The 144179-nt window shown below is 40.5% G+C and overlaps 2 protein-coding genes across 5 annotated transcripts; one reads left to right on the top strand and one right to left on the bottom strand.

Annotated features, from left to right (window-relative positions):
* Positions 1-75899: 75899 nt before the first annotated feature.
* On the bottom strand, positions 75900-97212 carry cant1a (calcium activated nucleotidase 1a). 2 transcript variants are annotated; one of them, XM_088000686.1, is made up of 5 exons: positions 97060-97124; positions 94881-94964; positions 82202-82858; positions 81144-81347; positions 75900-76636 (listed from the first exon to the last, which is right to left on the bottom strand). In XM_088000686.1, the coding sequence occupies exons 3-5, from the start codon at positions 82833-82835 to the stop codon at positions 76266-76268; spliced, it is 1209 nt and encodes a 402-aa protein (XP_087856812.1). In that variant the 5' UTR covers positions 82836-82858; positions 94881-94964; positions 97060-97124; the 3' UTR covers positions 75900-76265. The 2 variants fall into 2 exon arrangements, with proteins under 2 accessions (XP_087856812.1, XP_087856813.1); XM_088000687.1 differs by lacking the exon at positions 94881-94964 and having other exon boundaries at positions 97060-97212.
* A 177-nt stretch (positions 97213-97389) lies between these two features.
* cog1 (component of oligomeric golgi complex 1) lies at positions 97390-142708 on the top strand. Of its 3 annotated transcripts, none has more exons than XM_088000683.1 (15): positions 97390-97912; positions 100093-100337; positions 105802-105983; positions 106212-106382; positions 115051-115207; positions 116843-117053; positions 118674-119474; positions 124951-125097; positions 129209-129370; positions 133362-133489; positions 133609-133717; positions 135122-135231; positions 136006-136084; positions 137472-137487; positions 141385-142708. In XM_088000683.1, exons 1-15 carry the CDS (start codon positions 97595-97597, stop codon positions 141462-141464), a joined length of 2916 nt encoding a protein of 971 aa, XP_087856809.1. In that variant the 5' UTR covers positions 97390-97594; the 3' UTR covers positions 141465-142708. The 3 variants fall into 3 exon arrangements, with proteins under 3 accessions (XP_087856809.1, XP_087856810.1, XP_087856808.1); XM_088000684.1 differs by lacking the exon at positions 137472-137487 and adding an exon at positions 137553-137606 and having other exon boundaries at positions 141385-141517; XM_088000682.1 differs by lacking the exon at positions 137472-137487 and having other exon boundaries at positions 97392-97912.
* The last annotated feature ends 1471 nt before the right edge of the window (positions 142709-144179 follow it).

Below are 144179 nucleotides of genomic sequence, written 5' to 3'. Positions count from 1 at the left end.
GGTTAAAATACCTGCCTCTACATCAATAATACATCACGAGGGAAGAACAGATCAACTTCTTGCCAACATTCTTCTCTGAAGCACCCAAACAAAACCAGGCTGTTTGATTATAAATTCATTTACTGTTTATGGGAATCTGCTGTTGCAAATCGGATGCTGAAATTGTCTGTATCACAGAACAGCTGTTTTTCTGAAGCAATCTACGGGCTTAAGGTATGATAAGATGCTATATAAATGCAACTTCTTTCTTTTCCCAGCCCTGATTTGTATGATTCAACAGGGTGATACTATCTTCCACTGTGCTGTCTTTTACCCTGACTTCAGAACTATTGAATGAAGCAATAGTTAGTCATCTTATGTGGCAAAAGTGAAACAGTGTAGGGGACATTATTTAAGGACACGTGATAAGAAACAGCTACACCACATAACATATTTCATCAAGAAGATGTCTGTTTCAACCACTCCCTCTAACGTGCTGCAACAACCTCCACTTTTGTAACATCAGCAAATTTCTACATAGTGTTCCCTCCATGCAAGACCAAGCCATTCATATCGTTAAAAAACAAATTGGCTGCATTGTTGAGTTGGGATAACACAACTATTGTTTTCTCATCTCAAATCTTGTCAGCCTTTTCATTGCTGTTCTATTTGTATTGTTGCCATGCCTCGTCTGACTCTCATAAACACTCAGTCTTAAGATCTACAATCACAATAAACTTTCTTCCCCAGTCATTCCATGAAGAATCAGCAATTCTGATTCCACCATCACAAACAGCTTGATAAAAACGCACAATATTGTGTCTACCCTGCATGACACATTGTGGAGCACTGGGAGAAAAGTGAATTCTCATTGAGTCACATTTAATAACAGATTCAAACATCTGGGTTATGGGTTAGGCTGCTGACTATTCAGTGTTTATTTTTTGGTCAGGAACTAATTCCACACATTATCCTGAATTTCTGTTTGATTCAGTTTGTAACAATTCCACTATTATACTTTATTTGTATTTAATTAGTCACTCTTTCCTTTGCTTTTCTCTATAAACTTCTAATTGTTCTTTATTTTCACAGGCTACTTTTCGATTTCCCCTTTGCAAGGCAGTTACAATCCAGGGTCCATTTCTTCCCTTTTGACTTGTTGTTCAACAATCTCCTTTTCTATGTTATTTTAACTATAGTAGAGAATGGGAAAGAGAAAGCACAAAAAGGCAAGTGAAAGATTTATTTGGCATGAGGGAGGTCAGAGAAAAGTCAGATCATAAGAATCAGGAAAATGTATGCAAGAAGAGTGTGACATGGTGGCTCAGTGGTTATCACTGCTCCCGCTCAGTGCCAGGGACCCAGGTTTGATTTCAGCCTTGGGTGACCATCTGTGGGGAGTTTGCACATTCTCCCCATTTCTGCATGTGTTTCTGCTGGGTGCTGTAATTTCTTCCCTCAGTCAAAAGATTTGTAGGTTAGGTGGATTGGCCATAATAAATGTGGGGAGGCTGGGTCTGGGTGGGATGCTCTTTGGAGAGTTGGTGCAAATGTGATGGGCCAAAGGGCCATTTTCTGTGCTGCAGGGATTCTGAGTGAAAGACAGAATAGCTTTATACTATCAAGTATGATAATCAATGGGAGAAAAAGATGAAACATGTCAAAAGGAGTTATTGAGCTCTGGCAAATAGCAACTTCTCTTTGTAATGAAAACAAAATTGCCATTGAGTTTCATAGAGTCAGAACTTTCCATTGATTCGTTCAATCTTTGGCTGAATGAATTAAATTGAAGTTTGGACATATTGCCTGTCAATTTTTTTCTGTTACAAATTTGTGTGTCCACATTTGTCTATGTAGACTTATCACACTAACATTATACCCTTCCGCCAAAGAGTACGCTCTAACCAACCCCACCTTCCTATAGCCATCCATTTCAATTCCCCCTCTCACCCTGGAGTGCCCATTCTGGACCTTCTCCACAAGCCAGCCACAAACTGGAGGAAGAACACCTCATCATCTGCCTCAGGAGTTTGCAACCACACAGCCTCCATCTGAAATTCACCAGTTTCCAAATCTCCCCTCCCCCACACCATCCCAGATCTAACCTTCCGACTCAGCTCTGCCCTCTTGGCCTGACCTACCTGTCCATCATCCTTCCCACCAGTGCCCTCCACACTTCCCACCGACCTATCACCATCACCACCTGCCTTCGCCCACCCATCGCCATGTCACCTACCTTTCCCCTAGCCACACCCTCTATTTCTCATCTCTCTTCCCCCTCCCCAGTCCTGAAGAAGGGTTATGCTCAAAACCTCAACTCTCTTGCTCCTCAGATGCTGCCTAACCTGTTGTGCTCTTTCCAGCATCACACTTTATCGACTCTGACTCTCCAGCATCCGCAGTACTCATTATCTTTCTATAGGGACCAAACTGAATTCTCAAAATCCATCACGTTAAAATGGACAGGTTTAACAGGGACTGGGAAATGTAATGAGATAGAAAAATGGTCTTTCATCTCGGTGACTTGGGTTCAATTCAAAACCAAACATTAGAATAAAAATCTGCTCCCTGCATGAGCTGAAAAGTCAATGAAATGCCTGGCACAGATCAGCAGCACAGCAGTGACTTGTGTTAGATATTAATTGGCACTAAAATGGCTGTTTCATCCAGACATCCAAAAATGATAATCTGGGAAGAGAGAATATTGCAGTAGAATAGGGATTAATGCTGGCTTCAAACAGGAAGGTGTTTCATTTTCCACCACTGTTATCACTAACTGTAATCTCGTTCTTCAGCAGCAGCTCAGGATTGAGTGTAACTTGCTTCTACTCTGCTTCAATAGGGTAACAGTTAGCATAATCATTTGGGTCTGATGCGTCTGATAAGTTTGATGTTTTATATCTGAAGATGCAGGTACTTTAAGAGTCAGCAAATGAATAGTTCAGGGGTCACTCCTTCCAATGCCTCAATTTTATCTCTTTACATTCCCAGTGAATTCTCCCAATATGTTCAGTGCCTTTTCAAATGCGGCCTCTCCATTTTGGTCAGTCAGAAATCAGGGTCACCCCTGCATTAGAGAGGATGTTTGACACCTTCAGGGATGCTTTGGGAACATCCCGAAAGCAATGCCACTGAACTTGTGAAAATCTCCTACTGCGAATTTTAAGAAGTTGGTGTCAGACAAACCAGCAACATATCTCCCCAGAGGAGCTGGCTTTGAGTGACTTGTGCCTTGATAATGACAAGTGGCTTGGGAGAGGTTCCTGATGTTGGGCCTTTTATGTTACCAATTAATTTAGAGGACATTGTAAAGGCAATGCTGGCAGGATGTCTCCAGTGTTTTGAAATTCCTGTTTAAGATTGCCCAAGTCCCCAAAACATACAGGTTTGTCGGAGATGCGGTTGTCTGGTAAACCACAGCTGTAGCTTTGTGTTTGAGGTCCTGGACCTGAAAAACAGTTCTTCTCAGTTGGCCAAAGTCATAGGAAACACATCAGAGATGATGACGATGAATTTTATCAGTCCTGTCTGTTTTCAGTGGGAGGAATAACTCACTGTGCAAAGAGGTTTTCTATAACACGATGGTTGTGTTCTTGTGCATTGTAGAAAAATTGCCCTTGACAAACAGCACTTAAAATATTGGTGATGTAATCGTGTTACAGCTAGCACACGTTTTAAAATTTGCGCTTAAGAAACAGTGTCCCCAATTTGACAATTGCGTTACAGTGAATTTGCATTAACGAAATGCGCATTATTGCAGAACAACCTATATCCATCTTAAATGACCTGGTCCGATCATTGCTGAACTATCTGGTCACAAACCATCTCTGATGGAACCAACCAGCAATAGGATAGTTGGCTTTATTTTTGGAACTGTGTCATTTGTAATTTCTGTGAACATACTATAGCACTAACTCTCAACTCTATCTGTTCATCATAATAAAAAAAATTCTTGCAATAAGGAACCATATGGAGTTTGTAAAACATTCATTTTGTCTACAATCTTGCCTAAGTTTTCTATGAAACTCTCTACTTGGCAAAAAACAGTGCTAAAATTCATTCATTAAAATATTATGAATTTGTGGCTGTACCTGACCTGTTATTCAGAAATACTGCCTGGTTGCTTGGCAAAAATCTCATGGGCAATCAATTGGCAAAAGATGGCCCTGAACAATTATTATTCCTTTGACAGAACTGCTGCTTCTAGCTACTCCTACCAGGGATATCACACTGTGCCATCCTCACATTTACCATAGCTCATCTGCAATCTCTCAGAGTCAAAGAGATGTACAGCACAGAAACAAACCCTTTGGTCCAACTTGTCCATGTCGACCAGCTATCCCACCTAATCTTGTGCTATTTGCCAGTACTTGTCCCATATCCCTCTCAACCCTTCCAAATCCTTTTTAAATGTTGCAATTGAACCAGCCTACACCATTCCTCCGACAGCTCATTCCATACACGCACCACTCTCAGCATGAAAATGTTGTCCCTTGCATCCCTTTTATGTCTCTCCCCTCTCACCCTAAACCTGTGCCCTCTAGTTCTGGGCTCCACCACCCGAGGGGGACATCTACTTTGTCTATTTACCCTATCCATGCCCTTCATGATTTTATAAACTTCTATGAGGTCACCCCTCAGTCTTCGACGCTCCAGGGAAAACAGCCCCAGCTTGTTCAACCTCTCCCTATAGCTCAAATCCTCCAACCCTGACAATGTCCTTGTAAACATTTTCTGAACCTTTACAAGTTTCACAACATCTTACTGATAGGAAAGAGACCAGAACTGCACACAAAATTCCAAAGGTGGCCTAACCAATGTCCTGTACAGCCACAACATGATCTCCCAACTCCTGTACTCAATGCTCTGACCAATAAAGGAAAGCATACCAAATGCCTTCTTCACTATCCTATCTACCTGCGACTCCACTTTCAAGCAGATATGAACTTGCATTCCAAGGTCTCTTTGTTCAACAACACTCCCTAGGACCTTACCATTAAGATTTGCTTTCCCAAAATGGAGCACCTCACATTTATCTAAATTAAACTCTATCTGCCACTCTTCAGCCCATTGACCCATCTGATCAAGATCCTGTTGTAATCTGAGGTAACCTTCTTCGCTGTCCAGTACACCTTCAAATTTGGTGTCATCTGCAAATTTACTAACTATACCTCTTATGTTCATATCCAAATCATTTATATAAATGATGGAAAATGGTAGACCCAACATTGATCCTTGTGGCACTCCACTGGTCACAGGCCTCTGGTCTGAAAAACAACTCTCCGCCACCCTGTCTTCCACCTTCGAGCCAGTTCCATATCCAAATGGCTAGTTCTCCCTGTATTCCATGAGATCTAACCTTGCTAACCAGCCTCCCTTGGGGAACCTTGTCGAACACCTCACTGAAGTCCATATAGATCGCGTCCACTGCTCTGCCGTCACCAATCATCTTTGTTACTTTTTCAAAAATCTCAATCAAGTTCGTGAGACATTATTTCCCACACACAATGCCATGCTGACTATCCCTAATCAGTCCTTGCCTTCCCGAATATGTATAAATCCTGTCCCTCAGGATTCCCTCCAACAAATTGCACACGGCTGACGTCTGGCTCACCGATCTATAGTTCCTTGGCTTGTTCTTACCACCCTTCTAAAATAACGGTACCACGTTCATCAACCTCCAGTCTTCTGGCACCTCACCTGTGAATATTGATGATATAAATATCTCAGCAAGAGGCCCAGCAATCACTTCCCTGGCTTCCCACAGAGTTCCAGTGTACACCTGATCAGGTCCTGCAGATTTATCTACATTCATGCGTTTCAAGACATCCAGCACTTCTTACTCTGGAATATGGCCAATTATTCAAGATGTCACCATGTATTTCCCCACATTCTATATCTTTCATGTCCTTTTCCACAGTAAACACTGATACAAAATACTCGTTTAAAATATCCCCCATCTTCTACGGTTCCACACACAGTCTACCTTGCTGATCTTTGAGGACCCCTATTTGGTCCCTAGTTATCCTTTTGTCGTTAATGCATTTGTAAAAATCTTTTGGATTCTCCTTAACTCTATTTGCCAAAGCTATCTTATGTCCCCTTTTTGTCCTCCTGATTTCCCTATTAAGTATACTCCTACTTCCTTTATACTCTTCTAGGGATTCACTCGATCTCTCCTGTCTATACTTGACATATGCTTCCTTCTTTTTCTTAACCAAACCCTCAATTTCTGTCGACATCCAGCATTCCCTATACCTACCAGCCTTCCCTTTCACCCTGACAGGAATCTACTGTCTCTGAACTCTTGTTATCACATTTCTGAAGGCTTCCCATTTTCCAGCCGTCCCTTTACCTGCGAACATCTGCCCCCAGTCAGCTTTTGAAAGTTCTTGCCTAATACCGTCAAAATTAGCCTTTCTCCAATTTAGAACTTCAACTTTTAGATCTGGTCAATCCGTTTCCATCACTATTTAAAAACTAATAGAATTATGATCGCTGGCCCCAAAGTGCTCCCCCACTGACATCTCAGTCACTTATCGTGCTTTATTTCCCAAGAGTAGGTCAAGTTTTGCACCTTCTCTAGTAGGTACATCCACATACCGAATCAGAAAATTTTCTTGTACACTCTTAACACTATGGCAGTCCCAGTCTATGTTTGGAACATTAAAATCCCCTTCCATGACCACCCTATTATTCTGACAGATTAGATTACTTAGTGTGGAACCAGGCCCTTCAGTCCAACAAGTCCACACCGACCCGCCGAAGCGCAACCCACCCAGACCCATTCCCCTATATTTACCCCTTCACCTAACACTACAGGCAATTTAGCATGGCCAGCTCACATAACCTGCACATTTTTAGATTGTGGGAGGAAACCGGAACACCCGGAGGAAACCCACACAGACACAATGAGACTGTGCAAACTCCACAGAGAGAGTTGAACCCGGGTCTCTGGCACTGTGAGGCAGCAGTGCTAACCACTGTGCCACAGTACCACCCATAGATAACTTAAATCTCCTGAAAATTTGTTTCTCAATTTCCCTCTGACTATTCGGGGGTCTGTAATACAATCCCAATAAGGTGATCATCCCTTCCTTATTACTCAGTTCAACCCAAATAACTTGCCTGGATGTATTTCTGGGAATATCCTCCCTAAGTTCAACAGTAATGCTATCAAAAACGCCACTCTCCCTCTTTTCTTGCCTCTCTTTCTGTCCTTCATGTAGCATTTGCATCCTGGAACATTAAGCTGGACAGTCCTGTCCATCCCGGAGCCATGTTTCTGTAATTGCTATGGTATCCCAGTCCCACGTTCCTAACCATGCTCTGAGTTCATCTGCCTTCCCTGTTAGGCCTCTTGCATTGAAATAAATGCAGTTTAATTTATCAGTCCTACCTTGTTCTCTGCTTTGTCCCTGCCTGTCCTCACTGTTTTAATTGCTTCTTTTCTCAGCTATACCAGTCTCAGATTGATGTCTTTCCTAACTATCTCCCTGAGTCCCATCCACCCACCTTCCTAGTTTAAATCCTCCTGAACAGCTCTAGCAAATCTCCCTGCCAGTATATTAGGCCCCTTAATTCAGGTGCGATCCATCCTTCTTGTACAAAGTATCTCCACCCCAGAAGAGATTCCAATGATCAAAAATGTGAATCCTTTTCCCATACACCAGCTCCTCAGCCATGCATTCATCTGCTCTATCCTCACTAGCTTGTAGCACTGGGAGAAATCCAGTTATTACTACCCTCAAGGACCTCCTTTTTAAATTCCTGCCTAATTTTCTATATTCTTCCTTCAGAATCTTATCCTTTTCTCTTGCTGTGTGATTGGTACCAATGTGTGCAATGATTTGGAGATGCCAGTGTTGTACTGGCGTGTACAAAGTTAAAAATCACCCAACATCAGGTTATGGTCCAACAGGCTTAATTGGAAGCACTAGCTTTCGGAATGCCGCTCCTTCATCAAGTGGTTGTCTCCCCTTTGAGAACATATTGCACTCTCTGAAACATCCTTGATCCTGGCACCAGGGAGACAACACACAATTCTGACTTTTCGCTGCTGGCCACAGAAATGTCTGTCTGTGCCTCTAACTAGAGAGTCCCTGAATGCAATTGATCGCTTGGACCCAATGTAACCCTCATTTCATTAGAGCCAGTCTTGATACCAGAAACTTGGCTGTTCATGCTACATTCCCCTTATAGTCCATCACCCTCTACTTTTTCCAAAGCAGCATACTTGTTTGAAATATGGTGAAAGCCACAGAAGACTACTGTACTACCTGCCTACCTCTCCTACATTTCTTAGAGCTAACCCATCTACCGGACTGCTTCTGTGGCTTTTCTCCCTTCCTATAACTGCCATCCGTCACACCCCTTAGCTCTTGTACATTCCTCATTGCCTCTGTCTGTTGCTTGAACTGATCCATTCTATCACATTTATTGCAGATATAATCCTCAGTAACCAGTAAACTCTACCGAAACTCTCATATCTGACAAGAAGAGCATATCACTCTACTAAAGGCTATTTTGCTCCTTCCAATCTACAGACTCAGAAAATAACACCATCTTATTGCTCTCCAAAACACTCCTCCAGGCTAACGTAAAACGTATGGCTTATATTTTTAAAATGTATTCAAGAGACAGATTCCAATAAAAACATATAAACAAGAAAGATCCCACTCTACTCACTATTGTAGATTTACAGCAAGGCCATACTTAAACCATTCACTTATCTGTCTCTGTGTTGTGACCCTTCCCAAACAGGTTCCTCCGAGATCAGTTGTGAATTTCACTGTTTGTTAGGTTTACCTAGACACACTCCAATGTCCAGTGATACATGAGTTCAAACAGCAAAGGCAGTACCTGTGCACATTCACTGCTGTGTTAGTTAACAATATAAGTTTCTTTCTCTCTCTTCCTTACAAATCATGTGCTTGCTGCTTTTGTCGGTCTTTCTCCCTTTTAAAAAAGTGTTGTTTTGACTTTTATTTTCCAAAGTACCAACACAATGCAACAGCATATAAAACAGTAATTGCTGCTCCTTGAATTCAAGGAAATTACCTCCAGCACCTAAAATACTTCAAAAAAAAACAAAAAATGACCAGCCTATTACAGCCAGAAATGTTTCCCTTCCTCCATCTTGGATTACCCAGAATGATGCAGCATTTATCTACTCCACCCTCAGTGGAGTATGTTTTGTCATGTAGTTTACATTTTTTAGATATTCTAACACAGCTCAATTCCACTTAAATGTTATTATGTTACTCATTTCTAATGTATGAATGAAAACCATGAAATAAGCAAAGTCAAATCTTCTTGCATCAGGAAGATGAATTGCTTTTGATTGACTATCTTATCCTAAAAGCGAGAGGGACACCACCAATAAAAAAAAAATGCGGTTTTCCTTCAAATGTGAAGGTCAGCTTCCAATTACATAATTGGGGTACAATTACTATTTACTTGTGAGTCAATGAAGGCTCATGAATTTCCCATCAGGTTCAACTGGAAAGAAGAGAATATTCTCACCAGAAGAAACCAAAAACAAAATCATCACACTTTTTTTTGACTTCCTTTGTGAGACCAGATGAGCTTAGGAATTATTTTTCAGTCATTATTCTGATCTAAGACAATGATTTGTGCGTGGTAAAATCCCGCAGTTGTTGAGTCTATAAAAGGGAGAGTGAAAGATAAATATTGATAGTATTAAAGAGGAACTTATCTCAATTTCTTAAAAAAAGGTGCCGTTGGATGCTTGACCCTGTCTGAGGAGGAATCTAAGACCTTCACCCAAAAGATAGTTCAGACCTTGCTCTATATTATAGAGAAACACCAATCTGAATTGTGTTTAACTACAAGCTACGTTGTTATCATAAAATGATACAGTAAAGTATAGTAAACATTTGATATGGTAAAATGTCCCAAGATTATTTACAGGAAAGTCATTAGAGAAAAAAAGTAAACACCGAGTCAAAGGAGACAGGATAAGTGAGCAAAAGCTAGGATTTAGAGCTCAGATCGTGAGAAGACCTTAAGGAGGAGAGAGAGCAGTGAAAATGCAAGGAGATTTGGGAGAAATTCCAAAGCTTAGAGTCCAGATGGCTGAAGGCATGGCCACCAGTGCCTCAAGCAAAATACTTTGAGGATTCACAGGAGACCAGAATTGAATGAACCAAAAATTTTCAGAAGGTTGCACAAAGTAACTCTTGGAAAAACTTTCAGAAACAGTAAGGCCAAGAAAAGATCTGAATACAAAAGATGAGTCAATGAGTGCTTTGAATGAACAAGCCTGGAAGTTCAGATGTCAAAGCTAAGCTGACACTTAATGTACTGTGAGGATCATCAGATTTACAATACACAGACCATTTTACTTGATTAAATTGACTTCAGTGAGAAAAACTAAGAAAAGTTTTAGTATTTTTTTCCTGTTAAGGAAAAGTACTAATGCTCCAGCAGCCATGGAATGTACATCAATCAGTAATTACCTATAATGCACTGATTTCTGAAATCGAACTGTCATTGCAATTAAAATAGGATGAGATTGGCTTTTCCCTTGTGTCAATGATTTCCTTCACTAAATTTGAAAAGAATTAACTGCAAGGTAAATATTTAGTCTCCAGCATTCAAAACGGTCTTTTGAGTCCCTTAAAACTGGGAACTATATTTAGGACACGAGCAGTGATGTGGTTTGGATAATTACCATCAGCTTTCTTGTCTGTTACTAAGTACTTTTGGTAATTGCGTAATACTTGGTAAAAAGAACTTTTGCTTCCCTGAGGGAAATGTCTCCTAGCCTCACACCCACGTTAATGACACTGAAAAATTAAGCAGCCATCCAGCCTATCAGATGGATACTGTTAAAACTAAACCCATTTTAACTCTTTGTATTATCAATCAGCTTCCTTCTAATATGCTTAATTATTTACTTCGGATTACATTCAAGTGTTACGCTTAGGAGCTAAAACTAAACAAGGACCCCTTTAGCTTTGTTCGGTTTTACTGATCACGTTTTTTTCAGTTACTTTTTCAAAATAAACTGTGAGCCTCAGGATTTCATGAGAAATTAAAAGCAATTTGTCCTATTTCATGTTCCTAGTAAAAGAAGACTTGACCATGTTTGTTTCATATTATAAATGAGCAACATAATAACATTTAATGGAAGTGAGCGACATGAAAATTTCTAAAACATATGCACAAACAATACTCCAAAGAGGGTTGACCTAGGCATAGATAAATATTGTATCTTACAGAAAGGTTGCAGATAAGCTCTAGTCAATGTGTGAAGATGGCACAGGGTGGCATACCATGACAGTATATCCTGGCAGGAGTAGCTAGAAGCAGCAGCTCACTCAAAGGAATAGAAATTATTAAAGGGCCATTTGGTTTTGGCCTGAAAGCAATGGCATCTCCATTTTGGCGATGGTGACCTCCAGTTTTGCAGACAAAACCTAAAATAGACATTGACCTCTTATGCCCAATCCTGGCAGTCAAATCAGGAATGCCTGAAAAATCTTCCAACACAATGTGGGGTATGTGAACTTTTAGGTGCCCTTTATTTGAAAGTATTGGCATCAAATGCATACTGGGGAAGAGGCGTAATGAAGGGCAATTGCTGCCTCAATCTTTCCTGTGAATCATACCATATCTAAAGTATGGATCAACTCATTGGCTTCCAATTCTAGTTCCTCAAATTCTAATTCCAAACTCATTCTCACTGAGAGAGTTTTACAATTTCTTGGTGGGATAGAGTCATAGTGTCATAGAATCATATGGCAGAGAAACAGGCCCTTCAGCCCATAATTCCTATGCCGGCCAACAAGTAACAAACTACAATAACCCCATTTACCTCCATTTGATCCACAGCCGACTGCACCCTGGCATTTTAAGTGCTCATCCAGATGCTTCCTAAATGAAATAGACTTACTTGTGGCAATCACTTCCCTTCCAATGATTCATTCTTCACCTAAGTTTGGAAACACCAGAAAGTTATTTACTTTTGATGGATGTTTTGTCAACTGCAAAACTAATTAAATCTGTTCCAAAAGTTGAAGTAGAATTTTTGTGCTTGTGAGTGAATCAGGATTAAATCGTTTCTTATCCTCAGCGAGAAAAAACACAGAACTGTCTCTTTTCTTCTGGTTTGAACAATGAAGCAGTCCATAATTTTGTAATATTTAAATACATGGAACTTAGGCTGCATATCCCTTGTGCTTTCTTCAATCTAAAATCTTGATGATTATGATTTTCATGCCAGTCCTAAGAAAAACTGCAATAGGCTGTTCTTTAACTTGCAGAGTTGTTTCAAAAACTAATACAAAGCTCAACCAGGGTATTACCATTTCACTGCTTATCTTTAAAATGAGCTCTTACAATGATAATCAGCCAATTCAAGGACTAGCGGAATTCCACACCATCTGCTTCCTCCTCAGCATAACCAACGTGACCAGGGAAAGGAGATTTCCTTCATGTTTATTGTAACATTATAAATCTATTGTTTCAAGGGCATGTTTATAAATCAATCCACAAAATCTTCACTGCTACACCTCCTTCTGCTGCAGAGACATTTTACTGGTTTTCTGCATTGCACCAAACAAACATTTGTTTTGGGATGAACTTTCCAAGCCCATTGGTGGTCAGCTAGGAATTGAGAGGCCAGGCAAAATAGCGAGGGAAGGCATTTGGAGGGGAGCTGTGTCTTCCCATGTCCAACAGTATATTGCTGATGAAGTTGGGCGGTGGGGGAAGGGGGTGTAAACATAGCAGCTTGGTTGCCCACTGGATGGCCAATCGAATTACCCAAGTGGCCAACAGAGACCACTGCCTGTCTCCACAGGATTTCACTTGCATCAGGACAGCTCACTACCAGCTGGGTTCCTAGGTGGTGGTGGGGGGGTGGGGGGAGGGGGGGGGGGGGGGGGGGAGGGGGGGAAGGGGGTGGAGCGTGGGGTGGGGAGGGGGAGGTGGGGAGTTCCTTTCTGGCCACACCTCCCCTTCCTCCCTCCCCCATGGCGATGGCCAACCTTTTGGGAATGATATTGTGTTGCTCAATGACACCTACATACCCCTGTGGCTCCCATGGCCTGACATCTACCAACTACAATGACCTGTCTTCAAGGGTGCCTGGCCATTGAGGTGGTTTCTTCCTCCTGCTACAGCCACAGGTATGGGCACCATTAGAAGTGATGTTGTTGGAGCTGCTAGGCCAGTGGTTCTTGAGGAAGTCTGTCGTCATTTTTTACTTAAATAACAGCACCACCAGCTGCTGACGACAACATGTCAGCCAGATCTTGCCACCAAAGTGGATGCGTCTACTATTTTTGGCCCTACACTTTGCTGTCAGCCACTAAATTCAGCTAATATATTTCTTCTAACCAGCACCAAGCCTCTTACTAGCTGTACATAGTTGTTGCTGTTTACCCCATTCATCATCTCCTTTTATATACTTAAGATAGGTTTCAATTTTCATTGACCAGGCCCACTGTAGTCAGCATCAAGATGTAGGAGGATAAGTCCTTGACATAGACACCTTATCTTCCAAAGCACAGTCTTCACAGAGACCACCTCATGGTGCATTTGTGATTTTTCACTGTTTTCCAGTAGCCACAATGTTTACACATGAGTGCAATTTATTTTGCTATCTTTTCTCATCTGAAATATTTTGAGAGTAACCATTTAAGTATCTGGAAGAGTCTCCCTTTTGCCTCATTTGAAAATTGTAGAAGTTGCTGTTCTTCCTCGTTATTAAAAATGAGTGTGCTGAATTTACTGAGATGGAAATCAGGTTGGAACAAACTTTGGAGTTAGTACAATTATTAAAATAAATTGATTCAAAAAAAGCACTGCAAGAAAATCTCTCACATTAAAGAACACAGTTTATGCTTTCTCTTTATTGACTGGTTGCCAAGACAATGTACAAGCCATTACAGATTAACACGGTCTTGACTACACATTGGTTTCCTTTCCTCAAAGTGATTAATAATACTCAACTTTAGCAAATTGCCAATATCATTTTCAAAATGGTCATAATGTAATGAGATGATTTTCACTTTGAATAATGATATGGAATTCACTCATTGTAGCCTTTCCTAACTTATTTAGTAGGCAACAGTTCATTGCAATATTGAACTACTGTCTGTGTAAGAGAAAAGAACAATTTCTTGGAGGCAGGGTTGTTAATTCTACCATCAGTAATTCACTTTCGGAGTTTGATAGAGATTGACTGACTGTGTTGGGATCCCAAAGGCACACAGAGTTGACAACAGTGGCAAGCTTTCTGCCCTGTGTCCGAGCTAAGTAGCTTGGCGATATAGCAGCAATATGAACCAGGTATCTCGCTGACCTAGGGGACAAAGAACAAAAAAGCAAGACAATGCAAGACAAGGGAAACTGTAAGAATTCAGGTTAACTCACATCAGTGAGCCCTGACAGTGAGTGAAGAGCCCAGAGATGTAGTCCGGTCTAGTCCACAAGCTGGGTGCATGCCCCTAAGTGCACAGTATCTTTGCTGCAGCATTACATTGATAGCTATCGGTGCAGCTGAAGGTGCAACATTGAAGTGCAAAAGCCTCCTATAAGTTGATTGAAGAAGTGCCATGTGCAATGCCAATGTCTGTGGACACAAGAATGTGTGTGGCCGGTGCTGATGGAGCATGGCATGGGACATTGGTGCCAGCTGTCTAACATGGAGATCTTTTGGAGCGAGAGATGTATTAAAGATCTTGAGGTGCAACAGGCTAACATCTTCAACTCTCATTGACCACAAAAATGCATTATAAAGTGCCTGAACAGATTGACTAAAAAAAAAGGTACTCCCTTAGCATTGCAGTGGTAGTGTCCGTATCTATGAGCCAGGAGGTTCAGGTTCAGAGGCACCAACGGGTTTGAGGTTTGGAGTCCATTTACAAGCTGATTTGTGCGCAAGTTGGAACACGTTGCAGGTCAACATAAAGGAGCAGTACAGGAAATGTTCATATATTTTATGTTGTGAAACTTGAAAGAGTTCAGAGAAGATTTACAAGGATATTGCCAGGGTTAGCAGATTTGAGCTATAGGGAGAGGTTGAATAGGCTAGGGCTGTTTTCCCTGGAGCGTCAAGGCTGAGGGGTGGCCTTAGAGGTTTATAAACTCATGAGGGGCATGGATAGGATAAATATACAAAGTCTTTTCCCTGGGGTGGGGGAGTCTAGAACTAGAGGGCATAGGTTTAGGGTGAGAGGGGACAGATACAGAAGAGACCTAAAGGGCATCGTTTTCATGCAGAAGATGGTATGTGTATGGAATGATCTGTCAGAGGAAGGTGGTGGAGGCTGGGTGCAATTGCAACATTTAAAAGGCATCTAGATGGGTATACGAGTGATGGCAGCACAGTGGCTCAGTGGTTAGCACTGCTGCCTCACAGCACCAGGGTCCCAGGTTCGATTCCAGCCTTGGGCGACTGTGGGGAGTTTGCACATTCTCCCCATGTCGGTGTGGTTTTCCTCCCACAATCCAAACGATGTGCAGATCAGGTGAGTTGGCCATGCTAAATTGCCCATAATGTTAGGGTCATCAGTCAGAGGAAAAATGGGTCTGGGTGGGTTACTCTTCAGAGGGTCGGTGTGGACTAGTTGGGCCGAAGGGCCTGTTTCCACAACGTAATCTAATCTAATCACAAAAAAAGGAAGGGTTTGGAGGGGTATGGGCCAGGTGCTGGCAGGTGGGACTAGATTGGGTTGGGATATCTGGTTGGCATGAACGAGTTGGACCGAAGAGTCTGTTTCCGTGCTGTGCAACTATGACTCTATATTGGGTCTTTAAAATTACACCCCTGCATGAGAACACATTTGCAAGTTGAAAGTTCACCAATCAGGGATGTCAATAAATAACATCTCTGAACAGGTTAATTAGAAAATATCAAAGTGCTCTTGCAGTGGTCATGTTCAGTCCTCTCTGCCCTAGAGTATGTCACAATATATCTGAACAGGTTGATTTTAATGAATACATAAATGTGAACAGTACTTTTGAAATTGCTGAGGATCTCATTGACTATAAATCAAGCTCAGTGGCAGTGTCTGTGTTGAAATTCAACATACACAAATGGTTCAAGAAAGAGGAAGTAATTCAAATAGATGGTTACTAGAGGATGAGTGTGTATATTTTGGAAGGGAAATAATTATATTGCTCAAGAATTAACAATTTAAATCACGTTATTCTTGGCACATAATGCAACCCAAACATTAATATTAAGACCATCGGTATTACACAAAAGAATTACTATTAGGATCATGAGTCAGTTAGATTATTATCCAAAGTTACAGCTTAACAATGCTTTTGCAAATGAGCAGATCTCTCCTTTTAATCTCAAAGCAAACATTTTAGCAAAATTATCAACAATTAGTAGTGCCGTCCAAGTATCTACTGGCTTTATTCATTTTTAAAAATTATTTGTTTTTCTATCCCATGTACAAACACAATCTCAGACTAGTGGTTGTAATTTCACTTGATTATTCGTTATATTTTCTGAATCATTTCCACTTTCTTTCAGGTTCTTTGGCATCAATCCTCAAGAGTTTTCAGACATCTGTCAATGCCACTCCTTATATGGATAACGAGATGCACAAAGGCACCACAGATTTCCAAATATGTGCATTTTGCCTTTTCTTCTCCAACAGCTTTGCTGAAGCCCAAAAGCAAAACACCATAGATGATAGAAATCTGAACCTAAAACAGAAGATGCTGGAACAGTCAGCAGTTCAGGCAACATCTGTGGAGATCAGAAGGTAGGATTAACAGTTCAGGTCGGTAAGGTAGCAAATTGAGAAGGGCTAGTGTTGATTCACATTCTATTATGTTACTGGCAGAATTTTTCCAGTGAGCAGAATGAACAACGGTGAGAAATTTGGACAATTATGGCAAGAATGGAAGAATGATATTTTTGACATTCAAAAAAAAAGAATTTTCCCCTTAAGGTTTTGATGACTAAATGGGAATCTCACTTGTCAGCAGCCCTATTTCCCTGCACCTGCACTTATTAATAGCTCATTTCACCTCATTTATACACATTTTGCCATTCTCCCATTTGTTCTTGTGAAATTAGATAGCGCCAGCTCCTGAGTTGAAAGTCTGAGTGGTTACCTGGTGGGTGTTGCTTGCCCATAGCTTTCCTTGGCCTCCATGTTGACCTCCATGGCAAAGTTCATGGGCAGCAACTGCCCATAACTCTTGGTCCAGCAAAATCAGTTTGGCAAAACGCCAATTTCATGGCATCAGTATGTCTGATCTCTGCACGAAACAGAAGACACTTCAACACTTCATTACTGGCCTTTGAAGCGCCAACACTTGACTTCGTAATGCTCCTGGCAGCTTATTTGACCTCCGTCCTCAGAAGAGGCCTCACCTTCATTCCCCTACGTTCCTGGACTAACGAATTCAACACGCGGCGTGAAATCGAACAATTCTTCCGCCGCCTTCGCGCCTACTTCTTCAACCAGGATTCCCGGCCACCATCTGATGACCCCTTCTCCTGCCTCCAACACACCCCATCCACCTGGACACCCCGTGCTGGCCTCTTACCCGCCTTCGATCTCTTCATAGCCAACTGCCGCCGTGACATTAACCGCCTCAACTTCTCCACTCCTCACCCACAGAATGTGCAGCCCTCCACTCCCTCCGTTCCAACCCCAACCTCACTATCAAACCGGCAGACAAGGGAGGCGTGATACTAGTTTGGCGCACCGACCTTTACACCGCTGAGGCTAAACACCAGCTTGCGGACAACTCCTCCTACTGCCCCCTTAACATGACCCCACTTCCCACCACCAAACCATCATCTCCCAGACCATCATCACCTCAGGGGATCTCCCATTCACCGCCTCTAACCTCATTGTCCCACAACCCGCACCGCCAGTTTCTACCTCCTGCCCAAAATCCACAAACCTGACTGCCCTGGCCGACCCATTGTCTCCGCCTGCTCCTGCCCCACCGAACTCATCTCTGCATACCTCGACACGGTCCTGTCCCCCTTAGTCCAAGAACTCCCCACCTACATTCAGAACACCACCCACGCTCTCCACCTCCTTCATGATTTTCACTTCCCCGGTCCCCAACGCCTTATCTTCACCATGGACATCCAGTCCCTGTACACCTCCTTCCCCCATCACAAAGGACGCAAAGCCCTCCGCTTCTTCCTTTCCCACCGTACCAACCAGTACCCTTTCACTGACACCCTCCTTCAACTGACTGAACTGGTCCTCACCCTGAACAACTTCTCTTTCCAATCCTCCCACTTCCTCCAAACCAAAGGAGTAGCCATGGGCACCCGCATGGGCCCCAGCTATGCCTGCCTCTTCATAGGATATGTGGAACAGTCCATCTTCCGCAGCTACACTGGCACCACCCCCCACCTTTTCCTCCGCTACATCGATGACTGTATCGGCCCTGCCTCGAGCTCCCACGAGGAGGTTGAACAGTTCATCCACTTTACCAACACCTTCCACCCTGACCTCAAATTTACCTGGACCATCTCAGACTCCTCCCTCCCCTTCCTAGACCTTTCCATTTCTATCTCGGGTGACCGAATCAACATGGATATTTACTATAAACCGACCGACTCCCACAGCTACCTAGACTACACCTCCTCCCACCCTGCCCCCTGTAAAAACGCCATCCCATATTCCCAATTCCTTCGTCTCCGCTGCATCTGGTCCCAGGAGGACCAGTTCCAATACCGTACAACCCAGATGGCCTTCTTCTTTAAAGACCGCAATTTCCCCCCAGACATGATCGACAATGCCCTCCACCGCATCTCCTCCACTTCCCGCTCCTCCGCCCTTGAGCCCCGGCCCTCCAACCGCCACCAGGACAGAACCCCACTCGTCCTCACCTACCACCCCACCAACCTCCATATACAGCGTATCATCCGCCGTCATTTCCACCACCTCCAAACGGACCCCAGGCATATATTTCCCTCCCCTCCCCTATCAGCGTTCCGAAAAGACCACTCCCTCCTTGACTCCCTCGTCAGGACCACACCCCCCCACCAACCCAACCTCCACTCCTGGCACTTTCCCCTGCAACCGCAAGAAATGCAAAACTTGCGCCCACACCTCCCCCCTTACTTCCCTGCAATGCCCCAAGGGATCCTTCCATATCCGCCACAAATTCACCTGCATCTCCACACACATCATTTATTGCATCCGCTGCACCCGATGTGGCCTCCTCTATATTGGGGAGACAGGCCGCCTACTTGTGGAACATTTCAGAGAACACCTCTGGGACACCCGGACCAACCAACCCAACTACCCTGTAGCCCAACACTTCAACTCCCCCTCCCACTCCACCAAGGACATGCAGGTCCTTGGACTCCTCCATCGCCAGACCATACCAACACGACGGTTGGAGGAAGAACGCCTCATCTTCCGCCTCGGAACCCTCCAACCACAAGTGATGAACTCAGATTTCTCCAGTTTCCTCATTTTCCCTCCCCCCACCTTGTCTCAGTCAAATCCCTCGAACTCAGCACCACCTTACTAACTTGCAATCTTCTTCCTGACCTCTCCGCCCCCACCCCGGCCTATTACCCTCACCTTGACCTCCTTCCACCTATTGCATTTCCAACGCCCCTCCCCCAAGTCCCTCCTCCCTACCTTTTATCTTAGCCTGCTGGACACTTTCCTCATTCCTGAAGAAAGGCTCATGCCCGAAACGTCGATTCTCCTGCTTCTTGGATGCTACCTGACTTGCTGCGCTTTTCCAGCAACACATTTTCAGCTTATTTGACAGACAGATACACACATATCTTGGGCAGTTGCACAGCTCAGCTGACCTTGCTTGCTTTCTTAGCGTGCATTCACTTTCCATTTGCAAGGATGCTCACAGCATCTCTGCTTTGTCTTTCTTTTCGGTGCAGGCAGAATCCCTGGCAGCTTGATGGTTGAGAGGACTGAACAGTCAAGATGGTGGATTGGCGATGGAAGGCACAATGTTTTGTCAATGTACTGCTTACTGCAAGTTCTTCAACTAAATAGCTATGTCTGAAATTTGAAGTGAACTAGCTTAGTCGTCATGTGAAAGGGACCTTGGCCAGAGGGTGCATTAACACTCTGTCCAGGTCAGGGTTTGATCTCAGTCTGGGATGTGGCCACAGTCAGTTAGGGATCCATGTCAGTTGATTTTGGAGTCCGGGCCACGGTTAGTGCTGCGGGTTAAGTCTGAGCAGTCCAGGGATTACAAGTCAGTTAGCCTGCAGGATGTGGAGACAGCAGTCCAGGGTTCAAGGATCATCTTCACAAGTCAGTCTGGGGGGCTGGGCCACAGGTCACCCCTGGCAATTGGAGCAGTAAATGTCAAGGGAAAGTCATCATGGTCAGTCCATGCTGTCTCTGGGAAAGCAGAAAATACAATTCTCAGGATGGGATGCATTTTGCTGTGATGCGGAGGAGAAAATAGGAGTGAAGGCAAGCAACTCCAAGTGTAAGGGTGAGCTCTCTCTTGGGGCACAACAAGGGGGTTTTATCACAAGGTACTATGACCCTGGCTTCAATGGACGGACAATGAACAGCAAGAGAGGGCTTGGCAATGCAGCAGGTCAGAGGTTGAGCAGGAAAACAGGAGATATTGATTGCCAAATAAAAAAGGTTGCATCAGAACATGAAGAGTCTGAAAACTGCTGGGGTTCACAGGGTAGACAGGCAAGAGGCTGAGAGAACACAGCAAGCCAGGCAGCACCAGGAGACTGGGAGAACACAGTAAGCCAGGCAGCACCAGGACATGCAGATAAAGGGGGTGGCGAGGCAGGGTGATGAAGTGGGGATAGGTGAAGACAGGTAGAGAGTATGACTTGGTTGGTCAATGGGAGGAATGAATCCGATTGGTTGTAGGGAGCAGTGGAAGGGATGGGTATGAGCTGGGATGGGAATTGGGGGATGGGTAGGGAGATTAACAGTTACAGAAAAAGGTACCAGGAGGTGAAGGGGTGTTAATAGAAATATTGACTTTCAGGTGGAGTCTGTAAGTCACTGTTACGAGCACGACATCTCATTTTGCACCAAATCTCGGCTGTGTAATAGGGATGGGAAAGTGGGACCAGCCCATTCATGGTGGTCAGTGCAAGTTTATTTTGTTCTATCTGAAGGTGCCGATGTATTTTCTGGTGACCGGAGACCCTGCATTCACCAGGCATCCACAGATGAATATTCAGAACACAGACTCTTATATTCAAACAGGCATTCCTTAGGTGATTCAGTTACCAGAAGACAAGGTGGGAGTGCACCTATGATAGATATAACATCCCACAATATGCAGTCAGTTCTGCTCTAACATGGTAGTTCTGTTCTTGTGCAATCCTGTTTTATCAGAAAATCGTGTAATAGCAGCACTATTTAAGCTAGTGGGGCTGGAATCACGTTAAAACCAATACACGTTTTAAACACGCTTCAGAAACAGTGTCCCCAATTCGTCAATCATGTCACAGCAAACTAGTGTTAACAAAACACGCTACAACAGAATGAGCAATAGTTCATGTTGTGTACATCTGCATGAGGTGGAATTTGAGAGATGTCAGTGTTAAGCTATTTCATGGCCCTCTTTTGAGGAAGCTTCCATGTCCTACCATTTTGTGGCACATGATAAAGCCTCATTTCTGTTTGATGTGACTGCTCGAGATTCATGTCAGGGAGGAGCTCTCATTATGATTAGCCCCATAGAGGTTCATTGCATCTGTTTCAAATGGATCCAGCAATAGCAGGTGTTACCTTCACAGTTCCCATACTGAGACAATAAAGAAGGACCGATGCGATACATAAGCCATTAGCAAACCCAGGAACAATAGATATCTCTAGCAGTTGCCTCATGGCATCAAGATGGAGACGAATAGCAGTAGAGGATCCCCTCAGGATGCAGTGGGGATTTAAGAGGCCCAGAATTTATCATCTTCACTGTCATTTCTTCCAGATGACTGAAACAGGCACAGACTGAGCACTTCCCAGGACACCAGAATGGAACCAGGTTGTCTGTTGGAGCAACACTGTTTCAAAGGACTAGGTGACTATTCCATTCTGAATGACGTCAATGTGACAGCACCACTGCATTTATGTGTAGTGGATCCACTGGGGACCTTTTGAGGATTGGGAAATTCCACACTTAAAAATGTGCCAAGGATGTAACAAAGGCAATATATGCCCAATCACACTACTTCATCTCTCTGTCCAAGGAGGAGGTCAACATTATAGTCTGGACAGTGGAATTTTCTAATTTCACTGGCATCCTGGCTGAGACTGTATATGTCGGGTCGAGAGACTTATATTGGAACACAGCTGAAGTGACAGGGACAAGTTCCACTGGATCAGTGTCCAACTCAACAGTGACTATCACCATCACATATTAGAAGACTATGTGCTTACATCCTTGATATTTCTGAAGATCCTGCCTCACCTGAAGGCCGTGACAGCAGCCAGCATTTCCACCTCTCACGGCAAAATCCAATTAGGAGGACATCTTCAAAGCCAGATGCATAACTAATGAGCTGAGGAGTGGAAAATAATTAATTCTCTACAGTGTGGAAACAGGCCCTTCAGCCCAACAAACCCACACCGACCCACTGAAGAGCATCTCACCCTATTCCTGCAACCTTACATCTCCCATGGCTAATCCACCTAGCCTGCATATCCTTATACAGTATGGGCAATTTCACATGGCTAATCGACCTAACCTGCACATCTCTGGACTGTGGGAGGAAACCGGAGCACCCAGAGAAAACTCATGCAGACATGGGGAGAACGTGTAAACCCCATACGGACAGTCACCCGAGGGTGGAATTGAACCAGGGTCCCTGGCACTGGGATGCAGTAGTGCTAACCACCGTGTCTCCCTACATGAGAATTGCATGAGAAAATTCACCGTGGCCTGTGGCAGGAAACCGTCCATAAAACTCCCCAAAAATACGAAAAGGTTTAGTCCAATAGAACTTAACGTATCAAGAGAATACTAGACACAGCATTTTGAACAAAGCAACGAGAGAGTATGGACAACATTACACAATTCTTTGTCATCTTTTCAGTGGTCTAGCAGGAAATATAATGTAACAATAGTTTCATACTTACCAACAATTTTTTTCTTATATAATATCCTTCAGAGTAACACGGACTAATCTGTAGATTATTTGTCACTGCTCAGGTTTAATCATATTTGTGACCTTGAAATGTTTCTTTATGTAGGAAGATGATTTGTTCTTGGAAAAGATACATGTGACACTGGTTAATGTCATGCTAAAGTTTCGCTATGTGTTGGATAGCAAAAGTAAACAATAGAATTGAGAGAGAAACACTCTTAAGGACATAAAATCTAAAGCAGGTGTAGACCTTGTGACCCTGTGAGATTATCCACCATTCAACAAGATCAAGTTTAACCTCAATTGACCACAATTCCAATTTCCTGCCTGATTGCTTGATTACATTCTTCTGAACTTCAGAGATTCTGTGCCCAGTCTATTCACCTCTCATTAATGTTATGCCAGGCATTAAGATGAAAGATTGAAGTAGTCTCCAATGCAAATTGGTCCTTATTTCAATAAAGAGAACAAAATTGTGCACAGTACTCCCAGGGGATTTGCTAAAAGTCTTCCCTTGCTGCCAAACCACCTTGCCTATTCCCTCATGAAACCACCCCCCTCTACATCCTGCTATCCCATGATGAGTTGGGATCCAGTAAGGGTACCAGGCCTTGGGTGGGTGTCATTCCTGATGCAACAGGCTTCAACAAACCAACCCCTCCCCCACACCTCCAGGTCCTTGATCCAGGTTAAGAGCCAGCAGCTGCTCAGTTTAGTGATTGAATAGCACTTAATACAATGGACTTTATCTAAAAGTAGTGAGTGGGGCTCTGGCTTGCTCTCCAGCTGACAGGCAAGACTTTCACTTCTGCTTTCTACCACCCCCTGGTGGGCTGCCCATACTGGCAGAAGTTACTATGAAGGACTCTCCTTCTCAACTTTTCCCTTTGCCGAGCAGGTGAAGCCACAACCAACCAGTCATTTCTCTCTAATGAGCGAGCAGTGCCATGGTCCACCAGGACAATGGTGACTTTACCTTTATTTCCTGGTGCACTCTGTCCTCCCTACAACCCAAGCTATTCAGTTTGCCATGACCTGGGTCCCTGCATTGTTCAAGTAAGTTCATTCTTTCCAGTGTCCCATAAGTTCAAACCTATCAACCTTTGAGCTAGAACTTTTTAAATAAATAAAAAAACACCTTTTTGGGCATGGTGGGTCACACCTCTGGGGTAGGTGGAGTATGAACACAGACATTCTGTCCCAGATCTAGCAACACTACCATGCACCATAGCCTTAGCTCTTTTTTGTTACCATGTCATAGCACACTTGTGGAGACTTAACCCAGGCCTCTAGCAAAGAGGTTGGGACACTATCACAATACCACAAAGGCCCTCAAGAACCACAATTTTTTTTATTATAAGATAAATCCACCATCAAAATCATCAATTATCTTACTACTCATTCTTATTATTTTACAAAACCACCACCCAATTAACCAATCCCCAAATTAATCAAATTACAAGCTGTGTCCACCATGGGTGGTTCCACAATAAGAGAAATTAGAAGGGTGGGGTGGAATCAACAAAGGGGACTAAATCAAAATGGAAGTGAAGGTAAATAATGCATCCTCACCCACCTTTTTTGAAAAGGCTTGAGAGTGTTGCTGAACACTATCTGCTCCTTCTCCAAGGACACCCAGATATGGACATAGTCATGGAAGAAAGGCAAGCAGTCGGGAATTATGACCCCTCCTCCACAATGCCTTGCTCTTTATGGTCACCAGATCACTCAATTACCCAATCACCCAATTAACAAATGACAAGCAATGGCCACCAAGGCCATTTGAACAACACAAATCAAGAAAAGAGGACTCCATCAAATTAGAGTTGGTGAAAAACTGAAGCAGCACAAGCTCTTGTGGTGCCCAACTATCCTTAAAAGCCCAGCTCTTCTTGTTTCAATACTCAAGACCTACTGTCACATTGTCCAATTAACTAACGAAACAAGTAACAAAGAACAAGCAAGGGCCATCAGGGCAGTGCATTAACAACAAAAATCAAGAAAAGCTAGGAATAGCAGAAGCAGCCAAATCAAAATGGAATTAATGCAGGAAGAAATGCACCCCAGCTCCCACCCTGACCACCTCTCCCTAAATGTTCCAAATCTGGCTTCTGACATTTTTTGTTCAGAGATGTTATTACACATCTCTGGAGCTGGGACTTGAACAAGGCCTCCGGCTCCAAAGTTCAATGAGCAGAAACTGCTCTGAATCAACTCAGGGGCTGTCCTGTTTGAGCCTTAAAGGGACCTGAATTCCTAATTCTGACACTTACGACAACAATGACTACTCATTCCTAGGCTGATGCCTTCTTTGAAGCTAGACACTTGCCAATCAGTCAGCACGGTTTCCAGGTGGTGAACTCTTATTTCCAAAAATGCCTTCCACACCCTGAAGGTCAAACACAATGACAGTCAGAGAAGCTGAACCTCCAGGATTCCTGACCGTAATTACTCCCTTGACTCCATCTTCACTCCTAGTAATCATCAGGGCTATTATGCCAGTTAGGAATGGAAGAACACGTGCAAGTAATTAGAATGTTGATTAAAAATGATATCCTGGAACTCAAGCATTAAAAAAGTCAAAACCTTACCACATGTATTTTTGTGTAGGATTGTAATGAATACTGTAGGGGGTAAAATAGCATTGGATATTATGAAAAAGCAAAGTGAATCATTTAAGTTGGAAGTAGGAGAATGTTAGCTAAATGAGAAACATGTTGAAAATGATGAAAGAGTTTAATCTGTGTGGTCATTGTTCATGAAGATACTTCTTAAGTATTGCCTCAGGGATTCAGTCATTCCATTAAGGACAGTAACTGTAATGGTTGAAAACATACATTGAGTTTATGACATCATCATAATCGCCAAATCATGACAACAACATTTTTTTGAAATGAGTAATAAAGGTACTTCGGGCTAACAGCAATCATTTTACAGGCTGACAATGGAAAAGCAAATTACACTGTTTAGAGACTCTGTAGCAATCCAGTTGCCAGACATTTGCTTCTGTAAAGTATATCTTCAATTTTCTACATGAAGAAATGCAGAGTTCTCAGAAAACTGTAAAACTGGAGGAGATTTAGGGACAGAGATGAGAGAAGGGATGTAAACATGCATGAGAATTTTAAATTGGAAGCATTTCAGTTCATCTGTCAGATCATTACTCATGCCGGTAATAGAAGTTAAGTTGCAACATGAACTTGTAATAAACTGTTGATTTTTTGGATGAATAAGAGATTTCTCAGGCTGTATAACTTGACATTACAGCCTGTCAATAATTTAGAACAATCTGCTAGTTAAGAAATAGGTTAGTTGTGCTCTGGTTTGTGCATGGTTTGTGAGGAGAAATTAATGTAGAAATATTATTCTATTTACAGAATCATAAGAGTTTACACCAGAGGAGAGGACAAACCTGTTAAAGATCTTTTGATCTTATTCCCTTGCCTTTATCTCACCCTTTTTTTCATGTACTTATCCACTTTTTAGTTTAAAAACTATTATGAGATTAATTTCTATCATTATTCTGACATTTAGGTCATTCTATGTCCTAAAAAAGGTTCAGTTTAACTGTTTAACCTCTTTGATAGCAGCACACCAAAATAACATGTAAAACTGTAACTGATCGGGCTACTCAACTTTCTGACTATCTTTCAGCAATAACAACTTACATTTTTATAGCATCTTTAATGCATTAAAACTTCCAAAGGCTCTTCACTATAGCATTATAAAACAAAATACGACACAGACCTAAATAGACAACAGGTCAGGTGACCAAAATTGCAGTCAAAGAGGCAAATTTCTTTGAATGCTTTGGAAACTGGGTAGAGAGGTGAAGAGGTGCAGAGAAGGAATTCCAGAGCCAAAGGCCTGGACAACTGAAGGTCTGGCCATTAATGGAGGAGCCATTAAAATTAAAGGCACTTAATAGAGTGCAAATACCTCAGAGGGTTTACAGGAGGAGTTTACAGGAATAATGAGAGTGGAGGCTATAAAGGGATTTGGAGACAATGGTGAGAATTTTAAAATCAACTTGTTGCTTCATTGGAAACCAAAATAGTCAAGGAATACAGGGCTGATAGAGGAGTGGGACTTGAGTTAAGATGTGGACAACAAAATTTTGGATGAACTTGATATTTACAGAAAATAGAATGGAGAAAACTAATGAAATGTATTGGTTTAGCCAAGTCTACATTCATGAAGGCTTGAATGGAATTTTGACAGCAGCTCAGCTGATGTAGTAGCAAAGTTGGGTGATGCTATTAACAGTGGAAATGGCTGGTTTTAGTGCTGCTGTGAACACAGGGTTGAAAGTCACCTCAGGGTCAAATGTAACACTAAGGTTGCAAACAAACTGGGTTAATCACATACTGTTGCCAGGGAGAGGGATGACATCAGTAGCCATGGAATGGAATTTGAAATGGGGACTAGAAGTAGCTTGATCTTCCCACTGTTTAATTGGAGTAAATTTCTGTTCTTTGAGTATTGGACAAGAAGTCTGATTTTGATTATTTATCAATAGTAGAAGTGGCAAGAGAGCTGACTGTGTGATCCAGCTATTTTATACGTTTGACACATAAAATTCTTCTCTGCTTTCTCCTTGTTCCTTTTGCGATAATTGTAGATTTATTGACTGACTAACTAACCAATGGAAACAGTTTTCCCATTTTGTTTATTTATTTATGTATCAAAATCTGCAAATTTGTGAACACTTCTCCCAGAACCACTTTTGTCCTTCTCTATGTTCCAGTTAAGAAAACCTTGTTTTCCCCAATGAGACCACACAATTGAAACTTTTTGTCCAAGGGAATTTTTCACGATTCTGTTCTGAGCTCATCTTCACTGTCTTGATCTCATTCACAAAGTGGAACTTTCAAAGGTAAGGACAATGTTCTGTCACCTGGTCACAACTTTGTGTTTAGCATTTTCTCTCCTCTTGTGCCCAGTGTCCTTACTTGTGAAACTAGGATGCCCTATATACAGATATTTACGAGCTTGACGTCCTATTTTTAAATATGTGTAGCTAAACCCCTAGATTTACAACCCTTACTCATTCAACTACAGGACCAATTGGTCTGTTTATCTTTAACACTGGTTATTTGGCAACAGTTTCATTGACAGTTGCATCTGCCATATTATTAAAAGATACATTGAGGGAATTCATCTTGAGCTGGTGAGTGCTATCAAAATGACATGTAGGAGCTGGGTTTATGTTTATACTATTAACAAACAGCAATGTCATCCCAACGGCTTTGTGGTTATTATTGCCCCGAGACTCCAGTTGAGGAATGACTCAGTTCCTTTAATGATTATGTAAGATTTTCCAACAGATTTTGATGTTCATGAGTATAGTTGGCAAGAATTGCTAGCTATCAAGTCTGCACTAGTTGCTAGATTGATTTAAACTGCAATGAATGATTCCCGTGGACCATAAACAACTTGCACAAAATCTACACTGAACACGAAATAGCCGTTTATTTAAAGTAACAATTGGAATGCATCAGTTGGAGAAATAATGATAATCAGAGATATGTAATGTGTATTCAGTATTATTAACCTGATGAACGGCTTCAGAAAAAAGATCAGTTATTCCTACAATTATCATTCCAACTATTAGGGCCTTTGTGCTCAATAATGCAAATAGTCTTTCATAGTCATAAACTCCACATCATTTGGAAATTAGAATCAACAAATCTTCTGCAATGAATGTCTATTTCCTGTCCCTTAAAGGAAAAAACACAAAGATGTATGTGAATTCTCACCAATGGAGGGATCCTGAAAGCACACTGACATATTTGTAGATGGCCACTTGAGGTGTTGATGGGGAGCAGTGAGGCAAAACAGGATGGTCATGACTGCATCCTCAGCATAGGAGATCTCCTGAATCTGAGTAGAAAGATAGTGATCATAAGTTTGAAAAGGTATGCATTTACCAAGCAAGCATGGTATAAATATGCTCACCAAAATATGTCGTCAGAATGTATTACCTCGACACAGTTCATCCACATGCAATCTTTCAAGACTTGGAATGGTTAATGTGTGAGGACATACAGCAGCTCTGCATCTGTCATATCAAGCTATTGACACACTAAAATGGTCACATTGCAAATCTAACCAACGCAAGGCACATGGGACTACATGGGCTTCATTAACGTCCCTCATCTTGAAAAATCCAGTGGTGCTACAATTTAGCAGCAGTGCCACCTAACTGTTGCTGTTCAGTGAGTAAGGAGAATGCCAATGTGAATGACTTGTTGGTTAGATCAGCCATTTACTTGGCAAGCCTTTGGGTAGTGAGTTGACAAATGCTCTGTAGGACTCTTATGCAAGCCTGCAAAGAAGCATAGATCAAGATCTCTGTTGGCAAAGCCACTTCTGCCTAATAGAACTTACAAGCCAAGAACTGGTCAGGCAAGTTCTGAGAAAAGGTTCAAGAACAAACGGTCAATGTAAAGATCGAGGTTTACAAAATTATGAGGGGCATGGATGGGGTAAATAGGCAAAGTCTTTTCCCTGGGGTCAGGGAGTCCAGAACTAGAGGGCGTAGGTTTAGGGTGAGAGGGGAAAGATATAAAAGAGACCAATGGGGCAACTTTTTCACACATAGGGTGGTACATGTATGAAATGAGCTGCCAGAGGAAGTAGTGGAGGCTGGTACAATTGCAACATTTAAAAGGCATTTGGATGGGTATATGAATCAGAAGGGTTTGGATGGATATGGCCGGGTGCTGGCAGGTGGGACTAGATTGGGTTGGGATCTCTGGTTGGCATGGACATGTTGGACCAAAGGGTCTATTTCCATGCTGTACATCTCTATGACTCTATGACTCTATTTCAATATTACCTCTCATATTGATATCTGTGTCTTCCATCAACATGTTGAAGCATATGGTTTGTTTTGTTTGTATAGAACTCAATTAGAAATTCAACACTCTAGTTAACTCCGGAGTTTCTTTTCTCTTATACTGGCTTAACTATGCACTCTCAGTGACATCACAATGTCAAATATGTAGCACAACTCAGCAAACATCTTTTAATTTATCGCTCTTCTTGAAGTGAATATATTTTATTTTCACTCACAGAATTTAAACACTGCACCTTATGTCCAAAGCACACATCGCCTTCTCAGTCTCTCTTACGTGACCCATGCAGACATGTGAATTAGGAATAGGAGTAGGCCACTTGGCTCCTCAAACTAACTCCACTATATAATTACATCACGGCTGATGTGGTCATGACATGTTCCCACGTACCTCTGTTATGACATGGGGTAAACCCTCCTGCTTAATTTAAAACCAGCAACATCAAAAGGATTTATCCCGTGCAAAAATTCGAGTGGCCAAGCACAATCTAAAGTAAAAATTAACAACTTTATTTCTTAAAATAGAACAGAGAATAATTAACTAACAACTATTCACAAGTCTTTACACTAACCTATCTTTTACCTTACATTCTATAATACTAATCTGATAAGGGTGGCATGGTAGCTCAGTGGTTAGCACTGCTGCCTCATAGCACCAGGGTCCAAGGTTTGATTCTAGCTTTGGGTGACTGTCTGTGTGGAGTTTGCACATTCTCCCTGTGGCTGTGTGGGCTTCCTTGTGCAGCCCAGGTGAGTTGGCCATGCTAAATTGCCCATAGTCTTAGGTGCGTTAGTCAGAGGGAAAATGGGTCTGGGTGGGTCACTCTTTGGAGGGTCGGGTTGGGCTGAAGGGCCTGTTTCCACATTGTAGGGAATCTAATCTATAAAACTGCCAATTAAGATTTACAAAACAAAGCTTCTTATCTCAAAACCAGCCAGCTTTCAGTTCCTCAATTTGGATCTTCCTGTGTCTTCTTTTCTTCTTCCTAGGGATTTCTGCTTCACAGGTTACTGATCAATGTATTTCTAAGAGAGCTATTTTTCAGGCAGTCTTTTACATGCTGGTAGCTTGGCAGTTCTCCTCTCAACTGTTAAATGCGTTCCCTATCTTATATCCCAGAGCATTGGATTGTGTCATTGGCCTTTAAGAATGTCAATATACACAATTCAAACTTGATTGGAATTTGGTATTTTCCGGGGTATCATTTAAACAGATTGGCCTAATTCGAATTTGTTGTTTCCAGGCAACCAGCTACTCCAGTAGCTGGTGCACATGTTACATTGTGTCTTATTGAGAATGCTTAATGCTGTGACTGCTAGCTTTTAACTCTCTTAAATGATATAGTTCACCCACACCTTCATAACACCCCCATTAATCCAAACCCCTTGCTATCCACTTCTGCCTTAAAAAATTCAATGATTCAACCTTCACCATCTATTGAGACTGAGAGTTCTAAAGATGTATGACCCTGTGGGAGAAAATATTTCTCCCTAACTCTGTCTTAAATGAGCACTCCCTTATTTTTAGACAAATGCATTGGAAATGGTGAAGAGGCGATTTACTGGACTAATACCTGAAGTGACAGGTCTCCTTTTGAGGAAAGATTGGACACGCTGGGCTTTTATTTGAAGAGTGACCTCTAATTCAAGGTTACACCATAAGAGGAGTAATCCACTCCAAATCTAGCCTGGGAGCACCTGTCTGGATCTTAAGTGTTTCAATCAAACAACCTCTTAGTCTTCTAAACTCCACTAGATACAAGCCTAGCATGCCCAACCTTTCCTCAGGATATCTGTCATTATGGACTAAGAGGAAAGGTTTCTTCATGCAAAGGGTATTGAATCTTTAGGTTGAGACTGACAGAATTCTCAGGAATTAGGGGATACAGGGACTAGATGGGAAAATGAAGTTCAAGTAAGAGATCAGCCATGATCATATCGAACACAATATGAGACTTGACTAAGTTCACTTCCTGCTCCTAATCCTCGCGTTTTATTAATGTTGTTCATAGAGTCATAGAGATGTACAGCTTGGAAACAGACCCTTTGGTCCAACCCATCCATGCCGACCAGATATCCCAACCCAATCTAGTCCCACCTGCCAGCACCTGGCCCATATCCCTCCAAACCCTTCCTATTCATATACCCATCCAAATGCCTTTTAAATGTTACAATTGTACCAGCCTCCACCACTTCATTTGTTACCTCACTGCAAAAAGGAAAATAAAAATAAAATAAATAAAAACTCAGGCTTCATAGATTTGTATTTTATCGTCTACAAAAGGTCACAAAGGTCACCAACCTTAGGTCACCAAAGTCACCTATTTGCTTCCTCTAAGAAAAAGAACCGGCCTACACCCCTGTATAGGCAGAGGAAAAACGTAGTGATTGGAATGAGGGTGGCTCTCATTCAGCAAGGGTTCCCTGATTGGGAACCAATCAGGGAGTCCTGGCTGACAGATAGGAATGGGAGTCTCAGAGATTCTCCTCACTCTAGGGACTGGCTCTGAGCTAACTGGTCAGAGCTTGTTTACTGCGCAAATTTAAATAAAGGGTGACTTGGTGACGGGATACCGGCCTCGGTGAGTTATTTCACTTCCAGGCCAATTTTGTTTCAATTCTTCATTAAGGTCATAGGATATTAGCATTAATGGTAAAGTATGAATTTATTGCTCAATCTTCCAAGGTGTGGGAGGACCTTCTTGATCAGGGTAGCCCTGGTTGTGAATTTATTCTGAAAATGTTGCCATGTTGGGGGATTAGAGAATTTGGCCCAGAGGGAATGAAGGAATGGCAATATATTTATTTCAAGTCAGGGTGCGATGTGACTTGAAGGGCATAGCGTAGTCAAGGTCCTATATCCCTTGTCCCTCTTGGTAGTAAAACCATGGATTTCAAAGGCACAACTGAAAAAAAACCTTGTTGAATTGTTGCAGTGTGTCTTGTGAATGGTACACACTGCTCAAGAGTGTGGTGCTGGAAAAGCACAGCTGGTCAGGCAGCATCTGAGGAGCAGGAGAGTCGACGTTTCGGACATAAGCACTTTATAAGCCTGATGAAGGGCTTTTGCCCGAAACGTCGACTCTACTGTTTCTCAGATGCTGCCTGACCAGCTGTGCTTTTCCAGCACCACATTCTCGACTCTAATCTCCAGCATCTGCAGAGTTCACTTTCTCCTGGTACACATTGCTGTCAATGTGAATGATGATGGAGGGAATGTATATAATGTGAGTCAGAGCATTTAACATAACACAGTAATCAAAGTTTTTAACATAAATAGTTTATTTTGCTTGAATACATCATTAAAATATCATTAAAATTAATAGATTTTACCCAAGACATGGGATTGATGATTTCTTCTCTCCTAGAATGATGACTATGAACTACCAAAAATTTATTAATTCTGGTGAATTGAAACCTTTAATCAGGATCAATACATATGAAGGAAGTAGATTAAGAGTTTTGCAGTTATTAATGAATGTATTTGATTTACATGGGAGGCTCTTTTGACATTCAAATCGGCTTATGGCAATGTTGCTTTTTATAGAACAATACAATTTTTGACAGTGAAAAACAGGACTCTTACTTTGAGACTGGAGTGTAGGCTTCTTTGGAATTGGATCATTACAAACTCCCAGCTGTGCTAACTCATGTGAAAGTTAAATGTGTACTATTTCTTTACGTTTTAACTGGCAAGCCAAAATTTACATCATCATGACTGGATGGTGGTGTGAGATAGGATTAAGATCAGATTGACTCAAACAATTCAGTTTACTGGTGTAAACACAGCAGTCAGATGTCAATGCAGCATTGCCAACAACTGATGTTAATTTAAAAGAACTGTAGCAAAATACTGTGAGTTTACTGTGAGATATGATTCATGAGGCATGTGACGGATTCAATAACTCAGGGTTTGTTATTAGTATCAAGAAGACAACGTCTATGTTTGAGATGTGGATAGACCATGGGATATCAACGAGAAGGATAAGACAATGGATCAAAGTTCAGAAAGGTGATGTCGTGGAAAGAAGATTCTTTACTGAAAAGATTTGTTCTGCTGGGGTGGCATGATGGCTTAGTGGTTAGCAGTGCTGCCTTACAGCACCAGAGACTCCGGCTCAATTCCACTCCCACATGACTGTTGCTGTGGAATTTGCATATTCCCCCCACATCTGCATGGGCTTCCTTTGGGTGCTCCAGTTTCCTACCACCTTCCAAAGGTGTGCAGGTTAGGTGGATCGGTCAATGAAATGCAGGGATAGGGTAGTGGGCTGGGTCTGCGTGAGCTGCTCTTTGGAGGATTGGTGTGAACTCGATGGGTTGAATGGCCTGCTTCCATAGTATAGGGATTCTATGATTGAGACCCCTCTGAAATATGGCAGCCCTTCCTCTGTGATACAATTAGAGGGTCAAGCTGGTATATGCTCAAACCTCTGGAATGGAGCTTGAAGTCACAACCTACTCACTCAGAAAACAGTACCATCACTCAACACTGAAGTCCTGTCCCTAAAACAATGAGAAAATTCCAAAAAAAGGGCTAAACTTTGTACTTGCATTAATATTCCAACTCATCTTCTTTTCCTGCCACTTCCAGTTCTCCTCTTGTCCAGTTGCACTCCAGAGAATTGAACATGCTCATTTAGGTGCTTGGTCCAATCAGGGGGGGGTGGGGACCTGAGTCCTTGCAGTTCAGAGATTCGGGCATGGTTGGTCCTGGGAGTTCACTAAAGATTCCCAGGGGGCTTTTCAGGGGCAACCCATGGAATCCTTTGGCAATTATCAACTGAAATTACGGAATGGGATTCATTTACTGGGTCGCTGAGGGAATAACATAAGTAAAAGGCAGCAATTCTAGGTAAAAGAGTGGGACCTCAGAGAGGAGAGGAACGGAGCTCTGGGAGGAGGGATTCTCCCATGTCCCAGGAACACCTCAATTGAGATTGGGATCCCTCGTACACTTCTCACCTTGCCTTTGATTATGAGCAACTATGGCTACAGCAACTGATTGTAGGACCATGCACCTATCAGACAGACTCTGAATGTGTTGAACGTGGCTCTCCACTGCATCGTCAGATGCCAGAGACTGGGGCATTTCTTCCACAACCACCCGATCATGTGTGTGTACTGGACGACTGTGCTCCCAAGTATGATCTAGATCGAGACCCCACTCAGCTGGAAGTCTCTGAGCTGGTGGAAGGTGCGCGTGAAAAGTTTTGCGGGTGCACCCTTAGAGAGTTTAGTGTCTTCTTCCTCAGAAGTGTGGGTGGAGATGGAGATGGAATCTAATGGCACTGACTTTTTCTTAGTGGAGGTTCACTGAGTGCTACAGGTGTTTGCCTAATGAGAAGAGAAGAAATGAGTTGTCTCAGAGGGATAAAGGATTGTCTGGGTGAGGAATGAGTTTGCACTGGTGTTAATGTGAGGGCAGCGCAGTACAGTAAAATTAAGCTTATTGGGATTATTGGCCATTGAGGCCTCCCATTTTGACAGGAGCCTCTCTGTTTTCTGACTAATTCTAGCAATTTGTCCCTGTAAAAGGTGAAGAGTAATGGCTGCTTTACCCTGATCACCGTCGTGTTTCTCTCAACCTGGCTTTGCTTAGTCTTTCATGGGAAATGGCCACCACAGTCTTGGTCAGCAATCATTGCTCATTCCTAACTGCTTGTGAAATGGATGGCTTGCTGGGGCCATTTCAGAGCACAGTTAAGAGGTCATTTACATTGTTGTTGATCTGGAGTTACAGGTAGGCTCGACCAGTTAAAAACAGTATATTTCCTACTTGGGCTTTTTACCAACAATCAATGATCGTCATCATGGTCACCATTACTTAGACTAGCTTTTCAATTCCAGGTTTTATAGATTGAATTTAAATTCCACGAGCAGCCAGAGTGGGATATGAATTTGCATTCCCAGAACATTATAGTCCAGGCCGCTGGATTACAAGTTCAGTGATATTGTTATTATGCCACCATCCTCCCTATTCTTCCTGCAATGAAGCAAAGGGAGGGAGTGCATGTGATGCAAGTGGATGGAAGAACTATTAGTGTAGGAAGTGCAGAGGGCAAAAAAAGGTTTGTAGTTTGTGTGGTTGAGATGTTTAAGACCTATTGAATGGACTTCAATGATTGATTGATTTGATTTATTGTTACGTGTTCCTAAGTCCAGTGAAAAGTTTTGTTTGCAAGCAGTACAGGCAGATCATTGTAAGCAAGGACATACAGATCATCATGCAGGTGTTAGAGAGAATGTGCTCATGATCATTGGTGAGATGAGTGTGCAGTTGCAAAGTTAGAGGGCGTGAGGCACCCTATGAGGGTGCGGGAGCAGAAAGAAAATGATGGCTCCTACCATGGGCTGAGTGCAGAAGATCATTGATCACTGCCACTGCTGGGCATCCCACTTCATTCTGGTTACTGTTTGGGTCCCTGCTTGGACTGTGGCCTCCTGCAGAGTCAGATGGAAAAGGGAGCACTATTCTCTCTCCCACCTCATCCACAAAGACTTCCAGAGCCATGTCATTGAATCCCTACAGTGCGGAAGCAGGCCATTCAGCCCATCAAGACCACACCATCCCTCTGAAGACCATCCTACCCAGAGCCAGCCCCTACCCTCTAACTCTGCATTTCCCATGAAGGATCCATCTAACGTGCACATCCCTAAACACTATGGGCAATTTAGCATGGCCAATCCACCTAACCTACGCATCTTTGGACTGTGGAAAGAAACCACCAAGCCCAAAAGAAATCCAAGCAGCTACAGGGACAATGTGCAAACTCCACACAGACAGTCACCCAAGACCGGAATCGAACCTGGGTCCTTGGCGCTGTGAGGCAGCAATGCTAAACACTGTGTCACCGCACTGCCACTGTCTGCAAAGTGGAAGTGAGTTTTCACTGCAAGTGCCACACAGCACCACAGAATAAGGGACTGTTCTTGTCGTGCAGTGTCTGAAGTGGGGTGCAGCTGAGTGTTACATATGGTGCCAGTCCCAGGAATGACAGGAAGCCCTGGCAGGGGTCGAGGTGTCTGTCTTAGCTGCTGCACGAGAGAGCACAGTTCCATACTAAATGAGTTGAAGAGCAGAAGGCTGTGTGAGAAAAGTTGTTTGTAGACAGGGTGGACAGGGTACCATGAACCTCACTAGACAAAACACTTAATCTGAAAATGGAAAGATTCTGCCCTCAGACTTCAATAACACTGAAGGAAATATTTGACCCATTGCACCTGTACAGCTCTCAGAGAGAGCCATTGACTTAATCACAATTCCCTTCCCTTTTCCTATACCCTTTAAATTACTGCATCTTTTCCAAATATTAATCCAATTATCGTTTGAAATCTATTTTGATTCTGCTATTTCTCTCCTGGCTTTCCATGACCTAACCACTTTCTGAATAAATAAACAAATTCTCTTAACCACACCCTTTGCTCTGTTGGCAGTGGTCCTAAATTTATGCTTTCATCTTACTGACTCAGTGACCAAAAGAAAATAAGTTTTCCTGATGTGTTTGACATAATTTGGAACACCTCATCAGATTCTTTCTCATCTTTCTTTGTTTTCATAAGAAGTGCAGCCAGTTTTTCTCGTCTTATTTTCTCACTGAATAGAGCCTTCCGGTTTTCTTTATTTGGTTGAAGTTCCTAAAGTTCAACACAGCAGAAGCCAGAAAATGATTCCCTCAATCTTAAAAACAGCAAGACTTAAAAGTGTTATTAACAGCTTTGAAGAGTTACAGAGTGATTTCAGGGCACGTTATGGACCGAGAAGATACATAGACATTTAGTGGATCTGTGTGCTCACTCAGTCTCAACTTGTGCAAAAGGTCCATTATTCTCAAAAGTTAATAGATTTCATGATGTTTCAAGTTTTCTCATTTCATTCATGTTGAATGAATGATGACATTTTTAAAAGATTTTAATATTTATTCACTCTATATTGACTCCATTTATATGAGAAAGAATAGTATCACAAAAGGACTTAAAGTAGATGACTGAAATTGGACAATTAATTTAATTAACCATGAAAAATGGGAGAAAGAAATGAAGGAATGGCCTTGGCTCTGCGGCTTAGTTCAGTTTGATCCAAATCCAGCCAAGTACCATAGAATCCAAATAAAATTTGAGCTGCTAACACTCTTACTCTCTAATCCAGCTCAATGACTAAGTGAAAACTTGATTCAGCTCCAAGTTTCCATCTTATGACTGTAAACAAATTCAAATTTACCCAAGCATGCTGAACTGACTGGGTACTGATAAGTTCAGGTTTCCAAACAAGTTTTGTTCCCAACCTTACAAAGGAGATTCAACTTTGAGGAAACAAATCAGGTTGTACTGCAGATAGCTTAAGACTGCAGCATATTGAACTAAATTGATTTTCATTTGTCACAAAGATTTGTCGAATAAAATCTGTGAGGGCCAGAAATTAATGAATGCAAACTGTTCCAGTCTTTTGATGCTTGAGCTTTGAACATATTTATGGTTATCCATCTGTACTAGGTGCACAAAGAAGATTTTAAGTTGCATTTGAGATATTCAAGCAGGAGGCTGGGAGGTATTGCTACCCTCAGTCACAGTACATCACCCGGCCAACAATATATCCAGTTATGTGGCAATCTGTTGGTCAACAGTGTCAAAAAACCCATTGAGGGGCAGTGGAAGAATTACCAGGATGACAAAGTTATTGTACAGAATCTACAGTTATTTTATACTCTTTGTCATTGGAACATAGTACTTGCAATCAAAAAACACTATACCTTCACGATCATCAATCTTTTGAATATTTTTCTAACCAATGCCTCATTACAAGTTTTGTTCTGGGCACTTAATATCACATATTTCTTCTTCACTGAAGCCAACGTCAATGGCTTCTCCACTCTATGCCTGTTCTGAGTTGTTGAAGAATCAAATGCACAGTGAGGTGAGTTGAGTGAAGTAAATCCAGTGACAGGGAGGATGGGGCAAGGAGGAGGAAGAAGAGGAGGAGAGTGGACGAGTAAAAGGGAGGAAAGAGTGGGGAGAATGTTGGAAATGCGGAACGACCCAAAACAAATCAGCTAGCCGTCTTGAAAGGTGCACCATAACTGGGTCAAGATCACATCGTTATAAACATGTAGTTTCCTGTGACAAGTGAATATCAATGCAAAAGTTTCATCTAATTTATAATACATTTTCTGTCATAGCTCCATAGTGCAATTTAACTGAACACTACTGTTTTCCTAGGTAATAATTTCTTGATGTGAATAAACACTCACTGTGAGCCAGTTACATGGTTAAGAAGAAGAAGAAATAATGGGTTAACTTCACTTGCAATAAAAAAAGAATGCATTTTTGGAAATGCCTGATCTTGCATTGATTTACAGATTGCACAATTATATCAGAATAAACTGATTCATAGCTTTATTAAAAATGTCTTGTAATATACTGTATACACACTCTGCAAGATGACTTACATTTTCTTGGCATTAGCAAGTTTCTTATTTTTTACCTAGTCATTTATTTCCACTCTACACTTAGGATTTTGTCCTATTAATGCACATTTCTCCATTTAAAAAAATTCTGCTTGTTTTGGCTTTGACAAGCCAGCAGCAAAAGCCTGATTTCAACCGTAAAAGGAACTAAAATTGTCAACACAGTGAACAGTATTATCTACAGCTGCAACTTATTACAGGGATTGGAGGTGGGGGGGGTGCAGGGTTAGAGTAATTGCTTTGTGTCAGACTGCATTATGTTCATCAATGCTGGAACTACTTTATTGTAACAGAAACAATTGGGTCTGCAGAAAAACAGTGAGCATTAAAAGCTCAGAGCTTCTAGCCAATAAGCTGGGCAAAAGAACAGTTACTGCAATAGGGGAAAAAAAGGTCCCTGTGGCACCCAGTCCAACCATGTGATCTTTACAAAGTATTCTGCCAAACTGAAGTTATCGTAGCTCATTTGCACAAACGTTTTCCAAATTTTAAGAAGGGGTTATTCTCAATGTCCACTGTTCTTTCAGCTGACTCACTTGAAATGGTTTATTTTGATTTGGTTGCTTATATGTTTGTAAACTGGCTATGAAACATCAAGTAAGTTCTTACAGAACTCACATATGTAAGTAACAACATCCCGTAACGTTTTCAGTAGACTGTAAAATTAAAAATTAACCGTATAACTGGCTCACTTAAGAACTGTGCTGCCCTAGTGTATAGCTTTTGCTAATTTGGATGGTTATTGTTGATCTATGAGCATTGTGTTGTTTTATCTTAAGGATGTTGGAGTGGAAGAGAGTGGTTAGATCCCTGTTCAGTGGACTGCACCTCAGATAAGATGGAGTTCCAATAGAAAATCTTTGAAATGATACCAGGTCTTTAGAGTGCTAATTGACTTTGATTGTACAGACTAGACTTCTAGAACAAGGAATTCAGTAAGATGTCTGACAAGGTTCTTCTTGGGAGACTGGTTGGCAAGGTTAGATCTTATGGAATACAGGGACAACTAGCCATTTGGATGCAGAACTCGCTCAAACGTAGAAGACAGAGGGTGGTGATGGAGGGTTGTTTTTCAGACTGGAGGCCTGTGACCAGTGGAATGCCACAAGGATTGGTGCTGGGTCCACTACTTTTCATCATTTACATAAATGATTTGGATGTGAATATAAGAGATACAGTTAGTAAGTTTGCAGATGACACCAAAATTGGAAGTGTAGTGGACAGCGAAGAAGGTTACCTCAGATTACAACAGGATCTTGATCAGGTGGACCAATGGGTTAAGAAGTAGCAGATGGAGTTTAACTTGGATAAATGCGAGGTTCTGCATTTTGGGAAAGCAACTCTTAGCAGGACTTATATACTTAATGGTAAGGTCCTAGGGAATGTTTCTGAACAAAGAGACCTTGGAGTGCAGGTTCATAGCTCCTTGAAAGTGGAGTTGCAGGTAGATAGGACAGTGAAGAAAACGTTTAGTATGCTTTCCTTTATTGGTTAGAGTGTTGAGTACAGGAGTTGGGATATCATGTTGCGTCTGTACAGGACATTGATTAGGCCACTGTTGGAATATTGCATGCAATTCTGGTCTCCTTACTATCGGAATGATGTTGTGAAACTTGAAAGGGTTCAGAAAATATTTACAAGGATGATGCCAGAGTTGGAGAATTTGAGCTATAGTAAGAGGTTGAACAAGCTGGGGCTGTTTTCCCTGGAGCGTCGGAGGCTGAGGTTTACAGAATCATGAGAGGCATGGATAGGATAAACAAACAAAGTCTTTTCCCTGGGTTGGGGGAGTCCAGAACTAGAGGGCATAGGTTTATGGTGAGAGGGGAAAGATATAAAAGAGACCTAAGGGGCAACTTTTTCACGCAGAGAGTGATACGTGTATGGAATGAGCTGCCAGAGGAAGTGGTGGAGGCTAGTACAATTGCAACATTTAAAAGGCATCTGGATGGGTATATGAATAGGAAGGGTTTGGAGGGATATGGGCCAAGTGCTGGCAAATGGGACTAAATTGAGTTGGGATACCTGGTCGGCACGGACAAGTTGGACCGAAGGGTCTGTTTCCATGCTGTACATCTCTATGACTCTATGACTGATCAACTTGAAACATTTCAATTGATTAAGAGTAATAAAAAGTTGGGGTACTGGGCTAACGGTCGGATACTTGGTAGTGTGGATGAGCAGAGGGATCTTGGTGTCCATGTACACAAATCTTTGAAAGTTGCCACCCAGGTAAATAGTGCGGTGAAGAAGGCATATGGCGTACTGGCTTTTATTGGTAGAGGAATTGAGTTCCGGAGTACTGAGGTCATGTTGCAGTTGTATAAGACTCTGGTGCGGCCACATCTGGAGTATTGTGTGCAGTTTTGGTCGCCATACTATAGGAAGGATGTGGAGGCACTGGAACGGGTGCAGAGGAGGTTTACCAGGATGTTGCCTGGTATGGTAGAAAGATCGTATGAGGAAAGGCTGAGGCACTTGGGGTTGTTTTCATTGGAGAAAAGAAGGTTTAGGGGTGACTTGATAGAGGTGTATAAGATGATTAGGGGTTTAGATAGGGTCGACAGTGAGAATCTTTTTCCTGGTATGGAGTCAGCTATTACAAGGGGGCATAGCTTTAAATTAAGGGGGGGTAGGTATAGGACAGATGTTAGGGGTAGGTTCTTTACTCAGCGAGTCGTGAGTTCATGGAATGCCCTGCCAGTAGCAGTGGTGGACTCTCCCTCATTATGGGCATTTAAGCGGGCATTGGATAGGCATATGGAGGATAGTGGGCTAGTGTAGGTTAGGTGGGCTTGGATCGGCGCAACATCGAGGGCCGAAGGGCCTGTACTGCGCTGTATTCTTCTATGTTCTATGTTCTATGTTCTATGAATTGCTTAGGTAGGTACAGATAGAGGGGCTGATCATTAGTCTATGCCTGAATCATAAAATAAGGTTGTAGTTAATTGGCAATTGGTCTTCTTTGCACTGAAGTTCATGAACAACTGTTCAAACACTTTTTTGCAGAATCATTTCCTGTTCTCAGTGATTCTCTATTTTTAACTAAACATGTTGGCTAAAAAATTCATGTCAATGGAAAATCAAAACTGGTGAAGTTTTCTACTGATTTGTTATAGAATCATTGCCAACATAGCCTGATTTCACATCTCCCAAACTGGTCCAGGTCAAAGGGGTATAAGCTTAAAATTAAGGTTAATTCGATCAGGGTGATATCAGGAAGCAACTCTTAACACAGGGTAGTGAGAAGCTGGAACTTTCATCTTCCAAAAATATCTTGAAAAGGCCAACTGAAAAATTTTAAGCTTGATGATGATAGATTTTTTTATGAGGCAAAGGCGTTAAGGGTTTTGAAATGAGAGCAGGTCTACAGTTACGGTATTGATATCTTCAAAATTGTCTCTCTTGCTTACAGTAGGCCTTTGGCCATCATTGGCATTCCTGCTGCTGTTTCACCCTCCCCTCCAGGTCCAGGAATATCAGGTTTAACCTGGTGCGGAGTCTTCTCCCCATCAGTAACTCTGCTGGAGCTATCTTTGTGTGGTTCTGAACCACTAACCTGATATCGTCTCAGAATTAGAGGAGGTTTGGGGTCGGAAAATTCCTTAACTAAATCCATCAATTGTTGAGGTTTTAGCTGGTGCCTCAGAGAACGTTAAGCTCCTGATAACCAAAAATGCTGTGGGTCCACAAGCAGTATGAAGGATTGCTTGTTGCTTTTCATCTGCTCCACTGTCATTTTCCCAGAAAAAATAACATTTTCTTTCCACGTACTGGGAGTCTGACAGTAGGATTGGATGAGTCAAGCTTCCCAAATAATGGCACAGTGCCATAAATGTTCCCCCCCAACTCAAGGATGAATGTTGGAAGCAAATTTTCTTCAGCCACATAGTGGTTTCTTTCTTTGCCACTGAAATAACTGCACAGAGGCCGGTATCCTGTCACCCTTTATTTATATGTGCCCAGTCCGTAAGCTCTGACCAGTCAGCTCAGAGCCAGTCTGTAGACTGAGGAGACTCTCTAAATCTTCCATTTACATATTTTTTTCTTTTTTTTTCTCCAGTTCTCAGAGTGAACAGAATGTATGGCACTCCATCTCTTATTTGTTTTTTCTCCTCTTTATTTCTTTTTAACCCCCCCCCCCCCCATGCACTACCGCCCAACAGCGGCAATGCTTATTTTTCCCTGGCACCCATATTGTGTGTGCAGGTGTAGGACACTGTCAATGAACAATGAGTGCATAAAACTTTATTCCTTTTCCACCACCAGGAAGAAAGAAAACACCCGAGTGGCCAGTGACAAGCAATGCCCTTCTCAAAGGGCAATGCTGCGTGATCAAAAAGTGAAAGGGGAGGGCAGGGACTAAATCAAAATAGAGTCGGGGGGAAATAAAACATTCAATCTTCTTTTTATTTTTTTTCCAGTGACAAGCACTGCCCTTCATAAGAGGGCAATACTGTGTGAAATTTCCAGTTTATTTTTTTTTTCTTTTAACCCCTCACACTACCACCTAAGTGCGGTAGTGCTTATTTTTTCCCCAGCACCCATGGTGTGTGTGTGCAGGTGTGAGACACAGTGAAAGACACAAAGTGCACGAATATTTATTCGATTTCCACCACCAGGAAGATAGGAAAACACCCAGGTGGCCAGTGACAAACACTGCCCTTCTCAAAGGGCAATGCTGCGTGATCAAAAAGTGAAAGGGACTAAATCAAAATAGAGTCAGGGGGAAATAAAACATTCAATCTTCTGTTTATATCTGTCAGCCAGGGCTCCCTGACTGGCCCAGGTTAACAAGCCCAATCAGAGATCTTATAGCCAATGAAATCCACTTGGCCCTGGTTCCAATCACTACAGGTATCCAGCAGCCATGATCTTATTTAATGATGGATCAGACTTGAGGGATTGAGGGCATGTATTGCTATGGCAAGATTTGTAATGTATTCTGTAAGACATTAGATGATAACATCTACTTTTAGGTTTGGATTGTATAGATTCTCAGTGTACAGTAAGCGGGATGATGTACATAGTCGTAATGTCACTGGGCTAGTGACCCAGAATCCCTAGCTAATGATCATGTGGCTGAATCCTATCCTGGAAGCTGGTGGAATTTAAAACCAATTCATAAAAATCTGGGTTGTAAAACTCATCTCAATCATGGCAAAGTGAGAGCTGTTACCAATTGTTGTAAAAGCCTATCTGGATTGGTAATGTCCTTAAGGAAGGAAATCTGCCTTCCTTACCCAGTCTGGACTCTGCCTGTCTTCAGTTCCACAGCAATGCCATTGACTCTTAACAGACTTCTGAAATGGCCCAGCAAGTCACTGAATTCCTGGACAATTAGTCCACATCTCCTGAAAAGTACAATAATCTTGGATACTTCTGCATTTTACCACTTGAATGTTAAAGCAGTATCTGGGACAAACACTGAGGAAACCCAGAGACGAAAACAGAAATTGCTGGAGAAACTCAGCAGGTCTGGCAGTGGAGACAAAGCAGAATTGACGTTTTGCATCCAGTAACCCTTCTTTAGAAGGGAAAATCAGATTGCCCACTTACATAAAACCAGTCTGCCTGATCTAAGCAGATTCAGTTGTCTATTTCAAAAGAGAATCAGAAACGTATTTGTACAGGAACGATTTGGAAGGCAAGTCAATGAGGAAGAAGCAGACGGTTGTTCTAACTGGATGGATTTTTAAAGAGCCAGAATGAATCTGCTGAGCAAAAGGCAAGAAGGGTCATCCAGCTTATTGTAAGTGCTGACTAAGTTCATCTGACGCATTGTCAGTTTTGGTATGAGACAAGCCAAAGTAAACATTAGCCAGCCTCTTAACTCAAGGAAAGGATGCATCTTTTATGATTTTTCTTAATTACATAGCAAGGCTTGAAGTAAAGTGAAGTGAGTGAGATTTAATTATATTACTGAGTGCATTCACTTGCAGCTGGTAAAATAAAAATATTTAGTGATTCATATCTGTGCTCGTCTCATACAATGTTATCGGTCAAAAGGTTGGAGGATTATGTAGAAAAGATGCAATTTCTAGTTCAAATCACAAGGAGATGCTACGGTTATAGTCATCTCAAATTATAGCCTGACATGATTGGATGTTGGAAATCCATGAGGAGAAAGTGAGGTCTGCAGATGCTGGAGATCAGAGCTGAAAATGTGTTGCTGGAAAAGCGCAGCAGGTCAGGCAGCATCCCGGGAACAGGAGAATCGACGTTTCCTGAAGAAGGGCTTATGCCCGAAACGTCGATTCTCCTGTTCCCTGGATGCTGCCTGACCTGCTGCGCTTTTCCAGCAACACATTTTCAGCTGTTGGAAATCCAGTCAACTTCCTGAGCAAAGGATGAGGGGTTTGCTTAGAGGAGTAGCCAACAGCCTCAGTGGAATATCTAAGGAGATCTGAAATGTTTTAACACAGAAATAGAAAAAAAAAATAGGCCAAGGTAATGTTAGATTATTAGATTGTATCATATTTTAATCATTAACAATTGTATTTCTTTCATATTAGAACATAGTGAACAGCACAGTACAGACCCTTCGGCCCTCAATGTTGTGTCAGCCTTTTATCCTACTCTTACACCAGACTAACCTATATACTCCTCATCTTACTATCCTCAACTAATTTGCTAATACCTATCTTTGTCCATGGTCAAATTCAGAAGTCACATGACACCAGGTTATAATCCAACATGTTTATTTGAAATTACAAGCTTTCAGAACGCTGCCCCTTCGTCAGTTGAAGTAACTTCAAAAGCTTGTAATTTCAAATAAACCTGTTGAAGTATAATCTGCTGTCATGTGACTTCTAATTTTGTCCACCCCAATCCAACACTGGCATCTCCACATCTTGCCCATTTAAAACATTTTTTATTTTCCTGAGCTGATCCCTTATGCCCTGAATGATGGAACCTTTCTGTTTTCTGTCTCCTATGCATCTTTTGAATCTCCCGTAGAATAGAACATTACACTTTGTCCCTGTGGTATTCAGTATATTTGTTCTCTGAATATGTAGAATTTCATTCTTGCATTTCTGGACCCTGCTATCTTGCAGCAGACACGAGACTTAGAGTCATAGACTCAGAGAGATGTACAGCATGAAAACAGAGCCTTCGGTCCAACCTGTCCATGCCGACCAAATATCCCAACCCAATCTAGTCCCACCTTCCAGCACTTGGCCCATATCCCTCCAAACCCTTCCTATTCATATACCCAACCAAATGCCTTTTAAATGTTGTAGTTGTGCCAGCCTCCACCACTTCCTCTGGTAGCTCATTCCATACACGTACCACCCTCTGTGTGAAAAAGTTGCCCCTTAGGTCTCTTTTATATCTTTCCCCTCTCACCCTAAACCTATGCCCTCTAGTTCTGGACTCCCCGACCCCAAAGAAAATACTTTGTCTATTTACCCTATCCATGCCCCTCATAATTTTATAACCTCTATAAGGTCACCCCTCAGCTTCCAATGCTCCAGGAAAAACAGCCCCAGCCTGTTCAGCCTCTCCCTATAGCTCAAATCCTCCAACACTGGTAGCATGGTGGGTGGCATGGTGGCACAGTGGTTAGCACTGCTGCCTCACAGCGCTGGAGACCCGGGTTCAATTCCCGCCTCAGGCGACTGTGTGGAGTTTGCACGTTCTCCCCGTGTCTGTGTGGGTTTCCTCCGGGTGCTCCGGTTTCCTCCCACAGTCCAAAGATGTGCAGGTCAGGTGAATTGGCCATGCTAAATTGCCGTAGTGTTAGGTAAGGGGTAAATGTAGGGATATGGGTGGGTTACGCTTCGGCGGGTCGGTGTGGACTTGTTGGGCCCAAGGGCCTGTTTCCACACTGTAATGTAATGTAATAAAAAAAAGTCCTTTCTGAACCCTTTCAAGTTTCACAACATCTTTCCGATTGGAAGGAGACCAGAACTGCATGCAATATTTCAACAGTGGCCTAACCAATGTCCTGTACAGCCGCAACATGACCTCTCAACTCCTGTACTCAATACTCTGACCAATAAAAGAAAGCATGCCAAACGCCTTCTTCACTATCCTGTCTACCTGCAACTCCACTTTCAAGGAGCTGTGAACCTGCACTCCAAGGTCGCTGTGTTCAGCAACACTCCCTCAGACCTTACCTTTAAGTGTATAAGTCTTGCTAAGATTTGCTTTCCCAAAATGCAGCACCTCGCATTTATCTGAATTAAACTCCATCTACCACTTCTCAGCCCATTGGCCACTTGCTTGTATTCTTCCTTAAACTAAGTTAGCTAAATTATAAAATGCTGTGCTTGTTGAATTTCTTTGTTGAAAATCCCTCTCAAATTTCTTTCAATTTAACAATTATTTTTGAGTGATCAAGATTTCTTCCTTTCATAAATAATATCTTAAATTAATATATTAAATGTTGCTGACATTCTCCTTTGCAATGTGGGGATTTGGGATTAAGGTCTGCCCTAAACATAAATTATAATTTGAATAGGTTATGACACACTAATCTTCAAAAGTCACAGCTTGCCTCACCTAATTGGATCCACCACTGACAATTGACATAATTACTATTTTTACTCCAGCAACAGTCCAGCCATGTTAACTATGTCAGTATCTGTCCGAGGATGAAATATGAATACTGCTAGATTGCCATTCTGCTCAGTAAAGCAGAGAGGGGAAGTGGTTAGAAGGGTAATCCCTCTGATTCCCTTAATCCTTTTGGAAAAGTGCACAGTCTTACCTCGTTCCTCCAGGTTAAACCACTACCACATCTGCCCAAGTGGATGCAAAAGGTCCATGCCACTTTCTGATGAAGAAAAAGCCAATCTCCTTCTTGATTTCCTTGGAAATATTTACTTTTCAACCAACACGTTAAACATGTCAGATTATCTGCTCATTGTCACATTCTTGTTTATGGCATCTCACAATGTATCATTCAATCTTTTGCAGTGAACAGTGGGATGTATTGTTCATTGTGTGGGTGAACTATCTTATCAGTTGGTCCAGGACATAAATTCTGGCTATTTTCATAAGATACTGATATGTGCTGTTTGACCAAGTATGAGTGAGTTGGAAATAAATTGACCTCACAATACCTTTAGTTTTCAAACAGCTCTGGAGATCTTTTGTTTGCTTCTTTCTTTACCTTAGCAGTGATATTTAAAATTTAATTGTACTTCAAGTTGCAAGTGCACTGTTTGCAAATGAAATTTGAAATGACTTAAATTGCATCTGTGCATGGAATCATGCAAAACAAAAAGAAAACCAGCTTTTCATCTCACTCCCACACTGTTACATCTGATGTTGCCAAATCCCCATCTTTAGCCCCCTCCTGGTTCTTATCTACGTTCTTCTGCTCTGTGATATCATTCAATTGCAGCACGACAGTTTCCATATACACCTCCAGCTTTACCTTACTATCACCTCCCTCAACTCCTCCAGTGTCACTAACTTGTCAAGCTGCATATCTGACAACCTTACTGGATGAATAGAAACTTCCTTTAACTAAATATTACTGGTAAAGTCCTCGGGAGTATTGCTGAACAAAGAGACCATGGCGTGCAGATTCATAGCTCCCTGAAAGTCGATCGCAGGTAGACAGGATAGTGAAGAAGGCATTTGGTATGCTTGCCTTTGTTGGTCAGTGCATTGTGTATAGGAGTTAGGAGGTCATGTTGCAGCTGTACAGGACATTGGTTAGGCCACTTTTGGAATATGGTGTTCAATTCTGGTTTCCCTGCTATAGGAAGGATGTAGTGAAACTTGAAAGGGTTCAGAAAAGATTTATAAGGATGTTGCCAGGGTTGGAGGGTTTGAGCTTTGGGGGGATGCTGAATAGGCTGGGGCTATTTTCCCTGGAGCATTGGAGGCTAAGGGGTGATTTTATAGAGGTTTATAAAATCATACAGGACATGGGTAAGGTGAATAATCAAGGTCTTTTTTCCCAGGGAAGTGGAGTCCAAAACTGGAGGGCATAGGTTTAAGATGAGAAGGGAAAGATTTAAAAGGGACCTAAGGAGCAACTTTTTCACACAGAAGGTGATGCATGTATAGAATGAGCTGCCAGAGGAAGTGGTGGAAGCTGGTACAACTACAACAGTTAAAAGGCATCTGGATGGGTATATGACGAGGAAAGGTTTAGAGGGATATGGAACAAATTCTGGCAAATGGGAGTAGATTCATTTAGGATAGCTGGTCAGCATGGATGATCTGGACTGAAGGGTCTGTTTCCAAGCTGTACAGCTCTATGTCTCTGTGACTTTATTGGTGAGTTTAAATTAATTATCTTCAGTTTCCCACTATTCTATTCCCTCGCTGCCAACTTCAGTACTCTCAGTGCCAAATATCTGAGGCTGAACCACACTGTTCACAACCTTGGTGTCGTATTTGTTATTAAAATGAATTTCTGACCACACGTCCACACCGTTTCTAAGATCACCTACACGCGCCTCTGTAACGTCAAACTACTTCCTTTCTGCATCAGCTTATCTGCTGCCTTTGTTATATTTGAACTTGATTATTTCAATGCACTCATGACTGGCCTTTTACAGTCTACCTTTCATAAGCCTCAGAGCATCTGAATCTTTGTTGTCTATATCCTAAACTGCTGCAAGTTCTTTTACCCAATCACCTGTACTTACTGACTTCCATTGTGTCCCAGCTAAGCAACACTTCGACTTTTTGAAATTGTCATCCTTACTTTTCAGGTCTGTCCATGGCCTCATCCCTCCCTTTATCTGTAATCTGCTATTGTCCCAGAACTCTGAGATATCTGTGTTCCTTAAATTTTAGCCTTTTGTGCATCCCTAACTTTATTCACTCCAGAATTGTTGACACAGCCTTCAACTACCTGTGGGATTCCCTGTCTAGATTTCTTCACCCCAAAATTCTCCTTAAATACCCTTACAACCTTCCTCTTTGATGAAGCTTTTAGTCATCTGCCCCAATAGCTCCTGGAGCTTTGTGTCAATATGTGCTTTGTAACACTCCTCTGATGCACTTTGGGGAGTTTCATTACATATTAAGTGCCATATAGATACAAGTTGTTGTTGGTGATATTAAAATTGCTCAATGACACAAGCTGTTGAGAGCTGTGCCTAATCTGTTCAGTGTTCTGAATAACTCAGGAAACTCATGATGTCTGAATAGTTTCTGGGTATAATGGGGTCTGTTGAGAGATGATGATGAAAAACAGAATGCCATTTAATGAAAAGCAAAACATATGCGGTTTTAACAAATTCATAGAGTGCAGCTCATGTAGCCCAACCAGGAGAAATATAAGTAATATAGCATGCTCAATAGTTAATGAGAGCATTGTTGTAAAGTTCAGATGACACATGGTTCTAGTTAGTCCATCACATGTTGACTGGCTGGCTCAGCAATTTAGGCCAGCTGCTTTATTCTGTTGAAATATGCATTCTCATACAGATTTTCTCTTGGTCAGCTGAGTTTCGGAGCTGTAACAGTTACGCCCATTTGTTTTTTTATCCTTGTTAGTTTTCTAGCTTATAGACTTAATCCTGCTCCAAGTTCACGTGTCTTAGTCTTTCCTCCTTTCTCTTTCAGTTCCATGAATGTTGACCACTCACATCTGGCATCATAACCCAATGGATTCCATGGGTTAAATTACAAGGAGGATTACACAAACTAGTGTTATATTTCCAAGACTTTAGGGTAGGTTGTGATTTGAAAGCAGACTTAATAGTAACATTCAGAAGGGGAATTAGACAAATATTTGTAATGAGAAACAATTACGGGGCTTTGGGGAAAGAGCAGAAAAATGGGAATAATTAAACGCTTTTTTCTAAGAAGCACAGGATCAATGGATGAATGGCCTCATTCTGTGCTCTTTAACTCCATGACTTAAAAAAAACCTTTGCTGGACATAAACCATAAACTCTTTTTCCAGAATGTGAGTTACTTCCAGTTACGAATGGCATTACCATCACTGAATCCCCACTGTCAACATTCTTGGGGCTTACCATTGACTTACTCAACTGGATTTACCACATAAATACAGTAGCTGCAAGAGCAGGTGAGAGGCTAGGAATATTGTGGCGGGTAACTCCCCGAAGCCTGTCCACCATTTGCAAGACGCAAGTCAGGAGTGTGATGGGTGCACCACCAACAACACTCAAGAAGCTTGGCACCAGCCAGGACAAAGCAGCCTGCTTGATTGGTATCACATTCACAGCATCCACACCCTCCACCACGGACATTCAGTAACAGTGATGTGTACTGTCTGCAAAATGCAAGGCAGAAATTCGCCACAAATCCTAAGATAGCAACCTCTAACTCCATGACCACTCCCATTTAGAAGGTCAAAAGTCATACAACACCAGGTTATATATAGTCCAACGGGCTTATTTGAAAGCACTAGCTTTCAGAGTGCTGCTCCTTCATCAGGTGTACTATAATCTGGTATCATGTGACGTTTGACCTTGTCCAACCCAGTCCAACACCAGTACCTCCACATCCATTAAAAAGAGCAAGGACAGCAGATACATGGGGAGACCATCATCTGCAAGTTCCCTTCCAAGCCACTCCCTGTCCTGACTTAGAAATATATCTCTGTTCCTTCAGTGTCACTGGGTCAAAATCCTGGAGTTTCCTCCTTAAGAGCATTATGGGTCAACCAACAGCAGTTAGACTGTATCGGTTCAAGAAGGCAGCTCACCATTACCTTCTCAAGGGCAACTATGAAGGACTATAAATGTAATATATATGTCCTATGAGTGAATAAAAATGACTCAGGTCTCTATTTCTTTGACAGAATGCTGTTAGTGTACAATGAACAATATTGTGTTTTCTTAGATTGTGTTATCTCCATGAGAGAATGTGGTCAAAATTTCAAATTCAATGCCAGACTTGAGGGAGTCTTTGATTTCATCAAATAAAAACACAAATAGAACTATAATGATAACAACTTTTGAGGTAAATGTGATCATGTTCAAAGGAAATGTTTCATTGTGTTAAAGTGCTTACCCTTGAAATTACAAGGTTGTCTTTTCAACAGATTGGGAGCAAAGGAGGCAAGAATTTTGTTGAAATTTCTGTCTGATTTCAGAATAAAAGACAACTGGTGTTTTTGATGAGCTGAAATAAAAACAAGAAATTTTAGTTTCTATTTCAGGTTTCCAGCACCTGCACTATTTTTCTTTTATTTTTATGACAGGATGAACCGTCTGGGTTTCCTGAAAAATTTGTTATTTCCACCCATTGTGTGACAACTGTCTGATACTTCTGCATGGAGGAAGCATACTTACATTTATAGGTGCTATAAGACAACCTTAGGGCCACATAGAGAGTTGGTTTCCTGAATTGGCTGGATATCTGATTTGTGATCCAGAGTGATGCTAGCAGTGTGGGTTCAATTTCTGTACCAGCTGATGTAACTATGAAGGTCCTACCATCTCAATGTCTCCCCTTGCCCAAGGGTAAACCACCACCAGTCATCTCTCTCTAATGAGACTCAAGGCCTATGCTCACTAGGATTTTGACAACTTTACCTTTGCCATAAGGGAATGTCAAAATACCGTGTCCAAGTGGAATGGAAATACTACTGGTACTGTAAGACACCCACAATATGATCTCATTGATCCTATACCAAGGACTTGGATGATATCTGGAAGAGCAGAAGTAAGCAATTCAGGTTGTTAAATCTGCTCTGCCGTTCAATCAATTCACACTAATTTTAAAACCCTGTAATTGACTTACTTGCCTTATCACTATAACTCCTGATTCTCCTATGATTAAAAATCTTCCATCTTAGTTTTGATTATATTTAATGACCAAGCCTCAACAGCCCTCTGTGGGAAAGAGCTTGACAGATTGTCTACCATGGGAGAAAAAAAATCCTCCTCATCGCTGTCCGAAATGTGCAATCCCATATTTTGAGATTATGCCCTCTGGTCCTCGATGCTCCCACAAGGGGAAACAACCATCAACCATATACCCTGTCAAGTCCCCGAAGAATTTTGTATTTTTCAACAACGTCACCTCACATTCCTCTTCAATCTAACGTATTGTAAACTCAATCTACTCAACATCTCCTCATGAGACAGTCTGTCTATACCTGGTATCAACCAAGTGAACCCTCTCTGGATTGCTTCCAATGCCAGGTAGGCAATGCTTCTATCCTCTTTAATACATGGATGGAATTTGACAGATTTGATAGTTTTGCCTTTGACTTTGATTGCAGTGTTTGTCCAGTTGGTCATTCAGGACTGGTTGTTTTGAGCAGACTTTAGCAGCTTCTGTTTGGCAATTTTCCAGCTTGTGTTCTCACCATTTGGGTTTTTACATTTCCTCAATTAATTAGTTTAAAGTAAAACAACAGCCAATGAAAAAACTTTGCTGAAAACTTCATGATAGGAAAGAAGTATTATCCTGAGGAGAATGTACAGTATAAACAGGACTTGTAATTTATAAAACCAAATAGGTAAAAACATAACATTCATATTTCTAAATAGTGAATCAACAGCTTCATAATATAGTTTCGTAAAGAGCTGATGTCTTTTCAGAAATTAAATACATTTTTAAAAATGCATTCATGGCACTGAGTACTGCTTACTGGGCCAGCATTCCTTGTCCATTCCTAGTTGTCTTTCAGAAAGTGGTGATGAGCTGTTTGCTTGAACTGCTGCAGACCATGTGCTGTGGGTAGACCCACAATGCTGTTGAAGAGGGAGTTTGAGTTTGACCCAGTGACAGTGAAGGAATAATGACATATTTCCGAGTCAGGATGGTGAGTGGTTTGGAGGGGATCTTGCAGGTGGTGGTGTTCCCCTGTATTTGCTGCCCTTATCCCTCGAGATGGAAGTAGTCATGGGTTTTCAAGATGTTGTCTAATGTGTCTTGATGCAGCTCTGCTGTGCATCTTGCAGATAATACATACTGCTGCTACTGCGTGTGATGATGGAGAGACTTTGGGGAGTCAGGAAGTGAAGTATTTACTGCAAAATTCCTAGACTGTGCCCTAATTCTGTAGCCACTGTATTTATGGGACAAATCCAGTTCAGTTTCTGGTCAATGGTAATCCTCAGAGGATGATAATGTGGGTTTGCCATTGAATGTCAAGGGATGATGGTTATATTCTCTCTTGTTGGAGATAGTCATTGCCTGACATTTGTGGCATGACTATTTCTTGCCATATTTGCCACATTTCAGCCCAGGCCTGCATACTATCCAAGCCCTGCTGAATTTGGACATGGACTGCTTCAGAATATGAGGAATCACAAATGGTGCTGAACATCGTGCAATATTCAGCAACCATCTCCACTTCTGACCATATAATGGAGGGAACGTCAATTGTAAAACAACTGAAGATGCTTGGGCCAAGGATACTACTCTGACGAACTCCCATAGATATATCCTGGAGCTGAGATGACTGACCTCCAACAACCACAACCATCTTCCCGTGTGCCAGGCATGACACCAATCAGTGGAAAACTTACCCCATTGTCTCCAGTTTTGGCAGGATTCCTTGATGCCACACTTAGTCAAATATGACCTCAATGCCAAGGTCTGTCACTGTCAACTCATCTATGAAATTCAGCTCTTCTGTCCATCTTTGAACCAAGACTTAATGAGGTCAGGAGCTCAGTGTCCCTGGCAGAACACAAACTGAGTGTAACTGAGCAGGTTATTGCTGACCAGGTGCTACTTGATAGCACTGTTGATGTCACCTTCCAGCATTTTATTGATGATTGAGAGTAGACTGATAGGGTGGTAATTGGCTGGGTTGGATTTGTTCTGCTTTTTGTGTCGAGGTCATAATTGGATAATTTTCCACATTGTCAGGTAGATGCCAATATTATAAATGTACTGGAACAGCTTGGCTATGGGAGCAGCACATTCTGGAAATCAAGTCTTCAGTATTGTTTTTGGAATGTTGACAGAGCCCAGAGTCAATATCCAGTGCCTTCAGTCTTTTCTTTGTATCATGTGGAGTGAACTGAATTGGCTGATGACTGAGGATCTCTAGAGGAGGCCAAGATGGATCATTTACTCATCACTTCTTTCTGAAGACTGTTGCCGTGCTGGGCTCTTCTGTCATTGAGGATGGTGGTATTAGTGGAGCCTCGTCCTCCAGTCAGTTGTGCTGCCAGTCGGACACATCTAGTGATGGTCGTGTCTGCGTAAATAAGATATGATTCCATGAGTATGACCCTGTCAGTTTTGGTACTAGCTCCAAGATATTTGTAAGCAAGACATTGCAGGGTAAACAGGCCTCTATTTGACAGGTCGATGCCAGGTACTCTGTCTAGTTACATTTCTTCTTTCCCTTCTAGCAGGTGGTACAACCATTTCAGAGGGAAGCTAAGAGGCAACCACGTATTGTTGTAGGCCTGAAGTTACATGTCGGTCAGATCAGGAAAGGACAGCAATTTCCTTCCATAAAGGACTTTAGTGAACCAACAGTTGGCAATGGTTTCATGGTCATCATTAAATTCGTAATTCCAGATTTTTTAATCTTGTACTCATATTCCACTATCTGCTACGGTGAGATTCGAACTGGGGTCCCCAGAACTTTACTTGGGTCTCTGGATTAAAATTCCAACAATAATACCACTAGGTTAGTCAAGTCACTAATCACAACCCCTCACCCAAGAACAACAGAGGATGGTTTTGAACCATCAACCCCTGGCTTCTGGGACCAGTACACTCTTGGTGTACTACCTTGTTCCTTCCTTTTTCTGATGTAACTTTCTGAAGATATTTTCCTTCCATGTTGTTACGATGTATTACTCATTCAATGTGTGCATGCTCATTCAGATGAATTTGAACCTATTCCACGTATATTTGTTCATATTTATACTTTCAACTTTTAACATTTTTTAAGGGTTTATCACCCTTACATTGTGTCTTCAGCTCACCAGCAGGATGAAACAAGTTTTATTTACAATACTACTGAGGTTTGTTCTTAATGCAACTCTGTTGTCTGTGGCAGGAGTGGGCTTTGTGGATGGGGTAGAATCTTTTGTCAATTTCTTTCATTCTCTGGAGATTAAGCATCAGAGTGCAAAGTACACTTTACCAAGAGCTTCAGCTGAATATCATTGAAATTTGTCGAGGACTTATCCAAATTTAAATGTTAACCAAAGCTAGGATTCAAACAATGGAACAATAGATTTTAATTCAAAGTACTTGGGTTTGATTCATTGAACATTCAGATTCAACAGGACAATAATATGAACAGCATTGAGGTAAAATACATCAACTCAAAAGTCGTATAAAGCCTCTCGTGAAAATTCGAATGAAGCAGCAAAAATGCAAGACAGAACAAATGTGGGATGAAATAATTATGAAATAACCTGAGAATTATAATCTCCAGATTTATATTCTGAAAATTTGACTTTAGTCATTCAATAGAATTATTTCCATTCTTCTAATGTGATGTTGATCTTGCAATAAGAACCACTCAATTTGTTTCATAATTTCACTTTTACAAAATAAGTCACCTCCCTCAGCTTCTTCGAGGTTGGTGATTGGAATAGAATTTTAAAATTAATTTTTTTTTGTACCATACTCTTTTGTAGGCTATAGTTATCATTGGCAGAGCCAGCATTTGTTTCTGATTGCACATTGCCCTTGAAATGAGTGGTGTGTTTGGCTAATTCAGAAGGCATTTAAGAGTCAATCACATTACTGTGGATCTGGTGTCACATATGCAGCATAAGATATGGATGGCAGATTCACATCCCTAAAGGACATTAGTGACCAAGATGGGTTTTCATGAAAATCAATGATAGTTTCATGGTCATCATCACTGCGATTGTCTTTAATATTCCCAATTTATGAACTAACTTTAAATTCCACCAGCTACTATAGTGTGATTTGAACCCATGTTCCCAGAACATTAGCCTGAGATTCTGGATTATTCATCTTACAATGTTGCCATCATGCTACCACCCCCATAAATAAAGAATGTGATTAAGTGAAAATAAACTGTTTTACCATTTCGATGAATTTAAAGATTTTTAATTTTCAGTGATCAACAGTACTTATAAATGTTTAAAAATCCATGCAATGTGTAATTTATAATATGCTAAATGCATTTGTGTGCTTTTTTGACAAGCACACATTTGAAACTGATGCCATCTGCAGTTCAAACTGGGAATTGTTTTGGCCCTTCAGCAAGTTGTACTGCTTTGTTAGAATTTTCACAAGATAGGCATTATACTACTTTTTACTTGATGTATTTCCATCTTATTATTGTTCATATTATTGTTGTGTTGTCTCTGATGTTGGTTGTGAAGCAGTGAGATGGCATATGTCATCCCTGAATGGTGACTGTAGTAATTGGAACAAGGTCAGCCAGGTGGACCTCATAAAATTTGAGTTCCCTGATTGGGGCTGTTAACCTGGTCCAATTAGGGAGTCCTGCCTGACAGATGGCAGGGATTCTGCTAACTCTAGGAGCCAGCTCTGAGCTAGCTGGGTCAGTGTCTTATACTTTGCATATATAAACAAAGGATGACTTGGTGAAGGGATACGTACTTCTGTGGAGTTGCAGTTTCTTAGGGTGTGTACTGCAGCCTTGGTAACAGGATACATGGAGTTATTTCAGGGATGAGTAATATTAGAGAAATATAATAGTGGGGATTAATTTCAGCTTGAAGAGATCGTGCAAAGTGAGTGATATTAATTTATTTATTATACAGGTTGTTCTGCTATAATGCGCGTTTCATAATGCAAATTCGCTATAACGTGATTAACGAACTAGGGATGCGGTTTCTAAAACATAAACTTTTAAAATGTGTGTTAGCTGAAATGTGATTACAGTGCCAACACTTGAAGTGCTGTTTCTAAACTGTAATTTTCCTATAACACGGGGTTGCACAAGAACACAATCGGCATGCTATTGAAGAACTGACTGCTCATCTCTGCACATATTTACCTCCATCTCTCCAATTCTGTGTTCCCTTGTTAAACTCTACTCAAAACTTACTGCCAAGTCCTGTGGACTGCCCTCTTTGACTAGGAGCCCAGTTTTACCTGATATTTTGCAAAACCAATTGTACTATTTCTGTTTGTTTAACACTTCAATATAAGTGTGCAAACGCGCAAAATTCAATCTTAGAAAGGTTTCTTAGAAAGAAATAATGGAATCCAACCTTCTGAATAAAAATGGAGCACATGTATATTTGCCGAAACTCCACACTATCTCATTTTACAAATGGAGCACTTTTCAAGTTGCCCAGAAGTGTGCCTGATTTCTGCACTGTAAAATAGGTTCTGTGATCATCAATCTCATGTGGGAATAAAAACTTAACATGTGCACTTTAGGACGGCAAAATAGCAGGTGATAATATATCAGCTTTAGTTGCTGTAACAAAAACTATTTCCTGAAATAAATACACTCCCTGTGCATGCAAACTGTTTCTGAGAAATCAGACACTATACTAGGTTCATTTTACAGTACACGGAATGTAGAGCCATCTGGTGCCAAAACAATGAAGTGAAGGTGGTTGAGAATTTGCTTCGGTAATTTAAGAAAATCAGGCACATTTCCTACAACTGTAATCCTTGTATTGAAACTACTTTTTTCTTCTGGATTGAGGAATTTAAGTATCTGATGCATGCAAAAGACTTATGATCATTTGTTACAATATTAGAAATCCTGGGCACCAATCATTTGTGATTGGGGGTTGACAGCTGCCACAGTCCTTTGTCCTGTGGCAGCCTGGAGGTTTGTAGCAGTTTGGCATAAATTGTACGTCTCATCAGAAGGTACACTCATTCAAGGTAACACACTGCAATTTAATACATTCCGTAGGCATTTTAACTATTTTTAACAAGAAGTAGGTAAGACACATGGGTCTCAATGAGAACATTGACCAGACTGCAATTCTGCCAACTTGAGCTGTCCAAAGATCCATCATCATGTGTTGTATGTCAGTGTGGGTGGAGCTTGAGCTCAGCTCAGATTAACTCTGTCATGTCCATTACCTTATGCAACAATATTTAATGGCTTCCAAATAAAAAGAAATGATCTAGAAATCTAAATCAGAAGCAAAATCCTGTGAATGGTGCATGTCTGAACGAAAAATGTAGCAAGTGCTGGAGGAACTCAGTAGGCCTGGCAATATCTGGGGAGAGAGAAACTGAGTTAACATTTCCAATCCAATATGACGTCTCAGTCGGATTGGACTCAAAATGTTGGCCGAGATTTATGCTCATTGCATTAAGTATGTGGTCAGGTTTATCAGGGGACTGACTCCCTACACTGACCAATGGAGAAAGTTGCATCTAGGTCCAATCAGCTGCTTAAGAGCTGACCGGTGAGCTTCTCAAATCATGAGCCTTGATTCTGAAGGTGGGGAAATGCCTGGCAGAGGCTGGCAGCTTCAAGGACTATGACATTGTTGTTGGAGGCACAGGCTTTAGGGCTTAACTTGCAATACTGTAAGAGGTTTTCTTTAGGGTCTTGTGGGCTATGGGGATGATTGGCCGGGGGTGGGACAGATGGTCCAGTGGTTAGAGGCAAGGACAAAGAGTGGCCTTAGTGAGCACCCTTTTGCCCACACCTTTGCCCTTGACTGGCACAGATAGAGACTCCACAACCAAGCAGCCATACTTTACTTGCCTGGGAGAGTGTGTAGTTGGACCGGTAGCAAGTTGAGGCATTTCAATGACCATTAAGTGACCACGTGAAGGCTTTAAGCACTTCTGAGTGAAGATGTTCACTCATGGATCCTCTTGACTGAGGTGGCAGCAAGGGAGCCAGTATCTCTCTCTGGGGCCATCTTCCTTGCCATTTCCAGGGAAGGTATAATTGAGTCCTTAACCCTGTTTCTCTCTTCACAGAGACTTTCTCCAGCACTTTCAGATTTCACCAAGACATTTACCCTTATCGAATTTCTCACAGCTGAATACACAGTGCACATACTTGTGGTGTGTAAATTACCACAAGTTACCTTTAATTCAGCAACTTATTAAGAAATCTCACAGACAATTAAATACTGAAATAAGTACTTAAACGTGATTGCCTGTAGCAACCCAAATTAAACCCCTCAAATGAACAAGTCAAATCTCACAAATCAACTTAGTTATTACTTGTTAAATGGTGGAATTTAGCGACACTTCCAGCCAACAGTGTCTGTCTCTGGAAATCCAGGGTTTGATCCTTGCGCCCTGTTCTTCTCTGGAGTTCTGGACAGACAGAATCCTGAAGTGGAATTCTTATAAGATTTTCCATCTTGTGAAGTATTTGATGTGACATGATTGATGATCTTTTAGATCTGTTCATCCACAATGTGGATTATATTTCTGGAGTCATCAAGTCTGGAGCTTGCCTTCTTATCAGGAGTAGCCTCCCTCTTCCTTGTAACATTCGGCATTGACTGCTGTCTGAAAACACAACCTTTCCTGCAATTAACCCCTTTACCTCTGGACATTCCTTCTGCAGGCAGTCTTAATTGCTCATAGTCACAAGGCAGCAGGTTATCAAGCAGAGTTATTACCTCTCTCCCAGGAAGCAGCTTGTTTATACTGCTTTGGCGTTTTCTTTCCAGGGTTAGTTAATCAACATATTGTTTTTAATTCCTTTTATATCTGTTTTTCCTCTTCCCTTTCACCTCAGGAAACAATTTATTCTGGAAAGAGTTCTTGCTGATTTTTCAATTCCTGAACAGTTATTAAAGTTTTGAAGTTTACACGTGTCATTAATCTGTACTCCTTTGGAAGAAGCATTGACGGTAGCATTGTCACAGAATACGCTCTGAATGGGGGATATTTCAGTATCCATCAATAAAATGATTAAGCTAACAGAGTTCTGGAAGATTAGGATTTATGGCACGTAGTCAGGGAACAAATTCATCATTCCGTTGCTGATGCATCTGATTATATTTTAATAGGAGAGACCAAAACATAAACCTCATTAAGAACACTTCCTTTTTCATTCACAAAATGGGGGTGTTACTGGTTGGGCCAGCGATTAATATGCCTCCTTAATTACCTAGAAGGCAGTTAGAGCTAACCACATTGTGGATCTGGTCACATGCATCAGACCTGATAACAATGGCAGATTTCCTTCCTTACTGGACATTAGTGAACCAGATGGCTTTATAAGACAATTGATAATGGACACATGGTCACCTCTAGGCTCGCTTTTTATCTCAGAATTGTTTTAAGTTTAATTCTGTGTTCACACTGAGACGTGCTCCATTGTGTTCTGTGGACATACCACTGTACTAAATGAGAGGTTCAGAAACAGAATTTTAGCACTTCAAATTGGGTGTCCATGGAACCTGTTGGTTGATGTATTCCACCTCAATTGTAACCTCATGACCTCATTCTACCATTACTATCCAGCCAGGCAACCAATAATGGTTCAGTGAGAAGTGTGGAAGAGCATGGCCAGTGGCAAGTTTTGAAAAGGGTGCTTCCCAGTCAATGGCACTGCCAGATTGGAGCACCATAGGAAGGTGAAAATATCCACCTGTTAAATGGAAATACGTGCTTGTAGCAGAATCTGTACATTTAGATATTTCAAGCTTTGCTGTATTCATAAATTGTTTTCAGTGAAAAGGCAGATGGCATATTCATATTATTTTCTGTCAGGCTACATCAGAATGTAGAACCCAGACGTAAACCAAAGAAGAAAAATCACATTGGAGTTAAAACATTAACTTTGTCTCTCTCCTGCAGATGTTGCCAAATTCATTGAGTATCCCCAGCACTTTCTGTTTTTATTTCAGATCTCCAGCATATGTAGTATTCACTTGTACTTATGTAAACTGGTACAGGCACACAAACTGTGCAAATTCTTAGCATTAATCTTCCCAATAATAATAGGCAGAAGCGAAGGTGGCAAATGGTTTAGAATCTTTTCGATTTTCTTTTGATTCTCACCTACCTATATTGAAAACAAAGGACAACTCACACCAGTGTTGTAAGCCAGGGTGCGACTATTGTGCATGCACAGGTGGATTGTGTTGACCATTTTAATGGCTGTATCTAGTTATACATGGTATTGGGAGAGGAGGAGGAGGCTCCATCAGCAGGCACATCCCTAACAACAATAAAAAGTAACACTGAAGTGTTTGAAACCATATTCACCCAGAGGTGCCAGTTGGACAATCTATTCTGGATTCCTTTAGAGGTCCTAAGCATCACAGATGTCAGTCTTTAGATTAGATTACTTACAGTGTGGAAACAGGCCCTTCGGCCCAACAAGTCCACACCGACCCGCAACCCACCCAGACCCATTCCCCTACATTTACCCCTTCACCTAACACTACGGGCAATTCAGCATGGCCAATTCACCTAACCTGCACATTTTTGGATTGTGGGAGGAAACCGGAGCACCCGGAGGGAGAATGTGCAAACTCCACACAGAGAGTTGCCTGAGGCAGGAATTGAACCCAGGTCTCTGGCGCTGTGAGGCAGCAGTGCCAACCACTGTGCCATCGTGCCACCAGTACAACTCACACCATGTGATATCAAGAAACTACCTTGTGCACTTGGTAAGCAAAACTTACAGGACTCAGATAACATCCTGACTGAAGTGTGACGATGTAATCCGAAATTGGCAGCATCTAGGCTGTTCCGTTATTGTATAACATGACATCAGGTGACAAGATGGAAAACTGCTCACACACATCTTGCCAACAGAAAGCAGAATAAAATCCAATCTGATCAATTAACATCCCATTGACCTATATCAATCATCAGCAAACATGGACGAAACAGCTGAATGACAAAGGTAAGATGAGCGTGATGGCCTTTATATTAAGTATTTGAACATATGGGGCATCTTGAAACCCTTGTAAAAACTGGGTAAACTCTGCACTCCCTGGAGTCATAACCAGAGCAAGATGATTGTGTTCATTGAAAACCAATCATTTTGCTCCACGTAAGAAAGTACAAGATTGACACTCCTACTCTAGAACTACTCCTGCAAAAACATGTCAGCTGCTTTTAACGTAGTAATGTAATGCAAGTGTTTTATATATATATGATCAGAGAAAATTGCATGACAGGAAAAAGAATAACACATTCAAAAGGGTGACTAAAATTTGATTAAAGAGATCAATTTTCCCAAAGGTTTTAGGCAAGAAATTCCAGAGATTGAGGCCTGGACAGCTAAAAGCCTAGTGGAGCGAGCAGAAGGGGAAATATATAAAAGGTTAGTTAGCAGCATTTAAAGAAGGATGATAAATTTAAATTTGAAATATTGAGATTGAGAGCTAGTGTTTGACAGAAATAACAGTGAGATGATTTAATGTAAATTGAAGTAGCATGGGATATAGGTACAAAATTTTGATAAACTGAAATTTACAGAAGACCAAAAAAATGATATTAGCCCAAGAGCATAGGAATAGACGAGCTTGGAGAAAACAACTCTGAAAAAGGTTCCATAACTGCCTCACCAAATTCCAGACTAATGCCATTTACAAGCTCACTGATGACACCACCAGAAGATGATGAAACAGATTACAAATGAGAGGTGGAAGACCTGGAAAAGTGGTGTAATGAGAACAACCTAGCCGTCAATGCTGACAAAACCAAGGAATTCATTATTGACTTTCGGTGGGATGTTACTCATTCCCTCCTATGCACAGAGGTGGAACGAGTGGAGAGTATCAAGCTCCTGGGAGTGGTCATCCACAACAAGCTTTCTTGGACTCTTCATGTAGATGCGCTGGTTATGAAGGCCTAACAACGTCTCTTCTTCCACAGGCAGCTGAGTAAATTTGGCACGACGGCAAATACTCTTGCCAACTTTTATAGGTGCGCCATCGAGAGCATTCTGTCTGGATGCATCACTATCTGGTATGGCAACTGTAACATTCAAGATCGGAGACGGTTACAGAGGATGGGGAACTCAGCCCGGACAATCACAAAGGCTAACCTCCCATCTTTAGAATCCATCTACCAGGCCCGCTGTCAAGGAAAGGCCGCCAGCATTCTCAAAAATCCATCCCACCCTGGCAATGTTTTCTACAAACTCTACTATCAAGGAGAAGGTACAGAAGCCTGAACACATGCACAAGCTGGTTTAATAACAGCTTCTACCCTGCTATTGTTAGAATAGTGAATGGACTCACAAACTTTTAAACATTCGTCTGTACCTGTGTTTTTGTTTTTGCCACTGTTTACCTATTACAGTGGTGCCTCGGAATCCGACTTTAATTCGTTCCAGGAGGCTGTTCCGATTGCGAAAAGTTCGGATTCCGAAACTATTTTCCCCATAAGAAATAATGGAAAGTGAATTAATCCATTTCTGGAGGCAAAAAAAAACATTTTCAAGACACTTTTAACTGCAAATACACATGGTTAAGGTAAAATAAGATGAGTAAATGCTTAGCAATAAGTTCTTTCTTCAACTCAATAGTCATTCTCACGGACTTTCTGTTACTCTTATTTGCTTCACTGCTCTTCTTGGGTGCCACAGTGAATGCACAGGGTGATAATTAAAAAACACAGCACAAATCAAGGTGAAAACACGAGGGAAACTAGTGATGGACACATGAGAGATGCTTTCATGACTACTTCCCGGGACAAACTGAACAAACAGTGTGTGACCTGAATGGTACATGGTGTTCGGATTCTGAAAATGTGTTCGGATTTTAGGGCACAATTTCCTCGAAATAATTGTTCGGACTCCAATTTGTTCGAACAATAGGGTGTTCGGATTCTGGGGTCAGTGCTGTATTTACTTATCTATGCTACTTAACTCTGTGATCTGCCTGTAATGCTCACAAGACAAAGCTTTTAACTGTGCCTCGGTACACGTTCCGTTCCATTCAACTCAACTCAATTCAATTCCTTGATTCCCTAAGAACAACACAATTAGAGCATAGATGAAAATTAAGAGTTCTTACCACATGTATATCTGCACTTAGCTGTTTATAGACTTTAGTGATAAAATGAAACACATTTATAACAACAAATTTCAGGCAGGAGATCACATAATTAGAGCATTTACTAATACATAAAGAAATGCAGCTCCTAAAACATTAGTTCCAAAGAGTTTCAAATGATTAAAAATGGACTCATAACAACAGACTCAGCTCTAATATAGTAATGTTTAAAACAAAATATTCAAGATCAACATGAAGAACTTTGTGAAAGCAAGTGCCAGGTCATCTAATTGCTCTAAAACATGGACCACAGAGGAAACGTAATGATACTGAAGAAGAGAGCAAATTGAGATGCAGCATCACAGGAACTGTAAGACGTATTGTAAAATTACAGTTCAAAGTAAATAGCAATTTTGTGTAATGGTAAACATCTCAATATAAAACTTAAGATTTTTGAATATGTATTCAAAATTCTCATAATGCATCTGGTGTGTCAGAAAATAGGTTGAAACTAGAAAATCTGGTCTTCTTATGTGTCAATTACATTGTCCAAAAGTATGTATATATTTCTAAAGTGATAGTTTCATTAGAGCCAATGAAGGACAGGATGGTTGTGTCACTAATGTGTAATTTGGTTTGATACACTCCAATATTCCAGTCAATTTTTAAGTGGGAGATTAAAAGCTTCAGGCATCTTGGAATCTCCAAAATTGTGTGACATTCTAAGATGTAGGCTAATCATAGAGTCATAGAGATGTACAGCATGGAAATAGACCCTTCGGTCCAACCCGTCCATGCCGACCAGATATCCCAACCCAATCTAGTCCCACCTGCCAGCACCCGACCCATATTCCTCCAAACCCTTCCTATTCATATACCCATCCAAATGCCCCTTAAATGTTGCAATTGTACCAGTCTCCACCACATCCTCTGGCAGCTTATTCCATACACGTATCACCCTCTGCGTGAAAAAGTTGCCCAGTAGGTCTCTTTTATATCTTTCCCCTCTCACCCTAAACCTATGCCCTCTAGTTCTGGACTCCCCGATCCCAGGGAAAAGACTTTGCCTATTTATCCTATCCATGCCCCTCATAATTTTGTAAACCTCTATAAGGTCACCCCTCAGCCTCCGACACTCCAGGGAAAACAGCCCCAGCCTGTTCAGCCTCTCCGTGTAGCTCAGATCCTCCAACCCTGGCAACATCCTTGCAAATCTTTTCTGAACCCTTTCAAGTTTCACAACATCTTTCCAATAGAAAGGAGACCAGAATTGCATGCAATATTCCAACAGTGGCCTAACCAATGTCCTGTACAGCCACAACATGACCTCCCAACTCCTGTACTCAATACTCTGACCAATAAAGGAAAGCATACCAAACACCTTCTTCACTATCCCATTTACCTGTGAATCCACTTTCAAGGAGCTATGAAGCTGCACTCCAAGGTCTCTTTGTTCAGCAACACTCCCTAGGACCTTACCATTAAGTTTATAAGTCCTGCTAAGATTTGCTTTCCCAAAATGCAGCACCTCGCATTTATCTGAATTAAACTCCATCTGTCACTTCTCAGCCCATTGGCCCATCTGGTCAAGATCCTGTTGTAATCCGAGGTAACCTTCTTCGCTGTCCACTACACCTCCAAATTTTGGTGTCATCTGCAAACTTACTAACTGTACCTCTTATGCTCGCATCCAAATCATTTATGTAAATGACAAAATGTAGAGGGCCCAGCACCAATCCTTGTGGCACTCCACTGGTCACAGGCCTCCAGTATGAAAAACAACTCTCCAACACCACCCTCTGTCTTCTACCTTCGAGCCAGTTCTGTATCCAGATGGCTAGTTCTCCCTGTATTCCATGAGATCTAACCTTGCTAATCAGTCTCCAATGGAGAACCTTGTCGAACGCCTTTGTTTACATGTAATCATTCATGAGAGTGAAATAGATCTTACAAGATCCAATATCTGAAGTTGAGAACCTACATCCCCTGAAATTTGAAAATCTACTGGACATAGCATTTCCAAAGTCTGAATTCACTTATATATCTCAGTTGAATTTGGACTAAAATCCAACTTTGTTTCCTCATAACTATGACTTTTGTTTCGTATTTGGGTATGTCTCTTTTCCACACAACCTCAGCACTTGAGCGTTTGTCTTTTATCCTTACTAACTAGAATTGGGCACGATTCTCAAGGTGTGAGCTACTTAGTTCAGATGACTGCAATTCAATCTGCATTTCTTTTTATTTATATTCTGTACATGCTTTGTAATCTAATATTCTGTTTGTATTGTTGATCATGGCTGTAGATTGTGTTGACACACACTCAAAACAGTTGGGTTTCTTTGTCAATGTTAGTGCTTATCAACCCAAAGTCATTGAGATTAGACAGGTAGGATTTTCCAATAGATTGTTATTGTTCTAGACATCCTCAAGTGCACCCCTGATAATCAATTCTGTTATTTTGACAATGTGTATCAAAAATGATTTGACAGAATTGTCAGTCAGGTTCAAGTCTATAACTTGCATTCAGAAAGAGCTGGTACATTGCTTGAGTACTTTGTGTATGAATTGCAACATAAAAACCATAGAAACAGGGCTTAAGGTTTGGTCAGTTCATCAGAGACTGTCTGGGGATGAAACTAGCCTACATCAGCAGCATATACCAGGTTCTTGGAGAAGCACCAGCCTGTTACAGTATTTTAATCAACATGTTTTATGACACACATTCGAGGCAGGTGGATCTTGAACATGGGTTTCCTGGCTCAGAACTCAGGGCACTACCAATTTACCACAAGAATCTAGCAGCTTGTGCTTTTTTTAAACTGATGTGCAGCCTGTTATATATTGGGCCAATTTATATTTTCTATTGATTTGCTGTTCTTTCAAATTTGCAAGAATCTCGAATGGCAAGACAATTTGGCCAGTGTTCTCTTGCACTGAAGTGAAAGTGGCAATATTTGAACATAATGGCCAGGATGTTCATAAGACATGGGAGTAAAAGTAAGCCATTCAGCCCATCGAGTCTGTTGTGCCATTCTGAATCTGGTGTAGGGGTGGACATCTTTAGGAAAAGGTCACCTCCACCCTACTAGTGTGAAAGCCTGGCAAATCAATTGCTAATCAGGCACCAGAATGCTTACCTGACAGGCTTCGTGACCAAACAGTCCTTGCGTGACTGCTGCCTTGCTTGAAACTACTCGCCGATTAGAGACGGCAGAACTGCACTGAAGGCCATAGTGACAGACCAAAACAGGAATGTGGCTTGCAATGGGCTCCCCTCCGATTTAGGAAAGTCAAACCAACCTGCCCCCTCTCAGTTAAAACTAGGGAAGGCTACCACTTTTCTCACCTGTTGGCAACGAAGTTAATTGGGCTGGTGCTTTTGCCAAGGCTCTGATGTGGTCATTAATCGACTTGTGAAAGATCCTGAATTGATAGAAGGTTGGGAAGTAGGTCATGGGCCTACCCACTCAGAACTTAATTCCTCAAGTGTCAGGAACCTTCCTAGTGTCAGCTGCTCAATTATTTGCCTTACCTGTCACTTTCCCTGCCACTTTTATGGAGGGAAAATGTCCAATTTCACGAAGCCAATTTCGGATTTTGTTAATCATCTTTAATTAAATAGTATCAACTCAAAACAAATGCACACTTAATATTAATAAGTAATTTGTGTATTATGTTGTTGTTCACATTTTATTGACTTTCATTAAAGGGAATGGACAGATTTAGAGCCAGTATCAAAAATATGAAGACAGTGTAAGATTTTACTGGTATTTGAAGTTAGCCTTTTGACCCGGAACCTGACCAATGGAGCTGGCACGTGACTTACAGATACATCCCACGTGAAAGCAGCGAATCAAAGTTTAACACAGCTTGAGAACATAGTACTATACTGACTGTGACAATTCCAAACATCTTGGTTCAGATCTTGTACTTCATGGCAATTATAAACATCAAAAGAGCGGATTTCATAAGTAAAAACAATCCATTTATGAATTTGAGCTGTTTTAACACATTAAAAAATGCCATTTAATAGAAACAGTTTCTGCAATTAATACAAGTTTGAGAAAATTCTGCAATCATGTCCAACATAAAATACACCAAAATGCACTTATGAACACTGCATAAGCTTTAACTAACATACTGAATGTTAAGGTACCCATGTTTGTGCACCCAGTTTGTTCAATCCTACTGCCTAATTGGGTCCTGAATGGTGATACCAAAGTTACCGACAGCTGGTAATATAATTCCATTAAAAATTCAGCAGAGATACTCTAACCAAAAAACTTAATTTCCAAAATTCTAACAAGGGGAATTAATTACATGACTAATTGGTTGGGATCTTAATATTCAGCCAAAATGACAGCGTGATGCATAAAGAGATAGGTGCAAAACAGCAAAGAAAATTCAGTTGAGTCAAGATACTTAAGACAAAAATTATACAAGGAAAAATAGACTTGTTCATGTCACTTATGATTACTGGCTGGATGTCTCAATAATGTAGGAAATGTAACAGCCAGTTTACACACATTCCCACAGAAAAGAGTGTAATATTGTGATCTATTTTTTGTGACTTTAATTAAAGGATAAATTTGGCTAAGAAATCAGCTACAACTTCCTTTTGCATTGTGCCACGGATTCATTTACATCCTCCAGAACAGATAGCTGCTTTCAACTTTGGTTTAAAGGATCACCCAAAAGACAGCATCTGCAAAAGGGCAGCACTTCTTCTGCTATGCACTGAAATGTCAGTCTGGCATTTTGTCCTTAAACACTGGAACCCAGAACCTCTGAACAAATCTTACCCGTGACACTGTGCAAGAAGTCTTCAGGCCTCAGTTCCTAATATAGTGTGGCACGGTGACTCAATGGCTAGCACTGCTGCCTCACAGTGCTAGGGACCTGGGTTTGATTCCACCCTCAGATGACTGTGTTGAGTTTGCACCTTCTCCCTATGTCTGTGTGGGTTTCCAGTTGTGTATGTGCTCCCGTTTCTTCCCACAGTCCAAAGATGTGCAACTTAGGTATATTGGCCATGTTAGATTGCCCATACTGTTCAGGGATTTTGTAGGTTAGGTGTGTCAGCCATGGGAAATGCAGAGTTACAGGGTAGGAGGATGGGTCTGGGTGCGATGCACTTTGGAAGGCTAGTGTGGACTCGTTGGGATGAAGGGCCTGTTTCCACACTGTAGATAGCCTGTGTATAGGTTACTGGTCTTTCTCTATAAGTTCCCACAGGCAAAGGTTGTTTGCTGTTTGAAAACATGTTTTCAAGTGATTGTTTAGAAACAAATCTGTTATTAAATTGACTTTTGATTGCTTAAGTCTTAACTTGATTCAACAAGATCAAATTGAACTTGTTCTGCCTGTCTGGATAAAAAAGTAATCAAGGATGCATATGACTGTCATAAATAGCAAGTGCTGTCTTCATAAAAGTTTTATTTATCCAAAAGTCAACAGAGAAAGCTATTGAAAGCTATCAAAAGAAACAGAGAAGAAAATATCGCTGGGTGTAAAATGGGTCAAAATTCTTCATTGCCCATTTAATGCTATTGTCAAATTTACTGCATCCTTAATGAGTTACTGTAAACACACCTCAGTAGAGAAAAGTACAGCAATGTGCAATGACACAATCAGACACTTCGGAGAGGTTTTGGGTATGGGTTTTCTGCTGTCACCAAGACAACACAATGCAATAGATCTACCAATGACGTACTGACTTAGAACTCACAACGAACAGTACAGATTAACTTTTCTAATATTACATTGATATCATTAACAGGTGTAACCTGTTTAATGCCAAGCATTACGATTAAATTATTGTAATATATATGGATTCTGAAAATCATCAGAATCCAAATCACTGATGAAACCACTGCAAAAACAGGGCTGACTTTAACCATATTCGTTATGACCACAGCTGGCAATCGGATAATAATGGGCCTCAAAATCATCCAAATTGTCACATGTCACCAAGTTCCTTCCAGGCAGATCTTGTCTGCTCCGTGCTGACTACCCACCTGGATGACCCAGTGGAATTTGAATGAGGCCCCAGAATTGAGGTAACCTGGGTTTTAATGCTGAAGCAGTGGGTTTTTCTAATTTAGAATACTACCCACTCGGACAAAATTTCACAGTGTTATGATGGCATGTATGTATCCTTACAATTTAGGTAATATGACAATCCTTGGAAGCTTTGGCAGGAGCAGCGTCATTGTTAGGTCAGTCCTAGGCTGTAATCCTGCTGTTAACAAATTTTGATTTGGTCAGTAATTGGTACTCTTATGCTGGATTATGTAGCAGTCTTAAGAGAGCAAATTTTGAGCAAATATAAATCTCAAACATATAGTTAATTCTTGGCTGTGGATATATTGTCAGATGAATGAGTACATGCTAGATGCTCTTCTGCTATTAAGGGCAACAATGCATGGGCCCCAAACTCTGGATTTCACTCCCTCCACCTCTCTGTGTCGCTGCCTCAGTTTTCTTAAGTCACACTATAAAACCTCTCTCTTTGACTGAGCACTTTGGTCATCTGATTTAATATTTTCTGCTAATGGCTGGATGTTGTACTTTGTAACGCTTTTGTGAAACGTCATGGGACATTTCATTCCTTTAAAAAGGTATAGATGAGCTGTTATTATTAGGGGGTTTGCTCTGACAACACTACGAAACTGTACATTTTACAAACTGAATCAGGACAGGTACTTTTTGATGCCCAAAGGGATGTTTAGTTGAATCATGAAGAATAATCTTAACTATAAGTGCAGCATGGCTATTGTTCTTGTCAGTAGGAAGCACAAGCCATTTAAAAGGAAAGGCACAGTGTGCACTCTGCAGTGACCAGCCGATAACACCCCTCAGGGAGCATGGGAAATTAGCTCACACCAAAACAGGCTGGTTGCCATGTCAGAGCCTGACAGGGTAGACTAGTTCCTTCGAAAGGCTGACAACTTTTTAATTTTGTTTTTGTTCATCCAGGAGAACATTTTCTGAGCAGTCCTGTAAGGGCTGTTGGTGAGGCTGCTTGCTACCCCGTTATAACGGGGAATCATAGATAGTTAAATCTCTACCCAATTGTAGCAAGCAGTCTAACCACCAGCCCTCAGAAATTGTGAGCAGGATTCTGTGTAGGTCATGCGGCTGGACAACTCGTCTAGTACCATAGTCACTAATAGTACCATGCACATTTTAGAAGGTGATTCTATAATAAACAGAATCATTCCAAATCTGGAATAGTTATCCTTAGAATAAAGGAGATTAAGAAGAGCACTATTTTTGAATTTTAATTTGGGATTTCTAGCATCTGTATTTTTCGTATTTTCTCTTTCAAAGAGAGTTTTAAGAGAGGTGTTCAAAATTATCATTGTCTCCAGTAAGGAAGGAGAAACATTTTTGATTAGTCAGTAGTGTGTGGTTACAATATACAAAAGAAAGATGAGTTTTTTTTGATGCAGCAGCTTCTGATCTGAAATGCACAATCAGAAGCAAATTCAATAAACTTAAAAGATGGGATTGGATATATTCTTGAAAATGACTATGTAGGGCTATGGTTAAAGATAATAGTAGTTCTGTTGATAGGCTGGCAGAGGAATAATGGCTGAATGACCTCTGTGTTCTGTAAGATTCTGGCATAACTATGCTCAGTACAGTAGATGAATATTCAAGCCTCTAACACCATATGGTACTTGCAAAAGACAAACACACCAACCAGTATATCTTATCTGTTCTCTACAAGTACATGAAAGACTGTAAAAAGGAATAACCCAGACAACAGAAGTTGCTTGGTCTGCCCGTAATTACAGTCTATTCAAACTAAATCAAGAAAAGCAACAATATATGGACTTCAGTAAGGCATTTGACAAGGTTCCCCATGGAATACTGATTGGCAAGGTTGGATACAGAACTGGCTCAAAGGCAGAAGACAGAGGGTGGTGGTGGAGGGTAGTTTTTCTGATTGGAGGCTTGTGATTGGAGTACCACAAGGATCGGTGTGGGTCTACTACTTTTCATCATTTACATAAATGATTTGGATGTGAACATAGCAGGTATAGTTAATCAGTTTGCAGATGACACCAAATTTGGAGGTGTAGCAGACAGCAAAGAAGATTACCTCAAACTACAACGGGATCTTGATCAGATGAACCGATGGGCTGAGGAGTGGCAGATGGATTTTAATTTAGATAAATGCGAGGTGCTGCATTTTGGGAAAGCAAATCTTAGCAGGACTTATACACTTAATGGTAAGGTGCTAGGGAGTGTTGCTGAACAAAGAGACCTTGGAGTGCAGGTTCATAGCTCCTTAAGAAGTTCAAATAATGAGCTTGACAGAGACAGGTGTCACAGGGAGCAGAACTAAGGATCTCCTGTTTACCAGGGAGGTGTTTTAACCAACTAAGCCACAGCAGCACAGAGTTGCAGGTAGATAGGATAGTGAAGGCAGCTTTTGATATGCTTTCCTTTATTGGTCAGAGCATTGAGTAGCAGAGTTGGGAGGTCATGTTGTGGCTGTACATACAGGATATTGGTTCGGCCACTGTTGGAATATTGCGTGCAATTCTGGTCTCCTTCCGATCGGAAGGATGTTGTGAAACTTGAAAGGGTTCAAAAAAGGTTTACAAGGATTTTGCCAGGGTTGGAGGATTGGAGCGAGAGGGAGATGCTGAACAGGCTGGGGCTGTTTTCCCTGGAGCGTCGAAGGCTGAGGGGTGACCTCATAGAGGCTTATAAAATCATGAGGGGCATTGGTAGGATAAATAGACAAAGTATTTTCCCTGGGGTGGGGGAGTCCAGAACTAGAGAGCAAAGGTTTAGGGTGAAAGGGAAAAGATATAAAAGGGACCTAAGGGGCAACTTTGTCACTCAGAGGGTGATGCGTGTCTGGAATGAGCTGCCAGAGGAAGTGGTGGAGGCTGATACAATTACAACATTTAAAAGGAATCTGGATGGGTATATGAATAGGAAGGGTTTAAAGAGAGATGGGTCACGTGCTGGCAAATGGAACTAGATTAGGTTGGGATATCTGGTTGGCATAGACGAGTGGGATCGAAGGGTCTGTTTCCGTGCTGTATATCTCTACAACTCTATAATTAATAAGTATTTTAAAATAAATTATTTACAATATTAAAGACATAAGATTTAATTTCCTATGACAAAAACCATTATCCAGATCACAAAGATGAAAATGAAAATGGAGCAGGAAAGTAAATTTCAAAAGATATGGAAGTCAAGATATAGAAGTAAGATTCAATCTTGTTTCTCGTGAACGGAACTGGTACACTACAGATCAGATATCTGGTGTAATTACTTAACTAGACCAAAACTAATCTCCAACATCTCCATGTAAATTCTGGATTATGGGACAAGGAGTTACGAAGGCAAATTCCTTTGCAAGCTTCCTGGTTAAATGAACAATGTACAAAATCTTGAAGCCCTTGCAGTTCTGTTGAAGGTTTTAGATATCCATGATTTTCAAAGGTATTGTCTATACATTTGAGTGATGTCATTGCATTGGTGCAGGATAACTTGGGGATTCTCTATAATATTTTTTACTGAGATTCACTACAATTGATAGTCAGACTGATCAAAATGCTGCATTTTCTCAAATCAGGTGCCATGACTAAATGCTTATTTTATTGTCCTTAGTACATTCTTCTTCCTCTACTTCTAATTAAGCACTGGAACAACCTGCAGATGATACTAGACATCAGAATTGTTTTAAAAATCTAGTTTCTATATGCCTTTTTCTGCCCCATGGTGATTAATCTTTCCCAAAAGATATGCAAAAGAAGATTCCATATGGATATGGTTTACACTGTGTGTATAATCAATAATCCAGATGCAAATTTCACTCAAAATTGCATTATTTTCCAAAGTGAAGTTAGGTTCAAGTGTCCACTCCTTTGTTGCAAAATCAAAAATATAACCTTGCATTTTAAACAAATCCTTTATATATTTGAGTAGTAACCTAGTGCAGTTTGATGAACATGATTGAAAATGTCCTCATCACAAAAAGCATTTTAAATACATTTTTACTTCACCATCTGTAAATAAAACACATTGTAGAAGATGAAAATGGCTTAAAAAACCTAATCAGATCCATATACCAGCTTCATTGGCACACTCTAGAAAATTAACAATTTAATCTTTAAAATCTTTTTATAATCATGTACATTACTACCCCGTGCCGAGAAAATAAATGTTTTATATGGCTTCCTCATAGGGCTGAAAATGGACACAGTTCACAGAAACTTGTCACTGTGATTAATTTGATTCTGGACTTATACCAGCTTTGTGGTCAGGGATGGCTTCCAATGTGATTTACTTTAGTCAGGGAAAAGTCATGGAAATTCAATTCATGCTGAATGCAACTTTTGCTTGAAGTTCAGCAATCCTTTGCACAAGTTTATCCAATTTTTAGTGAATTGAGCCAGAAAAATCAGAGCAACCCAGCAGGAATTACACACCACAGTCCTTGGCAATTGTCTGTTCCCTCAAAACAAAGCTCTACAACTGCACCTCTGAGGAAGAAGTACTCACGCACGCAGCACAATTAATTGCTGCTTAAAGACCACTTGTGCCAGTCGAGTTTGGGATATCTTTTGAAAAAAAATCAGTGATGTCGACCAAATTCTTTCCTGGTAATGACTTGAATATCCTATCACTGTGAGATGGCCAGATTCCAACACTGTCAAGTTCTAAGCTATGCAAATTCAGTAATTACAAATCCAACAAGTTCACAAACTGAACCAGTATTGATTTAATTTTTAAAAAAAAGGACATGCACATTTTCTTGATTGATTGCAGACTTTACACCACATAAGCATGAATCAACATCCCCAGTAAATGTTCAGCAATTCCAGCAAAATTAGTTGTTTGAAGAAAAAAGCAGAGGAAAGTGCGATTCTTGCAATACCTTGTATTCGGTTTTTGACATGTAAACATAGAAGAGGGTATTACAAAAAAAAACACTACTTCAGATTAATGGCAACCAAGAACCATTCTAAGTGATATACCAATTTGGGAATCTGCCCTTCTAAAAATTCTTGAAAACAGTAGTACTTTAATTCAGGTCTGTGCATTGACCGTGACATGACTTATATAAATTCTATCCCTTCGTATTTTATATCCCCGACTTTTGTTTCCTCTAAAAGAAAGCGTCCGTCTAAAGTAAAAGCCATTATATAAGTTGCTATTTTCCCATTATCTTCCTCCGATTTCAGCGACACAATGATTTGATCGTCTGTATCTGGAATAAACTTAAAGGAAGAGAATCCATGAGTCGGATTAACCACTCCAATCTTGCTCACCAAGATCTCCTTAAAATCTTGAGTACATTTAATAATGAGATTTGTTCCTTTGTGCTCATCGTCTTTTTCATTGTACCGCTCACTGCTTGCTCGCCGTGGCAGGAAGAACCAGCGCTGCAGTCGATCACTCCAGGCCGCAGATTCATGAATGAGGTATCCTAAGTAATAACACAAAGGTTTAATTTTGAGACATGGTAATTCATATCAAAAATACTTAGTTAAAAATCACACAACACCAGGTTATAGTTCAACAGGTTTAATTGGAAGCACTAGCTTTCGGAGCGCTGTTCCTTCATCAGCAGCGCTCCGAAAGCTAGTGCTTCCAATTAAACCTGTTGCACTACAACCTGGCGTTGTGTGATTTTTACCTTTACCCAGTCCAACACCAGCATCTTCATATCACAAATACTTAATTATATTAAAGCAATCTCCCTGCCACAGGAAACATGTTGTGAAACTTGAAAGGAATCAGAAAAGATTTACAAGGCTGTTCCCGACATTGGAGTGTTTGAGCTAGAAGAGAGGCTGAATAGCCAGGGATTCTTTTCCCTAGTGCATCAGAGGCTGAAGGATGGCCTTATGGAGGTTTATAAAATCATGAGAGGAATGGAAAGGGTGATTAGGCAAGGATTTTCCCCAGGGTAAGGGAGTCCAAAACTAGAGAGGGCATGGATTTAACGTGAGAGGGGAAAGATTTAAAAGGGACTTAAAGGGCAACAAATTCACATAGAAGATGGTGCGTGTATGGAATGAGCTGCCAGAGAAAGTAGTAGAGGTTAGTACAATTACAACATTTAAAAGGAATCTGGATGGGAACATGAATAGGAATGGTTTAGAGGGATATGGCCAAATGCTGGCAAATGGGACTAGGTCAAATTGGAATGTGTGGGTGGCGTGGATGAGTTGGACCAAAGGGTCTGTTTCCATGCTGTACGTCTCCATGACTCCCATAAAGAACTTGCTGAACTGTACTTGACATGGTAAATAAAAATGTTTCTCTTATTAATAAGATGGCACATGGAACTCTTAAAAAGCAAAGATATCATGTTATAAAGCAACCAGTTTTTTGAAAGCACCCTCGTGACTTCAGATATGTGATAATAGCCCAAAAATAACAAAACTACCAAGAATTCTATTTTCAAACCTTGGTTAGCCAAAGGAAAAAAAACATAAATTACATTGTAATCCTAATCAATAGTGTCCATTTGGAATGCTGTAGATATGTAATGCTGGTGACAAAGGCAGCATCAAGTATAGTGTCTTTGGAGGTGGTCTCAAGCCACAATTTTGATAGATTAAATTAAAACTATGGCGTTAATCGGCTCCTGTAGCATACCCTTCCCTGATGAATATACAACATGATCATAAATGAATGGCCTTGACATAGAACATAGAAGAATACAGCGCAGTACAGGCCCTTTGGCCCTCGATGTTGCGCCGATCCAAGCCCACCTAACCTATACTAACCCACTATCCTCCATATACCTATCCAATGCCCGCTTAAATGCCCATAAAGAGGGAGAGTCCACCACTGCTGCTGGCAGGGCATTCCATGAACTTACGACTCGCTGAGTGAAGAACCTACCCCTAACTTCAGTCCTATATCTACCCCCCCTTAATTTAAAGCTATGCCCCCTTGTAATACCCGACTCCATACGCGGGAAAAGGTTCACACTGTCAACCCTATCTAACCCCCTAATCATCTTGTACACCTCAATCAAGTCACCCCTAAACCTTCTTTTCTCTAATGAAAACAGCCCCAAGTGTCTCAGTCTTTCCTCATACGATCTTCCTTCCATACCAGGCAACATCCTGGTAAACCTCCTCTGCACCCGTTCCAGTGCCTCCACATCCTTCCTATAGTATGGCGACCAAAACTGCACACAATATTCCAGATGCGGCCGCACCAGAGTCTTATACAACTGCATCATGACCTCAGGACTCCGGAACTCAATTCCTCTACCAATAAAAGCCAGTACGCCATATGCCTTCCTCACCGCACTATTTATCTGGGTGGCAACTTTCAGAGATCTGTGTACATGGACACCAAGATCCCTCTGCTCATCCACACTACCAAGTATCCGACCATTAGCCCAGTACCCCATCTTTTTGTTATTCTTCCCAAAGTGAATCACCTCACATTTAGCTACATTGAATTCCATTTGCCACCTTTCTGCCCAGCTCTGCAGCTTCTCTATATCCTGCTGTAACCTGCCACATCCTTCCTCACTGTCAACAACTCCTCCGACTTTCGTAACATCCGCAAACTTGCTCACCCAACCTTCTAACCCCTCTTCCAGGTCATTTATAAAAATGACAAACAGCAATGGTCCCAAAACAGATCCTTGCGGAACACCGCTAGTGACGGCACTCCATGAAGAAACTTTGCCATCAACTACTACCCTCTGTCTTCTTCCATCCAGCCAATTCCTAATCCAAACCTCCAACTCACCCTCAATGCCATATCTCCGTATTTTCTGCAGTAGCCTACCATGGGGAACCTTATCAAACGCCTTACTAAAATCCATATATACCACATCTACCGCTTTCCCCTCATCAACCTCCTTCGTCACCTTTTCAAAGAATTCAATAAGGTTTGTGAGGCACGACCTGCCCTTCACAAAACCATGCTGACTATCCTTGATCACATTATTCCTATCCAGATGTGCATAAATCCTATCCCTTACAATTCTCTCTAAGACTTTGCCCACAACAGAAGTGAGACTCACCGGCCTATAGTTACTAGGGTTATCCCTACTCCCCTTTTTGAACAAGGGAACCACATTTGCTATCCTCCAGTCTTCTGGCACTACTCCTGTAGACAAAGAGGACATAAAAATCAAGGCCAATGGCTCTGCAATCTCCTCCCTTGCTTCCCAGAGAATCCTAGGATAAATGCCATCAGGCCCAGGGGACTTATCTATTTTCACCTTTTCCAGGATTCCAACATCTCTTCTCTACATACCTCAAAGCCATCCATTCTACTTATTTGTGACTCAGTATTCACATCGACGACAATGCCCTGTTCCTGAGTAAATACTGAAGAAAAGTATTCATTCAGTGTCTCCCCAATCTCTTCCGCCTCCACACGCAACTTCCCACTACTATCCTTGACTGGACCTATTCCTACCCTAGTCATTCTTTTATTCCTAACATACCTATAGAAAACCTTAGGGTTTTCCCTAATCCTACCGACTAAGGACCTTTCATGTCCCCTCCTTTTCATGTTGTCAATTGACAAGGTGCAATTGACAACATGAAAAGTGATAACCAAATGAAGGGTGATAACCACCACCAGTATTAGTTGTTGGCTCTTAAATGCAATAGTTGAAGCTATTTAAAGTAATGTAGTAATCAGTAAAACAAATTGTTTTCACTTATTCAGTTCACTGGTGTAATTTCTAAGAAGTCAATCAACTAATTGACACAAGTACGAGTTGGTTATCCTGTTCTGTTAACTGTATTAACCAGTTCCAGGAGTATTGTATCTTACAACTCTAAATTGCACATTCCAGTATGAAACAGTAAAGCCAAGGCATTTAGTTTTCAAAGTATATGTGACAATAATTCCAAGGCAAGTTATGCCAATGGCTTTACTCAACAAAACAAACTGCAGTGAATGTTATAATTTGCGAAAATCATAATCTGATTCTGAAGTACAATCAAAGAGAGGTAATGTGTTGTTAGTGATAGGATTAACTAATAGTTCATCAAACAAAACAAATTGCTGTGATGGAAACCACTAGCCCTGGCAACCTAGGATGCCAGAGATCTAAAGATGGAAGTTATAATCTTGAGGGCTCCAGTGAAAATTTCTATCAATGTGGTGAAATAAAAGTTTGACAATATTACAAAAAAAATGAAATGCAACTAAGATTTTTTGGAAAATAAAGACGTGAACAATAAATCATCACATTTTTACACTTAATTTTCCTCTAGACTTTGTGAGCCTTGGAATAATATTAGGTTTTAAAGGAAGCTTTAACAAAAGGAACATTTAGTGAATACTAATCATTAGATCATAAAGTTGAACAATCCAGCATATGGAAGTATTTACAGGGGGAGGAGATGATTTCATTGGAGCCAAAATGGAGCTGGACTGCAGAGACTAGAATCAAAGGTTGCTAGGAAAATTGTCAGTGAACGATGAGCTATCTTCAGAGATAGTTCAGGGACTAGATTGGGTTGGGATATCTGGTCGGCATGGACAATTTGGACCGCAGGATCTGTTTCCATGCTGTACATCTCTGTGATTCTATTCCAACTACATTTCCTCAAATGGTAAGGCAAAGGAACCTAATCCAGAGCTCCCTGGATGAAGAGGAGATAGAAATTAAGCTGAGGAAAAAAATGTGCTAATGACAGCTGTCAGGTAAAAAAATACATCTGACCCAGACTAAATACAAAGTTCTCAGAAGGCAATTGAAAAAGCAAATAAGAAACACAAAGAGTAAATACAGAAAAAGAATGGCAGCTAATGTAACGGGGAATCCCAAAGTCTTCAACAGACACAAATAGTAAAATGGTGGTAAAAGGGGTAGAGTAGGGCTGATTAGGGACCAAATATTTACACATGGAGAAAGAGGAAATGGATATTTATCGATAATAGAAATTTTCCTCATGTAAAAGCAGTTATTCATTTTTCTTACTTCAGATGTTTCTTACCTGGGGCTTTAATTCCAGCAGCTGTGCGGAGTGCATTGTAGTGAGACACCCAATTTTCATGATTTACATCACCTTTGTAACCAATAACTTTCACCCACTCTGGATTTTCATTGACTACCTCTCCTGTGGTGGTAGTCCATTCCTTACCGAGTCCACCCACATAAAGGTGCTCGTCTTTTACTGCCAACCATTCAGCTTTGAAACCTTAAGGAATAGCAGAACAAATGTAGAATCATAGCAAAAGTACTCCACAAGCAATGTTCTGGATTAAGAGTATACGTCTGAAGCATCAGCTAACTCCTTTGCTTTATAGATTCTGATTGACTTGTGAATATTCTGTTTTTGTTTAAGATATACACATGGCTGTACTGATATAATTCAGTAAAACAGAATTTAATTAAAAATATAACATCAATTATCCAGGGGTGGTATCCTGAGTTTGAAGATACACTCATGTTATCTGCTTGAAGCAGCTGTGGAGTTCTGCAATCCTTGAAGCTCCCACCACTGTTCCCACAGTATTATTGTCACACAACTGCCGATTTTCTTTCAATATTTTTAACCAATCTGCCTCTAACAGTGGTATATTAAAATACCCAAGGAGGGATAACTCCTCTTTCCTCCATATTATTTTCATGTTCGTATAAGAAATAATTCTGGTCCCTATGGTATGTACACAACTTCAATATGTTGTGGAAGTAATTCTAGGAGACAACCAGAGTATGAGAGGTAAAAAAAAGCACCTCCATACACTCGTGGTAACATTTCAAAGTCCAGGGCTAGTTGTATCAGCAATGTCAATAACCTGGGACCAGATCATCTTCCCATCCTCTCAGAAGGAACAAAACTGTAAATAATTTTAGTTCAATACACAGGAAATAAAAATCTATGTTAAATAGTACAGCAATAAGTTCTTCATTTCTCCACCATCATATCTCAATATGTTTGTTAAGACTCCATGTTAAGTGAGATTCATAGCAATTGACAAAGTATAACAATCCATAAGACTAGCAGAAATTATTTGTGCAAATTAATGATAGAATAAATTACTTTGGTACCTTTCTCAACAGTTCCATCTCCATCTGATAGAATTACCCAAGGGACTGCCTTATCACCATCAATATCATATACGACACCTGTCCTATCATCCACAGTGTAAAGCTTTCCATTAAATGCTATGAGTTCCGACAATTCCATGCCACGTCCTTTTTCTGACAAATGTGTTTTGAGAATGGATTCATTTTTGTCCCATTCGAGAGTTACTTTGTCACCACTGTTTGATAATATCAAGTATCCTTTCTTTAAGTAACTAAACCAAGTGTCACTGTTCAATTCATTCTTTGAGTTAGTGTCCAGGTCAGCAATCAGCCCAATACGGTATCGGATGCCTTCCAGGGTCTTCTGTGGGGGTGAAAGTGGGTACGTGTCATTGTATCTGTCCTTTGGAAAATTATCAATTGGCCAGTTGTGGGTATTTCGTGGATAAGGGCTATTTGGGGAACCTTTGTGAAAATACAGCATGTAGAATATGAAAAGAACTATGATTGCTGCGAGTATAGTCTTCCATTTCAGGTGAAAACGTGAATCTCTTGTATTTGTCATGGACGCTATAACTGGAAGACCACCAATGGATATGTGAAGGGAGTTCATAGAATCATTTCCATTGGATAAACCATATAGGTATACCGACATGAAGCTAGAGCAGAAGCAGAAACCTATATGAAGGAAAAATAAGGTTTAGCAAAATTCAGAAATGCTTCTTAATCACATAATGAAAGACAATCAAAAATACAAAGAATTTCTGCATAATGGTTATAAAAGGTGATAATTCTATATAATTTCTTCACATGTATGGTATCAAGCAAAAACAGATGACTTTGATTTGATAATTATTGTGACTCAATGTTAATATACTACTTGTACAATAATTAGCATGACTCAACACCACAAAGTGCAGATCTTTACCACTTAAAGCAAGTCAACACCAAAACATAATGTTTTCCCAAAGAGAAGCAACTCTTCAGTGACTTACAAATAACTAAAAAGCTTCAAAGTTTTTTTGAAACAGAAGCCCAAAAAAACTACTTAAATGGAAAAGTTGTCTTGAGTTTTAGCTCTGACTTTTCACAAATTTTCTCAAACGTTTGATTGATAAGGTTAGCTTAACATTCTTCTGTTTCGTTCTGCTTATTCCTTCTCCCACGGTAATTGATTTAGCACAACAAAAATAAAATTGAATGCATCACTTCAGTGGTTTGCATAATTTATGTTGATTTCATGCAATGTGGGCATTGCTGCCTGGTCAGCATTTATTGCCTACCCCTTGCTGCCCTTGAGAAGGTGCTGATGAGCTGTCTTCTTGAAATGCTGAGGTCATTTTTGATATTTGAGGAGAGAATCCCAGCACTTAGTTTAAGTGACACTGAAGGAACAGTGATGGAGTGTAGCTTGGAGGGGAGTACAGAGGTAATGGTATTCTGATGAATCTGTTGACCGTGACCTTCTAAAAGGCAGTGGTCATGGGTTTGGAAGGTGCTATCTAAGGTGTTGAAATTCTGTAGTGTATCTTGTAAATGATAACACTACTACTACTAAACATTAGTGGTGCAGGGATGTGGTGCCAACCAAATTGTCTGTTTTGTCCTTGATGATGTCAAGCTTCTTGAATGTTGTTGGAGCTGCACTCATCCAGCCAAGTGGGGATTAATCCATCACATTCCTGACTAGTGCCTTCATACTCCTGACATGTGCCTTGTAGATGGTGGATCTGCATCAGGAGAGGAGTTACCACAGGATTTCCAGTCTCTGACCTGCTCTTGTAGCCATAGTATTTATATGGTCAGTCCGGTTCAGTTTCTCATAGCATCCCTACAGTGCAAAAACAAGCTCGTCGAGTCTGTATTGACCCCCCAAAGAGCATCCCACCCAGACCCACCTCCCCACCTTCCCCATAACTCTGCATTTCACCATGGTTAATCCACCTAACCTGCACATCCCTGGACACCAAAGGGCAATTTTGCATGGCCAATCTCCCTAACTTGCACAATTTGTACTGTGGGAGGAAACTGGAGCACCTGGCAGAAATCCATGCTGACAACGTGCAAACTCAAACACATTCACCCAAGGCTGGAATCAAACCCGGGTCCCTGGTACTGTGACGTAGTAGTGCTAACCAGTGCTCTGGTCAATGGTAACTCCAGAATGTTGATTATGAGGGACTCATCAATGGTGATGTCATTGAATGTCAAGGGGTGAAAGTGAGATTTTCTCTTGTTGGACTTGGTCATTGCCTGGCATTTGAGTGGCGTGAGAGTTGTTTGCCATTGACTGTCCAAACCTGGATATTATCGAGGTCTTGCCGTATTTGAACACTGACTGTTTCAGTCATGAATAGTGAACATTGTGCAATCATCCACAAACATCCCCACTTCTGACCTTATGGAAGAGGGAAGGCCATTGATGGACCATCTGAAGATATTTGGGTCAAGGATACTGCCCTGAGGAACATCTCATAGATGCACCAGTTTTGATTTGTTGAAAGTTATCCCATTTAGCATGGTGATAGTGCTACATTAACATGATGCCTCATATCCTCTATGTGAAGATGGGACTTTACCTCCACAGTTATTGTGTGGTGGTCACGCTTACTGATACTGACATGGAAGGTTGAAGTTAACAGTCCTTTCCCCTTGTTGGGTCTTTTGCCAGCTGCCACAGACCAGGTCTTGCAGTCAGGTCAAGGTATCGATGAGCTGTATCAATAGTCGTACTGCCATATCGTTCTTGGTGATGGACATTGAAGTCACTGACTTAAGAGAACAATCTGCACACTGACCAACCAGAGGGGAGATAGTCAATGATAATCAGCAGGATGTTTCCTTTCCTTTGCTTGACCTAATGCCATGAAATGTGATGGGGTCTAGAGTCAATGTTGAGAACTCCCGGGTTGGAGGTGTAGTGGACAGCGAAGAAGGTTACCTCAGATCACAACAGGATCTTGATCAGATGGGCCAATGGGTTGAGAAATGGCAGATGGACTTTAATTTAGATAAATGCGAGGTGCTGCATTTTGGGAAAGCAAACCTTATACACTTAATGGTAAGGTCCTAGGGAGTGTTGCTGAACAAAGAGACCTTGGAGTGCAGGTTCATAGCTGCTTGAAAGTGGAGTCGCAGGTAGATAGGATAGTGAAGGCGGCATTTGGTATGCTTTCCTTTATTGGTCAGAGTATTGAGTAAAGGAGTTGGGAGGTCATGTTGCAGCTGTACAGGACATTGGTTAGGCCACTGTTGGAATACTGTGTGCAATTCTGGTCTCCTCCTATCAGAAAGATGTTGTGAAACTTGAAAGGGTTCAGAAACGATTTGCAAGGATGTTGTCAGGGTCAGAGAATTTGAGATATAGGGAGAGGTTGAATAAGCTAGGACTGTTTTCCCTGGAGCGTCGGAAGTTAAGGGGTGACCTTTTTTGAGGTTTACAAAATTATGAGGGGCATGGATAGGATAAATCGACAAAGTCTTTTTCCTGGGATGGGGGAGTCCAGAACTAGAGGGCATAGGTTTAGGGTGAGAGGGGAAAGATATAAAAGAGACCTACTGGGCAATCTTTCCACTCAGAGTGTATGAAATAAGCTGCCAGAGGAAGTGGTGGAGGCTAGTACAATTGCAACATTTAAAAGGCATCTGGATTGGTACATGAATAGAGGAAGGGTTTGGAGGGATATGGGCCGGGTGCTGGCAGGTAGGACTAGATTGGTTTGGGATGTCTGGTCAGCATGGATGAGTTGGACCGAAGGGTCTGTTTCCATGCTGTACATCTCTATGACTCTATGATTGCTCCTTTCCAAATGATTACACAGTGTTGTCACCTTTTGCCTGGCCAGTGGGGCAGGACATATCCGGGGATGGTGATGGGGTTATCTGGGGCATTGAGTATAAAGGTATGATTCCCTGAGTTTGACTATATCAGGTTGTTGCTAGACTAATCTATGAGCGAGTTGCCAATTTTGGTACCAGCCCCTGATGTTGCCAAGGAGGACATTACATGGCTTAGTTTATATCGTCATTTCTGGTGCCTTAGTTGGTGCCACACAATCTGTCTGATTTCATTCCTTTGTTGAGACTTATTAGCGATTGATACAACTAAATTTTTCTTCCCTAAAGGACATAAATGAACCAGATGGGTTTTTACGATAATCAATTATTTCATGCACATCATTTAAGACTAGATTTTTTAAAAATTTGAATATGAGTCTTCAATACCTGGATTACTTTTCAATGACAATAGCATCACTGTCATCACCCCGTTGTGTACATTTCAAATATAAATGATAGTGGTCATGAAACTGAACTCTGGGACAGGCAGAGGACACTACTTCGCTCTGACCCCTTTATGACATTAGCCCACTGATCAGTTCTTTCCTCTAATCTTCTACTCATAACCAATTTTGCCCCGAGTACCTAGAGAGTGTTAAATTTAAAGATATAGAGGAAAAAATTTAAATTATTTTAGGTACTTTTATTATATATGTATAGTTTACTGCAGTGAACTGGAATTCATAGTGTCTTGGGTCATACAGCATGGAACAGCTCCATTGGTCCAAATTGTCTGCATCGACTTGACATATGATCTGGTCCCATTTGCCAGTATTTGGCCCATATCCTTCTAAACCCTTCCTGTTTATGCACCCATCCAGCTACCTTTTAAATGTTGGAATTGTACCCACCTCCACAACTTCCTCTGATAGTTCATTCCATACACACACCACCCTCTGCATGAAAATGTTTCCCCTCAGATCCTTTTTAAATCCTTCCCCTCTCACCGTAAACCTATGCCATCTAGTTTTGGACTCTCCCACCTGAGGAAAAAGGCCTTGTCTTTACACCCTATCCACATCCTTGTGATTTTATAAACCTCGATAAGGACACCCCTAAATCTCAGTTGCTCCAGGTAAAAAGCGTCAGCATATTCAGCCTCTTCCTATAACTCAAACCCTCCAGACCCAGCAACATTCTTATCAATCTTTTCTGCACCCTCTCAAATTTATCAACATCCTTCCTATAGAAGGGTGACCAGAATTGTACGCAGTAATCTAAAAGTGGCCCATCAATGTCCTGTACAGCTGCAATATAATACCTCAACTGCTATGCCTTTCCAGCACCACTCTAATCTTTTTTTTAGATTAGATTAGATTACATTACAGTGTGGAAACAGGCCCTTCGGCCCAACAAGTCCACACCGCCCCGCCGAAGCGCAAACCACCCATACCCCTACATGTACCCCTTACCTAACACTACGGGCAATTTAGCACGGCCAATTCATCTGACCCTGCACATCTTTGGACTGTGGGAGGAAACCGGAGCACCCGGAGGAAACCCACGCAGACACGGGGAGAACGTGCAAACTCCACACAGCCAGTCGCCTGAGGCGGGAATTGAACCCGGGTCTCTGGTGCTGTGAGGCAGCAGTGCTAACCACTGTGCCACCGCGCCGCCCACGGTGCATTTTCTGACGAATGAAGGCAAGCTTTCTTCACCACCTCATTTACCTGTAACTCACTTCCAAGTAACTACATACCTTCACCCTTTTCTTCGGCAATACTTCCTCAGTTCCTAAGTTGTCATTAAATGAAATCTAGTCAGTTGGGACAGCTGTTTACTAAGTTGTTGTTTGGATAATCCTGAATATTGCATTCAATAATCTCCAAATCATTCCTGCAAAATGTTTCAGTTATTTTGCATGGAAAATTATTAGGTTATGTGCATTTGTTTTGTCACTCTTTTTTTGAATATGGCCATTGTGATAGCCTGATTATAATCTACTAGCACTTTCCTAGTGGCAACTGAGTTCATCATAATGATTATCAGTATTTTCTAAATTTTCATGCTAGTCTCAATATTTTCATTTAAATTCCATGTAAAGATATATAATGTGTATGTTGAGACACACTCTTTTCAGCAAACTGTTATTCATAGCATCTCCAATGAATACTTGAGAAAGCAGTCCATTAAGAATACTCATTATCAGTTACTTACCAGATTCAAGTCAAATTGCATCTTTTAGAACTTTTACTTCCATTCTTGCTACTGTGGAACTGTCAGCTTTTACTGTTTCATTCTACATTTACAGTTGCGTGTTTTTCAGTGTCTTAATTCTTATGATCAAGTTTTTTTTATGTCAAAATCGATTGCTCTGAGGCTCATGTCACAGGGTGCTATTATATCCACTTTTGTTTTGAACTATGATCAGTGTCATTTAGAAATGGGTTAAAGATGGGTAGTCATTGCATTGATCAGCATCCACTCGCACCGACCCACTTAGGTTTCCTAACGTTTCCATATTAAATGAGACTTTTTCATAACAATTAACTAGCCTGTTCCAGTAATATTCAAAATGGAGATCTCAAGCTAATGACAGTAATTCTTTCCGTTGCTTATTTCATTCTAATCAGACCAACTTCATTTACCTCCTGGTTGCTGTTGAGATATGGTCAGTTGCTTTTGTTTCCTTCTGAGCATTCAATTTCCCCAAATGGTGTAACAGATTCTATCCTACAGGCTCGTCTATATATGGAGATGTTGCCATCATATTTATAAATGTTGTGCAATGGCTTTCAGTTATTTTGTCCTATTTCTACTTCTTCTACTGTTCATATATAAAAGTTGATTCGTGGAGAACTAAGGATATATTTCTGTTCCTTGCAAGTATAAACAGAATTCTTTGAAGTAGTAATTTATTCTCAAATGATCATAGCAATGCCCTATTTTCATTTCCAATAATTAGGTAAATGGTTTTATTTATCTTTGAAGTTTTCATGCACTAGACTGTTGGAAACTTTAAGCTTTCACAACTTGTGGAAATAACCAATTGAAGCTCAGTCACTCAAACAAAAGGTTATTAAGTTTCAGATTCAAAACTGAGTTTTGCAATGAAACCTGATGGAGGTTTGTATCGGAAGTAATTATTCTTCAAGACATTCTTTGTCACTTACAAAGTCTACTTGTTTCTTTGAAATATTCCTTAAATTCATTCAATATTGTGCAATGATTTGGAAATGCTGGAGTTGGACTGGTGTTGGGCGATTTGTAATATTCTGCAAGATCTCCTCTGGATCCACATTCATGTCAGAAAATTAAACTAGAGATTTCTTTCCTATCAGTCCAGCGCAGTGACTTCCTCGCCTGCAGTACCTTAAACTTAGTATTCTCATTCTTGTGTTTAAATTTGACCAAGCCCCACCTCTCTCAATCACTTCCTGGAGCTCTACAAACATCTCACACCCATTCAACATTCTTTAGAATCTCGACCATTGTGCATCCACCCAACTCTTGGTCTCCTTCATTATTGATTGTACCTATTGCCACTTTGACCCAAAGGAGCAGTATTGACTGTCACTACTTTATCAAAGACATTACTTTAATCTAATTACAATACTCAAATCAGCCTTAAAAAAAAGATTGCTACAGTTGACACAATTTTCCGTGAACAGGACATAGGTCATCAATTGCACAATGAGTAGAACCAATCAAACTTGTCCAGCTGCTTCTTCAACATGCCTATGTAAATACAGTTCATATTCCACTGGGTGGGGTCCCTGCAATAACTTTAATTTGCCATTTAACCTTTTCCAAGTGTGATTAAAGTCACGGATCTCATTGTAGGCTACATTAGGAAATATTAATGTGCTCCATTGTTTTGAATAACAAGGATATCAAAATTTTCATAGATGTTTTAGAATTCCTGGACATATACTTTCTACTTCTGCTTGGAGGCTGAAGAACAGGGAATGGAAAATGTTGAGGTCAAAGGGCACTGGTATGGTGCTGCTGTTCAAAAATCAGAATTGTCTAACAAAATTACCATGACAACTAACTTTGGTCCTCACTCTGAAAACTGATGATTACTAACAATATTTAATCATTGCAACTTCAATTCATGTAAAACTTGCTATGCTGTTACTTTTTCACAATGTATTCTTTGAGATCCTGTGTTAGCACACTGAGATCCCAGTATACTTCAAAATGTTTCCATTATACATGTAAATTTAGGAAAAGTTCTGTAGAACATGGAGTAATTTATAACCCTAACCAGCATTTACAATGAAGACAACACCAAAATATGTTCAACTACTTTAATGTAAAAATATGGTATTCAATGATTGTATAACTTAATCAAAATATTGCTTTGCAATATTTAATTTTATCTCGCAATCACAAAGGGTTTAGTTCTGGCATACAGACAAGACTTAGCCTTTTTGAGCTGGTGTCAAGTTTCCATTCTTTTATAAGCCAAGCTTATCAGATTCTTGTCTGTTTTCTAACTATTTATGGTGTAATTAGAAAAATGAAACAACTTTAAGGATTAGAGACCCAAGAGAACCTCACCAAAGCTCCACCATTTATTTAGGATAAATTAGTTTTATGATAGTTTTACATAAATTTGCAATTAAAGGAAATATTACAATAATTACTATGTATGGCTGTTCAGGGCCACAATAGATAAGAATCATGACTCAACTTAGATTGATTAGTCTTGGCATCACAGGATTAATATAGGAAAAACGGTATTTAAGATGATGTGTTCCTGATAAACTCAAGACACCAGTTTCTAAAAACCTAAAGGGGCTTGAGAATCGGAGGCACATACAGCTTAGACAAGCAGTGCCTTGAGATCTAAACAAGCTAACTACAGATCGAACCCATATGTGGCTGTTTGCCAGAGGCGTATCAACTTATTGAAAAACGCACTTCAGCAGACTGCATCTGCCTACAAGCAAGACACAGATTTCTCAAACACCACATTTACCCAAAAACAAGTAATAAAAGAGCCCATTATTCAGTACTCCTGCAGGATTTCAGCTTCAGCAGCTGAAGCTTGCTTTACATTTATGTTAAGCCTTTTCTCAAATAAATGCTTTAGTTGTAAGGTCTATGCTTCTCCCTCTATCTTAACTTTGCAAAGTAAGTTTCTGATCAAAGTTCATATAAGCAAATTTTCACTAACTGTTTCTGTTCACAAGGCATTTTATATGCTATATTGTACAGATACATCTTGAAATCAACTGAATTTTAGAATTTACAGTTGTACATATTTACTAAAATATATTTATTCAGTGAAAACCAGCTAATGAATGATTCATTTACTGGTTACACTATTGGTTCGATTATACAACATGTAGGACAGAAAATTACAGCTAATTTCATCTTTAGGTGTTGCACTGTCACCATTCTGCTAGTATTATGTAGTAAAATATAAGCAAAGTAAGCCTTATCAAATAGAAACAGAAAATGCTAGAAAAAACTCAGAAGATTACGCAGCATCTGCATAGGAGACAGGATCAGAGTTAATGCTTCGATTCCATGATGTTTCACTGAAATATTAACTCTTTCTCCCTCTACATATTATTTTCTGTGCTTATTTCAGATTTCCAGCATCAACAGTTTCTGCATGCCAATTCAGACTTTTTAAAAAAGTCATCAATTGAGGGTCCTTATTTGAACCAAAAGCTTACAATATAGTTGTTTGATATTACTGGTTGACAGTGAGCACTCTGGAGAAAAAGCATTACTGAAACCATAGCCTGAAATCACTAAAACTAGTGTTACTGTATAATATTCCAACAGGAAACACACCATCATGAGAAGCATTAACACTTTATTTCCAATGGACTGATGTCTCCACTAAATTGATATAAAAAGGCTAAGCATTCACAAAGTAACTTAGTTCACTGTAGATTCTTAAATTACGGAATACAATTTTCAAAACAATTAATTAATTTCTCAATGAAATATTGCAGACTTCTAACCATGAGATTAACTGTGGAAAAAAGAAACCTTTTGGTCGTCCTTAGCTACAGATAAATTAAAACAATGACAGAGGTCTCATGGGATGATTACGTGGTGAAGAACAGACTTCATAACGCAGCATTCCATCAAGCCTTTCAAATATACCTAAGGGTTTCACCAATGGATTGTTTTAAAGTGACTGTTAGTAAATCATAAAATAAAGTTTTACAGTAAGGACCCATTAAACATCAGCAGCAACCATCCTCCTTAGATGGAACTAAGTTGACAAACCCCATTTCCTGCAAACAATGCCTCCAAATAAACTAATTGGACTATAACCTGATGTTGTGCTTTTAACTTTGTCCTGCAAATAGATTTGTCTTGTAAATGTTCACTCCTATATTGCCTGACTGATTAGGATCATGTGGAGAAAGTGAGGTCTGCAGATGCTGGAGATCAAAGTTGAAACTTTATTGCTGGAACAGCACAGCAGGTCAGGCAGCATCCAGGGAACAGGAGATTCGACGTTTCGGGCACAGGCCCTTCTTCAGGAAGAAGGATCATGTGCAGGTTTTGCAATACTTTCAAATCTTCCAGATTAGAGTGGTGCTGGAAAAGCACAGCAGTTCAGGCAAAAGCCCTTCATCAGGAATAGACATTCTGGATGAAGGGCTTTTGCCCGAAACGTCAATTTTCCTGCTCCTCGGATGCTGCCTGAACTGCTGTGCTTTTCCAGCACCACTCTAATCTAGAATCTGGTTTCCAGCATCTGCAGTCCTGGTTTTTACCCGACTAATCTTCCAGCTTGACTGGCATCCTACCCTACTGGCATTCACCAATGAAATCTAGCAGCAATGCATGACATCTATAAGATATAATGCAGCATCTTGCCAAGGCTTTTTTGACAGCAATTTCCAAACCTCCAACACTGATAAAAATAAGGTCTTCTGGCACACCATCACCTACAAATCCTCCTCCAAGTCATATAACATTATAATATTAAAATACATTATAATTTCTGCACTGTCACCGGGTTACAGTTTTAGAACTTCTTCCCTAATATTTGGACCAGAGCAATTCATGGTAGCAGCTCTTTCCTACCTTCTCAAGGACAATAAATGCTGGCTTTACCAGCGAAACTCACGTTCTGTGAAAGAATAAAAATAATTTCCATCATCCTGCTTATTCAGTCTGGATTCTCCCAGTTTGTTTTGCACATCTAATTTTCTGCAGCAGTCACTATTTCCTATTTGCCCAATTACTTAGGTGGCATTGAGCTAGCAAAAAAATACAAAAACGGATGTTTCTATCCATTTGTTTGTATGTCACCTGCCAAAGGTGTCCATTTTGAGTAAAAGGTTCATATATCTGCAGCCATTCCCAGTCTTCACAAAAAACAAAGGAAGTCAGTAGTTTTGAATTGGGGCCTGACTCTGCACATATGCATAAAGTCATGGTGGTCTCAAAAAATCGGATTTGTTCTGGTTGGATCCAACCAATAAATTCTCATAGCTAACTGTGGAGGAACAAGTTTGTCAGAGGACTTCTCCAGTTCTTTACATTTCACAGTTGCCACTCCACAAAACTATAACTAAAAACATTGTAAGCTGGGAAAAGATTGATTAGCATTAAATTATCAAGAATCAAATAAATCAAACAATAAGTAGTACATGAAAGGAAGAGAGTAGCTAAAGTAAACATTGATCGCTTAGCAGATGAGTGTATGGAATTAAAATTGGAATACAGGGAAAAGCAGAGAATTTAAACAAACATTTTGCAAATGTGTGTTGGGGGTGCTAATAATAGCAGAATATCTGCACAAAAGGGAGAAACTTAAAACAATTTTCAGTGGAGAAAACGTACTCGACAAACTAATACAGCAGAACCTCTATTATCCAAAGGACACGGACAGAGAGTATTTTGTTCAGTTAATCAAATTCAGGATAATCGAATAACATAGTTTAGCCAAGCATCAGGATCGTGCGATCTTGTCAGGTAATCCGACATTTGGATAATCGAATGCAGGATCATCGAGGTTCCAAAGTATCGGGTTGCTAGGATCTCAAAAGAGTAGCTGCAGAGACAGTGGAATCCTAGGTTGCAATCTTCCAAAAATCCCTAGATCCTAGAAAGGTCCCAGTAGCTTGGTAAATAGAAAATAATGTTGTTATTTAAGAAAGGATGGAGACAGAAAGCAAAAATACGATAGGCCAATAGACTATCGTTCCATTTTTGAATCTTTTATTAAATAGTAGGACATATAAAAAAAGTATAATCTAATCAAGTTGAGTCTATTCATTTTATGAAAAGGAGACGGTGTTTGAAAAATTGACCAGGGTTCTTTCAGGATGCAACAAGTAGGATGGATAAAGTGGAAGCAGTAGGTGGGCAGTTGGACTTCCAAAAAGTATTCAATGTGGTGTCACAGAAAGTTACTATTCAACATAAGAGCTCATGCTGTTGGGGTGATATATTAGTGTGGGCTAAGAATCAGTTCACTAACAGGAAACAGGAAGTCAGGCTAATTGGACAATTTTCAAGCTGGCCAATTGCAAATAGTGGGTGCAAAAGCAATCAGTACTGGAAACTGGGTTATTTAGAATTTGCATTGACAATCTAAAGAGACCAACCTACCAAAGTACAAAGATAGGTGGTAATGCAAGTTGTGTGGAGGACACAAAGAATTTGAAAGGAATGGTAAGCAGGTGAATGAGTGGAAAAATTGGCAATAATACACATCTCCTACCCCCAAAGTCAGGCTTCAAGGACCTCAACTCAGCTATGTCTCTATTGGTCTCTATGTCTCTGGCCTCTGAATCACTCGATGCTACATTGAAGTCCTACTCCAGACACAAAAGCCAAAGCAGACATTCCAGTGCAGTATTGAGGGAGTGCTGCACTATTAAACGTAGCGTGTGGAGGGGCTTTAGTGGTACAGTGGTAGTGTCCCTACCTTTGTGCCAGGAAGCCTGGGTTCAAGTTCCACCTGCTCCACAGGTAGGTAATAACATCTCAAAGCAGGTTGATTGGAAAATATCTATAAGTCAATTGGTTAAGCACTATTAAATTACAATTATATCAAAATCTTGTTTTAATTCCCTCCTATAAAATGAATTACAATCACCTTTTTCCTAACAGATATCAATAGACATTTAAACTGCAATAGAAAAACTGATGAAACCTTAGCAAGAAAATTGGCAATCACTGTTAATGTGCACTTATATCTACTCCAAAGCTGGATGGAGGAAGGCAGGATTAGTTGTTCATCAACATAATCATTTTATATTAGGTAGGAATTAAATGTGCTTTATTGAAAAATGTTAACATTTCAGGATCCTTACAGACGCAGAGTTAAAGTTACAATATTTTACAATAGTGACATAAATAATGATCATGGCCTAATTATAGTACTACTCATGCAATCCTCTCAATCAGTTTTTCATTTTGCTCTGCTGCAGATTTCGATTCGAGTCCTGAACCAACTTAAACATCAGTAAGCAATATGTAAGCTCTCTTAGCTATCTAAAACTCATGTTTTGCATTGCATACAGCAGGCGGAGCTGCTTATCAAGCTTAATTAAAATGTCAAGGGATAGGCTGGCTTCGTAAATTTAAATAAATGAATGATGGTGAACAAAACAGATTAGAACGGAAGCCCTGTTGAAGAGAGGAGCAGAACTCCTTCAAGAAAGAGATATGCTTGGTTAAACACTAAACAATTAAAAAAAAGAACTGTGGATGCTGGAAATTAGAAACAAATATCAGAACTCAATCGAAGAAGGGTCACTAGACCTGAAACATTAAGTTTGCTTTCTTTCCACAGATGCTGCCAGACCTGAGTTTTTCCAGCACTTTTTTTTGGTTCAAACATAGCAATATTTCTGCTGGAGTTCAAATTCATCTTGGTTGGCATTGCAGACCAGAGAATATTTGACTGACTGCCTGTTATGGATATTTTTAAATCAACCTGTTCAGACATGTTATGACACACCTCTAGAGCAGGTGAATCTTGAACTCAGGCCTTCTGACATCTGACCCAAAGGTTGGGACACTACCATAAAAGCCATGGACAACCTATTATACAGTGCTAATGATTCATTCCACAGCATGCAATGAAATTGAAGACTGCTTGTTTTGAGCCCCCTCCTCGGGCTAATTTGGATCTATCAAAGTTTATTAGTACTGAATTTTAATTCTACATTTGGTGTGTACCTGCCTAATTGGGGAGGGAGGGGTAGGGAACGATGAATACAAAAAGGAATAGAGTTATCAAGTTTCATTCCAGACAGCCCAAGGCTGCTGTCAGTGAAGTAAATCAATAATTACCAGGCTAAACCGGCCACCAACACTCCCACAGGCCACAAGAGGTTGGCAAAAAAAAACTGTCAGTGGCACCCACAATCCAAAACCATAAACCAGTGAAGTTTATCAATTAAGTAGCCACAAGTCATTGTCATCATCAGTTTTAATTTTATCTTTGTTTGGTGTAAATTTCTGTATATTTAAATATATGTAAACTTGTGGAGCTATGACGACAGAACCACAATGTGAAAGATTTTAAATTTGCAAACACACGCCCAAGTCTTGCACCACAGTCCTGACGGAAAGGGATCCTATTGACATACCTGTGGTAATTTTCAATTGAAAAAAAAAACACAGGTTTAATAACTAAACGAAATCCTACTCTCAATAAATGCCAAAGAACAAGGATTGCATAAAGACTGCAGGTTATAGGGCATGTGTGGGAAGTTTATGTCAAACAGTATAAGATTGGGTACAGCTCCATGGCACGAATTTGCAGGGATATAAAAACAATCGACTATCACATTGCCCCAGCTTTGATTATTCACCTCGTATTCCTGTGATTTCGCATATTTAGCCCTGCAAGCAGGGACAGTTTTAATTTGCAGCTGAACTTCCTGATTAATGTAGCAGCCCTGTGCCACTGGCAGGGCATGCCCTGGGTGCCCAGGAGGGACGGGTGCTCCTCACTCCCATTGCCCTTGGCAACGCCGGCCTGGGCAAAGGGGAGTAGGTGCCGTGATCCCCAATCTTTACCCTGTTGTTTCCCGCCGATTATAGGAAGAAGGGAGGGAATCGAGAAAGCGGTTACAAAGCTGGGCGATACTCACTGATCTGGCGTCGTCGCTTCAACCCCTTCGCTCCCGCATTCCGGTACGGTAACTGACACACCAGGCGATCACTCACCTGTGAACTTCCGCCGGGAGACAGCAACCCCGCCCCCCTCCCCAGCCAGCGAAGAGCGCAGGCGCCGCCAGATCGCAGCCGAACACGCTTGCGCCAGCCAACTGGCCGTGCCGTTTTTCCTTCTCCCACAAAGTGAGCCAAGACCAGCCCCTCCTCTCGACCATATACGCTTGCGTCACTTGATCTGAATACGCATGCGTCCGCTCTCCCGGACTGACGCGCATGCGCTGGGTGGTCGTTTGGTTTTCGCCGCCCTCCGGCGCTTGCGCAGTATTGCCCTCCGGGAGGGCCACGTCTGTTTATGGGTAGCGCTGCTCTGGAGGTAGAGAGCTGCTTCTCGAGGCTTTCCAAGCGGTAGTCACGACAGCTTCAGGCCTGGGTTTGGGCCTGGCGACGGCTCTCGGCGTAGGAGGGAGTGTGCCACCTTCACTGTCCCCTGGGAGGGGTGAGGGAGGTACCATGGCGGTGGCCGCCAGGAACCTGCGGGTGAGCGACATCCAGGACCCCGGCTCCCTGTTCGAGCGCTACGGCACCGAGGAGATCCGGCAGGTGGAGCGGAGGGTCCGCGCTGAGATCGAGCACAAGAAGGAGGAGCTGCGCCAGATGGTGGGCGAGCGGTACCGCGACCTGATCGAGGCGGCCGACACCATCACCGACATGAGGCTGTGCTCCGAGAAGGTGGTCAGCTCGGTGCGGGACATGTACGAGTACTGCACCCGCATCAAACCATCCGGGCCCGGCAGGGCACCTCCTCCTCTCCCAGCCAAGCGCAGTCAGGTGTGTGTGCCTCGCCTCGCCTCTGCACAGTACCCAGAGGAACAACCTCCACAACAGGGGGTAAAGCTATTCCTGCAACAGTGCCAACACCTTCCAGCAGCTGGTTTCCCCTCGTTGGAGTTTTGGCCCTGGGGCTCTTTCCCCTCTTGCCTCACCCCTGGCTGCAGAAATTAAGAGCTAAAGGCAAAACGCTGCGGAGGCTAGAAATCTGAAGTGAAGACAAACTGCTTTGCTGGTCCAGCTGCATCACTGAGAGGAGATAGGCAGAGTTCGTTTCAGGCTTTCGAAGTCAATACTTTGGGGACACAGTGTCAGGAGTAGGGCTCGATCGCTTTGGACTGCCAACAGGTCATATCTTCAGTCGAAGGGGTTGTGAATTTTTGGAAATCTCTACCCCAGAGAGCTGATAGACTTTTGTTTATTAAGTATAATTTTAGATGCTTGGGGAGTTGAGGGATAGGAGATAGAGTGGGAGAATGATAATGAGATCAAAAATAAAATAATTTTGTTGTAGGTTGGAGCAAGCTTGAGGATTTGTCAGGCTTACTCTTCTATTTATTTTCTGTCCACCTTCCTCTCCATGGTTTCGTTTATTTAAAAAAAGCGTTATCTAAAACAGTGCTAAGTTTATAATTGTTTGTATGGGGTATAACATTAATACTTGGTATTACTTTCTCTGACAACTAACTTAAACTAATCTCTTTGGCAATGCATCAAGTAGAGTCAGAGATGTACAGCATGGAAACAGACCCTTCCGTTCAACCTGTCCATGCCGACCAGATATCCCACCCCAACCTAGTCCCACCTGCCCGCACCCGGCCCATATCCCTCCAACTGGGATATTTTGGAAAGTCAGTAAGACATATCAATGAGAGTGGAGTTCAGGGATATTTAGATTATTTATATAAAGAATGCTGACATAAATGCTTGAGAGTTAGTGTGAATTAGAATGTGGATAGCAGTCTTGAGCTGAGTTTGAATGTGTGTTGAATCATCCTGAAAGGTTTCACAAAGTTGATTTGAGTGATCCCACAAATATTGATGTGGATTTGAGCAGCTGCTATTGGCAGAGAAAAATGATGTTTGAAATGGAAAATGTTGACAGTACACAAGTTTGTATTTATATGACACCTCTTTAACGTAGAAAATTTCAAGCAATGTAATTTTTTAATAAATGGATTCTGTACTAAAAGTGTTAAGAAAACGCTTTGCTAAAGAAATGGAAAGACTTATGAGGGGATTTCCATTGTATTGCTTTGGTAGGGGCTGAAGGCGTAGGCACCAGTAGAAGGTTGGAGAGAAGATCAAGGCATGTGTGGAACTGTCGTCGAAGGAAGAGGTGTTTCCTGAAGAGCTAGAAAGTGTTAGAGATTGGAAGTAGTGAAGCCATGGAAGCATTTAAACCTGGAAAGGCTATGCAGTAGCTGGGTTGAAGTTAATTTATGGGTTGAATGGAAAACTAACGAAGAAAGTTTTGAAACATTTGAGTCTAGAAACAATGGAGGTAGGGATGATGGTTTTAAAACCAGGTGGCATGAGCTTGCAGCAGAAGTGCAGAAACATATTATGTACTTCTTATGGGAGCGATTATAGTGGGGTCAGATGCTTGACTTCAACAATGGGGGTGTTGACAGAACCAAATTGCAAAAGAGAGAGACCTGGGAGTAAACATCTAGTTAGGGAGCCATCTTGCATTGTATTCTGTATGATTTGAAGTTTGCTTACGAATTAGGTCATCAATATTGCTTACTTTGAGTTCATTAGTAAATCTTGTGGAAAGGATAGATTTCAGACCAAAGAGGCATGTGTCATGTCTGGAGGTACAAAGACTTGCATCCATTTGATTGTATTTAATTGGAGAAAACTCTGGCAAATTAAAACTGATTTCATCATCATAATTAGTTCTGTTGTGGACAGCATATCTCTAGGACTGGGAAAGGATGGAGAGCAGCGATAGCACCCTGAGACATGAGGGGTATCAAACTTTGATGAAATGTGATTGCAGGGGGTGTTCTGATGGTGGATGAAATTTGGTTAAAAGCAAGAATAAGAAAAAAATCAGTCAACATTTCTAATGATAAAGGTCTTATGATCCTGTCTGACTTGATCTTTAAACTATGTTACTAAGGTGTGAGCACTGGTGATGTAAAATACAGAGTGATTTTATATTTCTACTTCAGGCACAGCAACAATCTCAGGAGAAATTCTACAGTATGGCAGCACAGATCAAGCTCCTTCTAAATATGCCTGAAAAAATTTGGAGTGCGTTAGAATCATCACAATATCTCCATGCTGCTCAAATGTATCTGCTGTGTTGCCACATTCATAGTATCCTTCAGTTGGACTCCTCTGGTTCCTACTACAGTCCTGTCCTGGCCCGCTTTCCCATCCTTGTTCGACAAGTAGCAGCAGCAGGTCATTTCAGGTTAGTCACAAGTAAAAACTTTTCTGTATCAATTTATGTTTAATATCAATTTTGGTGACTTGAGTAAGAGTGCTTGTGGCTGAGCTTTACACATGGTTTCCAATTTTGGCTCGATACGAGTGAAATTGTTTCCCTTTATAGATTAATATGATTTTAAAATCAGGTTTGATAAATGACAAAAGGACAAAAGCTGATTCCTGAAGAAGGGCTCATGCCCGAAACGTCGATTCTCCTGCTCCTTGGATGCTGCCTGACCTGCGCTTTTCCAGCAACACATTTTCAGCTCTGATCTCCAGCATCTGCAGTCCTCACTTTCTCCTAAAAGGTCATTACGGCATAACATAACAGAAGATAAGGAAATATTTAGAGGTATGACAGCAAGCTTTCCAATTCCAACATTTCCCACAGGTGAACATTTAGTTCCAATGATCTTATTGAGAAATAGTGAGAAATTCTGAGCTTGAACTTCATTGATCAAGAGGCAGAATTTCAGTCCTGGCATAAACAAAGCTTTCATAAAACAGGAGATGTGATTATTTGCTAGAATTTAATTTGTAGAGAAATGGAAATGTAGTTTTGTGTCTGGAACATATTTGTGAATACAAATTGAAGAACTACAAGCAACTCTGATGTAATTGAGTTCTTGTTATGATCTCAAAGGAGAGTGTTTGATTTTCAGTTGTTAAACATCTCTTGAGTCACGACACACTTTTTTTGGGGCGGGGTTTGCTGAACCTACTTTTTGGTAATGAAGCTGGGCAAGTGGTAGATATGTCAGTGGGGGTGCATTACAGTTACTTTCACAGAAATTAATAAGATTTAAGCTAATTACAGAAAATGGTAAAGCTGGACCAGAAATGTTCTGAACTGGGTAGGCCAGCTAAGACAGCACCCGGTCAGAGTGGATTGGGAGCAGCTATTTGAAGGAAATTCCACATCAGGTTAGTGGAAGTCATTCAATAAAGTAATAGTAAGACTGCAGGATCAATGTGTTCCAATAAAGCTGAAGGGTGGGATCAATAACTTCAGAGGACCTTGGATGTCAGGGGATGTACAGGATTAGATAAGGAAGAAAAGGTTTATAAAAGCAAATTACTGCGGATGCTGGAATCTGAAACCAAAAGAGAAAATGCTGGAAAATCTCAGCAGGTCTGGCAGCATTTGTAAGGAGAGAAAAGAGCTGACGTTTCGAGTCTAACTGACCCTTTGTCAAAGGAAAAGTTTATGGCAGATATTGCAGGCTCAGAACAATGGATGCCCTCGAGGCATATAGAATGTGCAGGGGGGTTTCTTAAAAACTAAATTAGTAGGGAGAAGGCCCATGAACGAAACACTGGTGAGTAACATTAACGAAAACCCAGAGATGTTTTATAAGTATGTTAGGGGCAAGAGAATAACAAGATAAAGTGTGGGGCCCATCAGGGATCAAATTGGCAACCTGCTGGGTGAACCAGGGGCATAGTTGACTTTTTAAATGAGTACTTTGCATCTGTAAACATTGTTGAGAAGGATGATTTAGGTACAGGAATTGAGGACTTGAACAAGCTAGTTTGGCGGGGGGGGGGGGATGGTGGCTACCAAAGTTTTGGACGAGATGTATGCTTGGCTGCTGTGAGAGGTAAGGAAGGAGATTTCAGGGGCTCGCCCATTAATTTTCGAATCCTCCCGGGTCACAGGAGTGGTACCATTATTCAAGAAGAAATAAACCAGTAAACAATAAGGCCAGACCACTGGGTCTAACATCAGTGATAGGGGAGCTATTGGTGGGAAAATAGTTCTGAGAGACCGAATTAATCTCCAGTTGGAAATCATGGTTTTGTCATTTTGGGTGATTTTAATTTTTCAAGAAAGTGATTGGGTGTGAAGTTGACAGTACTGTAGTTGACATGGTTCCATAGAATCTCTATTCTGTAGAAAGAGGCTTTTTGGCTCTTGGATTCCACACTGACCACTCAGACCCAGTCCCTCCCACTCTCTCCCTGTAACTCTAGTGGCTAATCCACCTAACCTTCACATGCCTGTATAGTGGAGGGAAATTTAGCATGGCCAGTTGACCTAACCTGCACACCTTTAGACTCGGGGGGGCGGAATCAGAGAACCCAGAAGAAATCTGCATAGAGGGTGAGAATATGCAAATTTCACACAGTCACCCAAGCTGAAATCGAACCTGGGTGTCTGGCACTGTGAGGCTGCAGTGGCAATCATTAAGCCATTAATGTAGATGTTAGTAAGGTTTCATAAGCAGGCTGGTTTGGGAACTAAGAGTCCATGGTGATTTTGGTAATTGAATTTAAAATTGATTTAGTGAAAGGAAGCAGAAGGTGGTAGTTGAAGGGTGTTTTTCAGTCTATGTCCAGTGCAGGGTCTCTTGCATTTATGGTGTGTAAAAATTAATGTTGTGGTGAAAGGCGAGGAGGAAAGCCTTAGATTACTGGATGATATAGATGGGCTAGTCAGATGAACAGTGGCAAATAAGATTTAATTGTGGAAGATGTGAGATGATGCATTTTGGAAGGACTAACAAGGTAGGGCAATGTACGTTTTATGATAAGACCCTTTGAAGTACAAAGGTTGAGAGGGATCTTGGTGTGCATGTCCATCGATCCTTGGAACACAAGAGGACAGGTAGTTAAGAAAACATTGGTATCCTAACCTTTATTAGTAAAGGTATTGAATACAAGAGTAAAGAGGTTTGGTTGGAGCTACATATAAGCAGTTCGGCCACAATAAAGTTCTGGTTGCTACACTAAAGGAAGGATATGATTGCACGTGAGAGCATGCAAAGGAGATCCTTGGCCTTAAGTAATTCAGCTATGAGAAAAGTATAGACGGGTTGTTTTCCTTCGATCAGAGAAGGCTGAGGAGGGTACCTGGTTGAGGTATACAAAGTTCTGAGGAGTGCAAATGGGGTGAAATATTTCCCTTTTGAGGGGTAAATAACAGGGGCCCTATTTTAAAGGTAAGGAGCAGGAGGTTTAGAGGGGATTTGTTTTCATCAAGAAGTTATTGGGTATGTGGAACTTTCTGCCTAACAGAGTGGTAGTGATATGTACCATTAAGAAGTTTAAATCTATTTAAATAAATACTTGAAATGGCATTACACAGTAGGCTTTGGGCCAATTGTTAGACATGAAATTAGAATAGATAGATGCCTAATGTCTGGTGTGGACATGATGAGCCAAAGGGTTTTCTTCCTACTGTAAAAACTCTGTGACTCAATGTCTCAAATATTGAGCTTTTTCTTTGATGGGTAACTTAAGTCACAGCATCATTTTTCAGCTGGAGTGATTTTAGATGATTTTATTTAAGACTCCTTATTAAACATTATCAAGCATTTATTATTTGCAACTGAAAAGAGCAGGTACTTTTGTGGACAGGTGTGCAATGTTACCATAGTTCTCAACTATTATTTAACATTAATTTTTCCACTGCTTCTAATTTCTAAATATACTTGTAATATTTCTCTTCTAACTGTTCCGGAATGTAGTATTGTATTATTTTCAATCATCTTTGGATATGTTTATCACACTAAAGGCCCTATACCCATTTTGTTCCTCTTGGTGTTATGACCAACTACTCCGTCATGTGACACTTTTCCAGCTGACTGTCATAATTTTACATTAAAAAGTCATCAAAGTTTTTCCATCTCCTTGGTCATCCACATTTACTGAAGCATTATGCTTATTTGCCAACTCTACAAGAAATCAAGACTGTAAGACAGAGCCCAGCTGTAACCTGTTTGAGAAGATGTAGTGCTTTTCTCCATGCGATAGGATCTAGCTATTCTGAGCTCAAATTTGACTTTATATTGGTTCTACTGAGTGATCGATGGGGTACCAGCCAGAGGTAGCAGTTTGTGACTGTTCCTTTTTGTATTACAGCCAAACGTCATGCTTGGTAAACTTGTAAAGATATCAACAGATGACTGCATGGATGTCAGTCAGATATGCCAGATACTTTGAGTGCTTTCAGGAGGTTGGGAAACCTAGCCAACCTTGGATCTAAGATTTTACTTCTGATTAGAAAATGAACTAGCATAATGTTTTACAGCAGAGTGTACAACTTTTTGGTTTATTCCTCTGTGGTTCTCGATTCCTCAGTAAAGAATTGTTTATCTTGGTGGAAATGATCTGATTTATTGCTGGATTTTATAGTTGGGTGGAAGAAAAAACCTTTCAGCCACACACAGTGAATAATTGTCCACAAAGTTTTTTTTCTTTCAATTCTTTGGGTCCAGCTTGCCTCAAAACACTTGATTGAAAGTGCCAGGCATTTTTCTAAAGAACTAGCCTATGCTTGAGGTTTACTCCAAGTTTCCACAGCAGTAGCTGATAATCGGTGTGGCTGCACTCATTTCCTAGCCTTCTGACATTTTTGTTTAAGATTTCACAGGCTTTTTTTCTTTCATGGAATGTGCGTGCTACTGGCAATTGATCGATTGTCTTTAAACAGTGTGACTTGCTCAATGATTCAGAGGGTACTAGAGAATCAAACATGTGATTGTGGTTCTGAAGTCACCTGTAGGCCAGACCAGGTGAGGACAGCAGATTTTCCTTCCCTAAAGAACATGAATGAATTAAATTAGTTTAAAGACAATAGTTTCTGATTACCATTATTCTAGTTTTTGTGATTTGAGGATAATTAATTGAAATCAAATTTCATCATTTGCCTTGTTGATTCCATGTCCCCATATTATTAAGATGGGGCTATGGGTTACTAGTCCATTGGAAATACCATTACACCATCACCACCTCCTGAATAGAAAAATAACAGAAGCCATGTATATAGTTATACTGTAAATACTCAGTCTATATGCAACAATTATACTGGGGTTAACAGCTATAACTATTTGTTTTGATGCCAAATCATGCAAGAAATTACTCCAATTGTCTATAAATAATTTAAATTCTATCAGGTTCTTTGGATAAACAGAAGCATGCGTGTTCTCATTCTTAGATACTTTCTATTCACCCAGTTCTTAGAGGTTACAGTACATCTGGAGCAGACGGGGCTTGAATCTGGTGCCTCTTGGCCCAGACTTTGGGACACTTCCCTACTGTACCACAAGAGCCTACATTCTCATTTTAGATATTTTCTAATCAGCCTGTTCAGAGATGTTATTACACACCTCTGGCGAAGGTGGGATTTGAACCCAGGTCTCCTGGCTCAGGTAGGGACACCACCTCTGGTTAGAGTATTTGGGCTCTTGTGGCAACTTGTTCAGATGTGCTATGACACATCTCTGGAGCAGGTAGGATTTGAATCCAGGCTTACCACAGGTATTTACCTTTCACTGCTCTTAATTATTCAGCTCTTTATCTTTATCGGGAGAATTAGCTCTTGATTTTTTTTCAACAAGTTATGAATGTTGAAATATCTGCTTGAGGCCTGGCATTAACTATCTGTGCAATTTAAAAAAAAAGTTGTGAAGTTTCTAAATATGTTTGATTCTTTCCCCCCCCAGAGCATCTATTTTACAAGAGAGTAAAACACTCCTGAAGGGCCGAGCAATATCAGATCAAGCTATTGCCGAAGCTCTGTGTGCCATAATGCTACTGGAAGATAGTTCACCGCGCCAAGCTCTCGCTGATTTTCTATTAGCTAGGAAATCAGCAATTCAGCAGTTACTTAACCAACCACACCATGGTGAGCACCAAGCTGAGACCTAATTCTGGAGAAAAAGGAGGAAGTGCTTGAATCTAGTCTTTATAAAAGTTAAAATGGAAACCTGTAATGAAAATTAATTATCCAGTAACCAGTTATTTGATTCAAATGCATTGAGGAGTCTGTTGTATCTCACTGGTACTCTTAAGGATTCAAAAGCTAATTCATGTTTTGAAATGTGCCCAAGTGAATTTTTTCTAATGTCTTTAGGTGCTGGTATTAAGGCACAGGTATGCTCACTGGTTGAACTGTTAGCCACCACGTTGTATCAGGCTCAAGCTGTGTTTTATACGTCAACTGAAGGAAAGATGCCAGACACTAAACTGACTTGTGGCCTTCTCTTCACTACTTTGGCATCCATCACAAGTGAGTCTCCAGCAGGTATGTATGGGTTTATTGATGTTGGCTGCTATTAAAAGCTTGTAAAATGTTCACAAAAATTATTCCAGAACTTTTATTTTTGTTGTCTTAATGAAAAGACAACTGTTGTCAATTGAAATTATAAGTTAATGACAAATGAAATAAATTCTGGTTTGAGAGTGGTGAGCGGCATTTGCTGTTCGGCTTTATACTATATGACAACTCTTTACATGTTTAAATAATATTGAAGAGTGCTTCTTTTAATGGAAATTTCCCTCAATGTGTTTAGCTGTCTGGCCAAATAATGTGTATGAATGTTTTCCCAGTGAAGTAGACATATATGTAACATTGAGTCGAATGAATTATACTAGCTGGATCATGTTCTAAGCTGAATTAGTTGATCTTGGCAGAGTAGGAGATGTGAGGATGAAAGTGAGTTGTATTATTTGCCCTTGGAAAGAGAAATATGAATTTGATTTTAGCTCCTCATTACAATCTAACACTCTTTTTGAAAAAGCGTGCCTGTGGATCATTGCTTAAGAAAGGTGTCGCAACTCCATGGAGTAGTGCGTTGGAAATCAAGGCTCACCAATTCTGGAATGTCCCAAATGTGAAAATTTGATTAAACCACAGAGTTGCCTCATTTGGCATATCTCTAATTCTCTGCTTTTAACTAATGGTAGAAAAGCAACATGCTAACACATAACTTAAGAAGTTAAACTCTCCCACTTTTTAAAAATAACACTGACATGCAGATTCACAAAGAGACAAGACAAATATTAAGGGTGGGAAACAATCAAGGAGAACAAGTTTGCTAGCTCCAATTTGGACCACGTGAATTGTTTTTTGCTTCTTTCTGTTCTCAGTTATTTGTTAATGAGATGAGATTGTTTGCACATTGATGCTGTCTTGCACTGTTTGAGAATTTGCCTCTTTCAGAAAGCTTGTCCCCTTTTCTTTCTTTCAATTGTCAATTTGTAGAGAGAACACTTACAGGGGAATGGTGCGTGAGAACGGCTACTGAGAGATTATCTGTCACTTCTCCACACAGGAAAGGGAGAGAAAGATTGTGGTGTTTTCTCTAGATGATTCAGCTCTAATGTCCACGTACAGGTTGTAGCCACTATCCAGAAATGAATCATGTTGCTCAGTGTGCAATGACAAGTCAATTAAAACATCAAAGGACTGTCTCTGGGGGAAAAACTACCCTAAATGAAAGAACACACACAACTGATGCATTTAGTGTTCTTCTCATCTCTCCTCCTCCTCCTCTTCCACCACCACCACTGCCCAACACCTGAAACTGCTTGAATAAGGCAGCAGTCTGAGTGGTCTGCTGTGCTGATACCCCCCGGGCAAGGTGGACGTTTATACACACACGCACCACACGAACACACCCCGTTAGCAACTACCCCAAGGGGAAAAAAGTCTTAATTTAAACTTGCTGACTATTTGGAGTTGCTGAAATCGTGTGGGACATCATTAAGGCCGGGATGAAGTCGAATAAAGGCAAATGAGTTCCAATGAATTTATTTTAAAGACTGCACCAACTTCCAAGTTTCTCTTAATTTAAGGCAGTGTCTTTTACTTTATTTTTTAGTCCGCATGCCAATAAAATAAGATCATCTTTACATGGGTTGCACTCTGGTATTGTGCCTCTTGTAATCCACTTGTCTTGTTTCTGTCTCAATTTACATGAAAAAGTGATTGCATGAGATACTAGAATTCGAGGGATAGAAGCAAAGAGAGGAAACGTCAGATTGAGTTTGTGCTCATGAGTACATCAGAATTTAGAAGTGTTTGCGGTGTAATTTGAAATTGTGATCTTGCTACACTGAGATCCAAGATGGCAGCAGTCTGAGTGGTCTGCTGTGCTGAGCTCTGTGCCATACCCCCAGGCAAGGTGGACGTTTATACACACACGCACCACACGCACACACCCCCTTAGCAACTACCCCAAGGGGAAAAAAGTCTTAATTTAAACCTGCTGACTATTTGGAGTTGCTGAAATCGTGTGGGACATCATTAAGGCCGGGATGAAGTCGAATAAAGGCAAATGAGTTCCAATGAATTTATTTTAAAGACTGCACCAACTTCCAAGTTTCTCTTAATTTAAGGCAGTGTCTTTTACTTTATTTTTTAGTCCGCATGCCAATAAAATAAGATCATCTTTACATGGGTTGCACTCTGGTATTGTGCCTCTTGTAATCCACTTGTCTTGTTTCTGTCTCAATTTACATGAAAAAGTGATTGCATGAGATACTAGAATTCGAGGGATAGAAGCAAAGAGAGGAAACGTCAGATTGAGTTTGTGCTTATGAGTACATCAGAATTTAGAAGTGTTTGCGGTGTAATTTGAAATTGTGATCTTGCTACACTGAGATCCAAGATGGCAGCAGTCTGAGTGGTCTGCTGTGCTGAGCTCTGTGCCATACCCCCAGGCAAGGTGGACGTTTATACACACACGCACCACACGCACACACCCCCTTAGCAACTACCCCAAGGGGAAAAAAGTCTTAATTTAAACCTGCTGACTATTTGGAGTTGCTGAAATCGTGTGGGACATCATTAAGGCCGGGATGAAGTCGAATAAAGGCAAATGAGTTCCAATGAATTTATTTTAAAGACTGCACCAACTTCCAAGTTTCTCTTAATTTAAGGCAGTGTCTTTTACTTTATTTTTTAGTCCGCATGCCAATAAAATAAGATCATCTTTACATGGGTTGCACTCTGGTATTGTGCCTCTTGTAATCCACTTGTCTTGTTTCTGTCTCAATTTACATGAAAAAGTGATTGCATGAGATACTAGAATTCGAGGGATAGAAGCAAAGGGAGGAAACGTCAGATTGAGTTTGTGCTCATGAGTACATCAGAATTTAGAAGTGTTTGCGGTGTAATTTGAAATTGTGATCTTGCTACACTGAGATCCAAGATGGCAGCAGTCTGAGTGGTCTGCTGTGCTGAGCTCTGTGCCATACCCCCAGGCAAGGTGGACGTTTATACACACACGCACCACACGCACACACCCCCTTAGCAACTACCCCAAGGGGAAAAAAGTCTTAATTTAAACCTGCTGACTATTTGGAGTTGCTGAAATCGTATGGGACATCATTAAGGCCGGGATGAAGTCGAATAAAGGAAAGGGGCCTAAAGGAGTACAGGGGTGTCTGCAGCCAGTGCTGAAACTGGATCCAACAGGACAGCAATTACTCAAGGCGTTTGTCAAACTCGAGAGTGGATTCAAGCAGCAGTTGAGCCACTATCTGCCATGTTAAAAAAGCATGAACAGGAAATCCAGCTGCTGAATTGAAGAATGGAGGCACTGGAGGAGAGGACTGTGGCATTTGACACCATAGCAGAGGTCTTGGGAGGAAGAATCCGAACGTTGAAGACTTGATTCGGGTCCTTCAGGATCAAGTTGATGACCTGGAAAATAAACATAAAAGGAAAAACTTACGGATCGTGGGTTTCCTGGAAGGCGAGGACCTCATCGGCTTTTTGCAAGGGTGGCACCCGAAGTTCCTGGAGTTAGAGTTGGAGTTGGAGTCTGGCCTGGTTAAGCGTGGAGCGGGCCCATCGGATCGCAATGCACAGGTCCAGGCCGGACCCACGCCCCTGCATGGTCTAGTGTCGTTCCTGTATTATAAAGAAAAACAATTAATAATTGAAACAGCAAGAAAACTGGGAAGGAATTCACAAGCTTTCATGTACAAAGGCTCAAAGGTAATGCTTTTTTCAGGACTTTTCAGCAATTCTAATTAAGAAGAGAAGGACATTTGATGTCAAGAAAAAAATTAAGGGACCTGACATTCAATACTCTTTGACGTACCCGGCCGCGTTGCATTTCGCCCATAGGGAGACGATATATAACTTTGACTGCAGAAAACGCTTTGTGAAGTCTTTGAATTGAAGGACTTGATTCGGAGTGGGAGAGGAGGGGGCATCGTTGCAGACAATGGTATTTTTTTTATTGTCTCCTTTTTTGTTAATCCTCTCTCTTTCCGTTTTTATGGTTATTGGTTTTCTATGTACAGTTTTGTCGTAAAAAATGTAAAATTTAATTATTTTAGAAATCGGTTGGTTGGGTATTATCTAGGGCACTTTTATTTTTACTGCTGTCCTTTTGATTTTGTATTGGGAGTGGCTATATCTGTGGTTAAGGTGAGTTGGGTGGGCATCCATTGTTAGCTTTCAGAATGTAAGTAACAGGTTTTCTTCATTTGTGAATTGCCTGGGGCTAGGGCACGGCCTCAGCTAGAGGGAGTTAAGATGATAGTGAGGGGAAAGATCTCGAGCGAACTTGGGGTTATTTGGGTGTTTGCTTCAGTTAAATGTAGTGCTTTATTTTTAGTTGTAGTTGTTTTTATAGGAAAGGTTTTTAGATCTCAGGGTTAATATCTTCGTAGCTCGCCAAACCTCAGATAAGCTCCTTCCTCCTGGAAACAACAGTCTGCCCTGGATGACCACAGCTAGTGATTTGTTCAGGTGGTGCACCTGGAATATAAAGGGGAGCCATTCTCCTATTAAACCAAAGAGGATCTTATCAAACCTTAGGAAGGAAAGAGTGGGCATTGCCCTGCTGCATCTAACTGATAAGGAACTGCAGTACCGGCGTTATGACGGTATTTTTCTCATCCTTCAGCTCTAAGAGTAGAGGAGTAGAGTACTGATAAGAAGGAACCTCCCTTTCCAGGTAACGGAGCAGATTAAGGATGAACATGGACAGTTTATCATTCTTAAAGCCCTAATACAAGGAGAAGAGTATGGCATTTTGAATGTATATTGTTTCTCGGCACACCCTAGTGGCTAAATTAATGAATCTTGGGGTACGCTGTACGATTGTAGGAGAAGATTTTAATCGTCTAATAGATCCAGAGATCGACAGGGTACCTGTGCCTGGCAGGTACACCCATGCAGTCTAAACAGTTGGTGGACATGCGTGACGAGTCGGGACTAGTGGATGTGTGGAGGTACCTCCACCTTAATGGAAGAGACTTCATGTTCTATTCTAACCCACACAAGTTCTGTACGCGAATTGACATGTTTTTTATGCCAACTGACGGTTTGGACAGAACATTGGCATGCAAAATTGGGAATATACCTGTTTCGGATCATGCGCCAGTGTATTTAGATGTTAAAATTGAGGGTAGTGGAATGGGTGTGCATCACTGGCACATGGATCCATTTTTGTTAAGGGGGGTAACAAATTTGTTGAGTATATTACAAGAGAGTTCAGGACCTTGTGGGATATCAACTGAGGTGCACCTAGTATTCCGGCAATACTTTGGGAGGCCACTAAGGCTTATTTATGAAGCCTGATCGTTTCATATTCGGTGATTGGAAAGAGGCAGAGGGAGGAGCAGCAACGGATGCTGGAGGCCCGGCTGAAGATAGTTGAGAAAACATTATAATGGGCCGTCATTGGTTAAGCTGCAGCGGGTCACAGCTCTCTGAACTGCTTTCGACTCATTGCACACACAAGTGGCTGAAAAGAAAGGTCTCCTTTGCCAAACAAAGATTGTTTGAATTTGTAGATAAGCCTGGTAGATATTTGGCTTATTTGACTAGGAGGGAAAAAAGCTTCCCAATCTATTATATCTGTTAAGGAGAAGGCTGGTGCGATTACCTGTGAATTTAAGAAGATCAAAGTTAGGATTAGGGAATACTTTACAGAGTTATATCGGTTGGAGGGGGTTGAACATGGTACAATGGGAATGCAGTCCTTTTTTTGAAAATCTGGACCTCCCCAATAGAAATACGGAACAGGCTTTTGAATGCGCCTCTAATGGTACAGGAAATGCAGGAAGCAATAAGGCATCTCTGGGGTGACAAAGCACCCGGGCCAGATGGATTCCCAATTGAATTTTATAAGGAATTCATGCACATGTCAGTGGAGCCACTTCTTATTCTACTATTGTTATACACAGGATTGTCTGCTGCCCTCTTTTACGGAGGCTAATACCTCCCTCGTTTTAAAGAAGGGGAATGACCCCGAACAATGTGCTTCATACAGACCAATTTCGCTGTTGAATGTAGATTTTAAAATTCTATCCAAGATGCTAGCTATGAGGTTGGACATCGTCCTGCTCCATATTATAAAAGGAGATCAGATGGGTTTTGTTAAGAGCCGCAGCTCTTCCAACAATATCAGGAGAATACTGAACACAGTTACAGGTATGCCAGCAAAGATTGTTTCTGGGTTTGGTCTCCCTAGACACAGAAAAGGCGTTTGATTGGAAAGAATGGCCGTATTTATTTGAGGTCCTAGAGCGCTTTGGTTTGGGGGGATCCTTTACCAGATGAGTAGCAGTACTATATAATGATCCTAAGGCAGCAGTCATTACAAACGGTATTAAGCCAAATAACTTTAATATTGGAAGAGATACTCGACTGGTGTGTCCTTTATCACCGCTGTTGTTTATCTTGGCGATTGAATCGTTAGCCGAAGCTATCAGGAGGGAATCCTGAAATAGTAGCATCACAGGTGGGAATAAGGGAGCATAAGATCACCCTATATGCCGATGGCCAAAAATAAAAGGACGCCAATCAGGAGAAGTCTGTTCCTTGACTGATTCAAACAATTAATTCATATGGTGGTTTCTTGGGTTACAGGATCACTTTTACAAAATCGGAAGCCATGCCGGTAGGGGGATTAGTGGAGGTGCCTAATCTGAAGGATGGAATGCAATTCCCGTTTAGATGGTCGTCAAAAGGTTTTTTTGTATCTGGGAATTTTTATTATCCCCTTCTTCCACCAGCTGTATTAAGCTAACTGTGTAAAACTACTAGAGAGGATAAAACAGGATTTGCAGCGGTGGGAGCGGTTAATCAGGGGCGAATACCCTGATTAAAATGAATGTTCTTCCTTGACTGCCACACCCCATGAAAATGCTCCGGTTGTTACCGAGACAAGTGTTACCGAGGCTCAATGGTTGGCTAGCGCCCTTTATTTTGTGCCACAGGCATCCTCTAATTAAATTCACTAAATTGCAGCTTTCGTAGGGTGAGGGAGGGGTGGATCTTCCGGATTTGAAGAAATACCAAATAAGTGCCCTGTTAACATATGTTGGTGACTGAGTACGGGGTATTTTGGAGTCGATTTGGCTTGATAATGAAGCCTGCAGTTGAGAGGTCTTTTACTTAATTTATTAGTCATGGACGAGATGAAATCCGTGACCCAGCAGTGTAAAAGTCCAATTATTTTGAATACGGTGAAAGCCTGGAGGATAATGAGGCAAGACGAGGGCAATTGGTCGAAGACTTGATGGGAGCCCAAGGGTTTAAGGCATGGGAGAATAATCCTCTGTCTGGGAGACTTATTCAAGGGGGAGGTCCTGATGTCATTTACTTAAGTCAGAAATATGGATTGTCTAATAGGGACCTTTTTCGATATTTCCAGATAAAGTATTATATTCAGAGGAAGATCATGCTCCTGGTTCAGTGTTACAAATCAGATGTGAAGGAAAAAAAGAGTGCTCCAGTGTACGGGTGCTCTTTCACTCAGTACTTTATATCATTTACAGAAAGGTTACGCCCTGGGGGTCATGGAAGGACTGTGTAGGACATGGAGTGGAGAGTTAGGAGAGGATATTTCATTGGAGGTATGGGAAAACATCAGGGGGGATGTAAGGAAAATCTCAGTATGTAACAGAGCGCAGGCCATGCAATAGAAAGTCTTATACAGGACTCACATGGCGCAAGAGAGGAGTGTCACCGCGGTGTCTCAAACTAGTATAGGCACTCTCACACACTGCTCCTGATTATGTTGAAAGATCCAGAGATACTGGAGTAAGGGAGCTAAAGGACATCCTGGGGATTGAAATTAACGTGGATCCGCTAATTCTTCTTATGGAGTTGCCAGATTTGTCCCCTCTGGTGGAACACGGGAAGAGATTGTGTAATGTTCTTACCCATTGTGCAAGGAAGAATATCCTAGTGAATTGGACGTCAGAAAAAGGACCAGGTATTACAGGGTGGCTTAGGCTGGTGATGGAGCATCTCCCCCAAGACTACCTAACAAATATGGTGCACCACCAAACGGAACAGTTTTACAAGACATGGCTGCCCTTTGTAAATTATATTGAAGCTGTCTTATCAGCAATATTAATTAGGGCAGTGGTATAGCTGTGGGAATCAGTATGGGTGCCCATGGGGCCCGGAGGAAGAGACTGGGTGGAAAAAGAATACGGGTACTATAGATGGTGTGCCTGGCGACGGGAGCCTCAAAGCTGTGATGAGTGAGATAGAATAAAGTAGTGAGATATTATTTAATTTTAAGTTATTTGAATTTAGTTTGAGTTAGTATTTATTTAATATGTTTGTAGTTTGGTTTAAGTCAAGTCGATATGGTTGTTCTGGTAGAATAGTAGGTAGTTCATTAACAATAGTACTGTGTTAAGGCTTTGTTATACTATCTTTTTTCTGTTTTAATGGTGTTCTTGCTTCATAAATGTTTTGTAAAAGATTTTAAAGTTTTCAATAAAAATATTTATTTAAAAAAGCACTATAGCAATAGCATTGGATTCTGTCATGTCAAAAGTCACTGCTGTGTGAGAGCAGTAGTCTTAAATACAGTTTTCTGAGATCAAAGTCATTGCTCTTAGCTTCACTGGGCAATTGGAAATATTGGTGAGAATCTTTGTTTGTATTCACAGGCAATAAGACATAACTTTGTCTTTCACCTTTATAGATAAAGGAATCACCGTGTTGAAAGAAGAGATGAAATCCGAGATGTGGTTCAAATACTTACCACCATCTATAGTGGATTTTCAGCCATCCCTGCGGACTCTTGCTCATCCAATAAATCGTGACTACTTGAGAGAGACACTTCAGCAATGGATCAACATGTAAGCTAGTGAATTTTATTTGCATGTTATCGAAAACTAAAGAGCAGAAAACCAATAGGATTAGAAAAAACATTTGTATATTAATTGTAACATTTAAAGTAAATTAATAGTAAATCTAAAGAGCACGTAGATTTTTTTCAATCTGAAAGTAAGGCTATTAGGATGTTTTTACTTTTTCCTATTTACTTCATTCCCATTTCCCCTTTTATGTGCTAGTTTCTCCAAGTGGAGTTAAACTATTTGGTTCTGAATATGATCCAAGATTGAACTGCATTTATTTATGAAAGGAAATTGGTGTTTAGCTCATTTCTCTGGATTGATATGACACACATATATGGAGTACATTCAAATTGAAAACTGAGACTTTCCTCCCCTCAACGTCCATTTGATGCACACAATATTGTCCTTTTATCTAACTTGACCCGATGACATCTGACACAAATATGAAGTACATTGCCATTGAATCAAACTCATGTAAACTAAAGCTGTTGTAAGAGAGAAATGTACACAGTATGAAAGTTGCTTGGATAATTTTATTTACAGATACACTTTATTACAATCCGACACTGGTAATTAATGACCTGCTTAGCTGGTTCTTGGTATCTGCTTTAGCACACCTTGGATAAGAGCCTTACTTTGATTATTACAAATTTCTATGATATTGGTGTTATATGTAAATATAAACTGGTGTATGTACAAGTTGATAATGGAATGGTAAGGAGTTTAGAATTTTGCTGCACAGAGCCATCTTAGATCAAGTTTTGCATTATGATAGTCAATACAGAAAAATGTTGCCATTCACTGGTGTTAAGTGCTTCTACAGAAGATAAAGGACAATAAAACAGTACTTTCTAAAAAAAAATCATGTTGGAATTAACTTGAAAACAATCAAATTTGTTACATTTGCCCTTATCAAATTACAAATGAAATTGCCATAATGATGAGAAAGTAAGTAAAGTTGCCATAGCTCTAAACCAAAGGCCTGCTTAGTGACAGATGAGTGGTGATGATTTAACCTGAGGGTTGCCACACCTCAGGCAAGAGGAGAGCTTGAAAAAGTGAGACTTTCATAGTAACCTCAGCGGTAAGGCAATTAAACCGGCGTGCTAGAGTCACTCTACGTTGCAAACCAGTAGTCCTTCAAACGGAGCCAACCAACCCCATGACAATGACTACCCACATACAAACACACTCAAATAACCAACATTACAGACAATGCACATGCACTATGTATTTTATAGTCCAAGAAATATGTCATGCATATCTTCAATTTCTTAGTTTTGTTACATTCATTTCAATGTTTTGTTGTTTTCTGCAAGGTTTTTTCCTACGAAAACAGCGTTTAAACAAACATTGACTGTGGTGAAATGGTGTACAAAATGTTTTGTGTGGGTAAGCACATTTATAAATTACAAAGACACAAATGGTGACACTTAACAGCAAACCAGAGTGGAGGATATCAGTATTGCAGTTTCAAATGCCAATTGTTAACAGAATTACATAAATTAAGATCATGCAAACAGAAGGTAGATTTTAGAAACAAAATGTTTATTCTATATGCTATGTTTAACAATATTTATGTGCAATTAACTTTCTAAGCCTGATCTAAACTTTCACTTTTTTTAATGTATAAAGGTGTAAGGATGATATAAAGATGGGAATTGGGAACCTTCTGATCTATGTGAAAAGTCTGAAGGGTCTTGCTGGAATTCGCGATGCAGTGTGGGAACTTCTAACTAGTGAATCAATAAGTCAGAACTGGGAAACTGTGTGCTACCGGCTATTGGAGAAGCCTTTCTCCTTCTGGGATGACTTCCTTCAGCAGCTGTTCCTTGACAGGTTACAGGTAGGTAATATTCAAGATGTCTCCTATCAAATGCAAACTATCATTATGCTTTTTAGGGGTTTAGGTTCTTTCTCAAATCGAGTCTGAGCAGAAATTATATTGACTGCCTGTATTCACTGAAATTCAGAGTAATGGGAGAAGATCTCATCAAAATTTATAAAATCTTGTCCGTGCTGGATAGTCTCTGTCTGAGCGGGTCTAGAACAAGGGATTGCTTTCTCAAGTTACTGGATATGCCATTCAGTGTTACATAGAGAGGAGCCTGAGAAATTCTTTTTACCACAAGGTTTTGAAGGCCAAGTCATTGAATTAAAAAAAAGATTTCTAGCCAGTAAAGGTATCGGAGTATGGGGAGAGTGGGAGTATGCCGTTGAGGTGGAGGGCCGGTCATGATCCTGTTGAATGTCAATGCAGACTCAATGGGCTGAATGTCTGGCTGCTATTATTTTGTAATAATGTTACTGTATTTTCACTGTCCAACTCACTCACGTGCTTTGTTGGCACGTGATAAATGTATGTTTTGATCTGTGGATTTAAGACAGTACAGATTAGCCATTCACGTCTGCATCGATCCTCCCTGGTGCTGTGAGGCAACAGTGCCACTGTGCTGCCTCATTTAGAATAACAAAGAGGTGTTAGGTATCTAAATCATCAAGGGACTGCTCTTCAAATGTTCTGAAGTTAATGAACAGACCTACTTAGTATTTAAAATGGGAGCAACACTCGTTATCTTTATTTCTGCAATGTCACTTTCTTAGGCTGCTCCAGATTGTTTGTAGCGTTGGTGTCATACTTGAGATTAGGCTGTGCTTCCAGTCTTGAATCCTCTTCGTGATGACGAACAAGTGCAACCACAACTCTAACATTGACTATTTCTGCTTCAACCCATTCACTGCTGAATGCAGCCAAGCCTCTTCCTTCCAATCCCCAACCTCCTATCGCAAAGTTTTCCCACCCACCCATTATACCTTCCCTTGTATAAAATTTACTTCATCTGTAATTCTGCTGATTGCATCTTTTGGACCAGGGCTTGCTCTTCCCTTACCTCTGTCTGCACTAATCTAAATTGGCTTCCAGTCCTTTCAAGGCTCAAATTTAAAATTCTTTTCTTTGTGCTAAACTTTCATGCATGGGCTGACACCACCCAATCACTTTTTTTCCCCCCCTCCTTTAATGTTGAAACTCTCCTCCAACCGCTGTCTTTCTCAGGTGCTCTTCTTCAGGAACTGCTGTTTTATGAACCCCCTGCCATTGTCTTGTCAGCAGTACCTGTGTCTGCCACATCCAAGTACCATAACCTGGAAATCTATTTAAATTCTTTGTCTCTTTAACTTTCTGTCTTCTGTGAAGATCACTTGTGAAACCTACATCTTTATCAAGCTTTAGGTGGCTGCTGCGTTATCATCCTTTGGTTTGGTATTCATGTAAGGCTTAAATGTGTAAGTTTGTTTAAAATTATTATAAAAATGCTTAGTGTCAAGTGAGATCAAAATCGAGGAATACTGTAACTTAGTTTGTTAAATTTTATTTTTAAATATAGCATATTAACAAACCGGTCGTGGGTGGTATTGACAATCTTGGTTCTACTAGGCATATAATGAAACCTTTTCTTTTTTATAGGCGTTGACAAAAGAAGGTCTGGAATCCATCTCAAACAGTTCCAAGCAGCTCTTAGTTTCAGCTCTGCAGGATCTTCACGTTAAGAACTCCAGTGCTCTTCCTAATAAACCTATTGAGTTTGAGTACAATGTTGCTGCATTTCTTTGGTCAGAGAGCAGTAATGACCTTTTATCAGACACTGCCTGGGTCAGCATCACAAATCGTAGCCAGTTTGTAAAGAGTGGACTCTCCATGAAGGCCCAATCGCTCACACTTTGCGTTCAAAGTTTCTGTTCTGCACTTGACTCCAAATTAAAAGTTAAATTGGATGATTTAATCATGTACCTTCCACCAGATTCTTCTACCATTAAGGACAATTTGAATGACCACTCCCCCTCGCAGCCACAGAGTTCAGCATTTGATAGGTATGCTGATACAGCTAAGGTCGAAGAAATGCTGCGGGCACATTGCCTTTCTTGCGTACAATATATCCTGGACTGTGTGAAAGCGGAGCTTAAAACTGCAGAAGAAAGATTACAAAATTGCACATACTCTCCGAATGATTGCAATCTCAATGCTGTTCTTTTCATGGCACGGTTATGTCAATCTATAGGAGAGCTCTGCCCTCACTTAAAACAGTGTATTAGGGGCAGGTCAAGTAGTAATGATCTGCTTGTACGTGAACCCCGTCCTGTCAAGAAGCTGGGCAAGGGTAAGGTACAAGAAGTGAAACCAGCACAGGCCAAGTGGCAGGAAGTAAAGGATCAGCTGTTGCAACAGAGCACTAGTGCTTACAGGATTTGGAATGTTACCATATCAAAGGTAAGTGACTACATTTACCTTTTTTTTGATAGTGTTTTTGCTTTTATACCATAGAAATCCTTTTAATAAAATAGTTCTTTGAATTGAGATTTTCAAATTTTTGCCCAAAAAGGTAACCAAAGTTTATAAAGACTGGTGGAGAAAGGCAGTGTGTGTACTCCAGTCAGCAGTTGCTTTACTTGTGCAGTGCTCTGATTCTCCCCTCTCACTCCAGTTTAGTCCTGTGCTACTGATATTCAATTGCCTTGTCCTTTGTGTCTTTCTGGACTAGCTCCACTTTGGAGTTGGTTGCAGGACTCAGTTAAAGTTGGGATAAAGAAGTGGTTGCAGCTCTGCACTCTCGGAGGTTTCTATCATTTGTTGCACCACTTCTCTGGGGCTGCATTGTTTAGTTAAGACCATAAGATGTAGGAGCAGAATTAGGCTATTCGGCCCATCAAATCTGCTCCATCCTTCAATCTTGTTTGATAGCTTTCTCAACCTCGTTCTCCTGCCTTCTCCGTGTAACCCTTGATCTCCTTACTAATTAAGAACCTATTGATCTTTGTCTTAAATCCACTCGATGACTTGGCCTCCACAGTCCTCTGCAGCAATGAGCACCATAGGTTAACTACTGTCTAGCTGAAGAAATTCTTCCTTGTCTCAGTTCTAAAGGATTGTCCCTTCACTGTGCAGTTGTGCCCTCTGGAACTGCACATTTCTCATACTACTGGAAATATTTCTCCAAGTCCACTCTATTCAGGCCTCTCATTCTGAAAGTTCCAATCGGATCCCCTCCCTCATCGTTTTAAATGTCATTGAGTACAGATCCAACATCCTCAACTGCTCCTCGTACGACAAGCTCTTCATCATTCTTGTAAACCTTCACTGGACACCGGCCAAGGCCAGCACATCCTTCTTAAGGTATGGGGCCCAAAACTGCTTGCAGTATTCCTAATGTGGTCTGACCAGAGCCATATGTAGCTTCAGCATTTTGTTTCTGCTGTTGTACTCTAGCCCACTTGAAATGAATGCTAATATTGCATTTGCCTTCCTAACATCCAATTGAACTGTGTGTTTACCTTGAGAGAACCCTGAGTGAGGACCCCTAAGTCCCTTTGTGGTTCAGATATCTGAAACCTTTTGCCATTTAGAAAATAGCATATACTTCTACTCTCAAAGTGCATAGTCTTACCTTTTGTCACATTGTATTCCATCTGTCACTAGTTTGTCCACTCTGCTAACCTGTCCAAGTCCTTCTGCAGCCTCCCCACTTTCTCAACACTCCCTTTCTGTCTACCTATCTTTGTGTCATCTGCAAGCTTAGCAACAATGCCCTCAAATCCTTCATCCAGATCATTAATGTCCGGCATGAATAGTTGTGCTTCCAACACAAACTCCTGTGGAACTCCACTAGCCGCTGTGTGCCATCCTGAAAAAGATCCCTTTATCCTGACTCTCTTGCCTTTTTCCAGTACTAGCCAACCCTCTATCTATGCCAGTACTTTGCCACTCATACCATGGGCTCTTCTTTAGCAACCTCTTGTTCAGCACCTTGGCAGAGGCCTTCTGCAAATCCAAATAGATCATGTCCACTAGCTCTCCTTTGTCTAACATGCTTGTTACCTTCATAAAGAATTCTAACAGATTGTCAAGTGTCAACTCCACAATACCGTCCTTCATGATGGACTGTCAAATCTTACCAATGATCGAGGTTAGGCTACCCAGTCTATAATATCCTGTCTTTTGCCTCCCTCCCTCCTTAAACAGGGCTGCTAAGTTAGCCATCTTTCAGTCCTCTCCAATCCTCCATGTCACTAGTGAATCCTGAAAACCCACCACGAGTGCCCTCTACAATCCTCTGCTATCTCCTTCAGAAGTATGGGAGTATTATGTCTGATCTGAGTGATTTGTCCACATTCAACCCTCTCACCTTCCCCAGCCCATTCTCCTTAATGATGGCCACTACACTTAGCTCTGCCCCCAACTCTCTTGAAGTTCTGGTATGCTGCTGTGAAAATTGATGCAACGTGCCTATTTGTGTCCTTTGCCATTTCTTTGTTCCCTCTTATTATTTCTGCAGCCTTGTTTACAGTTGTCCAGTGTCCACCCAGGCCTCTCTTACCTTTCAGATGTCTAAAAATTAAACCCTCACAATCTTTCTCTATATTACAAGCTAGCTTGTTATCATACTGGATCTTCTCCCTCATTATTGCTTTTTTTTTTTAGCTATCCTGTGCTGGTTTTTAATGGCTTCCTAATCTTCTGACTTGCCACTAATCTTCACTATGTTGTATGCTTTTTCTTTTGCTTTAATGCTGTCCCTGACTTTCCTAGTCAGCCATGAATACCTTATCCTCCCTTTAGTATATTTCATCTTCCTTGGGATGAACTTCTGCTGTGCATCCCCAGAACCTCCAGCCATTGCTGCTGCACTGTCTTCCTTGCTAGGCACCCCTTCTAATGAACTCTGGCCAGCTCCTTCCTCATGTCTTTGTTACCTTTATTCAAATGTAATACCATTACATTTGATTCCAGTTTCTCCCTGTCAAACTGCAGATTTAAATCAATCATATGACGGTCACTGACCCCATGGGGTTCTTTCACTGTAAGCTCCCTAATCAGGTCAGACTCGTTGCATATTGCCAAATCTTAAATGACCTGTTCTCTAGTGGGCTATACACGAGGTACTCCAAAAATACATCTTGTAGGCATTCCGCAAATTCCTTTCCTTGCGACCTGCTACCAACCTGATTTTCCCAGTCCACCTGCATATTGACATCCCTCTGATTATTTTAATCGTGCCTTTGTTGCCTTTTACTATCTCTTGGTTTTATTTTCTTCACCCATCCTATTTCTGGGAGGCTTGTAAACAACTCCCATGAGGTTCTTCTCTCCCTTTCGGTTTCTGAACTCTACCCACAGATTCTGCACCTCCTGACTCTACATCACTTCTTGCTGTTGATTTAATTTCATTTCTTACTAACAAGGCAACCCCAGCACCTCTGCCCATCTACCTGTCCTTTCGATAGAATGTGTCCCTTTGATACTGTTTCCTCCTTCCTTCAGCCCAGGCTGCAGTTGGTGATTTTGAATCAAGTGGACCCAGAAAAGTAGATGCAATGGAAGCCTCAGATTGGAGATTGAGTCAAAAGTTCTACAGAGCCCAGGTTAGACCACACTTGGAATATTGTGTTCAGTTCTGATTGCCTCATTCTAGGAAAGTTGTGGAAGCTTTAGAGAGGGTGCAGAGGAGATTTACCAGGATGCTCTCTGGACTGGAGGGCATGTATAATGAAGAAAGGTTGAGGGAGTTAGGGCTTTTTTCATTGGAGTGAAGAAGAATGAGAGGTGACTTGATAGAGGTGTAGAAGATGTTGGGAGGCATAGATAGAATGGATAGCAAGAGACTTTCTCCCATGGAGGAAATGTCTTATCACGAGGGTGCATCATTTTAGGATGATTGGAGGCAGGTTTAGGGGAGATGTCAGAGGTACGTGCTTTACACAGAGTGGTGGGTGTGTGGAATGCACTGCCAGCAGTGGGAGTAGTGCCAGATACATTTGGGACTTTAAGCAACGATTGGAGAGGCACATGGAAGATAGTACAGTGAAGGGTGTGTAAGTTAGTCTGATCTTAGAGTAGGAGTAAAAGGCCAGCCCAACATTGAGGGCCAAAGGGCCTGTACTGTTCTGTGTTCTAAAGGTTGGCAATTAGATGTTAACTGGAGGAATGGATTGCATATAGTGCATTTTAAAAAAAAAACTATAAATCATTGTTAAATTTATGGTTGTGCAAATCTCAGACAAAAATGGGCAATTTCTTTAGTCTGATTTTAAATAAACATATATATTGGTGGTTTTTATTCACTTTGATCGATTCCACCAGTACCTAATCTTTTGTACTTGTTACCTCGTTGGAGGAAGAGATACTGTTAATTCTTTCTGGAGTCTGTCTGGGCAATTACTCCTCACAGCAGAAAGTGTGTTTTATTGCCCATGGTAACAGATCTGTGACTGTCTTGCTGTGATGGATCTATATTAGAAATATGGTGGCTTTATTGCTGCTGACTTCATTTGGCTTTTATAACATTATAAATCAATTGTGAAGTTCGTGGCTTCACTATATAGATGAACCAGTGATTGCCTTTGGGAGGATTTTTATTTTAAAAAAGCCCTCAAACACTGATCCAGTCACTTCCCATTGCTGAGGAATCTCTGTAATTGAATGCTGCTCGAGAGGAAAAACAAAAGTAGGAAGGTTTCCGCCTTACGGGCTGGCAGCTGCATGCTTTCCTTTTGTTGTATCTTCCATCTTGTTTATCAAAATCATGTTGCAATATAAAAGATAATTTTAACAGGAATATGGGAATTCAAAACTTCCAAACACCTTCATAATGTGTTTTGTTCAAATAATATACCCATCAGCATTTACACAGATAATAAAATTAAGCTTTACATGAAGGAATCCTATTCAAATGATAAAGTTTAATCCTATTTTCTTTTAGGTTACTGAAATTTAAGTCTTGTATCATAATGAAAAAGGTAGTATAATTAGGTGCCTTTTGAGAATCATAATGTTAACTCGCAACTTTCAAGACTGTCATATAATTGAATAATTTATTGAGGTTTGAATACTAAGCACTTCTGAGAGCAATGATAGTATCACTCAAGTGAAACTTTGTTTTCATTTGTGAATGTTGAGTAAGACAAGGAGAAGTTCTGCTGAGTGATTGGTTCAGAATCAGTGTTGTCTTGCAATTGCAGGTCATGCTGCTATGACCCTCGTTTCGTTAATGCAAATGATGAATTGAGGACACTGTTTCTAAAGCATGAACTTTTCAAACATGTTGGCTATAATGCAATTACATCGCCAATGCTTTAAGCACTGTTTCTAAAGTGTGATTTTTTTTTCAATAATGCGGGTTCGCACAAGAATGCAACCATTGCGTTATTGAAGAACTACCTGTAATGTGCTACGAGAAACATCCGAAATCTACAGTCTTCACTTAATATAAAGTGATCAGCATGATTTGACATGGTTTAATAATCATGCAGGAGAATTATTGTACCGAAGAGTTCTGACATATAGGAGTGTTGATTGATTATAGTTCAGCCTGAGCAACGTTTATGAAATAAACTGACTTGAGAGGTGTTAGTGGCTTGGCTGTAAATGTTTACAATAACTGAAGGCCACATACCCTGAATGGGAGGGTTTTAAATACAGGTGTTTGGTTTTATGAAAGCGGTATTCTGTTATTGGATTAGGAATATATTGAGAAGTGTGAAGATTGTAGAATTAACTCGTTTTTAAATAGTGAAATTCTAGAATTATGGGCATGTAATTTAATGTTGCATTTTACAATCATTGTATCAAATGTAACAATCAAAATGCACAAACACCAGTTTACTTTAAGGTTGATGTAACAATGAGTCACTGTCCTTCCTGGTTTTCTTGTTCTTTTTATAACCACTTAAATTTGATTTCTTTCTTTAAGGCTCTTGTTTACCGTTTCACTCGAACGTTGCTCTCTCATACAGCTGGAGGCATTTTATCTACAGCCACCAACTGGGATGAAATAGAAATTCAGGAGGAAACAGAAGCTGGAAATAGTGTTACATCCAAAATTCGTCTTCCTGTACAGGTTTGTATAATTTTTTTATTTTTCTGTGTTGGAAGTCTTTTTAGATCATTTTTTTTTTCTACATTTAAAACACAGCAGACTTGTAGTTACTTAAGGTCTTCCTTAAAAGTTGCATGTTCTGATTCTTGCTTTTATTTTGATGAACATAGAACATAGAACAATACAGCACAGAACAGGCCCTTCGGCCCACGATGTTGTGCCGGACATTTGTCCTAGTTTAAGCACCCATCCATGTACCTATACAATTGCCGCTTAAAGGTCGCCAATGATTCTGACTCTGCCACTCCCACAGGCAGCACATTCCATGCCCCCACCACTCTCTGGGTAAAGAACCTACCCCTGACATCCCCCCTATACCTTCCACCCTTCACCTTAAATTTATGTCCCCTTGTAACACTCTGTTGTACCCAGGGAAAAAGTTTCTGACTGTCTACTCTATCTATTCCCCTGATCATCTTATAAACCTCTACCAAGTCACCCCTCATCCTTCGCCGTTCCAATGAGAAAAGGCCTAGCACTCTCAACCTATCCTCGTACGTCCTATTCTCCATTCCAGGCAACATCCTGGTAAATCTTCTCTGCACCCTCTCCAAAGCTTCCACATCTTTTCTAAAGTGAGGCGACCAGAACAGCACACAGTACTCCAAATGTGGTCTAACCAAGGTCCTGTACAGCTACAACATCACTTCACGACTCTTGAATTCAATCCCTCTGCTAATGAACGCTAATACACCATAGGCCTTCTTACAAGCTCTATCCACCTGATTGGCAACTTTCAAAGATCTATGAACATAGACCCCAAGATCCCTCTGCTCCTCCACCTTACTAAGAACCCTACTGTTAACCCTGTATTCCGCATTCTTATTTATCCTTCCAAAATGGACAACCTCACACTTGACAGGGTTGAACTCCATCTGCCACTCCTCAGCACAGCTCTGCATCATATCTAAGTCCCTTTGCAGCCGACAAGAGCCCTCCTCACTATCCACAACTCCACCAATCTTCGTATCGTCTGCAAATTTACTGACCCACCCTTCGACTCCCTCTTCCAAGTCATTAATAAAAATTACAAACAGCAGAGGACCCAGAACTGATCCCTGCGGAACTCCACTTGTAACTGGGCTCCAGGCTGAATATTTGCCATCTACCACCACTCTCTGACTTCGACCGGTTAGCCAGTTTTCTATCCAACTGGCCAAATTTCCCTCGATCCCAAGCCTCCTGGCTTTCCGCGTAAGCCTACCATGGGGAACCTTATCAAATGCCTTACTAAAATCCGTACACTACATCCACTGCTCTACCCTCATCCACATGCTTGGTCACCTCCTCAACGAATTCAATACGACTTGTAAGGCAAGACCTACCCTTAAATGAAGCCTCCATTTAATTTTTCTGATAGCTTTAGCAGTGAGATTGAGATGTTAGTTTGTAAATGTTGAATTCTCTTGTGGCTCGAGATTAATTTGTTTGCTCTCTCTTTCTCTCCCATCTTCCTTTCTTTCTCTCCCAGCTTCCTTCCTTCCCTCCCTCCCTTCCTTCCTTCATTCCTTTTTGTCCCTTCCCTCACAATTTCAAAATTACTTGAGTTTGTTGCCACAGTGGGCCCAGAGGTTCTCCATTTTCTAATACTGTTGTTTCTGATCTTCGTCATCCATTGTTCTTTGACTCAACTCAATAGTATTGGAATAAAACATTCATCTTTGTAAAGTCGAGAGAATTTTAACCAATGACACACTCTCTTTATTTTGGGTGGTGATTAGGGCTGAGTTTGGAATAATTGCAGAAAGCTGCATGAAGCATGGAATGTTCATTAGTTCACATAATGATCCCTTCTGTTATTTATAGTAAAGTACAACTGTTGCTTGACTGGTGCTGGAATTTGCTGGGCTATTTCTGAGGCAATAAAAGTAGTGCTCAAAGTAATGTGAAACCACAGATGTCTGTAATCTAATCTATCAGTACCATAGATGAACATAAATCCTGACTATATACCATGCAGGACTGAAAGTAAAATTGTATAGATAATTATTACAGTAAGATTGACATTTCAATCTGATTATGAATTGGGCATTACATTTAACAAGGCACCTTTTGCATCTTTTGCTGATTCCAATGCTGGGTGCAAATAGGGCCTTGATATGAAGAAGATGGATGATAAATGAGTTATTTTAGGATACATGACATGATTTTTTTTTTTAAACCTTGCTTGAAAACATTCCTTGCTGATGGACAACAGTTCCATTCAGCCTGTTTTTTTTTCTATCTTCCTTCTGTGAGACTTGATCAGTTCCATTGTGATTTTTTTTAAGTAATCAGAGTTGGAAAAGAAAATGAGGGCATGTGAATGCTTGGTCTTCTAATTCGTTCACCAACGTTTGAATGTTCAGGTCTGTATAGAAAGGTTACTCATGTCCCCATATGTGAGGAGGACTTTCTAACACAGGATATATCCACAGATGAATACAGTTTAAAGGTTGTTATTCTGTACACAGTGTGCAGTTGAGGTCGCTCTGGTATGCAAGACAATGAATTGACTCCACTTTAATGATGTTGCCATAAAAACCTATGGAAAAAATATAAACTTCATTAAATCGAATCTAACTGGGTTTTTAAAGTATTACTAGTTCATAATTATGGTTATAAACTCATTGTTTTGGAGAAAAGCTGATTTTATACTTGTTATATTCCTTCGTAATAACTTTTAACGTTACATTATTCAAAATTTTCAGTTTTTTAAATCTGACCTTAATCCAATCATTTATTTCACTATTTGAAAATGTAAATTAAAAGTGATGGATTGTCAATGTATTTTAACTGCCCCCCCCACTCCCCTTTTTACTTTCTGAAAGAATATTGGTGTTTAAATGTGACTGCTTATTCCATGCTGACTTCCCAGCTGTTAACTGCTTGAAGGTACCTTTGGTGATCTAAGCTGCCATTGAGAAAATGAACTCCCCTGAAATTGATGGATCTTGATGTGGTTAGTTTACTTTGATTTGGCAGCATTGATTAAACTAAAGTAGTAATCTGGCTTGATTTTTTTGCCATATCCTTAACAATCTTATCCATGTTTTATGATTACTTGCCTCCTAATCTGGATGCATGTTCAAAATTCAATCTGTATTCTGGCTCTATACCTCATCATCGTTTTGGCTTTGTTGACTGTTCAATGTTAATAGGACATAGTTAACATCAAGTCTGTTCAGATTCCTAGTTTATTTCCACTTCATCTATACCTATTTGTGAGATGCATTTCATCCATATTTATTTGTGAGATATGCACATTGTATTTTTCCTTTCTACGTGCAAGATTCCATAGTTGTCTACATTAAGTGATTTACCTTTGTTTTGCCTATATGTATATTTCATGTTTTATTTACTGAGCTCTTGCCTCCAGTTGCACTGCTCCAACTGATTTGTATTCAGGTTGGCATAAACAGCAATTCAGTCTTGGTGGATTTGCCTCCAGCTGCTGGAAGTAAAGATCAGTGTCTTAAGCTACAGTACCACTCAATCTCTCTATTGGAACACCATTTTTAAAATTCAGATTATATCAAAGAATTGTGATTTATTTTGACATTTGTGTCTATGTTTCCAAGTACTTCATAAATGCTGCTGAGCTTTTAATGAAAATTTCAGCTGTTGCAAGTGTTATCTAAAGGAACTGAATTAATTATAACTGATATGACAGTATTGTTAAGACACCTCAGATCAGACTACTGTTATTCAAATTAACTTCACTTCCTCCTAACAACCTAAGTAACTTCTCTGAGCCACTTTCCTCAATGATAAAACTGCTCCAAGTAATAATTGTTTTCTGAAAGCTTATTTGGAAAGTTTATTCTAAATAATCTGTCAAAACGACAGTTCTTTGCAGTTTGTTTTTTTGTGTAAAATTGCAAACTATATCTAAATGTTATTTCCTTTGTTCTATTTTAAATAAATGTGCTGAGAGGTGAGAAGTGAACATTTTTGGTTAGCAGGTTCACTTTGCCAATAATTATTATACCACATGGGATGTTGATTATGTTCAGTAATTGAATTTTTCAAGAACAGCTGATTATTATTCTGTTACTTAATTAGCTTTGTGTCTTTGGTTTTTGTTTGACAGCCATCTTGGTATGTACAGTCGCTGCTTTTTGAGTTATGCCAAGAAGTAAACCGAGTTGGAGGTCATGCTCTTCCTAAGATCACGCTTCAGGAGTTGCTGAAGACTTGTTTGCATGAGGTCCTTACTGGTTATGAAACGTTATGTTCTGCAAAATTAGATAAGGTGTGTACTTTTTCAAAAAAAAACTTCACAGGCCATTGTTGATATTGTTGTATTTCATATTTTAACTGCAGTGCGACCTACAGAGTATTTGGGCAAAATCCTAAGAGGTAAAATGCACTTCATTTGAGATTTGCAATTGCTAACTTTTTGAACTCCAGTATGTGTTGTTGTCTGTAATTCCTTTTTTGTCCATCCTTTGCTTTTTATTCAGATCAGTTTGAGTCATCCCTGGCCAACTGTGGAGTTTGCACATTCTCCCTGTGTCTGCATGGATTTCCTCCCACAGTCCAAAGATGTGCAGGTTAGGTGCATTGGCCTAAATTGCCCCATAGTGTCCAGGGATGTGTGGGTTAGACAGATTAGCATGGGAAATGCAGATTTACAGGGATAGGATAGGATAGTGGGCTGGGTGGGATGCTCTTCAGTGGGGTCACTGTGGACTTGATGGGTGGAATAGCCTGTTTTGACACTAGTGACTCTGTGAGTAAACATGAACAATTGGGTGCCTTCCCTTTGGTATAGGAAACAGTCAAATCCTCATTTATTAATTGAAAAAAACTACAGAGTAGCTTTAATTTCAGTATGATAGTGGAGCATACTTTCCTTCTGTCGTTATTGCTCAGGGGTTGAATGTGTAGCCATTCTTGCTCAACACCGATTATGTTCACAATGGTGATATCAATTCTCACCTTAACTTGCAGTATGTTTTATATTTGATTAGTTACCAATGTCTCTGTAATCCTTTAGATAAACAAAACTATTAATCACACAGGCTCAGATTAATGCTCGGAGATATGGGTTCAAATTCCACCTTTTCAAATTAGTGGAATTTTAAATTTAATTAATAAGATTTAGAGTGGAAATAATCTTAAAACATCATCAGTTAAGTTATCCTTTCTAAAAAAATCTGATGCATGCATGTCCTTTAGAGATGGAAATCTGCTATCCTAACCCAGTCTGACCACTGTGGCTAGCACACAGTTGACTAGTAGCTGCCCTCTGAAATTAATTAACAAGCGACCCAGTTCATGGACAGTTAGGGAGGTCCAGTCTCCTTGTCAGCAACATCCATATCCCATGAAAATATATTTAAAAACAGGCTATTTTTACTTTGCTGATCATGCATCCACACAACTGATCATTGTCTTTTTTGTGTCATTTAAATTCAAAAATAAGCATTTGTAATGTTGACCATTTTTCTACTGGTATTATTTTTGGTAAAGTCAGATCAGTGGTGTGGGAGCAACTCTGAAGAGAAATATTCAGTAATTTACTGCAACAAAAGATTATACTTATGATACTTTAAATGCCATCTGAAATAACTCCACAGCGGCCAGTATCCTGTCACCAAGTCACCGTTTATTTAGACGGGGAGAGTCCTTCACTCTGATCCGCCTCCTTCAGAGCCAGCTGTCAGAGTGAACAGAACCTCTAACACTCCAGATTAACAGCCCCAGTCAGGGGACTCTTCTGTGCGGACAATCTGGCTGACCTTGTTACAATCACAACACCACCCTACTAATCTCCAATTTTTATGATAAAGTATATAACCTGACGCAGAATCAGAATATCTTAAACTCCCTACTGATGTTGTGCTTCTTTTTCTCTAAACCTGTGTCCAGTCCACTCCAGGCCCCTCAAAATGTATGAATCATGCTCAAAAGTGTATTGAAGGGATCTGGGCGTGGTTACTAGATATTGCAGTGAGGTTTTGATTCTCCAGACCTATTGCTGTGAATGTTCAAAACTTGGCCTGTATTCCTAAAAGTAGAAACTGACTAATTTTTATACACAATCCAGACTCTACATTTCCTCAGACCAGAGAGTCAATTAATGTTCTTCAATAAGAAAGAGAAATGTCAAATTAAGTTTGCACTGAAATGCAAAAGTAGATTGAATCATTTGATTGGCTCCTCCTTCAGTATTTTAGGAGGCTACTGCAATCGTTATATATTTAGGCAATAATTTTGTGCCTTTCCCCACAGCACTTGTCTCAATTAGTTACTTTGCCTTTCCATCTGTTTCTTTAGTCAAGAAAATGACTTATAAAATGCAATATACTTTTGTGAACCTTTTTACAACCCCAAATAATCGTTTTTTTGTTTGATTTACAGTAAGGTGAATGTTATTTCAAAATTGCTAGTTCCTGCTTACACCTACAGATCCTGCTTACTTTGGCAGCACTGACTCACTTTCTCCAAATACTATTGGATCTTTGGGTATTTCAAAGATCCTAAAGTCAATAATGTGTTGTTCATGGGTCATTGACAACATTGGCAGGGTCTGGATCAAGAGAGAAATTTGAGGCTTTTTTATTATTGTTTTAACTTCTCTTTCAGGTGTTGGTTGTTTCACATTATTTTTTGTTCAAATGGGTAGGCTGGTGACCTCTGACAAAATTGCAATACTCAAATAATAAATAAATTATTGCTTGATATCTTTCATTTGGAGAAAAATGGGCATCCTTCTACCTATGAGAGGTGACAGGTATACAACCTTAAAACTTTTAAATGAGATTCTCTACTGCATTTCTTTAAATGAGTGAGCCAACCAGTCCTGAAAATAGAAAGTCTGCTGCCAGCACAGCATGTCCTTTGCATGTAGCGTAGGATGATCTGCTCTGTTACAAGGCTGGTGACAGCTTTGGACCACCTGTAACCACATTTTGTGGTAGTGGCAAAGTTCTACCCACAGCTGGTTCAACATGTGTATTGGTTGTCAGTTTGAGATTTACATTTGCCTTACTCTATTTAATACTGAAGGCTTTTGTGTCTTTTTTGATAGCATCCTTGAATTGGAGCTTTGGGTGTCATATTGGTCATTTGGTACAGGCTAATTCTCCAATAGCATAAACTTGGGATGTAAACATTTTCCATCCTGTGCTCATGATCAAGCCACTAAGTACCTTCTTTCCTTGATTCATCTAATATGCTTGTCAGCTTTTTGCCATAGAAGGGGGTGCTTTATCTTGTCACGTGATGTCAGGGATGCAAAACAAATGCTGGTTGCGAGCATTTTCTCTTAACACGTGTGGGTTGTCCAGACTCCTCAGCCTTACTGCAGTATTGTGAGAGTACAGGCTTGCTATAGGAGCTTCTTGCTCCTGTGGATCAGGTTTGTTGCTTTGCCTTTTTTTTTCATTGGCCAGAATTGGTGGCTGCCTTTCTGATTAGTGTGTTAAACTTTTTGCTTTTAAATAAAAAAGCTGCCCTATCACCATAGGTCCAAGGTAGTAACTTTGAACAGCTCTGATATATGTTATAAATTTAGGGAAGCATTCGAACTCTGCCATTTTCACTGAAGATTTATAGAGTTTGTAGTAAATGCACTGTAGTTAAAGATCAGAACTTAGAGTCATAGAGATGTACAGCATTGAAACAGACCCTTCAGTCCAACCCATCCATGCCGACCAGATATCCCAACCCAATCTAGTCCCACCTGCCAGCACCTGGCCCATTTCCCTCCAAACCCTTCCTATTCATATAACCATCCAGTTGCCTTTTAAATGTTGTACCAGCCTCTACCACTTCCTCTGGCAGCTCATTCCATACACGTACCCCCTCTGTGTGAAAAAGTTGCCCCGTAGGTCTCTTTTATATCTTTCCCCTCTCACTCTAAACTTATGCCCTCTAGTTCTGGACTCCCCGACCCCAAGGAAAAGCCTTTGTCTATTTATCCTATCCACGTCCCTCGTGATTTTGTAAACCTCTATAAGGTCACCCCTCAACCTCCGACACTCCAGGGAAAACAGCCCTAGCCTGTTCAGCCTCTCCCTATAGCTCAAATCCTCCAACCCTGGCAACATCCTTGTAAATCTTTTCTGAACCCTGTCAAATTTCACAACATCTTTCTGATAGGAAGGAGAAATACTCTCTTTTCTTTCTACTCATAAACATCATAAATGAAGCATTATTGAACTAACTTTCTTGGAATGTATTTGCTAAATATAGCACTCATGTTTTGCTCCTCTTCAATTTATGTTCTGTTTCAGAGTGATTCTGCATTCCCTTTAACCCAGAATAGAGCTCTGCAGCTGCTTTTTGATCTTCGGTATCTTGGTTCAATTTTAACTTCCAGAAATGAAGAGGTAAAAAGCAGTAGGATCCAGCAGGACCCAAGGTACTGAATCTCTTTTTAAGCAGCAAAGTTATTCTATTTAATATTCTTACTTTTATGCACTTGTGATATTGGAGAATTCAAGTATTAACGTTGATATTATTCTTTATTTTCTGAATCAGGGTTCAGAAAGTGGCAGACACATTGGAAAGCTATATTGATCCATTTGATTTGGACGTTTTCACTCCACACCTTAACAATAATCTGAACAAACTTTCGCAAAGAACCTCAGTAAGTAGAGAGAATAAATTTGTCTTTGTCTTTTTCAAATTTGAACCTTGGCTGTACTATTGGATCAATTTCTTAATTAAACTGATTGGATGAGTGTACGTGAGGAAGGGTGAGTTCATTGTTATGCCAGTGCCGTAGTTTATGTTTGATTGGTCCCAAAACCACAAAGTTGGCTGTATGATAAAGAAATGGAGTTACATGCTTTTGTTTCCCTTCTGAGTTACAGTATAGAAAGTAGAATTAAAATACATATTTTACCAGAAAATATACTTGGATGCTATTATAAGTGAAAAGGCTATTGTAATTGCTCATTTAGCTTCTTCAAGTTTTGCGCTATATTTAACATTGTCTGATTGTCTGATTGAAATTTTGCAATGTTATTATTTATACTCTACCACTACTCATTTTCTGAGAGAGACTCTGGACAAGGCTGGGACTTTGTTCCCTGCAGTGTAGAAACCTGAGGGGTCACCTTGTGGAGATTTGTAAAATCATGGGAAGCATAGAAAAGGTAAATAGTCTAGGTTAGGGGAGGTCAAAACTAGAGAGCATAGGTTCATGGTGAGAGGGGAAAAGTTTGAAAGGGACCTGAGGGGCTATTTTCACAGAAGGTGGTGTGTTTATGGAATGAGTTGCCAGCAGAAGTGGTAGAGACATGTGCAAAGACAACATTTAAAAGACACTTGGACAGCTATATAAATAGGTAAAAATAAGGACTGCAGATGCTGGAAACCAGAGTCTAGATTAGAGTGCTGCTGGAAAAGCACAGTAGGTCAGGCAACATCCGAGGAGCAGGAAAATCAACATTTCGGGCAAAAGCCCGTAATCAGGAATAGAGGCAGGGTGCCTGCAGAGTGTAGAGATAAATGAGAGGGGGTTGGGGGTGGGGAGAAAGTAGCAGAGAGTACAATAGGTGAATGGGGGTGGGGATGGAGGTAATAGGTCAGAGAGGAGGGTCAAATTGGAAAGGTTTAGAGGGATATGGGCAAATGTAGGTAAGTGGGACTGGTTCAGTTTAGGAAACCCAGTTGGTGTGGACAAATTGGACCAAAGGGTCTGTTTCCATGTTGTATGACTCTCAAACGTAGTTGTTGATTATACGACTGTATATCAAATCTTACTTCTGCATCACCCCCATCTCACTGATTGAAGTTGGCTACTTGTTCTTCAGTATATTAAGGGTCCTCTTCGATCCCTAATTGCAGAAAATCTTTTATTGGCAAGAAGTGTTTTCCCAGAATTGAATACCCGAGTTCTGCAACCATGTCAGGCTTTGAAATATAAAACTTTCCAAAGCAGTGTTCTGATGCATCAAAATTTCTCAGTGACATCGCATGCCTGACATAAAGCTATTATATTGATGTGGAAATATACTGTGTAAATAGACATTTTTCTGTTCTTTAGGTGTTGTTTGGGTTATTAACCGGCACAGAGAAACAATACACCAATAGAAGTGCACCATTTAATTCCCATGAGCCTCATAACATCTTACCACTGGCTTCTAGTCAGATCAGGTAAATGAATTCTCACTGCATTTGTGCAGCATGGTTAAATGGGTTTTTTGTGGATGTTCTCTGCCGAGAATTGGAATAAAGTTTAAGCTTAATATTTTATATGGTTGGTCTGCTTTCTATCCACACGGCTAAAAGGTGAAACTATATTGCTGTATATAAGAGTATCAATTTACTTTGACAGTAATAGTTGAACAATTTGGAAGTTAGAAGACCTCTGCCCTGAAGAATTGCTGATTAGATTTTGTTTGATAGCACATCTGTCAAATGCTTTGGGATATTTTGCATTGTTAAACGTGCCACGTAAATGCAAGATCTTTGTCTAACTCAATTTTGCTTGATTTTTAAAATTTATTTTTCAGCACTACACAGACATCATATTGATCATTTATGGTACAAACTGAAGTTCTCAAATTAAATCGTCCTGACACATGAGAAAAGTGCTCCTTTTTAAAGTGGTCCAGTAGGATAAAAACATGAATGTTTGATGAATAATGCTGCTTGTACACATAGACTACTGGGTTTCTCGTTTACATTGTGGTTTTGTTGAGAAATTCTATCCCCTATGTGCCTGCTTCCAACTGACTTTGGTAAAAGTGAAATATATAGCTGAAACAAAAAAAACCTCTTCCTGCTTTGACAGCAAACTCATTGGCATGCCAGCAATTCGGTTAAGTTAATGCATATTAATTTTCTCACTTGCTCTGATCAATAATCATCTGTAGAGGTTAACTAATCTGTAACACAGATTTCAATACTGTAAACCTTTGTTTCCAGATTTGGCTTGTTACCACTTAGTATGGCAAGTTCACGGAAGCCTAAATCAGCTGTTCAGGGAAATGAAGCTAAGAATCAGGTCAGTTTTTAATTTTGTTTCTTTTGATATTTTATGTTATTTATAAATATACATAAAAGTGTACATGTAGACTTGTGGTTCAAAGTATTACTCTACGTCCTCACTTTTCTAAAATATGTTTGAATGCCTCTTTGAGGTTTGTTTGTGTTTAGTAGCTTGACCTGCTTTTCACCAAAAGGATAACAAGCTGTTATTCTAACAAATTCTTAGCATTCTTCCATCTTGGAAGATGATGGTTTTCCCCCTGATGTTTAACTCCTTTAACCATGGCATGGTGTGGAGCTCAGGAGCTGCATTTTGTCAAGGCAGACTCTGCCAGATTGTTTGCAGATACAGACAGTTTGGCCAAGAAGGTGCAGGATTTGCTCACCTCTATTTCCCAGGGTCCTCTTGTCTACCTGAGCTTTCTGACCTGAAGCTTTGGCAAAGCGTGTATTGTCTTCAGCATCAAATGACAGATTGCTGATTGGAGATCCTAGATATGTGAAACTGTACTGTCAACAACTGTCGTAATGTCAGTGTTGATTTGGTAGTAAGTACAGGCATAGAGATTTTGATTTGTCCATTGTCATGAGGAAATGTCACGATTTATGATGCTGCCTGACCATATTGTTATGGGCGGTAACAAACCCCTTCAAAATATGTTTAGAAGATAGCCTAGATCCTTATCTAAAGGTAAATGTAAAATATTGTGATCCAGAAGCAATTGGATTGGTCAAACTACCAGATTTAAAGCAGAACACACTTCATCCACTATAGTTAAAACACAACAGAAGAAAGAAAGAATTGGAATAACTTAATCCTATGGGAAAATTTAACAGAATAATGGAAGTAGTAGCTATTACTAATTATTTAATTCAATATAGATACATCCTTGACAAAAGGCAAATTCAGAAAACAGATTGTCTCTTGTGTAATTCCCACTGCAGAAGGAGAAATCCCAGCTTTTGGCTGTAACTGAGAGGGCAAAAATAGCTTCTGCTTCTTTCAAGACAAAACCAGCAACCGCTAAAAACTAAAACTGAGAGTGTGTGACTGCACCCATTCAGACTGCTATTGTTCCAACTTTTTAAAAACCCCAATGTCTCACAAGCTGTTTACTCCAGTGCTCATGACCTCTGTCTTAAAACCTCTCTTGAATTTTAAAAAAAAAGACAAAATAACATCTTAAAGCCATAGTATTTTCACAATGTACTGATGTTTAAATTGATATTCAGAAAAAGTGGCAAACCATTTTCTGTACATACCAGACACTGGTTTATTGGCAAAGTGTGTCATATTAATGGATGCAAACTTTGGCTCTTCTCTTGTTGAGCTTAAGAATTGGACAATTTTGATTACTAAATTGTTATGTATTTATTTTTATTGTTCATCCTACACTACACAGCCTTACAAATATGACAGTTAAGTAAAAATTACACTTTGTAAAGTGAATGTTCTTTAATTTAACGCCTTTTTGTAAATTCAGTTTCAGTTGACATGTTAAGCTGTCACAGCTGCAACCTTTTTGAAGCTTCATTGGGTATTTAATTATCCTGTGTGCAGTGTACTTGGCTTTGCATTGCAGCTTCAGTAACTATACAGTAGTCAGTATTATGATCAGGTAACAATCAATAGCAGTGTATTTGTGGTGAGTGATTGCATAGCATTAGTATGAAGCTGTAAAAATAAAAGCCTGTTCAGAGTAAATTTGCTAAATCAAAACTATATCATACTTTGAATTAATTTTTCTTTGAAATTAACTAAGAAATCTAATTTCTTCCAGTCAACCAAAGTATAAGTTTCAATAATTTTAAATCCAGAGATTCCTGTTTCTTTAATAGACGAACATTGAGTTTTCAGCTAAAACCTGAACAAGAAGTGAACGTAATATTTCAAGTAACAGGACTAATTCCCTTGCTATAGCAATAATCCTGAATTGCTTATTTAAACTGTTAAATGTTGTTTCGAAACAGGTTCTGCTTGCTATTTGTTCTTTCACCTAATTTTCACTTATTATATTTTTTCTTCTTCTATCATTTCTAAAAAAATTCTAGTCATTTCCTAACCTGAGAACTCTTATCTCTATATCATTTTTATTTATCTTGGTTTCCACAATGTGTTTGGGTAGGTTGGAGAAAGATGATCCCAATATTTTCTAATGTAGAAAACTGTCACCGAGCCTGATTTTATTGATCTCTTTTAATCCTCGATTAGCTGTGCAGATGTAATGATTGTCAAAAACCTTCTTCAAAATTAAATCAGAGGCTACACCAAATTGGACAAAAACATATAAATATTTTGTCTTAGCTTATTATTCGATTCCACGAACACAATTTAGAGTTGAGAAACACAAGTCCCATGGATTTAAATGCAATCTAATTATTCTGCCATGCATAATAAATCCAAGAAAATACCATTCAATCTGACAGTTAGCTATGAGCATAATAAAGGTATCATAAACTGAGCTTTAAGAGGCTTTTTCATTTTTGGACAAACTGAAGGCTATGTTCTGCTAAATTTAAATGCACTGGTGTTGTAGTTACCTGACTATAATAATGTAACCTTGGTGATGTTTCTCTGCTACTTGTTTAGTACTATTTTAGTGTGTATCAATTGAGCTCTTTAGCTGAATTCGTGAATAATTAACTGATACTGCAAGGTTAACTTGTTGTCATCAATTGATTACTCATATGTTTCATAGAATTAGGCTCAGTGCAAGGAGCCATTTTTTTTCTCTTTCTCTTGAAGGCATTGAGACTTTAATATTTGTCGGTGATTGAGTGTGCTAAATCCTTTGAAGAGTGAATTTGTAACTAGTTTACAAATTGCATGTCTCTTATGCAGCATTGAATATAAAAACAAAGAAACATCTGGTATTGAGTGCCAAAAATCATATTTCAGGAACCACAAAACTACTGCTTTTATCATAAAGTTGACATTCAGTTGAACATTCTGGTGTAAAATATTTCCCTAGTATGATCTTCACTGTACAGTCTAGATGTTTCTGATCTAAATTAATTAGTTTAATTTACACATGTGGGAAAGATGTACTAGAGTGTATTTGTTCTTTTAAAAGTTTCTGTTGGCTGCTATTTTGCCAAGTTTGTTTCAGTGCATGCGAGAGGTATGAAAGTGATTTCAAACTGAAAACAAACAAGAATCCGTATTGATATCACGCAAAACTATTCTATCAAAGCATGTTGTTTGTGGGGAAATCCATTCAGCTGTTGGCTGTGCAATGGGAAGATGTTAGACGAGAACATAAGAACTAGGAGCTGAGTAGACGATTCACTCCCAGTGGGTTGCTCTGCCATTTAATATGATCATGGCTAATCTTACCTCTGCCTCAACTGTACTTACCTACTTGCGCTTCATAACCCTTCAATCCATTATTAATTAAAAAGCTGACTACGTCCTTCTTAAATTTACTCAATGAACTGGAATCTTCCACGTTCTGGAGTAGAGAATTTCGGAGATTCACAACGCTTTTGAGAGAAGTAATTTCTTCTCATCTTTATTTTAAATCTACAGTCCTTTAGCCTGAAGCTATAGCCTCTTTCTCTAGATTATCCCTCATGAGGAAATACCTTTCTACATCTCCTTGATCAATCCCTTTGGAACTTTTATATCTCAATTCGATCTCCCCTTATTCTTCTGAACTTGAATGAACAGTTTAGGCATATGCGCTCGCTCTCTCTTCATAAGGCTTTATCCCTGCAATCAATCCAGTGAGCCTTGGTAAGGGCTATACTAAGTTCAAATCTTCTTAATGCTATCAGTTCTCTGAGATGAGAATGAGCCCTCTCAATATTGTGCATTCCTAATTATATCTGCTACTGAAGTTGGGTTGAGGTACTCTTTTCACCTAGTATGCCTGTAGATAGCATATCTCAAAAAGAGGGACAGATTTAAACAAAATTTGGTATTCACTCTGATTCATATCCTGGAATTTATTAAAGGATCTGTTAATTTTTAAAATAAAAATGTTGCTTGCTTTATAATGTTATGGCTTGTCTCAGCTGCTATAATGGAATTTGTTACAGTTGTTAAAATGCGAGCAAAGGTTCTAGATCATGTTTTCTGTGGATTGGCCTGACTCATCCTCGATGAGATGGAACTCGTTTGTTTAAAAGATTTTCTTTGTCTAATTCCAATGCATCAACCAGGCAGGGAATAGCCTCATGAAAATGCTGTGTAATTAATATAATGCTAGTTAGTTAATGCAGCGTAGGTAACTATTACACTCTTTTGAGTGCCCCATTAACTTGTTATTCTTACTACTGAACTCGTGATGCACACAAGACAAGTAGAATGTGTTTATGATGTGAACTGTTAACTAACACAGTCGCAATTTTGATTAATTGAATGATTTTTGTCACAACAGATTACTTCATATTTGTTTCCAGTGTGGTATACCCCGATAAGTTATTCTTGCACTGTTGAAAAAGGGAGCACATTATGTGGCTATTACTGTTACAAATTCTGTGTGTCTCACTTTTTGTGGACTTGCTAGGAAGGAGAGGATGTTGGGGAAATTAATTTGAACTTGTTGAGTGACAATAAATCCCAACATAGGAAAGAGTTTGGTTCCAAAGATGAGCTATTCTCTGTTCAGTACCCTGAGCCAATGGAAATTTTAGTTGGAGCCAAAACTAGTCCCAGAGATCTAGTTTGCTCTGCCGGATGAACAGCTGTGTAGCTGACCAGAACTAATCTGAAGTTATTAGTACTTGAAGTCTTTCACTCTCGCGTTCTGGAAATGATATACTTTTGTTGCAATTAATAGAAGGAACTGTCTCGTTGATGTCATCTGTTTATTTCCATGATTTATATTATGAAATGATGGTACTGAATCGTGACAAATCAACTTCTGATTTGCAAATTAGTGACATTACATTACTTAATCTTCTGATTCACAAAGGAAAGTGTGCGTAGGATATTGAGTTTTGAAACATACAAGCCATTTGAACTTGAAACAAATCATTTGTAGTTTACAGATAAGTCTGAGATGAGTCTGCATCCTTTCTGCAAGGATAAAAAGGGAGTACGTTGGAAATGCTGAATTTCTTCTTTGGTTGTTGGCGACTGAGGAGTGAGGGTGGATGGTTGAATATTCATGCAGTTGCTAATTGAGCTACTTGATTTGATAAGGAGGCCATGATGTTCTTCATGGATTTATAAATTTATAATTATTATAACTACATTGTTGCTTAGCTGCAAATAACCTAACAGCTCTGCTATGTTGCTATAATGTGCATGTTGAACTGTAAATATATCCAGGTTATACTGCTGAAACCTCTTTGTCTTTTATGATACAGATTCTTCCCTCGTCTGTCATAGAAGATGCAAGTCAGGGGCCCGGCTCCTTATTCCGACAATTGGCAGCTTTTCAAGATGATGATGTCTCATCGACGTCTTCATCATCCCTCTTTAAACTAGGATGGCTTTCAAGTATGACAAAGTGATGATGCCTATTATTAAAACTAGAAGTAATGCACTAAGTGTGATGATACAAATTAATAAATATAAAAATTTCATCTACCATCTAATGTAAATATTATTTTGTATTTCAGAAATACTAAAGTATTTCTAACCATGGACAGCTGCTTTAACTTATCATCAGTTGCCATTATTGGGATTTTTTTTGTAGAAAATACATCAGTATCATATGGCTCACAGAATGTTAACTTGGATCTTTATTGACATGAAATATGGATGAATTCATAATGACATTGAATTGGTTAACCAGGTTGGTAATATGAGCATGTCTCTGGAGTATAGGAGCAACATTTAATGAATGAATTCTTCAGCTGTTCATACATGCAGCCATTCTCTCTTTCAACGTGCAACTTTTGTCAGTGTGTCCCCACCAAAAAACAAATATCTATGTCATTAGCACTTGTGGTCCTATTTTGATTGAATGCAAATGATATTTCTGAATGTTTACATCTTCCAAATAAAATGGAGCTCAGCGAAAGATATTCTCCTCTTTTTTGCAAAATCTTGAGACGTTTTTAATGTTCCAGTTTAAAACTTAATTCCAAACTCAAACACATTGCCTTCTTTACAAATGATAGAAAATTGCAGTCAACACTAATATTTGCTGACTAGTTCCTTCAGCTAGTTCAAAGCATTGTTTATTTTGTTATCACTTTTATAAATGGATGGAATATTGCTCTATGATTTTTATTGACAATAGTATATTCAAAGCAACATTGTTAGCGGAGCAAGAGGTAAAACATTCTGTTTCCCAAGTGAAGTTGCACGTACAAGTGCAGCAGTTAGTAGTTTTCCCTAATCCCTATGTTTCACTGGTATTTCATATTTGCAAATATTTTAGCACTTGAGGTTAGTGTCCCTTTTTGATGGGCAGACCAATGTTCCAGATGTTTCCTTTTAAGAACTTGCTGTAAAATTGTAATTGAAATCTTGTTTGAAAGATAATTTACTTTCAGTGGTACTAAAGCCTTTTCTGATTATGGCATTAAGGTTTGACATTGATATCTGCTGTATTTTGAGATAGAAGCTTTCAGTGTATTCTACCAATGTTTAGTTTTAAGATATGTAACATTGAGGAGTTTTCCTAACTTTGATTTTTAGCTATTATTAAATGTAACTCCTGATATAATCAGGGATAATATACTTATTGATGTGTGTTCCTCATTTGGTACCAAACAAGTACGTGTATTTTCAGCCATTATTCAAATATCTGAAACTTGGCCTAATCTTGTGTGGGTCTGTGTGATGTGCTGTATGGTGAGATTTGTGGCGGAGTCGGATGAAGTCCAGCAAAGAATATTTCTTGTCTGGAACATGTGGCCCCATCTCTTTTGCTTTTCACAAATGGAGTGGCAAGGTTCATGGAAAGCAGTAATCATTTGCCAATTGGTGATTGAAGCCTGTTAACCACTTCTTTAACACCACAATCTGCCTCATTCATGTACAGCTTTCTATCTTATCAGATAAACTAGACATTGAAAACATTCGACATAGAAACCAGAGCAAGTACCTAGCAAATTCAGCTTGTTGCTTTCTCTCAAGGGGCTCCACATTAGACACCACCATCCTCTGGCATGATCTATGGACAGTAGCCACACATCCGCATTTAATGACTTTGGCATCTGATATCTGCCAGCCTCTAACCCTCATGGCACATCTCTGATCTACACAGAATGCTTCTGCACTTCATTGCAGCATGTCCATATTTGCCAGTTCATAGACTGGACCAGGCTGCACCTCTGGGATATTTGCTCACTGTCATAGCATTTAGTCACTCAGCCTACTTTTGTACACAGCATTTCTGTCTTGCCGTGCTGTTTCATGCTGGCACACAGCTGTCAGCAAGCCTCAGTCAAACGAATGGGAATAACCTTCGTTCAGAAGACCCTGTTGCACGAAGTCAAGGGCAGCCTTTGATTCCAATTCAGGGGCTTGGAAATAGTCAGTTATCCACTCACAGCAGTCAGTCAAGATTCTCTTCACATAAGGGTGAGGATCTGAATGTTGAGCAGCCACCACCAACCTTGGCTCGTTCTGCCTTACTGGAAGCGGGGGATGAAAGTGGGTGACAGCTGGGTCCAGGTGGAGAGGTGTCCCGAGTGAATGATTAAGCAGCACCTTAAGCAAGATTTTGCAGGCATTAATGAGAGTGGTTGAGCAAACTGAGTAGTACAGACTGATGCTGCAGGTCTGGTTGCACAGCAGCCTTTTAAAGATAGCATGTACACAACATGCTGTGAATTCTGGATATACTGGTGAGTTGTTCTGAGAACAGCTTGTGGTATATTGGACCAGAATTGTACAAGGAATACAATATGGGCAGACCCGTAGCAAAGGGGCAAGGTAAAACCTTAGTGAGAAAACTTGCTTTTCTTTGTGGTGGAAATCCCTCTCAAAAAAAAATCAACTTAGACAAAGCCAATAAAACAAATTTCAGCCCTTGGTAAATTTTGTTTCTGGATCATAAATAACCTTTTTGACCTTTTCTGGTAACTGAGTCTGTTGGATAAATGTGAACTTTGAGTGGCATTAAATTCAAACGTAGAATTGATTTTCTTGAGTCAGTGGAGATTTTAGTTTGAACGTAAACAAATACCAGTCTGTAATGTTTCCC

Source organism: Chiloscyllium plagiosum, unplaced genomic scaffold (assembly GCF_037043375.1).
Source record: "Chiloscyllium plagiosum isolate Xiang-an unplaced genomic scaffold, Cpla_swu_hap1 HiC_scaffold_25, whole genome shotgun sequence".
NCBI lineage: Eukaryota > Metazoa > Chordata > Chondrichthyes > Orectolobiformes > Hemiscylliidae > Chiloscyllium > Chiloscyllium plagiosum.
Note: the sequence above shows the minus strand (reverse complement) of the source record. Positions and strands in the feature narration are given on the sequence as shown.

Excerpts from the sequence above, each read along its gene's own strand:
- cant1a (XM_088000687.1), bottom strand. The coding sequence starts at position 82,835 with ATGTCGGTATACCTATATGGTTTATCCAATGGAAATGATTCTATGAAC. Across the intron at positions 81,348-82,201 it reads AGATGGAACTGTTGAGAAAG|GTTTCAAAGCTGAATGGTTG; the intron begins GTACCAAAGTAA and ends CTATTCCTTAAG. Across the intron at positions 76,637-81,143 it reads TGCTGGAATTAAAGCCCCAG|GATACCTCATTCATGAATCT; the intron begins GTAAGAAACATC and ends GTTATTACTTAG.
- cog1 (XM_088000682.1), top strand. The coding sequence starts at position 97,595 with ATGGCGGTGGCCGCCAGGAACCTGCGGGTGAGCGACATCCAGGACCCC. Across the intron at positions 106,383-115,050 it reads CACAAGTGAGTCTCCAGCAG|ATAAAGGAATCACCGTGTTG; the intron begins GTATGTATGGGT and ends TCACCTTTATAG. Across the intron at positions 115,208-116,842 it reads CTTCAGCAATGGATCAACAT|GTGTAAGGATGATATAAAGA; the intron begins GTAAGCTAGTGA and ends TAATGTATAAAG.